At 41.0% G+C, this 131,583-nt stretch overlaps 7 protein-coding genes across 10 annotated transcripts; 4 read left to right on the forward strand and 3 right to left on the reverse strand.

Annotated features, from left to right (window-relative positions):
- Positions 1-6,550: 6,550 nt before the first annotated feature.
- Positions 6,551-23,047, reverse strand: LOC139657003 (stromelysin-3-like). The gene is given in 10 exon segments (XM_071534690.1): positions 6,551-6,678; positions 6,863-7,123; positions 7,669-7,873; positions 8,544-8,758; positions 9,645-9,778; positions 11,413-11,456; positions 11,458-11,557; positions 15,230-15,510; positions 18,513-18,515; positions 22,940-23,047. Coding segments are annotated over 10 exon segments (1,479 nt in total).
- A 6,494-nt stretch (positions 23,048-29,541) lies between these two features.
- On the forward strand, positions 29,542-36,064 carry LOC139656995 (serine/threonine-protein phosphatase 6 catalytic subunit-like). 3 transcript variants are annotated; one of them, XM_071534677.1, is made up of 7 exons: positions 29,542-29,730; positions 31,610-31,705; positions 31,945-32,010; positions 32,600-32,741; positions 32,858-32,937; positions 34,455-34,664; positions 34,796-36,064. In XM_071534677.1, exons 1-7 carry the CDS (start codon positions 29,656-29,658, stop codon positions 35,042-35,044), a joined length of 918 nt encoding a protein of 305 aa, XP_071390778.1. In that variant the 5' UTR covers positions 29,542-29,655; the 3' UTR covers positions 35,045-36,064. The 3 variants fall into 3 exon arrangements, with proteins under 3 accessions (XP_071390778.1, XP_071390780.1, XP_071390779.1); XM_071534679.1 differs by having other exon boundaries at positions 31,945-31,983; positions 32,669-32,741; XM_071534678.1 differs by lacking the exon at positions 31,945-32,010.
- A 2,201-nt stretch (positions 36,065-38,265) lies between these two features.
- Positions 38,266-62,607, forward strand: scai (suppressor of cancer cell invasion). Its single transcript, XM_071534682.1, has 17 exons — positions 38,266-38,441; positions 39,885-40,009; positions 46,165-46,260; positions 46,792-46,878; positions 47,320-47,418; positions 48,686-48,782; positions 49,300-49,398; positions 49,796-49,948; positions 50,615-50,716; positions 51,727-51,828; positions 52,782-52,860; positions 53,644-53,743; positions 55,703-55,784; positions 55,894-55,966; positions 56,090-56,263; positions 56,480-56,580; positions 57,286-62,607. Exons 2-17 carry the CDS (start codon positions 39,903-39,905, stop codon positions 57,430-57,432), a joined length of 1,698 nt encoding a protein of 565 aa, XP_071390783.1. The 5' UTR covers positions 38,266-38,441; positions 39,885-39,902; the 3' UTR covers positions 57,433-62,607.
- Positions 62,608-65,653: 3,046 nt separating this feature from the next.
- Positions 65,654-78,244, forward strand: LOC139656999 (outer dense fiber protein 2-like). Its single transcript, XM_071534683.1, has 18 exons — positions 65,654-65,762; positions 66,814-66,912; positions 66,994-67,173; positions 67,414-67,601; positions 67,883-68,016; positions 69,242-69,357; positions 70,198-70,272; positions 70,397-70,468; positions 70,629-70,745; positions 71,541-71,726; positions 72,507-72,616; positions 72,803-72,938; positions 73,230-73,340; positions 74,064-74,327; positions 75,337-75,437; positions 75,536-75,698; positions 76,863-76,988; positions 77,069-78,244. The coding sequence occupies exons 1-18, from the start codon at positions 65,655-65,657 to the stop codon at positions 77,237-77,239; spliced, it is 2,457 nt and encodes an 818-aa protein (XP_071390784.1). The 5' UTR covers position 65,654; the 3' UTR covers positions 77,240-78,244.
- Positions 78,245-87,151: 8,907 nt separating this feature from the next.
- LOC139657001 (spectrin alpha chain, non-erythrocytic 1-like) lies at positions 87,152-118,333 on the forward strand. Of its 2 annotated transcripts, XM_071534687.1 has the most exons (56): positions 87,152-87,289; positions 93,527-93,766; positions 94,018-94,143; positions 94,824-94,964; positions 95,468-95,748; positions 95,842-95,986; positions 96,121-96,275; positions 96,911-97,046; positions 97,245-97,346; positions 97,457-97,594; positions 97,798-97,908; positions 98,013-98,090; positions 98,266-98,421; positions 98,577-98,781; positions 99,289-99,470; positions 99,572-99,815; positions 100,005-100,127; positions 100,330-100,547; positions 100,676-100,768; positions 100,900-101,034; positions 101,143-101,291; positions 101,540-101,596; positions 103,232-103,430; positions 103,717-103,815; positions 104,454-104,486; positions 104,600-104,635; positions 105,220-105,267; positions 106,085-106,176; positions 106,629-106,773; positions 106,901-107,082; positions 107,312-107,411; positions 107,536-107,733; positions 107,825-107,971; positions 108,052-108,155; positions 108,253-108,415; positions 108,795-108,809; positions 109,906-110,037; positions 110,744-110,881; positions 110,974-111,078; positions 111,809-112,017; positions 112,242-112,362; positions 112,559-112,680; positions 112,821-112,953; positions 113,074-113,172; positions 113,298-113,457; positions 113,722-114,008; positions 114,207-114,503; positions 114,630-114,742; positions 115,369-115,386; positions 115,675-115,737; positions 116,692-116,746; positions 116,890-117,086; positions 117,191-117,244; positions 117,342-117,488; positions 117,626-117,773; positions 117,878-118,333. In XM_071534687.1, exons 2-56 carry the CDS (start codon positions 93,530-93,532, stop codon positions 118,001-118,003), a joined length of 7,497 nt encoding a protein of 2,498 aa, XP_071390788.1. In that variant the 5' UTR covers positions 87,152-87,289; positions 93,527-93,529; the 3' UTR covers positions 118,004-118,333. The 2 variants fall into 2 exon arrangements, with proteins under 2 accessions (XP_071390788.1, XP_071390789.1); XM_071534688.1 differs by lacking the exons at positions 101,540-101,596; positions 115,675-115,737 and having other exon boundaries at positions 103,717-103,821.
- A 1-nt stretch (position 118,334) lies between these two features.
- LOC139657002 (cytoplasmic dynein 2 intermediate chain 2-like) lies at positions 118,335-124,274 on the reverse strand. The gene is made up of 9 exons (XM_071534689.1): positions 124,152-124,274; positions 123,034-123,294; positions 122,822-122,931; positions 122,532-122,689; positions 121,839-121,948; positions 121,562-121,732; positions 120,338-120,591; positions 119,572-119,729; positions 118,335-118,729 (listed from the first exon to the last, which is right to left on the reverse strand). The coding sequence occupies exons 1-9, from the start codon at positions 124,227-124,229 to the stop codon at positions 118,491-118,493; spliced, it is 1,539 nt and encodes a 512-aa protein (XP_071390790.1). The 5' UTR covers positions 124,230-124,274; the 3' UTR covers positions 118,335-118,490.
- A 2,607-nt stretch (positions 124,275-126,881) lies between these two features.
- On the reverse strand, positions 126,882-129,643 carry LOC139656994 (protein SET-like; the record flags this gene model as incomplete). Its single annotated transcript, XM_071534676.1, has 3 exons — positions 126,882-127,907; positions 128,055-128,189; positions 129,473-129,643. Coding segments are annotated over 3 exons (327 nt in total), but the record flags the coding sequence as incomplete, so codon positions are not given.
- Positions 129,644-131,583: the final 1,940 nt, after the last annotated feature.

Raw genomic sequence — 131,583 nt, forward strand, 5'->3', positions numbered from 1 at the left:
TATACCTTGTTCAATGCTGTTGGTTATGTGAATCTCACAGTCAAATTTTGGACATGACATTCATAGATCTAAAAAAAAAAAAAAAAAAATTTGTAAAGAACAGATGAAGGCAGGCAAGGGAATGGGTGATGTCTGCAGACAGATATAGTTTAGTTGGCTTGGTATAATCTGGATCTATAATTGCTATTAATATATTTTTTGTCTACTCAAATTATTAGTGTTTGCATCCCACTATTTATCTTTATTTTGAGCTGTCTTATTATTCCTATGTTTTTTCATGAGTTTTCCGGTCATGCTATGTCATTCCCCCTTTTTTCCCCTCTATTTCTAGCGACACGTCAGCATTACTTGCATTTCACCTATTTCACTATAGCTAAGAGGAAGGGCCCCAAGCCAGGACCACCAACTGGGCTGTTTTTGAGAACTGCAACTATTATCCTAGAAATATTGAAATCTTAGATGTGGTCTGTTAACTGTTGCTCCCCCAACTTGAATCCAAGTCACCGCATGCTACACAGACAGGATAGTCATCAGCATCTGGTGCCTCAGTATCCTGTGGTGGGTTAACCACAAGAGTAGGACAGAAACATGACTAATGCTTGCATTGGGGAGACAAAGCATTTGGGATTAGGCTCTCTCTAAAAATAAGTCATGTAATTCACTTGAGATGACCCACATTATCGTGGCTCTCGTGCTTGTGTGTGCTATGTTCTTGGTAGTAAATCCAAGCATGCATTAGATTTCATATGATTGAATGTGTGCCATTCACTCTACTTCTTAGATTGGAAAGTAACAACCACCAATGTATTATGATTAGACAGTGGTGGTCACTTCATTCTTCGCCAGTCTACAAGACAGACAGACAGTTTAACAGGATAAACATTAATAGATGTTGTTTCTAACCTGTGAGTGTGGAAACTGGGCAGGGTATGCTGTGTGCCTTGCCTTTTTGTTACAGTATGAACACTGGTGATCAAGGCAGGAGCTGCAGCTAGATTGCAAAGTAGCGACTGTTCAGTAGCAGGTAAACACTGCAACAATTCAAACACAGGAGAGGATGTTGGAGATTTTGATTCTAGATAAGCAGCAGCACCCGAGCACAGGCTGTAAATCACTTCACCTCATTGTCATTTTTATTTTTGATGAGATATTTAGACCTCTTTCACCCTTTGGGGATAGAGTATAGGACAGAATAATAAGTGAATTATGACCAGCGTGCCACCAACAGAAATGATACTTTTATAACTTGAATGGGGCTCTTTGTTTAATGCTGGAGCCAGTGTGCCAAATATCAAGAATTTACAGCGTGGCTGTGTCTGAACTTGTCTCTGAACTTTCCCCTCGGGGGAAGTTCCTGCTGCTCATGATGCAGATGGGATATTTACCCTTCAGTGTCACCACAGACAGACGTGGAGGGTAGAACTGAGTCTAAAACCCAAATTAGGAAAATAATGATGATTTCAGCTCAGTGATTTTACTCTATAATAATTTCACATACAGTGGATTAGATGTCAATACAGCCAACCAATTATTTTTGCTAGAATTCCTATATTATTATTATTTTTTCCGGTACTCTGCCAAATAGTGCGGCCCTACACTGGTAACTTGTTTTCTATTTCGGCACATAGACATATTAGGCCCCTCACTACCCAGCAACAAAGAGTGGAACAGGTGCTATAGTTAGCCTCAAACCATCATAACTGCCACACTGTTTGACTGAGTAACATGGCAAAATTGATGCCCAAAGTGGCATTTGTGGTCGTTGGACATGCAGATTTAACTTCACCAAAGGAGAAACAGTGCTGTGTTGAACCCAGTTCAACGTTTTTTTACAGCTGAAGAAATGGGAGGAATGCAACCCATAGTGAAGCAAGCAGAGAAAAAAGCAAATGGATTTTATTTCTTAACAGTCGGACTACGATGAGGTCTAGAAACTGGTCCCTGCTCAGTATGAATTTGCTCTGTCTGAAAACAACTACAGACACAGTCAGCCAATCTGCAGCCATCCAGGGCCTTGGATAGATACAATCCAAATGTGAATTCCCAATGTGAATGTCTACACATCATCATTATTTTCAGAAATGGGAACAAATGGCTTGAAAAATAATCAGTTTATAGGTTTTATTGCAAACAAAGAACAAAACAGAATTTTACACAAAATTATTTACATGGGAAATACATATTTCAATTAAAAACATTGAAGGCAAACGGTTAAGTATATATTGAAGATACATAAAAATAGATTTTAAAAAACTGTCGTGATGACAAGTTGACATTGTTTAAAATAATAACTAACAGTGCTAGCGAGTCTTTATCTCAGCTATGCTGGACTGCTATTTTGCAGTCACATCACAGTGTATTTTACATGTCAATGGTATCAGTGTCCTGCACTGATTACATAGCACCTTGAATCAAAATGAACAGATGTAATATGCATGAATTCATAAAAATAAGACAAACCATAGTATTGCTCTGTCTCATGTCTCTGAATAGGACCTTGCATTGAACTGGAATTAATTATCTACCATTAATATCAGAACATGTTAATTTGTCACCCTCTTGCCTCTCGTTAATAAGCTCACTGTATCGTCTTAAAAAATTATAAAAAAAATATTAGAGGAGAGCTGACTGCCAAATCTCTTTTCAAAAGTATGGTTGAAGTGTAGGGTGGTTTCTTATTTTTCAGATAATTATACAGTCTCAGTGCATTTCTAATGGAGGTCCACAATGAAATTCAGAGAACTGAAACAAAGCTCTTTAACATATAAATGCAGCCTGTTGCATGGCTCTTTATAAAAAAATGCACAGCACCAATTTGAGAGGGAGGGTTAATTGCAGAGTCAACGCAATATACTGTATATTTCATTTGATATTTCTGTAACAGCACCTGTGAAAGAAATGATTGTAGCTTGCATAATATTTGAGGTTTGAGTTTTAGCACCTTAACTCTTCAAACTGTATCTGGCAAAGTCATTCTTGAAAGGTTGCAGTGAATTCAGAAAATAAACGTGTTCAGATTTACTAAGAAGAAGAAGAAGTTGTCCCGGAGAAATTCAAACACATTTTTTGGAACAATACTGTGTCACTCAAACCAGAATGAATAAGATAAAAGGCCAAGCAGGCATACTGTAGCAGTATGACACTTCCCCAGAGCAAAATTAATGTTATTAGATGTACATTTTTATTACCACCCATTTGAGATTTATAGTGTTATCCTATAAATATTATATGAGAAAAAAAATATGAAATCCAGATGTGGTCTGTTAACTGCCACCTACTTGAATCCAAGTCAGTTTATGGTGCACAGGATAGTTCCTATCATCAATTTCTGGTGCCTCAGTATCCTGTGGCAAGCTAATCTGTAGATGTTTCATTCTTCCTCTAATCAACAGAGAAGGTTGTCAGGTGGTTTGTTGTGGTGCATTCCCCTATTCATCTACATAAAACAACTTTGCTCTCTGTCTAATTCACATAAAATGTTGTCTTTTTTGGGAGTTTGGCCCATTGGTCAGCGTACCAATATGTGACGAGAGGATTGGTACCAAAATTACTTTAGCATACAGTATGTTGAGTAATCAATCTCGTGTAGACACACCTCCGTGTCAAACTAACGGAGGTTTGGAGAACTTCTCGTCAGAAAATGTTGGATAACAAGACCTTGCGGAGCCAGAGGCAGCCACTCGATTGGCTCAAAGTTTGAAAACCCCGCCGTTGTAAAGGCCAAAGGAATTCAAGCTGCATTATGCTGGTCAAAGTTCAGAGTAAGACACAAATATTGTGGGAACGAGTGGGAATGTTCTGTTGTCTTCAGGACTATTTGCTAGTAGGTCAATACACAGGTGAGCACCAGTGCCAAGCTCCACCATAGCGCAATTTTGTTGGTTTAACATAACAACTAGGGCTGGGTACCGTCAGGATTTTACAGATTCCGGTGCTATTTTTGATTCTTCTTATCGATCTAATTCGTTATTGATTCCCTTATCAATTCCTACTGTATACATTTTCAGGCTTAAGAGACAACATACAGCTTTAGTGGAGTTAACTGTGTTTTATTACTCAAGACAGACATTGCTGTGTAGAGTTACTTTTGTTTGACGTAATTGGAAGTCATCATCAGAGAAAAAAAAAAAAAACATTTGCCACTGCCTTCATTTACCACTTTATTGGGTCATTCAAGTGTGCTCTACCCATAATAATATTTCCGAAGGCAATATTTTTGAAGGCAGCATCTGCTTGCTACTGTAGTGACGGTTGTCGCGGTGCAGAAAAAGTGCAGTAAATCTAGAAGATAATGAGGTAAACATTGGACTTTTGGACCCACAGTGCAATTGTTTGGCTTCAGGACACTTGGATTATGCTGCAGACCTGTATGCAGAAATGTTATGGCCTTTTTATTTACTGTTTTTGGAACTCTAAAGAAACCGTATCCAGCAAATTCTGTTGTTTTGAAGAAGGAGTTTCGATCCTGGTTTTGAAAGACATGAGGGTGAGTACGTATGTGACCCACCAGCGTCAAATTATGTCATTGTTTGCGTTTGACAGCACACTGAAAGGGTAAAAAAGGTTGTTGCGCAGCTACTGGAGAAGCACCAAGCTGTTTAAACTGTTTAAGAGGAATTGTTATTGTGGCTGCTTAGCGATTCCGGTGAATTAGCCAATTTGGAAACGGTACTAAATTGGAACCAGTTCTCGATACCCAACCCTAATGACGACAGCCCACAGCATCTCCGCCCATTTCTAACCAACTGTTCTGCTTGAATTTCTCCAGACCTCCATTAGTTTGACATAGAACTGTCTTTACACAAGATTAAGTAATTGTAGGCGGCTAGCATTATGCTATCCTAAGGGTGAGAAAGTGAGAACTTATAGCAGTTCTAAGGCTGGATATTTAGTTCATTTTAATGACACACGTCTATACTGCCAGGCTTGTGTAGGAGATTGGTAAAATAGTCAAGTGTGGTCGTCATTTTGGGGCTTTCGGATTATATCCAGATCCATTTTTTTTAGGATAATGCTAGTTGCCTACGATTACTCAATATGCTGTATGCTAAAGTGTTAGCATGCACCACAGACAGAACTATCTACCAGAGACACAGAGATGATTTTACCAATCCTCTCACCAAATATTGGGTAAGGTGACCAATGGACCAAACTCATAAAAAGTCAGTGTAGTTTAAGTTTGAGTTACTCACAAAACTAATACCAAAATATCAAAAGTGAACCATTCCCACAATACAAAAAAATATCTTAGAGACATTTTTTCCCTGAGAATCCAAGGGGATACTGAGATCTCAAAGAGATAAACTGTAAGTATACCGAGGAAGCAATTAAAGGACAGATAAAGCTCCATATAAAGATGAATGTTGTACAGTACAGAAGCGAATTAAGAAAATAAATCTAAATCCGAGAACGGTGATGTTTTTCTAATTTTGTTTACGGCAAAAACTAGCAGTAAGAGGATGGTTTTGTTGTCTTATGTCGTCAGTTGTGAAATTTTGTTTGTCAGTTCATTTGTGAACTCTGTTTGAAACCCCAAATTTGTATGCTGTTGTTCTAACCATAATCTCAGTTAACTCCAGTAGGCCCTGACATTTAGGGAATGTATAATTTCAATGCCCCACATGCCTTACTATATTAAACAAAAACAAATGGTTCATACTTTGAAGCAGTGATGCCCCAATTCTTATCCAACTGTGGTAAAAGGAGGCGTAATCCTATGTAATGTAGTGGGGTGTAGAGTGTATTTTAAAAAAATAAAAAATAAGAATGGCTATAAAATGGGTGGTTTTGGTGACTTTTTAAGTAATAAAAATTCAAAATTGATGCAATTAAATTTGAAAATGACACCTGCTGGAATAAAATCCAACAAAAGTTAAAATGCCATGAAACCAAATGTATTTCTTTGGTAAATAAAAAACTGAAACTTAAAGCCTGATTATTTTGGGGTGGGTATTATTCCATGAAGAAGCAACTGAGAAAGGAACTAAATATTTGTATTTGTGAATAATGACACTGCTTCAACAAAAAAGCTAGCGTTGACATGAATGAACTGGTTCATTAGTAGGACGTTTGATAGACAAGTGAAAGTGAATCATTTTTAAAAATCAGTTACAGCAAGTAATTGCTTGGCATATTTTTCCACAGAATATGGAAAATATTCAAAGGTGATGAAACAGTGTAAGTATTTGACAGGTCACATACGTGCAGGCTTAGGCTTAAACCTGTTTACAGGCAAGTGCTAATGGCTTACTTCCATGTAATATGGGATCCATTGCAATTTTTGCAGAAGTTATGATTGACTGTTATCCTGCAAATTTGCAGCCAGTGCTCAACACACACAATCTAGAAATAATAACCTATTACATGTAAAGTATGTTTGAATGCAAATCAGTTATTATGAAATTCTTTGGTTGCAGCAGGCAACGAGTATCCCGGCACTATTGAATGCATATGTGGATTTGAAGTAAATCAACCTTAAGTATATTTCCAATCAATGTGACTTCAGACAAATCCACTCCTGTTTAGTCTTTGGAGATGTATGTGTATGACCTTATTGATACAGAGAGGCAGCACAGCCAAAAAAATCTGCGCCAATATTGCGGGGGTAGCCTCCTAGCACTTTCATCTCCACAGGGTCAAACTTCCAGTAGTGCATCCCACTCAGGAAATGGGCATAGCCTGTCAGAAGGGAAGAGAGCAACAATCAACTTTGGGGTTTACGTTTAAAACAATCTAATTCAACAATCACCAAGATAGAGGCAGCAGATCTGGATGTTTTTTAAGCATCTGCATATTACGCTGGATGAGCAGGTAGTGAAGATGTGGAAGTTAAAATGTAGCTTTTCCTGATCCTGATCCTCACCATATCTGTCTCGAAAGGCTGCGTCGATATTGCTGGGCACACCCCCCCAGTCCTGCATGCTGTGAGGATGGGCGGCTTCGACACGATTCTCCTGTGGACTGAAGCGCCAGTAAGCGCCTGACTTTAAGAGGTAGATTTTCTGGACTTGGTCGTCTTCCCACTTTAGAGCTGCTTGGATATCCGTCACAGGCAGACCCAGCCGCTGCACTGAATCTGGTCCTGTGATTTTCCTTTCAGCATCAAACACCCAGTAACTGCCACCTGTCAGGAAGTCACACAATAAAAACATGATAAAAAACAAGCAGGACCTCATTCATTTGGACCTTGGACACTTAAACTCTACATTTACAGGAATGCATACAATTTATGGTAATTCAGCTCTCTGATCATGTTAATGTTGTGTGATGAGAGGACAACCTTCTTGAGATATTTCCAGACTTATCGAAAGCTCTTTGACAAAATCAATCATGACATTCCACAATATATATTATCTCACCCTTGGCTTCATGGACAAACATAAAGACGACATATTCTTGTGGATGGACATGGTCTACATCAGTTACCTAGATTCTGCATACTCATCAATGCTTCCTGTTGCTGATGTTACCAACTTTATCTTGCCACAAAAAATTCTCCTAAATTTGTAAAGCAGGGGAAACATTTTAGCATTAGCATTTTATTATACCATGTCTGCACTGTAGCAAATGAGATTCACTGTATAATATTATTGTCAGTGTTCTTAGGGAATTGCAACCCAAAAAACGAAAATATGAAGATTGTTTAATTGCTTTTCCAGTAAGACCAACCTTGGAAGAACCAGATGTTGCCAGACTTGTCTTCATAAGCAGCATCGATGTTGTCAGGAATGCCTCTCCAGTGGCGCGAAGCCATGGCTGGGTACCCGGCTTGTAGCTGCCCGTCACGGATACGCCAAACGTATCGAGACTTAAAGAAGAACAGCTCCCCCCTGATCATGGACACAGCGTCAAAGTTTGTTCTGCAGGCATCTGGCTGTGGCATAAGGTAGAGAAAGACCGATGTCAGTGTTGATGGGGCAAATGCAGCCCGGCTTTCCCAAAACGAGGCACAATAACAATAAACAAGGCAACAGTAAAAATGTCGTCCCCCACAAATGACGCAGACACCCCTTGAGTATGGAACACTGAAGTGCCACAATGATAAATAAATGAATAAAAGAATAAATAAATAAATGTGGAAATATAAATAGGAATAAAAAAAAACAATTGGGAAATATATATAAATTGATTTGCATATATATTTCCCTATTTATATCTGCTTTTCCTTACAAGCAGAAACTGTCAATCAACCTGTTTTGGCCATTTATTTATCATTGTGGCACTTTCAGTATTCCATACATGAAGCCCCCATTATGCCAGTCAGTGCATTTAATCATAGCGGCCCTCCCATTTCATTGCGTGGGGGACAAGAAGACAGATATCCTAAACCACAGCTTAAAATATGCCTTTTGATACCAATTCCCATCAGTCCGAACATGTACCTTACACATTAGCCCCTGATTATGAACTAAATAATTACATTTATATGGTCGTTATCATGACACACACACCAGAGAAATGTACGTCTCTGTGGACTAACTGGACTGGTGAAGTCTCTGAAAGCATTTTAGCTTGAAGGCCCCATCCCAGGATTCTCCTCTCACCACTCCAATGTCAATCTCATTGGTCTCTGTGATCTCGGGCGGTGCTTCCTGGCGGGGGCCGTATAGGTACTGGATGCCCCTCTTGTCATCGTCGCTCAACTCCAGCGGGTAGGAGAAAGTGTAGAAAGGCGACATCACAGCACCAGGCACCAGGGAGTGCTGGAGGCCCAGGACATGGCCAAACTCATGAGCTGCCACTTGTAAGAGATCTGTGCCTGAATGGGACAGCAATGGATAAAGGGACGATGACACTGACACTATGTGTTGAATGTACTACTCTCCGATGAAAGTTTATTCATTTCAAATAAGGCAATCTGTTGCCGCTGTATCACTTTGTAGCAGATGCATTGCTAACTAAGGCACTAAGGCATAACTGTAAGGCAGGTGCTACCTGCGTTGGACTTATTCAACATATGCATTAATAATGCATGAGTGAGCTAAAATGAATGTTGTTTTGTCTGGTTTTTTTTATTGCAAAACAGACATATACACACTGCACATTTTTACAAACAGCATGTAACATGACATGTTGCATTAACAACTCACAAATATGTATGATGACAAAGAAAAGAGAAAGCATGTGTTTTACATTGGAACATGAGCATGAACCAGACAGAGAAACAATTAGTATTTAGATTTCTGATCATAGGATAAATAAAAGATTACATTTGGTATTGATAATGCTATAGAGCATTTTAAAGAATAACACTGGTGTAGGTTTACTTTTTTCCTATCACCATTATTGCCCATGAAAAGTCTAAACCCACCAATGTATTTGCCTCAGTCAGAAGCTCCTACTGTCTGTTTACTTAAGGTTTGTCCGACCTCTCAGAAGTCACAGACTCCCATTGTTTTCAAAAATACATTAAAAACAACTCAGAGACAAACTGCTGCCTTGAATAATATAATACATCATGTTGAACAACAGATGTATCGTATGACTTCCCAACGCCACAGTGCGCAGTAATGGAAAAAAAGAAGATAGGCCCCATTAAACGTGATAATTAGCTACAAAGTCATGTCAGGAAAAACTGTAATACACATGCTGTTCAACATGATGGAGGCCCTATCCTTATCTTAAAACATATCAAATGTACTCACCCACATTGTTGCCCACTGTCCAGTGCTCATCATAGTCAAAGTGGATTTCCCCTTCTCTGTGTGTTCGGGGGAAAAAGGCATGGGCAAGGATCCCTCCAGGTCCGTCAAATGGTAAGTTGTCCCCATGCCAGTACCTACACAAACAGTACTTTGATATTAGACAAACAAATATGAGCCCTAAAAAATTACCATTATGCCATTGAAAGAGGCTATGCCGATGACATTACTATAAGGGATGTGTCACTATTGGTCCTAAATTAAAGCTACAGTAGGATTTTCATATCTATATCTCATATCAAATCAATTTTTATAGCCTGGTATAATTACTGTAAACAAATGAGATAAGATCAGCTGCCTGATAGTTTGATTCAGCACGAACACCCACCGACACATCATTTTTCCCTCTCAGCAAACCAAAGTATTGCAAAAACCGAAGAACAACAGGGATAGGTAGCTGGCTACAAGACCCGGCAACATAAGAAACAGCCCATGATCCTAAGGGACAGAGGTATTGAGCAGGTTAATACAAAAAGGACCACTCAGTCCTGCTAATCTCATATTCAGACCAACCACCATGCATTATAATTATTTTACTGGTTAAAAGTATGTCTTACAGTAATTTTCTAGTACTAATGATAACTGTCAAGCTTGTTAATTCTATAAAACTTCAGCTTGTCATCACTCAAAAATGATTGTGGTAAACCTTTTGTAACAGTTGCAGACAACTATATGCAACAAACAAAATAAACACCACTATAGTGTCTTTATTGGGTGTTGGGCCACCAAGAGCTTTCAGAGCAACTTCCATGTGCTTGGCATAGATTTGAAACCTATTTGAAACTCTTCTGGAGTGACATGTAATTTTTCCTATATATATTCCCTTATTTGGTGCATTGACACACAACACTGGTCTTATAGTTGCTGCTTCTGATCTACAAAAATGTTAAACTGGATTTTGGCGACTGGTACAGCAATACCTATGGTTAATATTTTCCTTCAATTCAATGAATACTTGTGCTCTGTGAATGGGTGCATTTCTATCCTGGAAAGGATTACGGCCATCAGGGAAGAAACACTGTCCTTTATTTTGATAGTTGCTGACATTTGTCTTACATTAACAAGAACAGAAAAGTCGATACTCATATGATCTATGTGAGTACTCATACCGGCCACATTACCCTCCCCTTTAAATAATCAAAAAGTTTCAGTAAAACACAAAAGTATGCCAAAGCTTAGGCAGGCACCAGGATCTTATCCTGGTCAGGGCCCAACCTTTTGCAAGCTAAATAAAACAGATTGCAATCATTTACAGTAATTCAACTCAGTATCTGTAAGACCACAATTCCATTGTCTGTATTGTGCACTGAATTGTGGTTCATGGCAAGGCAATTAAAAGCAATTATGAAGGTAAGCAAAGAAATAGGCCTTGGCAGAAGAACTAGACATTTTCATTTGTCTGTTATGTGGGTGCATGCTGTGAAAAAAAGAGTGTTTTTATGGCATGGAAGTACAGTTCACATGCCAAAATGACGAATCTCAGTTGAAAAAAAATGTGGCTGGAGGCACACTTTGAAGCTCCTGCAAAACAAGTCCTGTGCTGCAACATTCAATTCAGGTTGGTAATCTACTCTAGAGCTTGGTATGGATACAGCTTTTTTTACATTTAGGCTACTTGGGTCAGTTTAAAAAGGTATGGGTTTTTGCCGGTCTCCATTCAGATTCAAGACTTGAGTCGTGTAGTGTGTTGTCTGTTAGTGACTTGTCATACCTGCTGAAGTCAATAATGATGTCAGCTTTCCCAGTGGTGACCTCCCCTGAACCTGAGAGGAGTCACTTCACTCCAGACACTTAATGCCTCCTGCAAGACACGACGCACTTTGTCCTTACTCATCTGCCAGGGGAAACGTATGATCCTATTGGAGACACACGCACACACACACGCACACACACACACACACACACGCACGCACACGCACACACAGACACAAAACCATGTATTAGATTAGAGACCACCCATGTGAACCTCCATCTTTGTATCCCATAATCCTCTTTTTAGAGTGCCCATAGTGGTCCTGGTATAAAGTTTCATGATTTTCCCATGACTTTCCATAACTACTGCAAAACTTCCAATAAAGAGCTGGGGAGTGTTGTGTGTATGCCTACATAAAAGCCATTCCACAATAAAAAGCTGGGTAAAAAATATGGCAGTTACCAGAAAGCAGTATAAATTCATCCAACATTTATAGCCTAAAATATCATTAAAATTACCAAAATGTCACAGAGTATATATAAGTAATATCACATGAGACGGAGTGCTGTTATACTGTATATCAGCACAGCTGTGATTCGGTTGTAGGGACAAGGCTGCCGGAGTGCCGAAAATAATCACTGACGATCATTGACATCAGGGTTATGGTTGGGATTGGGGTTAGGGTTACCATAGTCGAGATGCAGCAAATAGTGACACTTTATTGTCACATCTACTTTTTGTCACCTGATAGTTGAGCATCAACATTGGTCACAGAGACTGAATTTGTGTTCATTGACCGTGGTTTTAAAGCCTATGATGTTATCTTGACGAATAGAAGTTGCAAGTGCCTTGATGAAAAGGGCAAATAGCAGTGGAGATAACGGACATCCTTGTCTTGTGCCCCGTTTTAGCTGGAAAGGTTTTGATGTGTGACCATTAGTCATACTGTAATTGACACTGTTGGTGAGTTTTAAGATCTCCATATGGGGACATATGGCCTGACGCCAAATTGTTGCAGAATGGAGAGGAGGAAAGACCAGCTGACCCTCTCAAATGCTTTTTCTGTATCTAGAGTTATGTTGGCTGATGGAATGGAATTATTTAATTCTGAATTTTTTTTTCCATTTGCATCAAATTGGACAGCCTACAGGTGTTTCATGAGGAGTGTTTCCCTTTATGAAACCTGTTTGTCTTCTTCATTGTGTTCTGGTGTGAACAGTTTCGTACAGAATGACCTGAACAATTGGTTTATTTCTAGGGGATCTTGGGTTGTATTTCCAGGAGTGCTCTCAATTGCAGTAACAAGTGAATTTTCTTTGTTTTATTTAAGCATCCTGATTTTTCAAATTCAAAGTACTGTTGTCATATTAGATTGCGTTATACTAAGTGTTTTCTGGTTTATGGTGTTCAGTTTGTGTCTGACATTGAATATGTTTCTGTGGTTGGTTTCTGAGCGGGTTGTGTCAGTTGTCTAATCTCTATCTCATTCTACAAAAATTCTTGCTGGGTTTTTTTTTTTTCTTTTTCCAAGAGGTGAAAGATATTATTTTTCTCCTGCTTTGGTTGTTTCCCATCAATTACTGGCTGATGTTTCTGGTGTGTCATTGAATTCTACTATGAAGGACCATTCTTGTTTGAAGTAGTTTATGAAATCTTTATCCTTCAGCAGTGTATTGTTGAAGCGCCATCTGAGCGGTGATGCTTGTTGGGGCATGATCCAAAGTGGCAATGGGGCGAATGGCTGATTGAATGACTTTATGTACTATGGAATTGTTTATTGAAAAGGAATCTATGTGGAAGTATGATTTGTGGTGTGGGGAGAAGTGAGTGTAATCTCTAATGTGCAGATTTTTTATTCTGCAAACATTTTCTAGTCCATAATCTGACATGTATTGTTTGCGTATAGTGGCTGATTGTGGGGGTTTAAAAGAAACCAGAGAACTATGTCCTGAAGCTGTGATGTCTCTCACAGTCACCTTCACCAGATAACTTTTTTTTGGGCATTTTCGCCTTTTATTAGGCAGGTTGAAGAAGAGAGAGACAGGAAGGGCGAGGGGGAGAGAGAAGGGGAAGGACATTGCATCCACATGGTGCATGCCCCAGACCACCGAGCCACCAGGACCCCCCTTGAGCCTGTAGCGTTACCCAGATTAAGCACAATAACACAGTAAAAAAATTAAATAATACTATGCAAAGGAACACAATAAGTAATCAAACAATGAGACAAACGGATGAGGATAGAACAAAATAGTACAAATTTAAAAGGCTATGAAAATGTGTTAAAAAGGTGCATTTTTTATAGCCTTTATAGCCATCTACAGATACTGCTGCCCTCAGATCCTCTGGTAGGGTGTTCCATAAATGGGGAGATCTTAAAATATTTTCTGAAAGTAACAGGCAACCAGGGAAGTGATTTTAAAACTGGGTTTATATCTGCTTTCTTTCTAGTCTTTGTCTAGCAGCTGAATTTTGGACCAGCTGTAGTTGATTTGTTTTTTGTTTTTCAACAGATTACAACTACTGCATTAGTACATATGTACAATACGTTATTACTTGGCCTGGTACTGAGATTTCTGTCTTTCAAAACTCAATTTCCGGCCCGCACTGTTTTGGAACAAAAACTCCCCACCCATTGGAGTCTCCAAACACCCCCAATCTTACTCTGTTTCTCATCTTATCAATTAGTTTTGTCTAGTTTCTAAACACGGCACAGGAATCTTTGTAATGTAGCAACAGTCAATGCCAGATGCACACTCGTGAACACAACACACATACACATACACACACACACACACACACACACATATACGCAGTGTACACAGAGTGAGGTGAGACAGTGAGCCTGACAGTTTCCCATCTCTTTCTCTTTTACTCAGTTTGATTTCATTTATGTTGTTTCTGCTGAAGAAACTTTAAATAACTGTGTTCTATATTGATTTATTAAGGAACACAACATTTTTACAGCAATTACAAGATTATAAGGAGCCCTTATGGCAACTCTACATGCACTGCTTTGACAAATGAAATCTACAAGCAATGTTTTATGTTGTTTTGTCCCTAGTTGGAGTGCCAATGTGTGAGAAGCTAAAAGTAAACACATTTCCCTGTAAGAGGCCATTAGCTCGGCCTCTCCACTCCATTCCTATCCCAGCCTCGTCCTGCTGAGGTCTATATCAGACGAAAGCCAGTGAATTGTTTACTTTTGCTCTAACATGCTGAAGTGGTCTCAGATATAATGGATTTGTTTTTCCAGAGGTCATGACACCCTGATGCCAAATTACAGAGGGGAACTATAGCCTTGTATTAACCGGTAAGGGGCTGTCTTTCAACTGTAATTGGAAGAGAAGGCGTGACAGTCAAAATACTGGAGGGGGTGCAGATGACCTCAAGAGGCTGAGGCCAACACTTCAGTCAAAGGCAATTCATCTTCTAATCTAAAATAATCTTAATCTAAACTGAATAATGATCTTTTGTATTGGCATCTTGAATTTCAGACTGCTCTACTGACTAAATAAACCAAATTTAGCTGCTTCATTATTTAGCCATATCAAGTTCTCTCAGTTTAACTTGATCACTAAGAGAAGGAAAGGAACAAATCCATTTTACCTGGGTCGCATATCCTAATTAAGTTCTCGGTGGGATTCAAAGCATTTGTGTTGGGGATCATCAGGAGCGAGATCGACACATTACCCTTCTGTTCACTGTGAAGAAGAAAGAGTTCCTGTCTGCTCTGCATTTATACTTAAAATGACAAAAACAGTGGTTAACAACTGAATAACTGAATAAACCAGTGTTCTTATTAACTGCACCAAGGCCGATGAAAGAGGCTTCTTACTTGTAAGTGAGGTCAGTATTTTCCCAACGCCCTCCAAAGAGCGCAAACCGTTTCCTGCGCTGTTGCCCGCTGAGGCGTCCCTCCTTCTTCATGTTGTAGTACGAGAGGCCCATCTGCTTGGAGGCGGGATAGTCCGGGACACCGCAGCGGGGACGCTTCCAGAACTCGGTGTCATTTCCGGGGGGCGCTAGAGACGTCACATGGTACTCTTCGTTAAGTGTGTCCTGTTCAAGTTTTCCCCTCTTCTTCAGACCGAGGTGATGGTTCCTCTGAGGCCATCCCTGCAAACACAGGCACATCCATTTAAGTCTTAATACGAAAAACAAGTGCCCGCCTGAAACAACGCCACCATAGGAAGTCAAGGAACTGAGCTTCTGCAACTACATAATCTCCTCGGTATTACAATAGTTTGTTTCCTTATCAGCAGAATCTGGAGGAAATGACTGTGCTAATTAGGATTGATATTTTAATAAGGGGCTCTGAATCCACCCCACCCCATACTAACCCAACCCACCATTTTAGATATTATGTTATTCTCTATAATAACACTTAAATTAAAGGTAACCTAGTTTCCAGACTTGCTGAAAAAGTGAAAGCTGGCACTGGATTGAGAGGGTGAATTATTACTGTCTTTTTATGTACTTTTTAAAAATGCTTCCACTGTGAGCCTGAGGGAACTTTTAATGCTGTAGCTTGTAGAGAAGTTTTTTTTTTTTTTTTCGTTTTTTTTAAAAGCCATTAAAGCCATTAATGGTAAAAAAAAGAAAGCAAAAGTAGTTTAAGACAAAATAGTCTTTGTAAACAAATCCGTCTTGATACTTACAGGTATCAAGAACATGGAAACTTATTGAATTGCACTGATAAAAAAAAAGGAAATAATAATAAGGCCTTTGGCTCAGTAGGTAAAGCATCAGCCTTTCCTGTGGAAGGTTGTGGGTTCAAATCCAGGTTTGTCCTTTCTGGAGTCGTTAGTAGTCAAGAACAAGTCATAGAAAGTTTGGCCATTGTGAACAACTTGAGCAATGTGGTTGCAATGAAAAAAAAAAATGTGATTGATAGAAGTCAACACAAAAGCCAGTAACTAATATACTGCATGTCAGTATTTGTGTATGTCTCCAGAACTTAGCTTGTTGCACTGTCTCGTAGCACCTTTGTCCTGTTGGACCAGAACTTAGTTCTATAGCACTTACTCTCGTTGTTCTCTCCTATCTAGAAACTTGCTTGTGTTGTATGCAAATCTCATGTGTAAGTCGCTTTGGATAAAAGCGTCTGCCAAATGTGAAATTGTAAATTGTAAATTGTAATAAAAACTATGAATGGGGATTTAACAGCTGTTGTCTCGTATAGAGATTAATTGTTTCCATAAAAGATTCATCTTGAAAGAAAAAGATGGCATTTTTGATTGTCATCTCCGACATTAATTTCCCATTAGATTACATTGTGTTATACCGCCTGCCTTCATGTCTGTAGTTGCAAGTTGCCAAAACTAAGTACTTCAAAGTCAAAGCTTTATAGTCAGACAACACATTCAGATTTGATGTATGCAGCTAGTTATAGTGTACTTTTCATAGATTAATTTCTATTTGTAACCACAACTGCAGTTAGATAGGCTTTCTGTAACTGCAATCGAAAGTCTCCTCCTCTCAATTACTACATATTTTACACCCAGTTTACACCATTTTACCATAAATGTCTCAAAGAGCATGAACACATTCAGAGCAGGAAACACTGGTGCTTGTACTATGCAGCTTGTACACAGAAGTTTGGCTCCCCTTAGATGAATGGATTGAGAGCATTATGGGGTGTCAAATCCCTTACTGCCCTTGTGTATTTTCGCTAGGTAACCCCCCACTCTGCAGACAAAATCCCTTCCAGTTATACAGACTGGGTCCAAACAGTTTTCATGTTCAGCATAAGACTACTTGTTCTGCATTGGAAATCCACAAACGCTTTTATTTTTTAGTATGGATTTATTTTGCTTTTCCCCCTGTCTGTCTTCAAGTTGGGTTTTGTCATTTTTGGTCTTGCAATGTACTTTTTAAAGACCACAAACTCATAGCTGGAAGATAAAATATTATTTTTTTTTACCTTGTTTCATGTGTCTTTACCAAATTAAACTAAATTATTTGAGGAAATTCAGAACGGTTCTTGATTTTGACTGCCATAGACACATACAGTCAGGATTATAAAGAATCAATCAGTAGGCATGTGTCAGGACAACTACAGGAAGATAGGAATTGGGGAAAGTGATTCAACATAAGCCAGCAACTCCCAGGCCCTCCAGAGAGAGTCTGATACCAGCTGCAGTTCAAAGTATGGAAACCCATTCGATGACTAAGTTAGCAGTTTATGTATCACATATGGAGATACGGTGGTTAGTCACGCTCCATCCTCATAAAGTTAAGTCAGCTGCTTGCTGATACAGTTTGGTTTCTGAACTGCTGAGTGGACTGTTTCAAGCCAGAAGGGTCAGCTGTCCCATTAGCCTATGATTGTTGGTACAATTCAGGTTCAGAATTGCTGAGTGGGCCATTTCAAGCCAGCAGGATCAGCCGGACCACTGTCCTATTGTTGCTGAGATTGAGGATGAGGGTGGAAATTATTGGGTGAGAAAGTGTAAATAAGTGTAGGTGCAATGTCAGGGCAGTTCAGGTGCAGTGTAGATGAGTATAGATCAATGTTGAGAGTGTGTGTGGAAGAGGGTTGTGGGATGATAAAATGTGCTGTTATGCCTTGTGAGGTCGTCATGGGGCTGGTGCTCACTTGTTTTTAAGTGATTCGCTAGTTGATACTGCAGATTGTTTTATTGGGATAATGGGATTAGTTATTAACATGGTATTCTTCCTGAGGTTAACAAGAAACAGTCAATATTACAGTAATATCATAGTATATATTATAGTGAATAATAGGTTTAAACTAAAAATGTTATGCCAACACCAGAGCCAACAAATTTATGGCAATAGCCTGTAAAAAAACAATCCATAGTTTTGCAGATTTGACTGATATGTTTTATAATAAAACCTTAATGATCTCTGCCTCTGTAACTGACATATAATGAACCATGGCATCTGGCTGAGTTTCAAATACTGTAATCAAAATCAACAAAAGAGGGTCGAAAGTAAATTAAGAAAATTATTTCATTATCAGTTTAATCCATTTTGGAGATTTGAATGATATTCATTTTATCTGTCAAAACATTGAAATTGTTAACCTTGTGTCATTCTGATTCCTATTTACACAGATGCAAAAACATATCTAATGTTTTTGTCTGAGATTAGACCACCTGCTGTGTCTGCCTCGGGTCACATGCTTGTCAAATTTGACTACATATATTTGAAATATGGCCCTACTCTAGAAAAGTCCCTACACCCACTCCTCCCATCAGCTAAGCCAAACCATCTGCTCTGTGAGGCTTAAAACAAAAAGCACTGCAGTCCCTATCACACAGAGAGAGATCAGTGCCTCTTAACATTGAATCAACACACAGCAGATTTGAAAGATGAACACTGCAAACGGCACTTCACTGAAGATTCATGCCTTGTTAGCACTGCTTTGGTGAGAGATTGCCTTCTGATGTATGAGTGTAATGAAAAGAAGTAATAATAGCTCAGACTTTAATTGTTCTTCCTGGGTGAAAAGCAAACATAGAATAGAAGAATAAAATAATAAAAGCTCTCTAACTAACTGGGGTTTGACTCAGAGTTTTGAGACTCAAAAACCAAGCAGGGCCTGAGACAAAAACGATGTGGTAGGCTCTGTGGAATGAACTCAGGTGTGCCATCTGGGCCAAATCCAGCAGTTCATTATCCTGTCTAGGGCATGGCAGAGTGGCTTAGTGCTTAAAGATGGGTACTCGATGGGTCGCAAGTCTCAGGTTCAATCCCCACAACAGCCAATTTGTCCCATCAGAGTGTCCTTGAGCAACACACTGAAGCCCTCGGTTTGTTCTTTCCCTTGCAAAATGCAAATATGCATCGCTGGTCTGGTACCTTTCTCTCAGCAAATGCAAAATTATTAATTGCGTTACAATCAGACCCTCGTAGGTTTTAGGGAGGAGGAACCATTTCATGCAGATCTTTTTTTTTACTTCAAACTTTGTTTTTGCCAACTAGAGAAAACCAACCACAGACAACAATCACATTTCAGTGCTGTTAAGTAAGCTATTAACCACCTGAGTACATCTGTTGTACTATTGCAAATCCGGATTGGTTATTTTTTTATATTTATTTATCCCAAAGCAAGGGACAAGTAAAAAAATCTGGCAATTTTTTTTTTTTATCAAGGTGGCCAAATGCATTCAAATACAGCCATCTGGTTTGGGTGATGTGGTTTGGGTGATCAGACCAGCACACCTGGATTTTAATGCAGTTAAGATCTGCTGGATAAAATCTTACACATGGTAATACCAGGTGTAAAGGGGGTTAAAAGGGATTCAAAGCTTTTTTATAATGTGTGCATAGTCAAAGACAACAACCAGTCACCAAGTTCAAAATAGTCATGCAGCTGTAAGCATGCTAAAGGGCCTACATTTGTAATATAAGAGATGTTTTCATAAATTCAGACTTTCCATAAACCATAGTATCATTGTAGTAGAAGTCAGGAGACCATTTCTCTGAAGACAATCATGATGTCTACAGTTTGTTTTGGAAGCTGTACGGCTTTCAAAACTGTTCACGTTTCAAATCTTTTCAATTCATTATGCAAAGAGGATAGGCTATTCAATAGGTTCAATTCATCGGAACCCTAGAGCGTTTACTCCTTCGGTTCGGTTCGTTTGGGCAGGTGAGAACGATGCCGCGCGATCTCGGGTGGCACCAAACGACCGCACCGCGACCGAACGCAACGCGGGCCAACCACAGGGTATCACGTCTCGACTGATGCTCATATCCAACTATTTCTTTCTGAGCTCTATAGCTGGTAAGCCCACCAGAGAAGATGAATAAAGCCTACGAGTACAGTTAAGTGCAGCGTAATTTGCTAATGTCAGTCACCGGAATACACTTTGCTTTGAATTTTCCCCCGCGCCAAAAAGTATGACAGGTCACTAAACCTGTCCAATGAATGAATCTGTCCATGTGACCTTTGTTGACAACTAATAAATGAACTAAATGCAAATTGCAACAATGCATCTTTTCTGACAGACCCAAGAAAATGAACTATAGGTGTGATGGCACCCTTAGGTGAACTCAGCAGCTAAGTGAAGGTGAGTGACAGAACTAAGGCAAGCGTGTGGCAAAGGAGTAGGGTTTCATTTAAACAGCGTACACTTACAGATTCAACAAGGTCAAATGACAATGAAACAAAGTCTTTGATATGGTGGGGGAAAACTGGGAAAAAGCTAACATGTCACCACAGGACATAGTGGTTGCTGCGTCTCACCCACACTGACATGTCCCAGCTTCGCCCCTAATAAGCTGATAAAGACGAGCCGGCCTACAGAGCCCAGCATTGTTGCTTTATCTTACAGGTGGCATCTGTTACACTGGGGAGTCTTTGTTGGGGTCGTTCAAACGCGGAAACACAAAGCGTACATGTATGAATGTGTACACATGAACTTGCACATGCCTGCAGAAATATGCACGCACGAACGAGCACGCGCACACGCACGCGCACACACACACACACACACACACAAACGTATCCTTAAAACTTACCACAAAGTTGTATTACACACAGTGAGCAGATGTCTGGAAATTCCCTCCTCACCCATGACATCAGGGTGTCTGCACCATAACAGTGTGTGTGTGTGTGTGTCATGAAAGGGTTCGAGGATGCTGATGCTACATTATTGAGAACGACTTACTTTGTGACTCGCGATACGAAAGACTAAACGATAAAAAGGCAAAAGGGGGTACAGAATCTTAAATGACTAATTTATGTTTTCATTGCATATCCTTGTGTCTTGCATCCAGTGCCATTTATTAAATAGGAGAGAGCTGTCATTTTTTCTCATTTGACTCCCCAAAACAGCGCGCTATAAATGTGATAAGCTCTATTCCCACACCAACAGACATCCTCTGGCAGAAAAAAAAGTAGTCCACACTTGAGATAAATATTGTGCACAGTGGAAGAAATCCCTCAAGGGTAAATATTTAACCACAAAGAGTCTGAGATGTCAGCAAGCATTCAGTGTTATGCACACAAACCGGCTGATTACGGCAAGTGGAGAGAATGTTTGGAGGGTGAAGAGGATTAGCATGTGGGGAGATGAGAGACTGATCCGTCACTGTAAATACCTCTTACTAAACTCTAAGCTCTCTAATCACAGATTTCAAATTTAACTTCGTTTTCAGAGATTTCTAACCGTCTTTGACATAAAATGCACTTGGGAGACCAACCAAAGTCACCACACAAAAGTATCTAGAACAAACTGTGGAAGAGGGAAACATTAATCCTTCACTGTTAGACAAGAAATGCCTATCAGAGACACAGGCATTAGCTTGTGCTGAATTAATGAGCTTATTATGGTGTGGTTTTATGCCCACTCAAAACATATTGTCAGGGCTTGACTGCATGTTGCGAGGATCAGTCTCTCTGAAACAACTCTAAATTTCATTTCTGCATAAACTCAGCTGTTAGAAAATAAGCACTTCAATTAGCCTAAATATCAATAACTTGAATAAACTTTTCAAGGCTGATACTTTTGCAGCGTCTTCCTTTTTTGGCAGAAGTCATGGTTATGTACACACACAGTATGATGTACAAACAAAAGTCTCAGGGGTTGCTGTCTTGCCTGGATGTCTCTCTCTCTCTCTAAGTACCTATCTGGTGCTTTCCCTTTTTCCCCTGAGTCAGCAAGCAAGCGGGTTTGTTATCCTCCACCAGATGCCAGATGACTTGCCTCTGCCTGCATAATCTTACTCTCTCTCTCACTTTGTCAACAGCATGGAACAAATTGACAGCACTACACTTGGCTCCCATTACGCTCCCGAAGGTTTGAGAGGAATGGTCTCCCCTTTGGAAATACAATGACATAAATCACATAATGTTTTTTCTCTATTATCGTAAGAAAATGTATGTTTCATTTGTCTAAATCTGTAATAAAAGACCCCTAAAAACACTTAAAAAAAAAAAAAAAACTATACCTGTGTACAGTTCAAGCATGTCCACCCACTGTCATTGCTGCCTCTTACTTAAAGGGAATTACAATTTTAATTTAATTTTAATGAAAAACTAAATGAGCCATTTTCCCAAGGGAAGTAAAGACTTAATCTGTCAGTTATGTTAGCAGGTTGAAATGACAACAATGGACAAAGCAAGGTAATGATACTTAAGGCCCTATTTCTACGTCAAACTACAAGCCTTTCGGTGAGAAACTTAATATCTTTCAGCAAATCTTCGAAAACATCAAACATCAGCCAGATACATTTGTAAAATGTCCTGCAAAAACTGTAAATATTGAGCACGCGAGTTTACTGCAGGGTTTCAGAAACGTTATTTTGAAATAACTGTTAGCAAGCCTCACTGAAAACACTGTGAAGTAGGTTAGTTATCATTCACGTTCAAGTTGTATCTAATTCTCTCTCTATTTCTCTCTCTCTCTCTCTCATACTCACACACTCACACACACAACATCCCTCGTAGCCTCATAAACGAGCATGTGGGCTCTGCCACTTGTGCCCACTTCTTCCCCGAGTAACGTTTCCCACGTTTCCTCCGGTAAAAACAGCCCTCGCGCGACATTGCTGAAGTTCGCTGTGTGTTACTCACCTGCTTGTACCTGCTGACGGTCCTCCTGTCGTGTACCGGCAGAGAATGAACGCAGAGCAAAAGGTGCAAAGGGAAGATGCTGCTGCAAAACACTACAATCCGCATCATCTTTCCACACACAGGTAGATAATACTGTACATGCAAAGCAGATACACCGAGGAAGAGGCTCGCTGCCGGTCGGGAAGGCGGTGAATGGTGGAAATTAGTCGCGGGAGGAGATTTTTATACCGCCGCTTTTCTTTGTTCTCCTCAAATGTCACTTTTTAGATGAGCTCCCTAACAGAAGTGCTCAGCTACACACGTGATTTAACCCCTTTTAGTCTTCGGCAGAGCAACGCAACTTATGGGAATTATCAGGTTGCTATATTTACCTGAGAATAGAATAGAATGGAATAGAATAGCCTATTGATCTTCCTTTATATATTCCTTATAACACTTTTAAAAAACAATTACAAAGTGCTTTCAACTTTCAACTGAGTAAACACAATGCAAAGAAAACATAAGGACAAGGAAAGAAACAAAAGTAGGCTAAATCATAAAAAAAACAATTGCTCAAATATCATTACATAAAAGCAAATGAGTTTTAACATATCATTTTAAAGATGATACCCATTCAGCATCACTACAGGTTTCCTAATCGGTTTCTACTTCAAAAGGTTGCTGTGTTTTCCTAAGTAAATGATAAACTTACAAATACAGTATGGAAGTGAATGGTGGGATCTATCTATCTATCTATCTATCTATCTATCTATCTATCTATCTATTACATTATTCAAAGAAATAATATAAGTCTTTTTGATCGACTATGTCCTGATGAAGTAATGCACATTAACTTAAGAAGAACATGAGAACTTAAAAAAAAATCCTTCAGCAGGTCATTATGAAATCAGTTCCTTCCTGTTGAAAGAGAGTCCAAGTCCATGGAAACTGGTGTTGTTCCTAAAGATGGCAAAATAGTGAAAATCATACTTTTTTCATACCCGGAGACCCTTGTAACATACTTCACCAATTACCAGCCAGGATCCAATTACCCTGCTTTTCAAAATTGAAAAGCAGGGTAACATTTTAGTTTTGCATTTTAGTTTGCACTGCATTTTTTAGACTTATCGAAAGCTTCTGATACAGGCAATCATGATATCTTATAATCTAAACTAAAACACTATGGTTTCCATGGACATGCCAGTTACAGTAAATGGCGAGGGAGTAAAATGTCAGAGCAAATACCTGGGTCTCCAACAAAGCCAGCATGACATGTGGTGTGCCACAAGGTTCTATCATAGGACCCCTTATTCCTCATTCATATCAATGACCATGCTTCAGTGTCTAAATCTTTTCTTTCCATACTGTTCGTTGCTAATACGATGGTTAGTATCTCAAGATTGTTTCAACTCAATAAATTATCATTGGATATTAAAAAGTCAAACTTTGTTATTTACAAATAAAAATAAAAAATACTGTATTTCATTGAATCTGTTTCCTTGGAATCTTGGTAGATAAGAGTCAGGCTTGGAAAAACTTGCAAAAAAGTAGTAAAGTCATTAGGTATCATCAAAAAGCTATTGATTTGGTTCTTGCTATGTCTACTGACATTACATTACAGCACTGAGGAAAAACTGTAACTATATTATGTCTCCTGTAACTAGCCCATAATACTTCTGAACAGGATCATAGAGAGAGCCAAGCACATAGAGCTATAAAATGTTAAATCCATGGGAACAGTATGTGTGTATAAAAAGCAGCATTCCTTTTTCTTGAGAAAGGACCGGAGGTGGCTGTCTCAGCTTGGACCAAGACAACACTGAGACGGGTTATGTCTGACACTGTGAATAACAACTGTCACAATGTACCAGTCTTTGAGATAATGCAATTCCTGTCCTAAGCTTGCAGGCATCATCTTATACACACCACACACCTTCTGTCTGTTGAGACTACCTCCCTCTTCGGCGGATGCTCTTGTCTGACGAAGACTTCTCTCCTCTGCAGATCACTGAATAAATCATTCTTAGACTCTTCAAGTGTGTCTCTTTTATCAAACCACAACATGTTGTTGTGATAAATACTTTAATTGTCCCAAACAGTTCTTGGTCCCGTGATCCGGATGCCTACGGCCCTGGACGTATTCTTCAACTGAGGGAGGTAATGAGGCAAATGTCTAGCCACGGCACAAAAAAAACAAGGTAAGAGACTTGTTTTCTTCTCTTGGAGATGTTGCCCATTGCCTGATTCAGGTGTTGGAGTATGGCCCTTTAATGGTTAACAGCATCCAGACCTAGTGATAAAGGACACTTGAAGGACTGTAGGGTTGTAGAAATGTGTTAAGTTATGAGTTACAATAGAGTAACAGGTTGATGTTGTTAGATTACTGGAAAATCTAACTGGATAGGTGGGCTTAGGGTTGGTTTTGGAAGGGCACATGTTCAGTAGTTATAGTACTCAGTGGTGAAAAGTAACTAAGTACATTTACTCAAGTACAGTACCTAAGTACAATTTTGAGGTACTTGTACTTTACTTGAGTATTTCCATTTTATGCTACTTTGTACTTATACTCCACTACATTTTAGAGGGAAATATTGTACTTTTTACTCCATTACATTTATTTCACAGCTATAGTTACTAGTTACTTTTCAGATCAATATTTTATATTTAAAACATTTGATCATCTTTATAAAATAACTATAAAATAGCATTGTTATAGATTAGACTACCCAAAAGTATAGCTAAATTGTTAAGATTAGCTTCATGTTGACAACTTTAAAATGCCGCTTACATGTACATGTATGTCAATAAATCAGTATTAATATTCCAATAATATATGAAAAATATAACTCTCTAAATGGGGAGAGTTTGCATAATGAGTATGTTTACTTTGATACTCTAAGTACATTTTGCTGCCAATACTTATGTACTTTTACTTAAGTAAGATTTTGAATGCAGGACTTTTACTTGTAATGGAGTATCTTTACATTATTGTATTGTTACTTTTACTTAAATAAAAGATCTCAGTACTTCTTCCACCACTGAGGCAAATTATGAATAAGCTCAAGTGCAGTAGGTGGGGTTTTATTTTTGAAGATAAAGTTGGTTTGCCAGTGCTCCTCAGATTACCCACAAATGTCTCCACAGTTCTTAAGGCCTCCAGTTCCATAGATAGATAGATGGTAAACAAAAGAGACCTGGCATCCTCTGCATCAGGACATCTGGTGGAACTGGTCTTCTTTACCTCAGACTGTCCTGGTTTGGATAACATCTCTTGTCAAGGAGAGAGGTGTGCTGATGAGTTCATGCAGCTCCATTAGGATTCCTCTTTCAAACACATCAGCTGCCGGTTTTCCTGAGAGGATGGTTTATAAACAGAGGTGAAGGACTCTGTTTTGTCCAGCTCAGATTTACAGTAAAAACTCAAGTTTGGTTGTCTCCATGTCTCGGTCTGTTTGTTGGGGGTAGTGAAATCAGAATATCTGCCACACAGAGCTTCAACACAGCCTGGAAGACAATACTTCAGATTGACAGGATTGTGAATGTCTAGATGGTAGATGCAAATTGACTTTGGATAACAGAAACAATTCATCATACATTGCTTCACTGGCTGACAGTTGGATGTCTGAGCTTGAAAACTCCTCAGACTGAGTGAGAACATTGTCTAATAACTGGGTGGCGTTGTATCTTGATGACAGGTTCAATTGGCACCAGAGGTATTTTGGAGTTTCAGAAATTTAGGCTCCAGCCAAGGGGATTTATGGTGAGGCTTTCTTTGTCAAATAGGGCCGGTATACATAGGCACACGTCCAGGTACATTTTAGAATACATTGTTAAAATTATTACCCTTGTGCTATAATCCTATATGAATATGTGTATTCAGACAGCACATTCATTTTTACTTCAGATGTGAAATTTCCAATTCATATCAACAGGTAAAAATGTCACATGCAAAGCGACAATCCACATGTGAAAATGTCCTCTTCACATGGGAAATGTCACATGTTCACATATGAAAACCAACAACATATGTCAAAAAAAGTCTAGATCATGAATAATCCAAAATAAAAATTGCAGGTTTTGAGGTGATGGCAGCACATCATTTATTGCTCCATAAAAAAATCTAATTGTAAATGCCACCATATTCTACAAGTGTCTCCAAAAACCCTTCTTCCCCTCTACACTGTTCATTCATTGTCCCTGATTAGCTTGAAAATAGCTTTGGCACACGTTGCTGCTTCCTCTTGGCAGTGCATTTGCTTTGCTACCCATTTCCTCCTCTCTAAGGCTGTTGCTGCGTGCCATACAGGAGTGTTTATGCCAAAATCATGTCTCCATCATGCTGTGGTAAATTCCAATGTGATTAAGTCTATGCCTTGGAAAGAGCTGTAAATCAGATTTCATATTACAATAAGGGAAATCTTCTGTCTACATTCAAGAGGCAAATCTGACTAACCAAAACTGACTTATTTCTGAAGAAACTTTCTCTATAGAACACAATCTACTCAGTATGGTCATTTCAGTTGTGCTTTAGAGGCTTGTGAAGTTACCACTTTCACTCTTAAAGCTAAAAGATACATGGTGGTTTATCCGCTTTGTAGGCTTCTGTTGTATTTATAACCTCTACGAACTAGTAATCCCTTAAAGTACCCTTACATTTACATTAATTCACCCCTTAATTCATGCAAAATCCCCTTAAAATAAATCAAGGGAGTTATTAATTAACATTCAGGGAGACAGGAACTTTCCATTAATAACCTGTAAACCTGCACAAAAGGCATGAAAATCCCTTTATTACTAATATATCCACGAATCAACCCATGAATAAATCCCTTAAAAACCCACGATACTAACCTTACTTTTTTAAAGCTATGTTATTTTTAATGGATAATTCATGTTAATATAATGGAGAAATTAAGGACATTTCAGTTGTACACTGTTAGTCTGCACCTTTTCACCAGAAAATGTACTAATGTGTACTTAGCTGCATTTTCTTGATGTATGGCATTTTTTACTTGAATAGAGCGGTGTATTTAAGTCAAAGTGGTTGCAGGGGCGGTCTTACCATTAGGCAAAGGTAGGCGACTGCCTTGGGCCCCGGCAGCCAGAGGCCCCCCCCAAATAAAGAATAGAACTAATGTAAACTTATTTTTAATCAATATAAAATAAATGTAGTTTTTGTTACAATAAATTATTTCAATCTTCAGTCATGGTCACCCACCCTAATCAGTCAGGCTATAGTTGGTTATTCCACTTCTAGTGCAATTTTGCTACTTTTCTACTATTTTTTTTCTTGCCACTGCATCAGTAGCTGAGAGAGAAGTAACACCCAAAACAAAAAAAGCAAGCTACACAAATGGGGCACAAAAACAACAAAAAGTGCCCTTGCATGCATAGTTTTCTCAGCCCCAACTTGATAGTAATATGTAGAAAGGATGGACTAAAAAGGGAGAGGGTTGGGATTCAGGGGGCCCCATGCTTGCCTTTGCCTAGGGCCCCCAAATCACTAAGTCCGCCCCTGAGTGGTTGTATCATCGCACCCCAGAATAGGTGGAATTTTTCTTGGGTATACGTCACTTCAAAAATACACACAACAACACAGATAACATGTACGGGCAAGACAAAAAATAATAAATAAATAGGTCAGTGTGAACATATAAGTAGAACGATGTAATTACAAGCTCGTGGAAGTAGTTTGTGGCAATGACAGTGCCAAAGAGATCATAATTCTTACTGCTATGGGGAAGAATCTGTCATTATACTGTGAAGACATAGTGGCTATTGCCCCAAAATGATTGCCTATGGGTGCAGCTGTTGAAAGAGCAGAAATCAAGTTGAAGACAGCTTGAAGTCACCCCGAGTCTAGACAGGTTCACTACCCACTCCAGTCAGCCAAGAGTCACAAACCATTTGACCCTAGGTACTGTACGTCAGAACTTTGTTCCGGTGGCTACTGTTCTTATAGCAGAGGAGTTGGTATAAGATGCTTGAAATTTCTAATGAATTCTCCTAAAGGTCCATTTGTACCATTAGGTGGCGACTTTGTACTGTGTCTTTTGTGTCCTGTCCATTTCTGTGTCTTGTCCTGTGTGTTAGGTTTGCCCAAGGAGGTTCTATATTGGGTTTGTCTTGTACAGTTAGGTGGCTATCATCTTGCCATGCGCGCTTGTCATAATAAATAAATAATTAAAAAGAATAACAATTCAGCAATTTCAATTGAAGATTGAATGTGGTTATAGGGTGGAAACAGCAATCACTGCGGCAGTAGGTGGCGGTGTTGCACCTTTACTTTGGACGCCAACAGCCCTTGAAGACAGCTGCGTCAAGGCTGTTAGACTTAGGTAGTACACCACCGGAAAAGGTAACCTTACCTTCAAAATAAAAGCCGCACAATTGCCACGTACATTTTCAGAGCATTTTCCAATAACATGCGTTGTGGTTTAATCCACTACAGATTCCTCCCTAAATGGCTGCTTATTTTCACTTCAGTACTATTAATCAAGAACGTATTAGCCAATGAAGATCGTTATTTTAATGTTGTTACCGGAAGTGCTACATTTTCTTTCTAGTTAGCTTGACACTGGTGTTGAAAGGTTGAAAGTTGAAAATGAAGAAACAGAAGAAGAAGAAGAGGAAGGGGAGGAGGAAGAAGAAGAAAAAAACGGGGAAAAAATGCTAGCTGGCTAAACTTGGGCTATCTACGTTTGGAAACTTATATCGGTTGATTTGGTGTTTTGATAATGGCGCCTTTAGACCTGGATAAGTATGTTGAAATAGCCAGACACTGCAAATATCTACCAGAGAACGATCTCAAGGTGAGATTAAATCAGTTTTAAATGTTTTAATCGCGTTTGGTAGAGTCATGTTGTGCTAGCTTGGGTTAACGGTGTGACTGTGTAAGTAACTTTATCTAGCTAACGTGGCTAATCAGCGATAGGTACTCTTAGATAAGGTTATTATTACCGTGATTTTCATGGTAATTTCATGATTTTGAAAACCCGTCTTATAACGTCGCGGGTCGTAACGATCACCGGCTAGCTAAAAACCTCCAGTGTGGACTGGGTAGAATCCATTAAAATGTAGGAGGCAAGCTACGGCTAGCTAGCTCAGTATTACTAACTGTATGGGGCATGAGGACCAGGCCAGGGCAAAACCAAGCAGGAACCTATCAGCAAGTGTTATTACGAGTCCAAATCAATATACCAACCACATTTAAAATGTTAGGATTTATAACAGTTTGATACATTTCAAAACCAACCTAAGTAAAATGGCTGTTTCAAGGAAGTTATGAAGTCATGGGCTGTCGCTCATTATGTAATGCTATCAGAGTAACGTTATTTTATTTTAATGAAATCTGCCTTTACCGGGGGAAACGACTAGGTCGGCCGTTACATATGTGTGCAGTTTGCACTGAAAACCTGCTAAAAAAAAAAAAGAGAGAAGACACTGAATCTCTAGCTCTCAAACTAGTCTATGGTTCCTCATCCTTTTCTCCAGTCTGTTTGTTGGAGCACAGCTTATTGTCTGTTAATAATTACTCATATTTTCTATAGTACGTTCCTGAGGAGAGTCGTGCAGTGTGAAATGCTCAAAACAAATATGTTAATGTGCTTTAATGAAGGCAAACCTCGCAGTAGTGCTGGCTGCACTGCGGCCCCTTCCGCAAAACAAAAATGGCTTTGAAACCTGAAAAGCCATCTCTTTGAGAAATATCTGACACACCCCTCTCCCACATCTTACGCTATTTGCTTTCCTTTCTACCTTCTTTTACCAACCGTTACTTCCTTACGTTGCATTTCTATTGTGTATTGTGTTACATCTTTTACAGCACTATGGGCCTGACCCTCATGCACCTTGCACTCATTTTAACGAGCAAGGACTGACTTTTTTCCTCATTTTACTCGGGAGAACCAGTGTATAGTGGCCATGCATTGTACCCTGTCATAGTCTGATTATATTTCTTTATATTTAGATTATATATAATGCTTCCCCCTCCCCCCCCAAACTCCAATCAAAGTGTGACTGACACTCTGGGCATAATGGTAGCCATAATCTCAAAGTACAAAATAAGAATAAGCTTGTAGACTCTACTATTTATTTAAAGACATGACTTGTCTGATAGTCAGTGGCCAGAAAATGTCAGTGTTACCATTCCTTTTGGGTAACAAAGGCCGATGAATCAAATGTCAGGATTTGGAGCCCACAGCTAACATCTTATTTAATGAGGGATTCTACAATTTGGGACATGTGCAATGGGACCAAGAAATAGTGTGAGTGAGACATCCCCGTTCTGGCAAAAGGTTCCATATATTATCTTGGAAAAACTAGACTGGTGTACATCTCTAAGGATTGTAGCTCAATGAGATGTAGAGACACCCGTTTCCCAGGTTCTTATCTCCATTGTATTGGTATAGGGAAGGCAATGCAACTTAGAAGGAGGACTGATTTGATACGCTCTTGTTAAGTAGAATCATACTGGATACATAAACTGAAGTAGTAGCCCCCTGCCCTTTAAGGATAAAATGCAATTTTTTATTTGAAACCTTTTGTTTTCTTCCCCCAAAAGGCTTTTCTCCTTCCTCACAAAGTAGTAAAATTGTTAACCCAGTAAGTTTGCTGCTTTGTGGATTCATAACGCTGCACTGTAACAGGATAATTATGCTCACTCACTAATTTCATGTTTTGCTTTTTCAGAGATTATGTGATTACGTTTGTGATTTACTCCTTGAAGAATCAAATGTTCAACCAGTCTCTACACCAGTTACTGTTTGCGGAGATATTCATGGACAGGTAACTGTTTCATTGTGCTAGATATTATTTTACGGCCAGTGGCCTTCTAATCCTTCTCAAAGCGCCAAGCTGGTTGCAGTTTATTACAAATTATGTGCTTGTTTTGTCAATGTCAAGTGATTGCAGAGTCTCGGATTATATCGCTGAAATTGTGACATTATTGAAGACACACTGCCTGTTATGTTGAAATGAATCAAATAATTGAAAAATAAATGGATTCTCTTAAACTTCCTGTCTAGTTTTATGACCTTTGTGAGCTCTTCAGAACTGGAGGACAAGTTCCAGACACAAATTACATTTTCATGGTGAGTAAGACAAAGAATCTTTTTTGTTTTACCTATGCGATATCTAATGGGGGTGGGGGGAGCGAGTGGTGTCAGACTAGCAAGCTCATGGTACCAGACCAGTCATAGATCAGTGGTTCTCAACGTGGGGTCCGGGGACCACCAGGGGTCCTTGAGGGCATCCCAGGGGGTCCCCAGCAAATTGATGAATCGTTAAACTTCATTATTTCATTTACAAGAACAATTATAGAATGTAGGAGACTGACTATTTTGATCATAGTTTCACTGTTATCTCTCTACCTACAATACAGATAGTCATGGAGTTCTGGACAAAATCATATCTGACAATAAAAATATTCTCAGATTTGGGTCCGAGGGACAAAATCGCATCAAATGGGGGTCCGTGGCCCTAATGTGGACTAAATTAGGGGTCCTTGATATGAAACAGGTTGAGAACCACTGATATAGATGGCTGGTCAGTGAATGTACACTGGGCGTAACATTTTTTGTTTTATTTATTTTATTTCCATAACTCTCAGGAACAACTGAATAAAAGGAAACTTCTGAATGTCTTTGGGTCTGAAATGATCTCTTCTTTTCTTCCCTCCAGGGAGATTTTGTGGACAGGGGATATTATAGCTTGGAGACATTTACGCATCTGCTAGCTTTAAAAGCAAAGTGGCCCGATCGCATCACGCTCCTACGAGGAAACCATGAAAGCAGACAAATAACGCAAGTGTACGGCTTTTATGGTGGGTATCACGTTATTCGCTGTTACTGCTTGTATATGTAGGCAAACGTTTTTTTGGTTTCTTTACCTTTCACAAGCTCATCAAACCACATTTTCATTTATATTCTGCTTTTTCAGATGAGTGCCAAACAAAATATGGAAACGCAAATGCCTGGCGATATTGCACAAAAGTGTTTGACATGCTAACTGTAGCAGCTGTAAGTCCATACATGATTCATTCATATCGATTACATGATAACATTTGCCTGTTGTGCTTGCCTTTTCCAAGTGTATAAAATATTCATCTTTGATCTTAGCTATAGGATTTATGAATTTAAAGGCCACCTGGGCCTTACTTTCCTAGTTTTTGCCATCATGACAGTTGATTGTGTTGAAAATTTCATCACTTCCTTCACAGAGTGTATCTTTTATAGATCACATTTTGGTGGTTCTGCTTTTTTAAAGCTTGTCACGAGCCTAATTTATCACAGATTAACCGCTATTAACCTGGCAATATTTACAACATTTTTTGTTAGCCCTTATTGATGGCCCTTATTAATATCATGAAAGGAAATCCCACAAAGGAATCTTCTAAGACAATTTTAAGACAATTGAAAGTGTATCAGAAGCAATTTTGGACTTACACTACCAGTCAAAAGTTTTGACACACCACATTTTTCTATATTTTTACTATTTTCCACCTTTTAGAATAACAGTATAGATATCAAAACTATGAAATAACACAAATGGAATTATGCAGTGACCAAAAAAGTGTTTAAAGAAATCAAAACTATCTTCTATTTTAGATTCTTTAAAGTAGCCGCCCTTTGCCTTGATGGAAAGGCAAAGGCTTTGGAAAGAAATTCATGCATAGGATCAACTTCACTATTTATATTTGTCTAAGAAACTAATTTAAAGCATTTAAGCAGAAGACTTTAGATCAAAATGACTTTAAGATCATGAAAATCATAGAACATTCAATCAGGTGGGTCCAAACCTTTCACTGGTAGTGTATATATAATTCGAAAATGTGAAATAGATTATAAAATAACCAAATTTAAATTTGCCCGACATACCTAGCTGTTATATTTTTAGATTGATTCTTCACCATTCTTACATAAATTCCATAAAATTATAAAGCTGACTGCTACAGTACCTGACTCATCCAGAATACACAATGGCTATTGTTGCAATTTGATCTCACTTTTCCAAGATGCTGCTTGTTTATGCGTCATTACATAACTATGACTGACAAAAGCTGCCCATCAACAGCATTTAACACGGGTCAACTAGATCCAAAAAACACATATTTTAACGTCATCTGTAACAACACTCATGTGCATGCCTGTGATGCGATGGTTGTGAAGTCACTTCCTGGTGCATGCATATGGCTGACTGCTTGGAGGGCCAGTCTGTGTCGCTCTGCCTACAAATCAGCTTCCAGGGCAAACTCTTGTCTGCAGAGTTCACATGCTGCAGTTCATCAGGTGGATTGTTTTGTAAGAGCGCAGCACAGCAGTAGCAACAAAGTGGCGGTGAAGCAAGACTGTAGTGACTCATATTACAGGCTACAGTGTGCTACATTTTCAAACGATATGTCACTGAGGCAATCCAGCTAGAACTGTTTTCTAAAGTGCGGCATAAATGATGTTTATTACCGTTATTAATATTGCGATTCTACCTTCTATATTTTCAGATCTAATGCCTGCTTTCCTAATTGCACCTTTAATCCCAGTTGATAGATGAGCAGGTCCTGTGTGTTCACGGGGGTCTGTCGCCTGACATCAAGACCCTGGACCAGATCCGCACTATCGAGCGCAACCAAGAGATCCCTCACAAGGGGGCCTTCTGTGACCTGGTGTGGTCGGATCCGGAGGACGTGGACACCTGGGCCATCAGTCCACGAGGTGCAGGCTGGCTGTTCGGTTCCAAGGTTACTAATGAGGTAAAGTTGATTTTTTGGGGGGTTTTTCCCTAGAAACTTGAGAGATGAGAACCACTGGTTTTGGAGAATAGATACATACATCTATGAACCAATTTTCCTCTCATTCCGACGATCTCTTCCCCTCGCGATAGTTCGTCCACATCAACAACCTGAAGCTCATCTGCCGGGCGCACCAGCTGGTCCACGAAGGCTACAAGTTCATGTTCGACGAGAAGCTGGTGACGGTGTGGTCGGCGCCCAACTACTGCTACCGCTGCGGCAACATCGCCTCCATCATGGTCTTCAAGGACGTGAACAGGCGGGAGCCCAAGCTGTTCCGCGCGGTCCCGGACTCCGAGCGGGTCATACCCCCCCGAACGACGACCCCGTACTTCCTCTAATGACGAGAGCCGATTTTTGTTTTTCGTTTTGTGTTTTTTTTTTTTTTTTCTTTTTCTTTTTCTCCAGCTTTCGGAGATCCCCGCGGCCGCAACCCGGGGGAACGCGGAAACACGGCCCGAGCTTCACAAACATTGAGTTTTAAATCCAGCTAAACCCAAATGTATTCGTGTGCAGCATATTTTAAGGAATTCACGGGAGTCGCATCCCTTTCAGGTCTACAGCTTCTGAGCTTCTTCTAGGTCAGGATCTGGTTGCACCACATCTGTTTTGTATTGTCCCCCTCTCCAGCCCCCCATGAGAAACTGTTTCAGCCTCTGTTAAATGACAAAAAGCTGTTGTACGGTTTAGTTTCGATCTCAGACATTCTATGTACCTATTTTAGACTATATTAAACATTCAATTAAAATCAATGCATGTTGATTTTGAATTTATTTTAGAAGTACATTTTCAAAGGAAAAACACTTGAGTATCATTGTACCAGTTTGACTTTATGGTTGCCCTTTTAAAAGAATAGGACATTTTCCCTTTGGCATGATATGAAAATATCTTGAAAAGGAGGATAAAATTTAACAAAAAAAATGTTGAACCCATCCTACAGCATTATGCCTTAAACACTTTGCTTCCTAGTCCAAAAAAACTATTTTCTATTTATTGTTTGGTTTGAAAACTTATGTACTCTCATGTTAGTGCAAAGAATTATTTATGCTTAAATGTATCCACAGCTGTCCATCCTAAACATTTACTTCCAATTCATTTCACACTATCGCTACATACAGTATCTGTCCGAATAGTTTGATAGTTTGTGATGAATTGCTGCAATGTTTGCAACAGTTCTGTGTCTTCCTAGATTTCATAGGCTTTTGAAATCAATTTCATATTTGACTATTGAACAAAAAAAAAGTACAGTGCAAGTACATGTTACTTGAATAGGTCAGCTCAATATTTGTAGTTATTGCAGATTTTTTTGCAGATGTTATTACTCCCCTGTTTTGTAATTTGAATAAAATGTTATCACTATATTAGACTGTCAACTATAGTGTTCAGTTGACAGCTCAGAATAGTATTAGTGATACTGTTATTTCTCTTAGTGTATATTTTATAATTCAATTTTCACACCTCTGGTTGAACCATGAATGGATCTTTGTAATCTAGTCATACCTTAAGTAAAGTATATTTCTGCAAGCCACAACAATTCATTTTAACAACAGACAACTTGAGAGGTGACCAAGGTCAAAGGTGCACTCCCTTTTCAGCTCGGACGGGATTATCCACACCTGATGAAGACCTGAGGGTCGAAACATTGTACTGTACTGAATAAAGAAGAAAAAAGAAAGGAGCTTTAATCCAGTGTGCAGATAATTCCCTTTTTTAAAATCACTTTTCATGACTTTTTATCTAGAACCTGGCCTAAATATACTGTAGGTTGGATGTGCACCTCTACTACCCTTCTTGATCTTTTAATATGGTCATATTAGATCTGATTACAGTTTGTAAACTACGTTGGATTTAACTGCACAGGTATACCGGTCCTGTATCTGCTGGTCTTCCCCCAAGAAAGAACAATAATCTTTACAATATAAATAATGACATTTTACAATTTGCCTAGCTGGACGCTGTGAGGATTTTTGGTTTGCTGTCTTTGCAGTGACTTCCTGAAGTCTGTGACCCTTCAACCTCACTAGACTCTTAGAATCTCAATTGGAGAAACAAGGCATGAATTCAGCAACACAGTGCATCTTAATATGATTTCTGCTGTGGGGGAATTCAGTACTTTACTGCAGTGTGGCAGACTCCAGGTCTAAGATTCACTCAAGACCAAACCCTAAACCCTGTGCCCTCCCACCGCCATCCACCTACCAGAATCTGTTTAAATTTGGGGTATTAACAGATTCTTGAAAGGTTCGACTCAAATATGGAAAATAATCATAACTCAAAATTTTACAGACATTACCAGCACAAACCAGCCTCAAAATAAATGTTTAAGTTTGGTTGTCACATTTAGCCAGTCTTTGGTTCCAAAGTGAAGTCAATCAACATATCAATGAAATAAACAAGACAATGCGGTTTTAGCTTCATGAAACTAAGAGAATGATGAAAAGCTATTCTTATCAATTTACCAATAGTAAATTAAAACAATTTCGTACACCTTGAGTCATTTTTATCCTTTTCCGTGTGTGACTTTAATATAATATTGCGATATACAGTGAGATCCATAAAAAATTGGAAAGTGACACATTATCGGATGCTTTGGCTCCACAATCTTATTACTCTGGATCTAATTTAGCAGATTACCCATTTCAGCCAAATCAGATAAGAGAACCACTGCTATTTTCATAGACTCTGCCCATTTCAGGGTGCCAAAAGCATTTGCACAGATTTAGATTATACGGTTATCTTGTAATTTAGTTCACCAAATTCTTGAGATCTTAATTTGTGCATTTCAGTGTATCGCTATGAGGATTCAGCCAGGATTCAGTGTGCACTTCAACCTTCATTGTGTCACCTCACATCCTGATAAGTATGCAGCCAACACATCAATGTTCACTGTTTATTTATGTATAGAGTCATTGCTGCAACATATGCCATTTCTGGCATAGTTTAGTTACATCTGATGCCATTAGGTATTTATATATCTCACTTTGCTAGACCATTCCTTGTTTTTGTGTGTAATACTTATAAATACTGAATAAATAATAAATAATAGCTTATATATGCAATGCAAAATGTGCATTATAACAAATAACAAGTCTACAGAACACCATAGATATGAATAGTGCGATTTCTGCAGAACACAATATGCAAGCCATATTTGGTTTCACCTATCTCTGATGATTCATATTTCACTGTATATTCTTCAAAGTTATCTGAATAATTATGAACACATATGAATTGCTGTTGTAAATAATCCCCTTTTATTCAGATTTGTTTTTTAATACTCCTGTGCTTGATTATTCTCCTACCAATAAAACTTAATTTGAATTTGATGGAGGTCATATTTTGCCCACCTTTTACCACACAGCATCACTGGCCTTGTCTAAAAGTCACAGGGCTAAAAGGTAACAAGCCCGCTCAAACAGAATTGACCCCTAGTTTCAGGTTCTTTTATTTTGAAAAACGTGACCCGGAAGTAGCTAGCCAGTTGTAGTAGAGCAGAGCCAGCAGCTGTCTTCGCCCTGCCGCCCTGTCAGAGGACAACAACCTCGTACCAGGCTTGAATAGACGAGTCACAGCCACACCGCTGCCCGTTACCGTTAATTAGACAGCGGTCCAGTGTAACTTACACAGTGAGATGCCAAGAAAGTCGCGCTTCATCGACAGAGCTCGTCGTGGCTTTTGCACTATTTTCTGAGAAGGACCTACAGTATTTCTGTTCGTTAACGTTAGCCGGCTATCGAGGTAAGAAATGAATTACACAAGCAGAGGCGGTTAAGCTAGCTGGTTTGTTACCTGTCTATCTAACTGACTCATATTAGCGTTGATTGGGTTTGCTAACGGTTATCATCCAGTCATCGGTTTTTTTCCCATTGGAATGGGTAACCCAGTGTTTTATTGAATGTAATGATTTTGGGGATGGCTGTATGCCACTAGAAACGGAGAGAGCGAGGTTCCAGCTTTGTCTCATTAGTAGGTAACTTAACTGAGTTAATTAACGTTAACGTCAATTTACATTATAACGTTAGATACGGCAGCGACCTAGTGTGATGTGCAGCGCGAGGCATTTAATAAAGCTATTGGTAAGATAATGCACCACCAGCTACCTCTGGTCGAGCCCACATGATTTTTGCATATTCTGTAGTTACGTTACTTCGGTTCGAAGCCCCCTCAGTCAGGATTCAGATAGTTTTCATGTATTCGTGGTGTGTTTCATACAATGCCAGTGGAGCGCTCAATCAAGGCAAGCCTGCATAGACTGAAAATCGTTCATTTGTGCCCGCTAACATCCCGTCATTTTCACCTCAAGACTGATGTCGTCTGGGAGTCTTTCCATCATTTCAAGACCGAGGTGTCAGGCGGGACTAGAGGTCTAGCTGAAGTATCCATTTCTGCATGGAATGTCTTTTTCCATCGTTTTGTCTACAATAGTCTAAGTGTGGAGCATTACTGTACGTTCATATCTCCGTCAATGAAAACCGTGATTGCGCCTCAAGGTGTTTAGTACACTGACAGATAATAACACAATATGCTTGCCTTATTTGGTTTTAAATAGAGCAGTGCAATAGCTAGCATCCTATTGCAGATGTTGTACAGAAATAACGATTATCCTGCAGGCGATAATGATAGCTTCCCTCCATCATATATCCATATGCAGAAGCAGACACCCCCTCTTCAGTCATTTCCCTGGCAAAAAAAACAACTTGTCAGGGGCTACAAATATTTTTGGGGTGCAGCTTTCTATGGACATTTTTAATTCTGTGACCCGACTGTGGGCTGCCTTGACCTGATTGCACATCCATCTTGGCAAACTGGAGGTTACAGCCAGTGTGAAAATGAAATCTGGGACAGCCCAGGTCAACCTAAAAAAGGTGACCATGTGACGCAGTTCCTCCATAGTTTCTTATCTCTATTCATATTTAACTAGGACACCTGTAAGACAGCAGATATCTGCAACCAACACCGCCTATTTAGTGGTAACAATTTTGATATCAACATCACAGATATTGGTAGCTTCTCACCTACAGCTTATATAATTAGGTGAAAGAGTTCTGTGTTTTCTGGATCAGAAAATGAACTGTATTAACGGAGATTACTGAATGTGACAATGGTGCCAATAGGTATTGGTGTATTTTTCTGTTTGAATGCAATACCCATTTACAGTCAAATATTTCTGTTTGTTATTAGGTGTGAAAAATAAGTGTCATGACTGGAGCTGAGACTGAGGATGATATTCCATTAGGTGAAAGGAAGACTGTCACAGATTTCTGCTATCTCCTGGACAAGTCCAAACAACTCTTCAATGGGCTTAGGTCAGTTTTCACTTACTCTTTTCTTCTGTCTGCTGTGCTGCAATTGTAATCAAACATCCACTGTGATTGGTGGTAGGAAATACATGCAATTTCAGGAATTGTATGAAAAGGACTCCTGCATGATGAACCTCAAACTCTCCTCATCTTTCAATCCCTCTGTCTAGTTTGAGAACAAAAACCAAGAATAGCATGGGCAAGCAGCATCAAAATATTATTTTCAAATGTGAGGAACTCAATTGGAAAAACGCTGTTCTGTGTGTACTGTGTTTATTCTGTGTATTTTGTTTATGCTCCATTCTATTATGAACATTACTCTTTGGTTACCCGCTCTCTGCACCCATCGTAGCTTGAGTGTACTGGTCGAGGGATCCCTCTCTAAGCAGACCATCCCAAGGTTTCTTTCTTTTTCTTCCTAATGAGGTTTTTGTTTTTCCTCGTCCTCAGTTCTTAAGATAATTTGTTTGGCATTTGCCTTTATTCAACAGTATATAGTAGAGAGAAACAGGAAAGACTAAGAGAGAGAGGGAGGGGGTGCGTGCCTTAGACCACTGAGCCTCCAGGACTCCCTCTGATACCTTAATTGTAATGAATTAGCTACTCTGTTGGCTAGTAAACTAGCTAGCTGATATTTTATTATGACTGTTGAGATTTTACACATTTCCTTAAGTCTTTGCATGATAAAAACCAGTGTTTGACCACAGAAATGACATCCCCTTAAACATGACATTCTCTATAAAATATTGCGCTGATATGACCACCTGTTGCCATTTTAAAATTCTGGGTATGGCTAGATGAAAATGTCAAAACACACCAGCTCAGCACTCATACAAAATTCTTGAGGAAATTGTTAAAAATGTGCTTACACTCCACAATTTATATAAATTTCGAAACATATTTGCGCTATCTAAACAAAAATAATTACTGGTAGAAACAGACCAGGTTCAAGCCTGTACACACTGCGAGTAACTCAGTTTATGGATCGTTCTATTCTGACCGATAGTCGACAGTGCAAGAGGCTCTGATTGCATCTATGTAGTGGTCGTCTCTACATCTACAAAGTTTTGAACAGGTAAATCATGTATGTTTTGCTGCTTTGATATTGCCTGTTATAACATTATGTCATTTTAACGAGTTAACATAGCTAGCTGGCAATCGTTAAAAAGAAGAATTCATCGAAAATAAACAACATTTTTTAAGATTAGCATCGACCCAAACAATGGATGGAACTGTTCTCCAAGCATCATCTGATCTGGTTTAAGGGGCATTGTGGCCCCAAGTTGGCCAAGTATCAATGAAAATGTTCCTCCAAGACACATATGTAATCTCTATACTCCTCCCAAAACATTACGCCCCGAACCAGAAAGAGAAACAGTGCACAGCTTTGTTTTTATCTGAGCGGAGCTGAGGAAGCAAACAGCATCAGGCTACAGGTGAAAACCTCCCATTGATTGGATATGGATGAGACTCGTGGCTGGAGAACAAATGAAACCCATTGTTTATTGTCATTGTAGACGGAATTTGCATATTGTGAGGGAAAGTGTGGGGGGGAGCGCAATCAGAGTTCTATCTGGCTACCAAAGATACATTTTTGATTACAATTATAACTGTAATGTGGATAAATTGCATCCAGGTACAATCTGGATGCAAGTTGCATGAAAGCCAGGTGTAAATGGGGTACACCACAGTCAAGTCAGACATGTGCAGTTCAACATTGATTTCAACTAAATTTTACAGTTGCTTACCGACAAACCTGTAAATTAGTGTGATTAGTGAGTGTAACAATGTTGGCTGAAAGTTAAAGCTGGAGTGATCAATTTAAACAGATGAAACTTACCTGCCACCATCAGCTTCTTAAATAAACCAAGTACTTGTTTCTCAGTATGATCTGTCAGAATTGAATTCATCAGTGCTATGAAGAGCCATGCTACTCACTGAGAGACCAGCAGGTTTTTGGCGAGGGTGTGATCAAAGAAGGGAGGGGAGCGCTCAGCCACTTGACTTTCCTAAATCGGAGCCGTTTTGTGCTCTTTTGTGGCTTTTAGTAAACCTAAAATTTTACTGTAATATTGTTTTTCTTCAGTGAAATGATGACTCAAATATTTGGAGCTGAATTTTGCTACTGGCGCTGGTTCAAGAAGCGAAAAAAAAAAATGTTGCACCACTGAGAAGTGCAACTGAAAAATGCCTCAATCTGGAGCACAGTAGGGAGTGGTTTAGCTACTGTGCTGCCTGCAGACTACAGAAAAACTAACACATGGGCTTCAGTGATGCTCAATTAAATGCTGTATTAATGTTTTGATCCCCCATGATTTTTGAAGGGGAGCAGTTGGACGCACTGACCAAAATCCATCAGGACATTTTATATTTTAGTGTACCATTGCTCAATGACGAGGCCTGGATCAAATCTTTATATTGATGCATCATTTTTTTATACTGACACAAATGGGGCTTTAAATGAATCTGAAGTGTGAATGTTTTTATTATGATATTCCTAGATGTTACAATAAGCCCAGAAAGACTGTGGATTAGATACAAACATCGACAGACTGGCCATCTGGGCTACCAGGAGTTTTCCTGCTGGGTCGGTCAACCTGTCAGCTGGTGGTGAGCCAAGCAAGACCAATACAAAAAGATAAAAAAGAAACGTGCCATGCTGTTGGGCTAGTGCTGTAGACTATCTGGCCAGTTAGAGAGAGAGAGAGAGAGAGAGAGAGAGAGAGAGAGAGAGAGAGAGAGAGAGAGAGAGAGAGATCTTTCTCCCCCATCAACTTTAGTTTGGTTCGTTCTACCATTCATGTGCTGACCTGACAGTGACAGACTGATTGTGTTGTGTATTAATCACAACTGATACTGCCACACATGCATATGGTGAGTGATGCATTTGAATTCATGTTTTATTTATAACAAACCAAACATTGTATTGTCAACCTCAATCTAAAAATCCAGCGGGTAGTTTTGTGTTGTGTCCGGAAATGGCATTTTATTAGTTGTGATCACAAAGTGTGAGAATCATTCATTTTCTTTGAAATTACTGTATTATTCCTTACACTTGACAGATATTTCCTTGTTGGTGACATTGCCAAACGCCAAGTTGGCTATTTACCACCTAAGTAGGAATTTCATATTTACCATCTTTCCCACATGACGTGGATACACAAATCTGCTAACATCTACATGCAGCAGAAAACTGTTAAGCATAGTGCAAGCCAGCCATCTCCCTCCCTCTCTCTCTGAATAGCCACTGTCCTACTTGTCACTTAGTATTCAAGGCATTACACCATCTCTGTTTTATCACCGGCTCTTAAGATGATAGGATACAAAATACTTCATCCTAATGTTGAATTTTAAATGAAAACTTATCACCCATATGTAAAATGACAAATTTATTATAAGATTGTATAAAAAATGGGGTATATTGCTAGTAATATCAATTCTTTTGTTCTCCCAATATTATGATGGCTGGGGGTGTAGAGTGTCTGTGGGTTGGTTGTGATGTGGTTGTGGTTGTGGGCCAGTCTCAGTACAAGATTTAGTACAAGAAAATTTGCCTCTCCACCATAAGGAACATACTAAAATGATTGCGCCTTTTTTCTGGCAGGTGACACTGTACACTACCCAAAGACCATAATTATTGCTAGGTAATTAATATCCATGGTGCAATGTTAGCTGGTAGGTTTACTAGTAAGTGATGTCTTGTTTTGTTTTGTCTTGTTTTGTTCCATCTCTAAAGAAGGAGTTCAAATAAACGATTGTCACCGACATGTTAGCTTTGCATGGAAACTTTCCCGCTATGTACTGTATTTGGAACATTCCAAACTAGGAAGTCGTGCCTTGTTTGTATTGAACAGATGCTGGATACTGTGGTGTGGTAATTGGTAAACGTAAATACGTTTAATGAAATAAATGGAAAACTCTGTGCATACGTTTCTATCGATTGAATTCCACCGAAATCAGGCCGAGGAATAAATATCACTTCAGTCTAATATGGGGACCGTACATTTTGTAGTTTGCTTATATCAAGTAATCTGCACCTGACTTGTGATGATTTTGTCATCTTAAAGGCACGGTTACAGTAGCACAAATCAATGCAGAAATTTGCTTCGGTTCCCATTGCCCTCAATTGAAAACCATGCAAATCGATTTCGCATTTCGCCTTCACACAGAGTTAAAATTTGTTGTACTTTGACCTGCGGATTTGTGCAGCCGGCCAATAGAAACACTTGTTTGGCCGTGCTGACCTCTGAGGAAAAAAAATCCAACATGGTGGAATCCATAACATTATGTACAATCATGGTTTTCCTGTTGTAATGTAGCCTACAGTTAACATTTGCTTGCTAACCACAAAGTATAGCGTCAGAATCAATTGATTGCTACTTGATGGCTACGTTAACTTCAAAGTAGCATAGAATCGAAGTCGACTGATAGCTAGTTAGCTACTTAACCAGCTACTAAACAATGAATAAAGATTGATGCATGGTTGTTCACAAAGTGTAATTTATTGTAGAAATCAAGGTAGCTATATTCTAGCGATCTCCTGTGCTACAAGTTTGAAATGCCTGTCTGACACAAAGCATAAAGTCACATCCTTTTTTGTTACGATGAGCCAAGAGAAAACGTTGGCTGAATTTAGGTGTGACCGCCATTTAACACTTTGGCCAGCTAATTAGTGGGCAGGGCTTATTATGTATTATAAGTCATGCTTAGCAGACCAAATTATTTTTACAAAATGGGTAAAAAAATTGACCAAAGTTGACCTTTTACCCTACGATGGAAAATTAGAAAATTAAAATTATCCTGGTCCTACATGTATCACAAATGATACCAGTTTACCAGAAACATTCATTTTTTCTATATTCCATAAGTGAATGGACCATTAGAGTGTAGGGCGTAGAGTTGACTCAGAAGGAAGGTGAGTGCTAATGAAAGGTGTAAATTACAGGATTTAATGAATGAAATCATTAATGATGCAATCAGGGTTGCCCTAGGCTTAATGGTTGTCCTAAGCAGAATCAGCTTTTCGTTTCATTGTTGTGAACCCACCATTCACTAACCACATTTACCATTGTAATGCACCATAAAATATAGAAGTAGCACCATGGTTGTCAAAGTCAAATCACTTTAACTAAAAAAGTCTGATTCCCAGATAGTACAAAACCAAAAACAGTACAATACTAATGTGATGTTATATGAATGTGATTTATACTAATAATAAATTAATCATATATGTAAGTTAATCAAGTGTATCTGTTAAATTACCATCTAATGAAAGCATAAACAATTTGACTCACCTTGTCTCTAAAACCCATCTTTGCTGTTTCTTCATTATACCAAAAGGTGGCAACAAAGCCCCATCAAATTTACTCTTAGTCTCTTTCTTTCTCTGTACTCTTTCCTGTCCAGTTTAGTCGGCCCTCTTACCTGTCTGTCTCACATTTTGGATGTCTGAAAACAGCTGAGTGATACTTTTTTTCCCCTTCTTTGGTTCCCATCCTGCAGGCATCCAAACTGAAAATATCCTTGGTCTGTCTGCCACCTTACATACATGTAACAGCCTTAAGAAAAAGTTGGTCCTGTCCTACACTCTTCGACTGAAAAAACGAGTCTGTTTTTTCAGCGTCTGATGTGGAGAAAGTTATCTATGCTTTTATTTTGTCTTTTTCTTGTTTTTAATGTAAAATAAGCTCAAACTCCTTTTCTTTTGTCTTACGATCCTGGAAGTCAACGAGGAAACTGGACAGGAGATTGTAAAGTTGCACTCACTGTATTTTCACTTTACGTTTTGTGTTTGAAACGTCAGGAAATATATTTCAGTGCCATTCATCAGTGAGCAGTGTATTTTACAATTTGCAAAGTTCACCCTCCATTGATATTTATAGAAGAAATGTTGGCTAATATTGCAAGAAATACACAATTAGAAGAATTATGAAAGGAGGTTAGTCAAGCAACATAGTAAAAACAAATGAGGATGTCTAAGTCAGGTTTGATAACTCTAACAACTTGTAGGCAGGCAGTAACCAGGCAGTTTATAATTTCATGCAATTTGATTGTCAGCAGGGCTACCGCAGGCCACATAAACACTATGTGTTTGACTTTTCAGGTTTCTCCTTTCTTTCCTCCTCTCTCCTTCAATTTTTTCCTTCATTTTTTTCCTGCAGAGACCTCCCTCAGTATGGACACAAGCAGTGGCAGTCCTACTTTGGACGGACATTCGATGTCTACACCAAGTTGTGGAAATTTCAGCAGCAGCACAGGTCATTCCCGTCGCTTATTATTCAATCACATTGTTTTTAGTTGGGTTGGATGGGGAAGGAGTGCTACGTTTTTATATGTAGTTCAGGGTAATATCACCGGTGAGATTTGGGTCGAGATACGATTCAGCAATCACATTTTTAACTGACTTCTTTTAGCACCAAGTATGAGTAAAAATATTGAGTCAGGGTGTGATTGTTGCATGTAGGTGTGGCCTATGATATCATGACGTACATTACAACTCAAAGTGGGTTAATTAATCTGAGAATAAAGTGAATTCTCAGATTAATTTCAGAACTCAAATACATTTTTCACACATGGCCCAAATCTCTTCCGTAACGCCGGGACTTGAAGTGTTTCTCAGTTCACACACAGTAATGTTAATACAAAGAAAGACTGACATACTGTAGGCAGGTAGACGACTGTCACAGTGCCATTGGCCGGATGTTCTGTCACTCTTTAGTTACAGTTGTTGAATGGTGTTTACGTGTAGTGCTCAATATATTTTCTTTTATTTTTTGATTTATGGACAGGCAGGTTCTGGACAGCCGGTATGGCTTGAAGAGATGGCAGATTGGGGAAGTTGCATCCAAGATTGGACAGCTTTACTACCACTACTAGTAAGGGACCTGTCATTGTCAAAGTGTGCCTCAACCTCGTCCATCACAAAGTGCTTTCATTGTGCCACTGTTGTGTCTTTGCTGTCTGTTACTCTCAGTCAAGTTCTAATTGTTGGTCAAAACATAATTTATGTGATGATGTAAATCGCATGCAGATGGGACAATTTGGGGGTGGATGAACTGAAATACATCCCCATAATTAACCACAGAATTTAGGTTTAACAGGGTATATATCATGTGATTTCCCCTCCACCCCTTTATAAATACAAATTGTCTTACATATCGAACATTCACAGTGGTTTGATGCCTTTACACCTTTTTTTTTATTCAGCAGTGGTATGAATGTTTTTTGCATGCTTCATACTCTTCAGGGTAACACACATTGTTTCTGCCCCACTCCAGAGAAAGTAATGCGCCTTCTTCCCTTATCTTGATTGGCAGCCTTCGTACCTCAGAAACAAGTTACCTGAACGAGGCCTTTTCATTCTACTCAGCCATCCGTCAGCGATCCTATTACTTTCAGGTCAATAAAGAGGATAGGTAAGTTCCCAAAATATGCTGAAGTAGATGTTTTTTTTCCTTATCCTGTTGTGAGTTACAAATTCAGAAAGTCGATGGAGGCAGCACAGTCGTCAAGCAGTCACATTCCTTGATGTAGATGAAATCTTATGTTCTCTTTGATAATCTTTTTCTGTTTTTTTAATTCCTCTGCTACTGTAATAGTCATGTGCAGATACCAATGTTCACATGAGACTCAGGCTGAAGTTTGCAACATGCATCTTTATGCCTTTACTTGGTATTTGGGCACAAACTAGTTATTCAATAGTAACTCCCAGGGGATATTTCATTATTTCACCACTGCTTTTCATATGTAACTTATCACTCGACAGTTGTATTACTGGGAGCTTTTAGGTTTGAACCATGGCCAGGTCTTAAGATGTAACGGTCTCATATTGTAAACTTTTCAAGAATTTGTTTTACATTACCATTATCATTTAACAGATGCTTTTGTCTAAAGCGACTTACAATAAGTGCATTTTGTCAACAATAGTCAAACCAACTGTATATCACAGTCTTCATCAGCTAAGCCTTTTAATAGGAATAAATAGCATTTGTGGAATCAGAGGTTTGTTTTTGTTGTTTTCAAATAGACTGTGTCCCAAGATAGGAATAATGTGTTTCAAGATGTTTTATACTGTTAATGAATTTGAAAAAACCAAACTATCACAAAGCATCACAATCAGCTCAAGCCCAGTTGTAACATATTAACTGGAGCTAACTGGAGCAGAGAGCTGCTGCAAATGGCAGTAAAAATGAATACAGTGCAATAACTTTAAATCTTTCTGCTTAAGCAAAATCAAATTATTAACATCCTTTATCACAGTTGTTCTCAACCATGTTCCATGTAGGGCAGAGAGTCTGTAGGGTTTCATGCACTAAACACCACAGCAGCAGATTTCACTGATCAGTTCCTCCTTTCTGGTTGAAGGTGTTAATCAGCGAAATGAGCTGCTGTAGTGTTTAGTTGTTATGAAAACCTGTGTATACATGGGCCTCGATGGCATCATTTTGGATGGACTTCTCCATACTCCAGAGGCCAGAGTAGTCCTTCTTGCTAAACCAAAGACACAGAAGCAATAAAATTGACATACCCAGTTGCATGCAAAAAATACAAACATGCTGATTGTTGTCCATAGATATGTGAACCATAAAATGTCATTAATAGGCTTAATGAAGATATTTGCAGTTTAGTGTGGATTTGCTGGATTTTACAAGTTCACATTATCCTCTCTTTCTTTTCTGTTAGGCCAGAGTTAGTAGTGAAGAAGCTTCGATATTATGCTCGCTACATAGTCGTCTGTTTACTGCTGAACAAGATGGACCTAGTCAAAGTTTTGGTTAAGGTATGCAAGCAAAACATTCAAACTAAAGCATGCTGAGAGGTAGATGGCCAACACAAAGCATTCCTTCCTTTACTTTGAATGGACAACAGGAAAATGTAATCAAAGATTTTGTTTGAACTCTCTAGCCATTACCATCCACTGTACCCCCCAGTTCATTATCTTTCTTTTCTTTTTACCAACAGTCTATTACAGTTCCTGCAAAAGTAGCACGATCTAGTGCAATGTAATAACATAGAAACACAAACAACTAAGTTAGGCAGATCGGGGCCAGAAATAATTGGTGGCATTGGCTTTACAAACAAAACCAAAACTTTGATTGCAGCTTCCATTTGCCTCTTTCAGGACAATGGGGCAAGTAGGCATGACTTAGAAATTTGTATGAGGCCTTATTTTTTTTTTTAAATATAGCCAAAGTCTAACTTCTGGAGTAGTCTGAAAAGTGTGTTTGTGTATTTGTGAATTGCATGAGACAACATGAGTGCTTGTTGAAACTAACGTCTGTCTCTGCTACCTGCAGGAGTTATCTGAGGAAATCGAGGATTACACACAGCGATTCAATACAGAGGACCAATTGGAATGGAACTTGGTTTTACAGGAAGTGGCAGCCTTTGTAGAGGTAACCCCCCGCCCCTCCATGCCAAAATAAATACATAAATATAAAGGTCAACACTAATACTGTTGATTTTATATATTTCAGAGTACACTAGACATTTTGCATATTTGTCTGATTAGATTGTCCTCAATGAGTTCTTGAAGGATTTAGTTTAAAAAAAGTGAAATCCACAGTAGGGTGTAACTTCAATATAATAGAGGTAAGACAACTTGGACCACAACACTGGAGGGTGATGTAAGTGTTTTATGGCTCCAGCTGTGCAAAGCTGGGACATATACTTAAAACATACCTGCAACATTTCTGTTTTCCTGGACAGACAGCCGGGAAAACATGGAAGCCCACAGTGCAGACACAGTGAACGAACTCACCAGTGATTTCCTCCATTTGTTTGTGTGAGCAGGCAGACCCAGTGATGGTTCTGAATGACAACAATGCTGTTGTCGTCACCAGCAATCGGCTGCAGGAGGGATGCGTGCCGCCACTGGAACAAGGCATGGTGGTCGGACAGCTCATTCTCGCAGATGCACTAATCATCGGCAACTGTAACAACCAGGTTTTAACTCACTAATTCTAATTCATAATCCCTAACGCTCGACGACGCTTCATACACCTCAAACACAAATGTCGATCAGAACCGAGATCAAACAGTGAACACCTTCTCCAATATAGAACTCATCATTACTCATTCACTCTTACTAATCTGGGAACAATAATATCAAATGTTGCTCTTGAATGATTCACAGTTGCACTATGATGATGCAAAATAACAGCAATACGTATTTTCTAACATGTAATCCACGACCATTATAGTTTTAGACAAATTGATGAAGACCTGGTAATCCCATGTGTTTGTGTTGATGGTTTTCTAATGCATGGCTGGATGATAAGAAATTATCATTTGTGTGAGGAAAGAAATTCTGGTTTTAGTAAATCGTAATTGAAGGAATAGACTGACTTTTGTTAGTTAAGCATCTTACTATTCTATAACGATTTCATTTAGCACACTGTACATTTTCACAATTAGTCTAGCAAACTGAAATCTGGCGAAATATTCCAGGTGGCAGAAAAAAAATCCTACTGTGAACAGTCTTGATGATGCTTTCTCATTAATACAGCACCGTTTGCGTCTCCATCCAAGCATACATGTTTCTTATTGCAGTAGTCTTTTTTATTTATTTATTTTTCTATTTATATGTTTTGTATTTGCTTGTCTGTTTAGGTGAAATTCAGTGAGTTAACCATCGACATGTTCCGCATGCTCCAAGCTCTGGAGAGGGAACCTGTGAACCTGGCCACGCAGACCTCAAAACAAGGAACGTTGGTGAGTGGAATTCTCAGACCGTCTTTCCTGTCTGATGAAGACTGAGTTCCCCTGGATTTGTTTTTGTGTTTTAGCCCTGGTGTCGCTAAGAGTGTTTTAGCTTAACCACAGTTATGATTCATTCTTCACACGCCATGCTGGTCTCAGTCTGCTGAGACAAAGTGTTAAAGCCCAGTTTCACAAGTGACATTTGGAGTTTTGAGTTTGTGTGCCATGGCCATGTGGAGTGGATAGAGAGACTTTGACTTGGCAAAGTGCCTCTTAAAGCTGGAGTTTTCAGCACTGTGGTGGATTTAAAAATAGTGAGGTTATCTGGGGAAGTATTATATATAGTAGGAATTGTATCTATCACCCTAACTGATAAATCAGTCAATCCAGACTATACTGTGTTGAATATCAGGTGGTACTGTACACTTGGCCATCATGTATGTGCAAGTCATATTTTTGTTCTAAAAATAGCCTACATATTCCAACATTTCACTGGGTTTGTGTATTTGATCATTAATGAATGTGGGTTCACCCAGTTGCCTCTTAATTTTTGGATAGACTGAGTTGGAGGAATCTGGGGCAGAGAAAAAAAGTAGTTTTCACCCACCACAGAGTGCATAGTAATATAAGTATAGGCATGTTGAATATAGAATACATGTAGAAAGTAGAGAACTTTAATCAATGCAGTTGAGTCTTGGTTATTTTATTACATATTGCAATGTATTTAGTAAACTTGTTTGATGTCACTTTCCAATAACCTAATTCCGCCACCTAATAAACTCACATAAAAGGTGGTGGCTAAATACAGGTCAGTTTGATGTCTCAAAGCCTGCAATTAATAGTCACATGATGCAACTTGTCACACATAGTTTAAAAATTGTGTGTGAATCCTGCTTCACTTTGCTGAAGTGGAATGAGAAAGTGGTATTTGTCTCTCAAAATCCCAGAAGACTGGTTTCCCTTGCCGGAAGTAAACCTAAAATATGAAATAATCATTAATTTTAAACTGTGTTTCTTCCCAGGAACCTAATGAGAAGCCAGCCAAAAGAGAAAACCCTCACAAGTATTTGCTATATAAGCCGACGTTCAGCCAGCTTTTCACTTTCTTGTCTGCCTCTTTTAAGGTCAGTATTCACTTGCGTCACTGTCATTCTGGGTCATACATCACAGAAAGTAGACAACTTAATGGTGCATTGCCATGTGTGTAAAGTTGCCAAAATATGTGCAATGCAAAGAAAATCATAAAGAAATTCCAGTGTTTCACCACTAGGACATTTCCAGTTTCATTACCCCCTATGCTGTGAAAACAACCAGTGATGTCTCCAATCTTTTTCAGTCTTCCATTTTTACATTTAACTGTTAGGCACACATGTTGGTTTGTAATATTGTTACTCGTCGGTTTATCAGCTGCCATTTTTTATCTAGGTACCCAAGCAGCGGTTTCAGATTAAGAGACAGTTTCCAAAGGGGCAACCAGTCTTAGGAAGGGAAAGTTAAGGGACACAACGGCCAAGAATAAGATCAAGCACTTTTAAGCACATTTAAGCACATTTTGATCACAGGCCACTTCTTTTTTTAATCAGGGGAATGCTATTAAATTGGGTCATGGCACGAGCTTCATAGTCAGAAATTGAACCTCCAGCTGTTTCCAGTACTGCAAGAAAAGCTGCAATGCCCTTTTTTAAGCATAATCCTCAAACCTCTTTTAGGGGCATTTTGGCAAGTGACCTTCAGTTTTTTAGTTGAGTCCATGCCAACCACTGAATATCACTATCAGTAATGAACATATCAACAACCTATAGGCAAGAAATGGCTATACAAATTTAAAATTTTAGGTAGATAAAAGTACTGAATCCCAAAATAGAACCTTCCAAGGAATCGTGTAATTCTAATTCTCTAGGTGAGCTTTTTCACTATATTCCATTCAAACTGTCATCAAAGTATCTTATTGAAGGAGAAGTATAAGGCCCATTTCAATGCTGACATTGAGGTATTTTATTGCACACCCTCTTGCACTAATATCTAACAGTCATATTATTTTGCTACATCAACTTATTTTCATTGCACTGATTTCCAGGAATTGCCTGCAAACAGCGTTCTGCTTGTCTACCTGTCCGCTACTGGAGTCTTCCCTACTGGGCGTTCAGATTATGAAGGTAAAAAATGTATATCCCATATATTTGCAAAACAAAACGCTCTTATTTGAATCCTGTCTCCATCTGAGCACAGCACAGCCTCTTAAAATGACCAACAGTTTGTGCTTTGAAATCAAAATCTATTCTTCAAACTAGGAAAAATATTTATTCAGATATCACAGCAGTGACTTTGGTCGTTTTCTATGATAGGCTTCTGTACTAAACTTAGTCATCTGCTTACTGTGCTGCACTGCTTGTTAGGGCTGTGCCCGGCCAAGCTATACCCTGTCACCAGGCCTGGTGATGGCCAGGTGACCCCAGGAGTGGGCCCCAGTGTCCCTATTCCAGGCGAGTTCCCTTAGTTGTTGCGGTACCAGTTATAGGGGTCTTCTTGAATTGCTATTTGTCTGGCCCCTCATCTGGGACCAGTTTGCCTTTGGTGTCCCCAGTAGGAGCTTAGGCTCCTGACAACATTACTCCCAGGGTCACTGAGGCGCACAAACCCCTCCACCAACATAAGGTTGCATTTCCAGGAGGGGCTTTGGATAGTAAAAGGTTTATCTTCATATATGCTAAATGCCTACAGTCATTTAACATACTGTATGCTAAAGTGTTAGTATGTGTACCAGACAGAACTAGTTACCGGAGACACAGAGATGATTTTAGTGCCAAACCTCTCATATTGGGTAAGGTGACCAATGGGCCAAACTCCCAGAAAGTTGGTGTAGTCCTTTTAAAGTAGTCTAAACCTTGTCTTTTACAAGCTGAATTCTTTTTTCTTTTTTCTCTGGATATTTCTTTTAGGACCATATGATTTTGGAGGAGTTCTGACAAATACAAATCGAGATGTGGTGAATGGGGAGACGGTGCAGAAAAGGAATCAGGCCCAGAAAGAGATGCACTGGTGAGGATCTATAATTCTACAGTATCTATTCTTTATCTGTCTGTCTGTCTGATATTCATATACATATTAGTTTAGCTTTTTTAAAAGAGCAAAAATTGAGATTTTATTATATATTTAAAAGTGAGTGATCAAAAAAGGATGCTAGGTGGTTAATACCTTTTTAAACCTGGAAGTGTAACCAACAAATCCACATGCTTTTCCTACAAAAATATTACCTTCTTCAACGCAAGATCCCTCAGCTGATGAAATTAATGAAACCACCCGCCCACTTTTGCTTGTGACTCATGTCAAACAACATCCATCCAACTCAGTTTGGACTCTTGACTGCTGCCTACTCCCCAGCACATTAGCAATAAAAAACCCACCAACTCATACTATGACTCTAACCATGTGTATACACCTACAACCTGAGAAACAAGTTGCTGAACGTCCACCCATTTACAATCATAGAAATGTTGGCCGATGTTAACCATGGTCACCTTTGCTGCCATGGAAAGGTTGGCCACACTCTAACTCTCCGGTGACCTAACCCATCAGCAGCCAATCACGGACTAGCCCTGCTATACGTCCCACCTGTAGCTGCAACTCTAGCGGTGTTACAACTCACAGTCTGTTATCAGTCTGAGGGACAGTAGCATGGTGATGCGGTTGCAAGTGTTTTATTGTTTGGGGAAAAAAAAGTATTGAAGACATCCATTAACTGCTCATCCTCACAACAACACTGGAAGTACAGCAGGACTATGATGTCATTTTTGCAAAATTTGGATCTCTACTAACCATGACTGCCAAAGAAGGTTCAGGGTCATTCATTTCCTGATAAACAAGCATTTTTAATACTTGTCCCCAGAAATGAAATGGCATTTTTGTTGATATTGTTAATATCTGCCAATAATGGTCCACCTTATCTCGCAAAAGCAAAAGCAATTTCGATTAAATGAAAATGAAACGCAAGATGATAGGGAAGCGCCGATTTCCAGTTGTGGAAATGGTTATATTTTACTGGGGGTACCCACATGCAGTCACATGTCACATGGTCATACATAAAGTAATATGCAAACATGTGGCCTGATATTGATCAGAATGGACTTAAACTCTATTCAAAGCACAATATGTGTGCAATGTATGTAACTCCGCTCACTGTCTTGTCTCTCTTGGCCATTTTTCTTACACTGTCTCTACTGATTCTTTTCCTTGACTTCCCCTGTTTTCCTTTTTTTATGCTTCCTAACAGTCAACAGATAAGAAAGGTGATATATCTCATCAGATACCTGAGTTAAATTTGCATGTCCTGTTAATGCTTTATTGAATAGTACGTAGTATCTCAAAAAATAACTATAAAAATAACAATCAGATGATTAAATGTAGCCAAATCAATAGTTCCTCAACGCTTCAGAGAGATGCAGAAAATGTAGACAAATACAACTTGACAGTCCTCCTCCTACTTCCCTCTGTCTGTGTATTTCCCTCTCCTGCTCTTTCTCTCTTCTCAACCATATACATGTCTGTGAAGTGATCAATAAACATGATGATGTCACTAAACTGCAGATGTTTCCCCTTGGATCATATTCAAAGTGCTCTGAAATCGGGTCGCACGTCACAAGCAATCACATCCTTCAGCAACTTAGTCTTGTTTTTGCTACTGGATTTAAGTGCTTGAGGAATTGGAAAATACTGATGCCGGGTATCAGCCCAATATCTCATGTCTAACCTAATATTAACTACTATTTATCAATATTTCGAGGTTGACGTGAGAACCGCCCTGCCCGACATTCCACTCTTTAACTGAGCTTCTCTCCTGATCAGTCCGGATTGACCCTCCATCATGCACCGACACTGATGAAAATAATGCAAAATTCCTTTTTTCTTTTTTCTTTTTTTCTTTTTTCCTTTTTAGGACTAGCACAGAATATAAATGATTGTTGTTAACCGTCACTAATGCTTGTTTACTGTATGCCCCAGCCTTCATCCGGGGGACTTATTCCCTTTCACCCGGAAACCGCTTTTTGTCATCGTGGATTCTTCAAACAGCACAGCCTACAAGGTATATCAAGATGTTTTATTTATTTGACATTCTATTTGTTGTGATCACCGTATGAATCTATGTACTCCGAATTAACATTCCTTTTTGTTGCTGTTGTGTTTCCTAATAGAATTTCACAAATCTGTTTGGCCAGCCCCTTGTGTGCCTACTGTCTCCCACAGCATATCCCAAGAGTGTACAAGGTGTGTGTCACCCTACAATAGAGATTCAGATATTTAGCTAAAATTTTTTGAGCTAGAAGTTTTTATGGAAATGTTGGAATTAATGAGGGTAATTAGTGCCATCACTCTCCTTACCTTTTTCAGATCAGTCTCAGCGTGGCAGCCTCTTCACGTTGTTCCTCTACTGCCCGCTCTTGGCTTTCTTCTCTGTGTGCGGCTTGAACAGCGTGCGGCGAGAACTGTGGGAGCGGGCGCAAGAGTTTCTTCGGAAAGTGTACCGTGACATCGGGCAGATGATAACGCGGTCACGAACCATAGGTAGCTCACAGCTGATAGATTTTTTTTTATCTGTGCAATAATTTGGATTCTGCAAGTCGGAACAGAATGTAATCCTTGTAAAAGTAACGCATGTCTACCGATAGCCAGGTTTAAACCCTGCAACAGCTCCTAGTGTTGTGTAGTATTTCATAATAGGTATACCGGACAGTAACCAGAATACTAGAAATGGTAATAGTTTCTTCAATGTCTTTACAGATCAAGCCTTTTTACAATTCTTTGGTGACGAGTTCCTTCGACTGCTGCTGATCCGCTTTGTGTTCTGCTCTGCCGCACTGAGACTGCATAAGCTCTTCCGGGTAAGTCAGTTCGTTGCTCCTTGCACCTTTCTGCACCCTCTGAACGGTGATTCAGAAAATGTTATGTTTATTTCATGCATGGGAATGAAGGCATCCCCAATCCCTTTCCATGTGACTGAAAAATGCCTTTTATGTGGGTCCTGAATGAAAGCAAAAATATAAAGATACAACAATTACATATAAAACAATTAGAAATAAAACGGCATGCAGTTGTTGCAAAGTGACATTGTGAAACAGTTAAATAACACAGTATGCAGATATTGCAAAATGCGTCAACATAATATAAAACTGCATGTAAATGTTCCAGTAAATGATTTTTGTTTTGTTGTGTTACTTAATACTTAAGGTACAATGAATAATATGGGGATAACCGGGCAAAGCAATTTGTTTATATGAGCAGTTGTATTCCTTCAGCCAAATCCTTGTATTTAGCACTGAGGGTGATGGAAGCAATACACATGTGAATCAGGTGGCACTCTGACTTTTGTCTCCACAGCTCTGCCAAGCTCCAGTTTTTGCAGCTTTTGAAATCTCAGGGACTAGACATGAATGCCTTGTATGAGTAAACCATATATCCTATGCTGTGCTATATATATATATAAGTATTCTGACAGAGATTACAGCCTATTGAATCAGGCCTCAGGGTTGCTCAGGGTTGTTGTGATATTTTCCGGGAATAAACAGTGGTTTGCGTTGTCCTTGCAGGAGTCCAGGAGCTTCCCAGAGTCGTACCCCGAGCTCCCCAAACAGGACACAGTGGAGAGCAGCGTTCTACAGAAGCATATTTTGGAGCTGGCGACCATGCTGGACGTGCAGAGCCTATTTTGGGATGATTCATTGGAGACCTACTAAACATCTTCCCCACAGGGCAAAATGGCACAAGTGTATATAGACACAGATAGACTCTCTTGCCAGAGCCCTCGCAGTTCTTTTTTTACAGGTAATCAAATTACTGATTCACACAGTTTCACGTCCTGCATCTAACTGTTACATGTAGAAGCAAATGTAGTGCAACATTAAAAATGTTCACATAGATAAGCCAGAGAGTTCAATATAGTGTAAAATCCTCCATTTGGACAGTCTCATAAGAGTAAGAACTATGTAAGACATAAACAAACGAATGGGAGGCTCTAATAAACGCTGAGTCAATAAATATCCTTCCAACTTATCCTTCCCCATCCAAATGCAAAGTTTAATACTGCAGCTTGTAACTTTATTCCACTTCAGTAATTGTAAAATTGGCAGTCTCAGTTATGTTTCATAACGATGTGAGTTTGTGAGTTTGAGGGAGAGCCATAAAGATGTTTTGTGATGTATAAATTTCATTGGGAATTGAGCTCAGATTTGTGTACAGATTACTTGAGCTCCGTTCACAAGGAAAACAGGACTGATTTGCTCAGATGCAGAGACCAAAACACATACAAATACAGCCTTCCATCAAGGCAGTACGTATAGTATTTGTCATTGTTTTCTCGAGGGGGGTAAAGGACAGAGAAGTGGGCTTGTGACTGGAAAGTAGACGGTTCAAATCACCGGACCAGATGGGGAAAATCTTGGCAAGGAAAACAAGAAACGCTCTCCTCACCCTCACCGACTGCCATCGAAGTGCCCCCCGAGCGAGGCACCTAACCCCCAGTTGCTCCAGTGGAGCTGATCATTGGCCAATATAGGAGACTGTGGTTGTACTGGGCAGCTCCCAGGTGTGAGTTTATGTACTTGTATGAAAGTGAAGCAGGGTGTTGTTGAGAAAGAGCATAGTGCTCAACAAAACCCTTGGCTGGATAAATCAACATTTCAAACAGTCAAACAGATAACAATTAGTACAGTATCTTGGAATTTGAAAGATATGATCAACAATATTAGCATTAACCTGCTATTTGACCAACTCTGCTTACTGCATAGCTCTTGTTTATTTGCTTAGCTTAACTTGCAGTGTGCAGAGCTGCATGAGATTTTGTTCTGTGAGTTCTGTTGCTTGTTTTTTCTCTTGTCATCGACCATATCATAACATTCACTCTAATACCTCTACTCGTTATTTTCATACACAGCTTAAAAAAAAAAAAATAGTTTAGGTCCTGTGCATTTTTGACAGTGATAGTTATTCCTTGTTTTCCAGATCACCAAGCTCTTACTTGCATGCAAAAAAGCAAAGGAATGTATGCATTTTGCCCTTTTTATCCACAAATGACAACCGGCACCTTTAAAGGCACAGGAGAAAATATTCTGATATAAAAAAATAAAAAAAAGGGCTGTACATTTTGGAATGGGGGTGCACAGTAAATGGACCTAGATAACAGAGGAGATGGAACTACTTGGAGGTAATAAGTGGCATGCAAACAAGCATTTCTTTTTTGTTTTTCCGTTATAACATTTACATGCACACAAACTAATTATTACCTGTACTTTGAGAAGACTTCAGTTGTTTAATGTTTCTATCTTCATGCAAACTTGTATCATGTAACTATTGTTTGAATGGATTATCATGGGCCTGCTTCTTTATAGACTGCATGCATCACTCATCTTCCTCCTGCCATAAACTGCAGTCGTATCGCTCCATTAAGATTTTCTGTTCTGCTCCAATGTAACTTTTCCAATATTTTCACTTTTCACTACTTTCACTATATCCACTGCTGAGGCTTAAGGCGTAAAGGCTGGATCTAAACAAAAAAGATTAGCTGTAAAAGTGAATAAACAATGGCATGATCTTGTGGGAAAAAAACCCAGCAAAAACATTAAAAATAAATAGCAAAAACATTAAAAACTCATAATATCATAATAAGGATTTTGTAGGTTGTGAGTAGTAGTTTGAATTCCTAGCTGAATGACAACAACAGTGGGATGAAATCTAAATCTTCAATCTATTAAATCACACTACAAGCCATTCATATATTCATTCAAAATACCACATTAATAAGAAAATCCAAAGGGAGATGCTCTGGAGTTTTTGAAAATGTGTTTTTGAACACTGAAAATAATTAGTATCTCTTTTCTTTTAAAGTCGGACTGAAATGGCGTTTAGCTGTAAAGGCTTTTGTGCTTGTAAAGGCTGAAATGAAACGCTCAAACACAGCAAGCACATTGAAATCAGTATCAGATCAGAGTATCGGACCGCAGAAAGAAAATTTGTGCAGTTTTTGAGCGGAAACATCCAAAGATTTGACCGTGAAACGTGAAATTTGATTCACATTTTACAGTCATTCAGTCATTTCAGTCCGACTTCAAAACCACTTGAGAGAGAGATATCTAGTCCCCCGAGTAGGATTTCATTTACTACATCATCATCCTTCCCTTTAAATTCCTTGACCTTTGGCATGTAGCTGTCTCCTCCCCTTTCTTTGCACGTCAGTAGCGTCCATCTCACTCAGTCTGTTTTGAGTTTTGTTCCACAATAGAAAAGTAGCATTATTTGGTCTCAGTGATGCAGATAATGAAACCAGCTGACAGCTAACTGCCCTCGACCAACCCGTTTAAATTATGCAGCGATGAAGACAAGTAGCTAGTTTGAAATTTGCGATTTTTGAAGTCATCGACAAAAAATTCAAAGTAGAGCGCTATTTTTTAGTGTTTCTACCTCACGTGATATTTATTGACACTGTAAGAGTATGTGTACAGATTCTGTAAACCGATGTTTTGGCACGGATGTGTTTGTCCAGTATGTGATAAGTCTATAAAAACGTGTGATGAAATACGAAGCCGACGTTAAGGAGCAAACCGATAAATGTAAACGACGCCAGTCTGTTCTCTGGCCGTGTTTTTTTTTTTCTAACGATCTTACATTCCAACTTTCCAAGGACAGAGGAAAGTGAGCCGTTTCTACATATTCTTCTATCTCCATTGTAATATCCACTTCCACTTTTCTTTGTGTTGACAACTGTTCTAAGGATTAAGATATAGTAGCCTTGCACTTTACTCCACGGAGTTACGAGCTTAATATTATTATGATCTTGTTTGGGGGGAAAAAAAAAACCCTGAAAAATCTATCCACGTTATCGCTCTTCACTCCAACACACACTGATAACCTTTTTTTTTTATCAGAAGAGGTGTGAGGAGTATTTCAAACATCTTCCATCTTCTTTCCTTTCTGTTAACATCTTCTGTCTGAAATGTGTCAAAGATGTATAGGCTGCTCTCTGGAAACAGTTTGACAAAAGGCAGCAATAACAAGTTCATGTTCAAGCATCAACCATCTTTGATTTCCACCAGTGGTGCTCTGACTGTATATAATATTATCAGTAGGAATGCTCCAATTGGAACTTTTTGAGCCAATACCAATCACCATCATTTATTAATATACAGTATATTTTATAAATGTTCCAGCTTTCTTGGCCTTTGTGTTTTTTTTAAGCAAGACCTAGTACAGTTATAAGAGAAGACTCTGTATTGTATTTGACAAAAACGTACGGGCATGGTTACATTTTACATCTTTGGACATGGATGAGCACAGAAGTATTAGAGAGTAGTAGAGATGTTGATGTATGGGCAAACTAAAAGTGAAGGGATTCATTCATTTCAGGTTATTGTCAAATATTGCATGGTGACATTATTCTATATTAAGTCTCAAAAACTCATGTTTATATGTAACTTCATTGCCTTTTTTTTTTTTTTTTTTTTTTTTTTTTCTTTTAGCACTTTTTTAGATTATTTCCCCTTGTGGTTTGAATTTGTCCTCATGTGGGACTTTGTGTTTTAAGGTCATTTAAAAGTTTAATGTGAATCACATAGGATTTCTATTTAAAATCATGTTATTGAACGCTCAGCAGGCCTTATTACCAACTTAATTGAAAACAGCAAATATTATGGCCTAATGAAAAAGCATTATTTGACAAAACGGCCCTAAAATAATGGAGTGGCACTGGAAACTAAAAGGAATTGCAACAAACACAGAAGAGGCATTATTTAATACATAATTATGATTAATTTTAATTTTAATTTTTACGACCATGTGCTGTAGTGACGCCTTCTGTGCTTCATATCTGAACCAGGACCACCGACATCACATCACTGCCCAAATCACTGCTGTATGTAACAAGCTGGACATCGACTGTGCAGACAAAATGTAATGAACTATTTAAAAACTGCTTGTATTGCCTCACAGACTTAACATTCCTTGGAATAGGCTTATGCATTAAGTGTGTAAGTGAATTTATTTTTTCATTTTCAAGTTGTAAGTTTAGAGGCATTGCCAGTGGACACTTAACCATTTATTAAAGATAAACCCACGTAAAAAAAAAAAAAACAAAGCTCATGCAAGGTGGACGCTGAGTGACAAATCCAAGATGAAGACTCGAAACACAAGATGAAGCTTTCCTCTTTCCGCTCCTGCCGTTAGCTTTTTACCTGCAATAGTTAACAAAGTGCTGTCGATCGTTGAAGGATATCTTTGGTGTTGCATGTTGCCTGGTTGGGTAAAAAAAATTCACCTTCAGCTAGTTTTTTGAGAATCTGGGGTTTCGAAACATACATGCCACTTAAAGGAGAAATCCACCTGAAAAAATTGTTATAAAGCTATTGGTAATGTACCTTGCATTTCTGAGTCCATTTTGTTGTTTTGTTCCTTCTTTCTGGAGCCGGAGACAGCAGCCTCAACAGACTAGAATGCAATGCAAATTCGCGGCTGTTCTCTGGAGGTTGTCGAAAGGCATTCTGGGAAACGTAGGCTATCTCTAACTGAAGCAGGGGAAAGAGTTATACACTAAAAAAAGCAAATTACAACACGCAAAATAACTCCTGGAACGCATCGAACATCACAGATAGATCATTTACTGTATGTACTAGCGGTTTTAGTATCCGACGGTGGATTTCTCCTTTAAACCGAAATGTCGGAATTAAAGCGGACGCCACTGACTTGGCAGCTATAGAATGTAGCTAACGGGGGGAAAAGACACGCAGGCTTTCACCTCACCCGGTCTTGGCGGTACAATCCACCAGAGCACACGAAGTAGGATTCTTTTTCCACATGGACGCACAAGCACAAACGGCCACTGCTCCATGTAAACGGACCCACATCCATAAGAGAAGCATGTCAACAAAGCCTCTTGGGGGGGGGGGGGAAATGTATCACCAATAACTGCCGATTGATCAATCCTGTTTTCTTCTCCACCCCAGATATCTTGGGGGGGGGGGGGGTCATTTCTACCTTTTTTATACTTGTAAAAAAAAAAAAAAAACAATGTCTAAAAGATGGGTGCCCCACCTTTCTAGCAAAATGTGTGACTTGCTTGTTGGTGTGATTTTTTCATAGTCAGTGTCATACTGTCTAATTGTATTTTCAATATTTCAGTCGAAGAAATGCACTGATGATTATCTCTGTAAAGCAGCATGTTTGTTTAGAATAGAAAGTGCCAAAGACTGGTGTACTCTCACTTTTCCATCTCAACAGTGATTGAGATCAATTATTGTATCAAATGTTTTTTTCGTTGTTTTTTTTTCAGTGTATTGCCAGATAAAGCAAATAAAGAGGATTATTTGGCATCATGGAAGGACAATGAAGTGTGTTTACTGCGGGACTGGGGAGGATATTTAAATGTACTGTATTGTATCAGTTTATCAAGCTGCACTTCAACTATTTAACTGTTTTGTCATTCCTTTTTTAGACTTGCCAAAACAATAACTAGTATATTTAAATAGACATAGATACTCTTGGTGCTCTTTTTTTTGGCAAGTATCTAATAACTCTGTGTTTTCTGTGACTGTCATGGATACAGAAAATACCTAAACACTTTTTATTGAGATGACAAAGGATTCGGAGTAAAAATTATGTTACATGTAGACAAAGCTATTTCGGACTTGTGACTATAGCTATCTATGCAAAGACATCTGTTCTTTCATTGGTTGATGCACTGCTTGGTTTGCCAGTTATGTAGACTTACAGTCTTGGGCTATTCTGAAGGGATTTAAATTGGGGATCAGCAATTTATTTATTTCATTAAATTAAAAATGTCAAAAGCTTGCGGTATTCATAAAACTCTGCACATGACATATAATGGTAAATAACAAGATCCAAAGATATACAAATCATCTTAATGTACAAGTGGGGTACAGAGACTAGAATATAAAACTCCACTCCAGTGCCTCAAAATGCCATTAGATGGCAACATGCAGATGATGTATGTTGTCATCACCTGTTGTCACCTGCTTTCTGTGAACTTGAGAGTCACCCCAGCAGCAGTGCAGGGAAGCTCAGTGTCTTGGAGATTAGAAAGGAATTGCATGAAATGTTTGACTCACATCTTCAAAAACATAGAGGAAAAGAGTCACTGGAGTACAGTAACATGTTCTCAGACTCCAAACTGTACCGGGAAGTGAAAACAATCATTCAGATTCTACACAGACAAACACAAATTCTACATATATATATATATATTCATGTACATGTAATATATACACATGTAATTTGATGTTTTATTATGTGAAATAATAATAATAATTTAAAAGTAATAAATAATAAAATAATAAATAAAATTTAATAAAAGTAATTTGCCTCTGTACCCCTACCATAATAATATTTATTCTGAAAAGAATGATTGGAAAGCTATTTATAACCAAAAAAACAACATGCTCTGAAATGAATGTGACAACCATGGTGACAACATGCCCCAGTGTGCAGTGTTTCAGTGTCTGACAAGCGAGCAAAAGTCAAATTCAATATTATCTTGGTGAGTGTTAATATATTTGACGTCAGACGTGATTTAAAAAAAATTGAAAACTATCTAAAGTGAAATTATTGCTAAAGAATTAGCAGTCGACAGTATGTCGGTGTGGATATCAGCGAGATTTTCCACTCTAGAGGGGTTTAAATCTTCTCATACCCATGTATCTTTGTTACTACCGTGGCTTGTTGAGTGCGTTGCTAGGGAACGTTCGAAGGTCCGCTCTGGTCCAATCACCGGAGAACAGAGTTGTCAAATGACTTAAACTAACCAATCAGGAAGCCGATGAGCGTCACTACCTGTTGAAGTTTATCCAAGCTTCCGGCATCTTAAACTAACTTGCATACTAAAGCGCACACGTTGCTTTGATATATTTTGCAGTCTTGTCGACTATATTTTGGTTTCTCACATGGTAAGGACGAGGAATTTGTCAATTTGTTGCACAGGCTATCTTCCGCTGCTAGCCAGGCTGCCGTTAGCTAGCTAATGCTAACGTATACTGGTAGCTAAGATACGTTGTCTTAGGGTTAACCTGAAGACTGACAAAGTTACTATACACACACAAAAATGTTGCCGAACGTCTAAATGAAACATTAACAGTGCGTGTGTGTTTCATGGAAATCCTTAGTTGCTTTTATTTATTTAGCATGTTGCGTTTTGACAGAATTTAGGTTTGTTGTTGTGCATACCAGACAATTAATGGGTTTTGTCAGCTGTGTTTGCTCGTGAGCTTTAGTTTTTGTCTAAAGCAAGCATGTAGGTGGTAGCTGTATGTAGCTCTTTTGTAGTTATATATGCAGTATATGTCAGTGAGGAGCTGTCTTATGCTGGCAGGGCTGAGGTGCAGTTTGACCACTACTCTAAGCCAAACCCACCATAATAAAGATGCACTTACAGTGACTTATACACAGAATGTCACCTACATACCTTTAACAGTGGAAGCTGACAGGCATGACCACAAGAGTGCCAGGTTAACTTCTTCTAATTCTAATGAAAAACTACGTGAAGTAAAAAAAAAACTTTTTTTTAGCTGTTAATGTACTCAACAAGAAGGCAGTCCAAGGAGATGATATCGGCCAAATCATTCTCAAATAATGTTTTAACAAGCTTCAAGTGCTTGGCTTGATTTGTTTCCAAGGTAATGCTTGTTTCATGTTTTTGTGAGCTTGTCTTTACAACTGCTTGGCATGGTATCAAAAAAAGGAACCATGAGCTCACTAATTTGCATCAAGCATTGTTATAAACCTGTTACACCATAAAATATTTCAGCCTGCTTTTTTAGTTGTGAATTGCTAAAATACTATGCAATGAGTTGCTGCAGTCGGGAATTTGATTAGCATTGTTAAATGATGCATCATATACATACTGTATGTATGTAATTATTTTCAATGTGCTTCCCCACCGTTCTTACCACAGAGAAAAGCAATGAGGACCCGGTCAAGTTCACCACCGCTTCACGTGCATGTGAATGACACCACACCAGTGCATGTCCATGTGAAGAGCCAACGGACCAGTCCTGTCAGAACACCTCAGGTTAGAGATGTACATCAGGATTATTTGGACCGATATACTGTCATGTTGGTGTCTCTGTACTGTATGTGTCTGTGTGAATCCTTTTGTTTTCAAATAACCTAAATGCCATTTACATTTTGAATGTGCACCATTTGAAGGTCTATGTCTTAATCTTAAACTTAAAATCTTAAACTCATTCAAAGATGGCAACCACAGCTCATAACTCGGCATGGCACTGAATTATCATTTCCAATCTGTTGCCCTGATGCCCTTAAAGCAGTTGTTCTCAAAGTGGGGTCCGGGGACCCCCAGGGGTCCTTGAGGGGGTTCCATGGGGTCCCCAGCAAAAAGGGGAATAATTTATTTTCACTATAATTCCATCCGTAAGTAACACAATGACAGAATGTATGACTATTTTGGTCATGGGTTTCATACACATTCTGTAATAAATCATCTAAAAGCAAAAATCTTATCAGATGGGGGACCCTGGGACAAAATCTTATCAAATGGGGGTCTGTGGTCTAATTTGTGTCAGTTTAGGGGTCCTTGACATGAAAAAGTTTGAGAACCACTGCCTTAAAGGATAACACCAGTGTACCCATGAAGTCTAAAGAAGCTGCTGTCTGTTCTACTGCAGTTTTGCCCGACCTCCCAAAAGTCACAGGCTCCCATTGTTTTCAAAAATACATTAAAAACAGCAGAGACAAACTGCTGCCTTGAGTAACCTAATACATCATGTTGAACAACGCATCGTATTGTATTTTTTCCTCACATGACTTTAAAAAAAAAAAAAAAAAAAAAATGCATGTGTTGTTAACAAAAGGCTGCAGTATGTTTTTGAGCTGTTTTTAATGTAGGGCAAACCCAGTAGAACAGATAGTAGCTTCTGACTGGCAAATACATCAGTGGGTTTAGACTTCATGGGCAATAATGATGATAGGAAAAAAGTACATTACACTGGTGTTATCCTTTAATAACCCACAGTTGATTATGTTACCTACATGACACACCCCTGCTCCTGCACATTGTAGTTATTATGCAAATGGGAAAGCATAAAAGTTCTTTTTTAAAGGGGAAGACCGCCTTGCGTCCCACGGCGAAGGTAAAAACACGGGTGCCATGGATCCCACCAGGGAAGGCCTCCATGCGGGATTCTACCTACAAATGGGAGGTAATCGCACCCAAATCCCATCCTCAGTATCGTGTCAAAAGATTATCTGGAGTGGTACTGAAAGTGTGTTTTCGCCCCTAGGGGCCGACTCACCGCCTTGAGATCACGCCGCTCTCCGAACCCGACGCCGAGGCTTCCCAGTCTGCGCTGCGATTGGCCGACCTCTCGTCCGAGGAAGAGGAAGTGCTGCACGGACGAATTAGCCAGTATGAGAAGAAGATCGACAGCTTATTGACAGAAGTCAGCTCCCTGAAGAGCGAGGTCAGTGATCTGAGCGATACTCCACTTAGTTTTAACATGGGGGTTATGTGGCTCTTGACCACCATGAAAACCAGAATGTAAACTAATCACCAAGATCAGATGCAGCTGGACGAGTTTGTAGTGTTAGGATTTTTACTTCCCATTCATTTGAATGAGAAAATAGCCTGAAAACTGACATTTAACACTTTCGTGAACAGTTATGCTTTATGCACCTTATCCACTTGTATGTATGTATTTTAGGTGGAGCTCCGGAGGAAGGAGCAGCTGCTGGAGCGGCGGTCGGAGCAGCTGAGTGTCTCCCAGCGGGTGATCGCCGAGCAGGAGGAGGAGCTGGCTGAGGTGACCAAGGAGCTGGAGGTGACCGAGCGCGAAAACACGCGTTTACGCCAGTCCATGGAGAAGATGCTGGAGGAGACGGATTACAGCAGGCAAGGCAGAGAGACCGAGCCTGAGAGTGGCATGTGTCAGCAAGATTATTCAAATCAGTCTCAACTTTATTTAAACACAACACAACACAATAGCTGGGTTTCCTTCCAAGCATTTGGTGCTGGAAAGGCTCTCTGTTTTTGTATTTTTGAATGAAAACAATGAGAAGATAGTATTTGACTATTGGCTACTATTAGTTTTGCTAAGAGTTTAGACAGCTGTTTGAACTATTTTGAGTGCCTGGACCTTTGTGTGGAGAGTTTTGTGTTCTTGTCCCTCGCAGGTTGGAAAGAGACGGCGTGCAGCAAGACAAAGACGCTCTGCTCAGGAAGCTGATGGAGGCGGAGACGGACGGGACAGCGGCCGCCAAGCAGGTGTCCGCCCTGCGCGAGTCCGTCTCCAAAATGGGGAGCGCTTGTGGCAGTGTGAGTATCGACCGAAGCTTTGGCCCTCATGATGTGCCTCGTCAGGAGTCCCATATACTCTAGAAACATGGGAACTCTGCGTTTTCATCCATGGAAAGCAGCTGGAAAATGAGACAAATGGTTCAAATGTCACTGAAAAATTTAGCTGCATCATCAGAAAGGAGGGCCGATACCTCCTGTTAAAATTCAGCAGGAATTAAAATGGAAAGCTATAGCAGAAGAACATTTGGTCCGTGGCCATAATGTTATTTTTTGACGTATTGGTCCTATGTGATTCTCAGCTAGATTTATTACCTCAAACTGTGTGACATAATCTCTGTTTGTTATTGAGATATTTGAAAGACAGTTTGTGATGCTTTATCACTGCCAGGGGATTCAAGTGAATCTGAAAATGCCATTTTACCATCTGAGGATTTCGGAAGTGTTTTTATTGTGTCTAAATATAGTATCTAAAAAAAGAAGCAAGGGGAAAGTCTTCATTAGAAGCTACATTAGAGCACAGTGGAACAATTTTTCAGAAAAAAGTGACACTTCTGTGACACTGCATTTTCATCAGATGTGGTGTTTTTTTGTCGGTTTTCACTGTTTATTGTACATTTTCAGACTCACTGGAAGTCCAAGGTAGTGATACATCAACGCAAATATTCACTACTAAATTGTCAATACAGAGTAACTACACACAGCAACAGTATGTGCTCAAGATTAGAGAGTTTACATGACATTTTAATTTGCCACTGACTGTGGAATCAGACTGTTGGCTGCAGGTGGAGACAAGAAAATGAAGCAATGAAGTCATATTTTACTTTTGGTCTTACTTAGACATGGAGGAGATTGAAGGACAAGGAAAGGAAGAGAATAGCTATTAGAGAGTATTGAAAAAATGTAAAGAAGCCTCTGTTGTGTAGCACATTCCACTTTGACTTTTATTACACGTATTTAGACATCTGTTGAATAATAGCAATCATTTGTGGGCTGATCAAGGTGTGGTGGGAATGTTAATAAAAAAAAGCGTGAGATTTTGAAATATGCAGGCTTCTCCTAACTAAAGTTTTCAGATTGTGCCTCATTTATCAAGCAAAGGGAGGGTGGATGCAACGCAATGCTAGTATAACAGTGCTTTTTTTTCAGATCTCTGACCAGCCATCCAAATGCCATTGTTAGAAAACATGCTTTTCTTTTTCTGTTTCTTCTACTTTTGGCGGTGAAGCGGCTGTCAGGCTCCGAGTCTTCAGTCTTAGCCCGTCAGAAGGAGCTGTTGCTGCAGAAGCTGGAGACGTTCGAGGCCACGAACCGAACTCTCCGCCACCTTCTCCGAGAGCAGCACGGATGCCAGGTACGGCCTCCATGGCAACAGGACTGTCACAGACACAGTTTCAGAAAACCGCTGTGTAAATGCACTGATAGACCAGAGTGGGATTTGTTGAGTGCTTGAATTGGATACACAGGGAATATTTTCACATAATTGTATTCGAGTCAGACTTGAGTCACAATATTAATTGCTTGAGACTTGACTTGACTTGGGTTCTGGTGACTTGGGACTTGACTCTGACTTGTACTTTGATGACTTGAAAAGGTTTCTAAAGTCTTGACTTGAGATCTTGTGTTTGTGTAAATGACTTAGATTGAAAGTGATGAGATTTGTTCCAGCAGACGACTGAATTTAAATTCTGTTTTTCTGAATTTGTATGGAATGATTGAATTTATTGAAGTTGAGACTGATTCTAGAAATCAAACTCATGATGCTCTTACCAAGTTTTTATCCTATTAAAACCATATTGCATTGAAAAGTCCTAGATATTTAGTTTTCTTTAAGATATTAAATTGATACAGGACTCTTGATTTGTTCTGACTTGACTTGCTGTTCTACATTTAGACTTAAGACTTGACATTAATGACATGGACTTGACTTGCTAATCTACATTTAGACTTGACTTGAGACTTGTGCCTCAAGACTTGAGACTGACTTGGGACTCGAGCAAAGTTGACTTGGTCACACCTCTGTTTCTAGGTATTTAAAGGTATTCAAACATTGACTTAACAATATCTGGGTGTGATCCTCATTGTCAGCATGAATTACTGACCTGTTGTCTTGAAGGGTTTCCAGCAGCAATATGGAGGTTTGTTTAGTACAGTGACTACCTTACATGTGTGCTGATGGACTCTTTTTGGGCAGATGGAGTCAATACGCCTGGCAGAGCAGAAGGACACATTACTCAAGAGACTGACAGACACAGAGGCGGAAAATGCGGTGAGCTTAGTAGGAACCTATGAAACACATTTGAATGTTTCTTCTGTCTGAATAACGGTGCCTGGAGTATACCTGGAGTTACAATCTTTTTTTTTAACATTTGTGGCATTCTTTCCTTTTACAGCATCTTGTGGTGAAACTGCAAGAGAAAGAGAGAGAAGTGGATCAGCTCTCCAAATTTCTAGACACTGAGAAGGTACTGTGTGCACGGGTTCCACTGATTGTGTAACTGTGGATCAGTCTCACAGATGGGGCTTCGAAACAAAACTTTGTGCATTCAATCTCTTCATGACGTAGATTCAAGTGAAATATATTTGTGCCACTAATGCAAATTCTGCTGGATGTTGAGGATGCAGGAAAACGCCAAGACCACAGGTGACTTGTCCAAGGCTCTGGAGTCCACCAGGGCCCATCTGCAAGGCCAGCTTCGTAGCAAAGAAGCCGAGAACAACCGCCTCGCTGTGCAGATCAAGGTCTGTCCTGGGATCTGTTCTGTTTTGGCAGATGTCATTATGTATAACGAGCCTGTTATTGCTTGTGGTAATGCAATTGTAATTATGCATTTGTTTGATGGAGTATTTCAGGCCATTGTCTTCAAAATCAGTCTTGTCCCAGTAGACTCAGCAGCAATTATTTATGCCAATATATTTCTCGTATATTATTATTAACTGCAGTGAAGCAAGTTGGCCTAATGATTTGTTTTTAACTGTAACACAAGCTTGCTTTGTAAGTAGGCTTGGGCCGATATTCAATATTATCGAATATTGCGATATTTTGTGAATATCGCAATATTGCCTGCGATATCAAATGATACACAAAAGAAGCCCCTCACACATACATAATCATACTTGAAGTGAAAAATTTGTCTTTATAATTCAAGTGGATTCCCTTTCCCACAGTCAGCCCGTTTTTCTGGAAATAGCAGGAATGAGCAAATTATACCAAATGGCCATTGTTTCCTCCAATGCTTGAATAGTAAGATCAAATTTCTAGGCTGTTAATAATAATTCTTATTATTATAGCCTAGAAATTTGATGTCATTTGGAAGAAATAAAATACCCCCCCCAAAAAAACCCAAAGAGAAAAAAAAAAAGAAATCCCGCGATAATATTGTATATCGTGATATTTTGGTGTGACAGTATCGTAATATTACATTTTTGGATATTGCCCAAGCCCATTCGTAAGACTCCCTACCCCGACCTCCCCCAAAAACACACAATACAGCCCTACACATGTAATCCCTGATTTTGTCTCTCCCGTGGGTCCAGAACCTGGAGCGAGCGGCGAACCAGCAGAAGGGGGAGATGGAGCACCTCACGGAGCAGCTGGCGAGGCTGAAGCAGCAGGCCGGCTCGGACCGAGAGGCTCTGAAACGAGCCACGAGAGCCCAGAAACACCGAGCGGAGCGCAGCGAGGACACCGCGGGCCAGCTGGGCGCCCAGCTGCTGGACATGGTGGGGACATGGTCTAGCTGTACAGAAGAGTTCCCAAGGCTGTCCTACTTTAGCACCGGATTCATTTTTCAGAGTCCACCAGGAAGATAGACAGGTGCATTGGGTCCATTGTAGGCTTGGCCCGATATTCGATATTGTAGAGTATCGCAATATTCAGTATTATCGAATATCGCGATACTTCCCGCAATATTGAATATCGCCCCCTTATTAATAATAATAATCATTATAATTTGGTAGAAATTAAATAAAATACCCCTCCAAAAAACCTGGGGGAAAAAAACTGAAAAAACAAAAACAAAAACGTGTGCAATAATATTGTGTATCACAGTATTTTGGGACAGTATCGTGATATTACATTTTGGATATAGCCCAAGCCTAGTCCATTCACTTACATTTGTCGTGACTTTGGCTTGTAGATGGAAAATATGTTTTCCCAGCATAACTCAACAAATTAACAAACTCTTACAAGTCTCAAAATCCATGTTACAACCAATGTTTGGCTGTCACATAGCGTCAGTAAAGATTTAATATGTTCAATCCAATAAATCACTATGTAAACAAAGCCAGTGGGCACAAGGTGGTGTCATCAGTGATTGGAATTTAAAAAAACTTTGAGAAACGATGCATCTCACCATTTTGTTTCAGCATTTTCAAAACCGCACTGATTAGCCGAAGGGAGGCGCTACAATTACAGCTCAAAACAAGATGACTGATTGGTCCAGAGGGGGACTGCATCATTCATGGAGCACATGTTTACTGTTGCATTCATATCTTTAACAGGAGAAGCAATTGACAGACGCCCTGTCAGCCGCTGAGAACTGGCGAAGCCGTCACACCCAAGAAGTGAAAGACAAGAGTCAGCTGGAGATTGAACTGTCTGTCTTGAACAGGTGAGGGCCGCTCTGTTGTGGCTGCAGCTACAAACAGGAATGAGTCTCTAATCAGATACTGGAGAACTAGTGACTATGCAGAACAGAAACACATCATCTCAACCAATGATAGGTTCTTATTTCCAAACTCTGCAATGATAAACATGGTTGTAAAGAGAATAAAAAGACTGTCTTTATGTGATGCAGCCGTGTGGCAGAGCTCAGCGAGCAGCTGCACAGCACCGAGGATAAAGGCCGAGCGGAGAGAGAAGCCCTGCTGGAGCACCTGCATGGACTGACCACAGACAGCACCGCCGCCAAACTGGACAACCAGACTCTCAAGGTCCAACACACAACAGCACACACAAAGATTTCATTCATGTGACAATGAAGACACATTTAACGGGCATCTCTGACTCCTTAGTGTTGCCAAATCCTTCCTTTTCATTCTTATAGACTTGTAACTGACATACATTACATCACATGTTAATTAAATAACTAAAAATAAATACAACCGATTTACCTCATTTTGATGACCTACTCTCATTAGTGCCGTCAAATTGTTTTAGCCAGTAGCTTGAGTATGACACAGTCTTATGACCAGTCGCCAACCACAGCTGTGTGTTCCCGTTAGGCCACGCTGTCTGCAGTGGAGGAGAAACTGGCCTTGTCCCAGACGGAGCTGCAGCAGGTCAAAGCCTCTGTCAAGCAATATGAAAGCCTGCTGGATGGCTATAAGATCCAGGTATGTGAAGCACACTCTTATACTGTACTGCTCAGTAGGGATGCACTGATATATATTGGCAGACTGTAGGTATTGGCCGATATCAGTCAATATCAATATCAATTGTGAAACTGCCATTTTTGTGATGTTTTTTGACAACTGTCAAATTAGCAACAGAATAAAACTAACATGGTTTTTTGTTTAAAAACCACTTCATTATCTTAAGATAAGCATGTCTGTAAAGCTTAACCTGTTTGCACCTGTATTTGTATGAAGATTCTTACATGAATCCAGTATATAATACAACATATATGGAATATGAAACAAATGACAAAAAAAGTAATTAATTAAATAGGTTGTTGATAATAATAATAATAATAATAATAATAATAATGATAATGATAATGATAATAATAATAATTTTATTTATATAGCACTTTTCTTAACAAAGTTACGAAGTGCTGAACACCAGAAGATTAAAACAATGACATAAAATAAATACAAGAAATAGCATAAAAATACATTCAAATAATAAAAGACAACAGAAAAGGAGAATGAAACAATTAGGAAAAAGCAAGTTTAAAAAAGTATGTTTTCAACTGTGATGTAAAAGCAGTGATAGACTCAGCTCTTCTAACAGTCTCGGGCAAGCCACTCCACAACTTGGGGGTCCTCACTGCAAAAGCTCTCCTTTGGTCTTAACAGTAATATTAACAACTTGTTCCGCTCCACGTCGCCGCGCAGGTTGGGAAGACCCGGGCCGAGGCGGACGAGTACTGCACCCGGCTGGGCCAGGCGGAGCGGGAGGCGCAGGCGGCGCGGGGCGAGCTGGAGCGGGAGATAGAGGAGGTGCGCAGGCAGCTGCTGGGCCGGCTGGCGGAGCTGGAGCCTCTTCCCGAAGCCTTACGCCGCTCCGAGCTCCAGCTGCAGGAGGCTCAGGACAGGGAGCGGGGTCAGGAGAGACGCGGCATGGAGCTCGGCAACACTCTGACCGACCTACGCATGAAGGTCAGCGGCTCCCTATGCATGATGTTAAAGCAGAGGTGTGACCAAGTCAACTCCGCTCGAGTCCCAAGTCAGTTTCAAGTCTTGAAGCTCAAGTCTCAAGTCAAGTCTCAAGTCTGAATGTAGATTACCAAGTCAAGCCCAAGTCAAGTCCATGTCATTAATGTCAAGTCTCAAGTCTAAATGTAGAACAGCAAGTCAAGTCAGAACAAATCAAGAGTCCAGTATCAATTTAATATCTTAAAGAAAACTAAATATCTAGGACTTTTCAATGCAATATGGTTTTAATAGGATAAAAACTTGGTAAGAGCATCATGAGTTTGATTTCTGGAATCAGTTTCAACTTCAATAAATTCAATCATTCCATACAAATTCAGAAAACAGAATTTCAATTCAGTCATCTGCTGGAACAAATCTCATCACTTTCAATCTAAGTCATTTACACAAACACAAGATCTCAAGTCAAGACATTAGAAACCTTTTCAAGTCGTCAAAGTACAAATTAAAGTCAAGTCCCAAGTCACCAGAACCCAAGTCAGGTCTCAAGTCTTCTGTTCATGCATCAAGTCAAGTCTCAAGCGATCAAAACTGTGACTCAAGTCACAAAAATCCCTTCCAACATGTTGATCCTCTTCAGTAAAGACAAAGCCACCAGGGAGGGGGAGGGGGGACAGGAAGCAACAGGGTTTATGGGAAATGTAGTCTGAAATATTATTTAAACTGGCATTAAAAAGCTCCTAATAAGTCCTAAATTTAACTTGCAGAAACTTGTAGTCACCCCACATGACCAAATATTTTTAGTTCACAGTTAAGAGAACTATTTTCAAAACTGGGTCTTCCAAGTAGGAAACCAAACACTGGATACACAGTCCCAGTCATGCCAAGGAGGACCAGCACCAGATCCCAACCACCACCTGGGGAAGGATGATATTTCGGCTCACAGGGTTTTAGGGAAAGCTAATCCGCATACAAACAAATGCAATAGTTCAGTATTTGTCCCATGTGGTTTTAGGTGGAGACTCAAGGCAGCCAGGTGGAGCTGCTGAGGCAGAAGAACATGGTGCTGCTGGAGGAGAACAAGCAGCTTCAACACCGGGTGGAGAGTCTGGAGAGGTCAGTAACTCATTGACAACCTCCTCTGCTTCACAACATTGGCTTTTACACTTTTATGCGTCCAGAGTGTCGATTCCTTCTCCGGTCTCGTCCTGCAGGAAGCTGGAGGAGGCCGGCAGTCAGAACGGCGACCTGCTGGCGGTCGTCACCAAACGGGAAGAGACCATCCTCAGCAATCAGCTTCGTCTGGAGGAAAAAACAAGGGAGTGCACCCTGCTGAGCCGCAAGCTAGAGGAGGCTCTGGACGACGCTCGCCAACAGGTCCGACCCACTGGTTGAATGTTTGCAAGTATATTGAACTAACTTACTAAATAAAAAAAATGTGTAACTAACAGGACCTTTCAGAAGACATCCTCTTCATCCTCTGTAACAGTGATTCTCAACCTTTTTCCATATCAAGGAGCCCTAATTTAGTCCACATTAGAGCCACAGACCCCCATTTGATGAGATTTTGTCTCTCGGACCCAAACCTGAGAATATTTTTATTGTCAGATATGATTTTGTCCAGAATTCCATGACTATCTGTATCATAGGTAGAGAGATAACAGTGAAACTATGATCAAAACAGTCATTCTCCTACATTCTCTAACTGTGTTAACTTGAAATAATTCAGAAGTTTAACAATTCATCAGTTTGCTGGAGACCCCCTGGAACCCCCTCAAGGACCCCTGGTGGTCCCCGGACCCCACGCTGAGAACCACTGCTCAATAAAACAGAGCTCAAAATAAACCTGCATGCATAATTTATCTCAAATATTGAACCCTGCCACTGTCGTCTCTTTGAAAATGTAATCATGAATCAAACAAATTATACAGAAATAAATTGGATGGCCTAATATTTTATTATTAAAAAAAAAATGCTATGATTCCCTTTGAATCACTTCATTTTTGGGGATAGAACATGATAAACATACGCAAGTACTGGATTTTGCATTTGGTTTGATGTGTTGGAAAGATTCATAAATTAGACAAAAGAAGTTGCGTATGATCATCTCAGCACTCAGACTGGCAGTAGTTTCAATTGACAAGATCCCCGAGATAAAGGAAAAAGTCATTAAATTTAAATATTGAGCTTTTTATGAGAAAAACCCATGCAAAGGAATGCGTACCCAAAATGTGAAACGTCTTGGAAATTTGTTCTTCAATCATGTTCTTCTTTTCAGTTGATGAGTGTTAAATGTCAAGCTAGGCTATGCTGTGCAGTCAGTATATGAATCACTTATGATGCAAAACAAATGCAAAAACAGAAACAGGATAAAGTGATATCGTATTGGAAAATAAATGTTGAAGGTAACGTGGTACAAAGTATATCAGAGTGGTTGGCACACAAATTTGGGATAGAAATGGAGTTTAAGAATTTTTTTTTAATAAATAACGAGGATATCAGTTGAGCCGATTAATGATGTTCCAACATATTTATCTCCAGGTTTCTGAGACCAGAGAACGCGCCGCGACCAAACAGCGCTCCACCCAATCCAAGATACTGGACCTGGAGACCCATCTCAGCAGGACTACCTCAGAAATCAACCAGCTGCGGCGCAGCAAAGAGGAGGTAAAGGCCTCCGTATGTCATCTTCTTCTAACAAACCTGTGTATAAACAGTGGCATAACGTGTGTGTTTGCGATGACCAGGTGGAGCGGCGGTACCAGAGCCGGCTGCAGGACGTGAAGGATCGGCTGGAGCAGTCGGACAGCACCAACCGCAGCCTGCAGAACTACGTGCAGTTCCTCAAAGCGTCCTACGCCAATGTGTTCGGAGACTTGGCCCTCAGCAGCTCCCTGCGCGCCCCCTCGCCCATCTGACAGCCCGTCCACCACAGCTTCACATATATTCCCCTCACAACTTGCACAAATCAGAACACACAAACTATATACCGTATATACATTCATATTCCCAGAGTATCGTATCGCTCCTCAATATCAACATAAATGAGGTCATTTTTATTCTCACATTTCTATGTCTGAAGTTCTCTGAAATAAGTCTTATTTAGTTCTCCTCTAAGTATCCCCAACTGAGAGTGGCTGAGTTTAGAGGAAGACTAGATTCTGCTGGTCCACCTCAAACATTTGTCACTCTTCACATACTTAGTCAGCAAATGCTTGAATCCACAAAAGCAAATAGTCTTTATTGGTGACTACTAATAATGAATTAGGTGAGGAGCATGGTACAGCGATGGCACAAGAGCTTCACAATTAATCAAAACTGAAATGACAACCAGAAGAGTCTAAATATCCCCTCATATATTTCAGATTTTTTTTTCTAAAGAGGTTTTAAGAGAAATGGTTCAGGAGGAAGTGAACGTCATGTGAGTATAGCGATATATATTAGGGTTGCATGCAGGAGTTATCACATTTTTCTCCTACGTTTGCATTTCACATGCCAAAAACAATGGAAATTGCTAATTTCCTATGCAAGCCTATGCAATACGCATTATGTTTTAACCTCCACTAGTCAAGACAAAAGGTAGTATGTTGTTCTTTGTCAGAATTATCACATAATATTATTATTACATAGTAAAAATATTGCTGTGTGTTTTGTACTATGTGCCCAAGCCATCCATGAAACATTATGTACTTAAATGTATCTGTTTTTTTATCTTATGGAGTTGAAAACACTGGTGCTATGGTTGTTGCAGTCCTTAGTACAAGATGCTGTGTGTGTCAAAACGATGACTTTTGGTTTACTGTTTGTTATATCAGTGTTAAATTACAATCTGACATACTCTACATTAGAAGAATCAACAGTTTGTTTCCTCCTTGATGATTTCACAGAGCATATTTATGAATAACTGAGTAATTTATATCCACTGTGGATGACTTTTGAAGTTGCAATAAAACGAGAAAAATATTTCCCTGCAGCTGTGTCTTTGATGGAACACCAGAGTGAACTGTGAGTCATTGTCCTGTTGGAGCAGAAACTGTCTCCCCTATCTAAGGTCTTTGGTTCTCTGAAACAGGTTGTCAGTTTTTTGTTTTCTCTGCCACACACTCCAGATTTGTGAACTATTACTTCAACTGATTGCTGTAGTGAAATCTCAAGGACACTCAGATGAATTTTGATGCAATATATTTCAGCATTTCATACTTAAGCAATACTTAGTTTTAACATGGGGATTATTTGGCTCTTGACAGTCATGAAAACCAGAATATAAACTAATCACCAAGATCAGATGCAGCTGGACGAGTTCGTAGTGTTCAGAATTTCACTTCCCATTAATTTGAATGAGGCCAGAAAATAGACTGAAAACTGACATTGAACGCATTGGTGAACAGACTCAACAACAGATCCCACTACTACTCTTGAAACAGACAGTTCAGGCTCATGAAGAACATGCAAAACACAGCCGCCAAGGTAGGGAGTTGGTTCAGTCAAATCTTCCAGATAAAGCCTGTGAAGCCTGTCTCATGCTGTAAACCCATACTGTTAAATGGTTTTAGGGCACAGATCAGGACAAGATTAGATGAAACTTTAACGATCCCAATGGCGAAATCGGGTCATAGCAGCAGAAAAGAATGGCATAGAGATGAAAAATACAACAAATCAAAGATATTGCAGGTAGTACGATAAAAACTACATATTGAAGATAATACAAGGATGCAGCTTCCTTGTCATGTTAATACAGAATTAGAACTCGACTTGCTATACTGACTATTGGCAGATTTACAGGTTAACTGATGCTTGCAGTTTACAGATCTATTCGAATACAAATTATGCATTGTGTGCAAATGTGCACTATTGGCCATCCAGAGTATCAGATTTACAGAGCAGATGTGCAAATGTGCATTGTTAACTATTCGCATTATCATTTTTTGGAGGCATATATGTACAGAAGTGTCTAGATTTGCAAATGTGCATTATTAACTTTTCACATTATCGTTTTTTTGGAGGCATATATGAACAGAAGTGTCTAGATTTGCAAATGTGCATTATTAACTTTTCACATTATTGTTTTTTTGGAGGCATATATGAACAGAAGTGTCTAGATTTGCAAATGAGCATTATTAACTTTTCACATTATCGATTTTTTGGAGGCATATATGAACAGAAGTATCTAGATTTGCAAATGTGCATTGTTAACTTTTCACATTATCATTTTTTGGAGGCATATATGTACAGACGTGTCTAGATTTGCAACCGTGCATTGTTAACTATTCACATTATAATTTTTTGGAGGCGTATATGTACAGAAGTGTCTAGATTTGCAAATGTGCATTGTTAACTATTCATATTATCATTTTTTGGAGGCACATATGTACAGAAGTGTCTAGATTTGCAAATGTGCATTGTTAAGTATTCATATTATCATTTTTTGGAGGCACATATGTACAGAAGTGTCTAGATTTGCAAATGTGCATTGTTAACTATTCATATTATCATTTTTTGGAGGCACATATGTACAGAAGTGTCTAGATTCGCAAATGTGCATTGTTAACTTTTCACATTATCATTTTTTTGGAGGCATATATGAACAGAAGTGTCCAGATTTGCAGATGTGCATCGTTAGCTGTTCACATTTTAAGAGATGAGACTTACAGATGGGAATAAGATACGTACAGAAATATATTGAGAAATGTGTATTAGCTCACGCTCATGCACAGAGACACATGATCCCTTAGCGGTAATAATCAGTCGGGCATAGGCCTACTTGTTGTCGTCAGCTGACATGAAGCTGCCGGAGGGAACAGACAACACACTGCTCATTATAGAGGCAGATCAGACACAGAGACTGTCTCTTCACCATGTTAACAGTCACTAATAGGAACCGGCTCACCCGCATCATCTCACACAACGCATCCAAGATCATTGGCATTTGTACAAAGGGTGGAACCAAATTTCCTCTTATAGGACAATAAATTATCTATCTATCTATCTATCTATCTATCTATCTATCTGACATTTTATATGGCAGTGATTTAATGTCTGGTTTATGGTACAGCTACAGTTCATCCAACATCAGCAATATAGACTGAGTTTGCACGGAGGAGACATTAAGACATCCCAGTGAGTGTTCCACTGCCCTACAGTAATTTAATTAGACTTGACCAATTCTCTGCCACAGATAATGCAGCAGTATCGAAACACTGTTCCAGCTGTTCTTGCCCTCCATTGGTCTCCCTCGCCCTCCCATACAGCCAGGGAAAATGAGAGAGGACGCCAAATTTAACATTTGAATCTTGTGAAAATGCAGTCTCTTAATGTACAGCCTCACTGTATGCCAAGGCTGAGGTGGCACGATTTGGTCAACTGCTGACTTCAATTCCTTTTACTCACAGGGAATGACTTCATCTGAAGCCTGGTCCAGGAGGTCCATGGTAATAAACTACCTAAGTGTCTATTTTGCCCATAAATTAAACTAAAAAACCTACTAGAATGCAGAGACTTGCTCCATTCACTCTGAACTCTTGTTGCTGCAGTGTAAGCTAAACATAGTATGAAGATAAGATTAAACTTTATTGATCCCAGTGAGGAAATTGAGCACCGGCAAATAGAAATAAAGAATAAATCAGGAGAAGAAGAAAAAAAGAATAAAAATGAACTTTTTAGACTGAAATATAAACAAGTCCTGAGGTGCAAATATTTCTTGAAATTTCTTGTAAGACATTTCACAATATGAAATATGTTCCGCTTTTGATATATGGTTTTAGAACATCTGAAGATTAAAAAGAGAATGTCCTGTAATTTTATATTGTCATATATGTTCCCTGTCTGGAAAGTAGTGTAATGTATTATAGTTGTAATTTTTTTTTTTTCTTTGTATATTTCTAATACAGTTTCACCTGAATAGACATTTTGTGTTTTGTGTGTATTGTTGTTTTGTGTTGTTGGTATTTGAATGAATGTTTTATGTTGTGATAATTTATGTTATTTATGCTTTTATTTGATCTCATATTAACTATTCTGTATTCTTGCCTCACTTATCCAGAACTTTCTTCTCTCCAGTTGATTTTAGAATCAAATTTAAGATTTTATTGATTACTTTTAAAGTAACAAATGGTTTATTATTTGCTGTACAGAAGTGAAGTCCTACATCTACAGATAAAGCTTTTTTGACAGGCTCAGTCAGTGGAGGCTGGCCTGTAGGGGGCGCCAGGGCGCTGCCCCGCCTAGACTTTAACTGGAAAAAACAAGTTTTTTTCAAGGGCTTTTCAAGGGTTTTTAATTTAGGATGTGAGGATATGGTCGCCCATTGTTGTTATTTTATAGTGTTGTACATTTGTATTATAATATTGCCATTACATAGTCTGCTGTTTCTTCTTTGCTGCGTGGGGCATCATGGAGTCAGATTCACATCGTCCCTTTATAATAGCTGATTGTTAATATATGTGTTGGTTCCTCTTATCTTACCGGTCTTTGTTTAAAAGGTGCCATGACAGTATAGTTTCTTCTTCTTCCTCCTCTATTTCTACTTCTACTACTATCATAATATACTAATCAGGGCTGTGTAAACTGCGATGACAAAAGATTAATTAAGGTGTTTCATTATAATCACCTTTGGGCCAATGTTGAGCTCAGAGACTGTCGGTTCTTGTCGGTAATTGTCGGTTCTTTCCGGAGAGCTGCAGTGAATGACGTCACATTCCGTAAAAAAAAAACAAAAAAACAGCCATCCCAGCTAGCTAGCAGAGGTCTCACCCTTCGTCTTCGATCCGCCTCGACACCACTTCGCAAGCTTTATACAAGATAGACTGAGGTACGAAAATTGCTTTTATTTTTTTTAACGATATGTCAATTTTAAAATAAATTCATTAAAATAATGCATAACTTGCTATCTCAGAAGCCCTGTCCTGTTAATTAAATGTGTGTCGCCTCTCTGCTAACCTATGGGTCCGCTAACGGTTAGCTCGTTGGCTAACGTTAACGTTAGCTGCAAGCACTCCTTTTGTTGAATGATATTCACGTGAAACTACTGCAAGGGAAATGCAAACATATTATTAAGCACAGTAGAGAAAAAAATCTCACATTGTCGCCACTTTGCCTCTTTGCTTTAGGTCAGCTAGCATCTTACTGTACCTGCTGACATTAACGTTAGCTTGCTTTGACACTGTTCGAGCTCCGTTGCATTCGAATGATTGATTCAGCGTTGTGAGGTCGAGATATTTGATTCAACGTTTGCAGACTGTTTCATATTGATTGTTTCTTTTGTGAAAATCTCCATGATAGATTGGCGAGCATAAACCTAGTGTTAGCCGTCAGCTCCTGCCTGCTAGTTCGTTAACTTAGTTATATAGCTAGCTAACGTTAGCTTTGCACAATTGTTATCTGATACACCAATATACGTGTAACTAACGTTCGATCTTCCCCGATCGTTTGTAGATGATGTGCAAATGAATAAAAAGGGCTATATAGCTGATTACAGTATCTTGTCGGCCATAGCTGAATGGGACCCGCCCAGCGCAGTTGGAATACCTCTGAACAAATGGCCCCAGCTGTCAGTCCTATTAACTTACATTCATTCACATATTGACAGCGTCAAGGTTAATTATTTATACTTATGTCTTCAGGCAGTTGGATATTTTGTTCTGGTATGCATAGGAAGTTTGTAAGAAGGCTCTGTCGAATAGAATGGCATTGCATTGCATCTTTTTTCTTTACGAGAGTTACTGAGGCCTTGTAAAGACCTGGTGATTGTAACAGCACATCTGAATGTATGTGGTTCTAGGGAAACGACTGTGGACAATAATTGCCTTAAGATAATATATCCAAAGAGCTAGAGAGGGCTGCTACATAGTTGGACTTGTGAAAATGTGGATACGCTGTGTTGCATCACAGCAACTGACTGACTGTCCCGACCACAGCTTTTCAGGGTGGTGCCAAATTACTGACATTCCAGATGCCCCTCCAGTTCAGATAGAAAGCTGTATAGCATTCAACTCTCAGGATTAGCATTGAAGATCTGTGTGAAATTTGGCCAATAGGGCTGTAATGCTAAAGAATTTTCCACACCATGGTAATAAAATGACAGGACATAGGACACGGACACTATACTCTGGTTACTGTGAATAATCACATTAAGGCAATGGTCCAATTGTTTATGAAATTTTCCCCAATAACCTGCGTTTACATGGATTTTATTGATAGAAGGGTTAATTTAATGAGAGAAGGATGTGAGGCAATGAGATCCAGCCTGCAGTCATCCAAATATCAGGCAAAAAATTTCAGAACATTTTGTCAGATTGCATTGATGTGCTTACAGAGCACATCAGTGTGAGTGGTGATTTTCTCAGTGTTGGCTGAAAGCAGAATACGTCATGATGTAATCATGTAGCACATGACGTGAGTGTTGCCATGTTGTCATTAAACACATCGCCTCTGCCTCTGACCTTTTTACCACAAGCTCATATAAAAAAAAAACTGAATGAAATCCGACTAGGATCCCTTTACAGTCACAAATATTGAAAGGTTGAGCTGAAGTCTAGGTGTGTTAATCGAGTTTGGATTACATCGATGATGACCTTACTCTGACATGACATTTGCCATAGTGCAAGTATTGACTTTAATCAGAGAAGATCAGAGTGTTAGTGTGCATGTAAAAGTATGCGATATGCAGTGCTACCCCAGTCGTATTATGCAAACAAGTGCTGAAGATGATCAGGTTGGTAGCCTTGCCTAAGCATACCCCATCTTTTCTAAAACACTAGCTCCGAGTGTGTCCTGAAGGCCTAGGCTATATATCGCCTTTCATGTTTTTAATTGTCCTAATCCATTGTCCTGATCTCTGGTTGATCAGCTGCCCTCATCTATTCTATGGAGAAAATAGCTTATATATAACATATTACATACATGCATAGAAGCACTGCTTATACAACAATGTGATTTATTATAGGATGCCACATACCATCATAGAAAGATTTCGTCATACATCAATGTATGGTAGCAGTCCATGGTAACTAGAGGTCTGCTGTGAAGCCCGAGCCCTAAACCCAAAATTAAAACATTCCTATTTAAAAGGCATAGTTGTCTATGTTCTGTCTCCCCTCTCAGAACGGACACTGAACAGAACACAACAGACACAACGTGTTACGTAGCTGCTATGCAAATAAATTGATGGAAAGGAAATTACTGAGCTAAGACAATAACAACTGAAAACTTATCTAAGGCTATCTTCCTTCCAACTTCCCACAGAGGGCCTGTCACACATCTCACACAACCAGATATTCCTGGACCAGCTTTTGCATCTGAGAAGAGGGGTTTTATGAAAAGTTGCACCTAAGATGTTAGGATTTATGGTTTAAGTAATTTTTTCACAATTATACTTTATATTCCTTATTATTGCTCAGTAAAGAACAGACCTGATTTGTAGAAAATGATTATTGTCGACTATGGCACTGTGGCTGTGATTTAAAAGAAAGCTGACGTTAACTTTACCAGCCCTGCAGTAAGCCTCTTAGTCCTGCAGTATGTTGGTGATGCAGGTGTTGTTGCCGCCCTGGTGGCCAATTCTGGGTCTCGTGGGTTAACAAAAGTAAAAGCATCGGTGGAACTGTAGAAAATGCTTTATATTGTTGTTTTATTATACACAAGTTGCATAGCTGGGAATTTGATACGGCACTTTGTGTCTTCGTGTGGCTTGTCTGGCCTTAATGTTTATGTCAGAACGCCAATTTCTATTCTGAATATCTTTTACATTCTCACGGTGGGTTCCTGGGTTTATTTCCTGGGTTTTATAGTTTGTATTAGGGGTGTAAAAAAGCATTGGATCGTTTTGAAGTTGGAAAGGCAACTGCATCGATTTGAAAAGTTGGGATCGATTAATATTTCATGAAGGTGTTTTGTGAGCTCTTTATTCTGCAGAGCTCAATAGAAGGTATCGAAATTAATCAAATTGTGGGCAGAATGTGAGATTTTATGATGCATTGAATCTTTGCTGAAAGAATCTAAATTGAATCGTTCTTTGATTGACTCGTTAGATTCGTTACACCCCTCGTTTGTAATGTTCATAGTTTGCATCTAATAAAACGCTCCCCTTAATAAAATGGTCAGAAATGCAAACTGAAATGTAAAATGTAACATAAATTATCATGGAGATAGAACATTATTTATCCACAAATATTTTCTGCTTATTTTGTTATCCCATATCTCAAAACTTGCAATGTGATCCTACGGCACACGGAATGGAAAACTCACCAGTTTAAATGATCGGTGCAAAGACTCCAACTATGAATGAGAATTAGGCTAAGAGAGGAGGAATGACATCATGGGATGACAGAAAGAGTTCAAATAAGAGAAAATTGTTAAAAAAAATATGGTAATGTTAAGTATGGCAGCCGGGGAGGAAACCTCATTGTCACAGACAGGGTAGCTACATTAGTATATTTCTCATTATAGTCACACCAGCCATTCCCCCCTTGTCCTGGCATGTTCCATTATTCATGTGCTTTGTGTCCCAGGACGAGATGCGGGATGCTTTCTCAACACATATTTCAACTGATTCTGTTTTGTCTGTTTGGAGTTTTTTAAACTGTTGGCCGGGCGAACAACCACAGCTCTTGTAGGGACACTGCAAAAGGACAGTGAATTTGCATTTGTTGTTTTTCCAATAAATGCTGCTAGTGTCCAGTATTTAGCAGACATGATCTACAGGATGTGAGACAGTATTACCCGAACCTGCGTATTGAAATGACTGGAGGAAATTCACATCTATTATCCCTTGTCTAATGCAAAATAGACCTATTACAACCTTTAGTCCAATGCATTAGCTTCACAGCACTGTAGCTAAAAGGCCATTCAAGGGCTTGGTCCAATGATTTGTGCTTGGTCAGCTCTGTCTGCAGTCATTTGTAATTGACCTCTGTGGTAAAATAACATCAAATTAGAATGTGGAATGCATTGCTTTATAACTTTAGACATTTAAATTGACCTTGCTATTTTGTCAAGACCTACACTACAGTGAATTTATACCTACTTACACTTGCAAGGTCCCCTCTTCTGTCAAGTTGTACCTACTCCTTTTGTAACCCAATCTGGTGATTGTGTCTGCCTGTTCCCAACACCCTAAGGAGTGTCTTTTTTATCTTGATGTAAGGGCAGTGTGACCATGACCCAAATAGGAAGTAGGCCTCCCTGTCCCTAGGGTTGTCAGCCTCTCAGGTCTGGTGTTGGGCCTGCAGTCTGCCTCTGCTAACTCATTGTCATTCTGTTGTTGGCATGTACTGCTTTTCCAGACAAACATAAATGTCTTGGAAAAGAGTAGCGTTGTTTCTCTCTAAAATGGCCCTCTCAGCTGAAAATTTACCCTAATGAATTCCAAACATAATGGTTCCTCTTTACATTCTGACTGCTTTTTATTAATTTCTCTTTACTGCTCAATGTTATGCCCTGTAGCCAGCCAACACAGACACTCAACATGTCCACGTTTACTAAACCCCAACTCAAGGTAACAACCGTGTTTGTCTCACCACTGTGTGCTTTGTGTGTGTGTGTGTGTGTGTGTGTGTGCCTCTGTGTGTTTCCAAATACACCTGTACTTTTGCACTGCGCAGGAGAGAACGTTCGAGAGCAGGACAGCGGCGATGTTGTTTTGCTGAATAACGGGACGGGGGAATGGCGAGAGGGGAGGGGTGGGAGGCAGCAAGTAGAGAGAGAGAGGGAGAGAGGGAGAGAGAGACGCATGGGCTGGGCTAAGTCTTGGCTTGCTCTCTGTACAGCCTAGCCACTGCAGGGGCAATGCGTCTGTCTGCCGGCGCTGCAGAGAGCTTGAGACTTTGGTTCCTCAATCACTATCAGCCTCTAATGGAGTGTACCACAGACACACAGGCTGCTGCAGACATGTGACGTTGCCACAGACGTAGCCTTTTGATCAGCCGAGATACGTACAAGGAGACCAGAGGATCCCCCGACTAGAGCAAGCTGATGTGTGTATGGTTTGGTTTTGGGATATTTGTCGTCTTGTTTTCATCCTGTCAAACTCTCAATTCAGATCCGTCAAGTCGAAACTGTAATTTGTTTGGGTTAAATTGAATTCCATGAGGATTTGGTAAGTGGCTGGCGGTCTGAATTGTGCATGCGTTTATCTGTTTCTTTTTGCAAAACGGGCTGTAGCTGAGGTCTTAGTTTATACTGAGCCGGGACTATCCTGGCTTACCAGTGAATAGCGTTATGCTTGTACACTCATTATGGAAGAATAGACATGAGCTCATTTTTACTGCATGCATTTTTGTTAGCGTGACATTCTTTGCATGAAAAGGAAACCTGGACTTTGCCTGGAATAAACTGGATGATGGTACTGATGAGCCTAACCCAGGCATTTCAAAGTGTGAGCCGGTGGGCGTTCCGTGGGAGTTAACAGCATCTCCCCCCCCCCATTTGTTAGTTTGCATGCATCTAGAGGCCTGCTCGTTATCGGCCTGATTGAGACAGTCAGTGACTGACTAGTTGGCCGGCCTGAGAGGAGCCTCTCTCGGCCCTGTGATGCCAGGCCAAGACCCGGCGAATATTCAGACATCGCAGAGTTTGCCAGGTCCCACGCTCTCATTAGTGCTTCTTTGTAAACCTGATATTGAGGTCGTTGAGCATTGACAGACCCCATTCATGTAAAAATCCAGTTTCAATATGTATCTCATACTGTTTTTAACACCTTTAGTCAGTTATTCACTGTGAACACGCGCTCTGCCACTTGTTAAAGGCTACTGACGTCAAAAACCTTGAAATCTTGGGCAAACAACTGGAGATTAAGACATAGCCTAGATTATATGCTTCCTCATACTTTATCTAGGCTAACCAGAGTGTGACAGGCTATATATCATTTCTGATCTCTATCTGTTTTTGTTTCTTTGAACAATGGAATGAAATTGAAGTATGAAATATATGTGCAGAGAGAAAGAAAAGCATTTTTTCACTGACTCATTGCAGTACCAGTAGCAGTGTTTCGTCTCCTTATGTTTCCATGCCTGCCACGAAACTTACTCACATGTCTCACACTTTGAAAATTTCTGGCTTAACCTATAATTCAGGCATGTTCTGAAAAATAGGCTCAATCAGTGGGCTCATGTTTGCAGTTTGGTGTGTTTTGAAGCTTTTTACATCACTGGTCATGTGACACAGGGTGTTGACTAGGGCTTATTATCACAACTTGTACGCAAGATGGCAGAGTAATTCGAATTACTACAAATTTAAACTTGTGCTTTTAATGGGCAAGTATCGTAGTAGTTTCTCATTAATTTAGATATATTGTATGAAAATTCCTCAGTGGGTGTGACTGCTTAAATGAAGTCTTCCCTCATGAAATATGCTTCTGGCTGGCCATGTTGTAAAGCCAAAGGTAATGACAGTCAAGCTGCGGGGCGTGCAAAGTTCAATACAAGGAAGGGGGAAAGAGGCATTGTTGCTCTTGAATAGACTCGCCTTGTCCCGTGGGACTCTCCCATTTCCTGTAAATTCCTTTAGCTTCTATCCTCCCAGTATGGCGTCACCGTGACCCCTCTCCATAACAGATGGTTCACCATAGTAACTGGGAGTCGGTATGTGAATTACTTCATCCAATTCTCTATGGACCTCTGACAAGGCGTCCAGAATAGGCCGATGCAATATATTCATCTACTGGAAAGATGCAGAGCTCCCCGGGAAAGAGCCTGATGTCTGGGTGTAGCCTCGCTTCATCGTTACAACTACACCCAAGATTGGTTTACTTACTTAGCTAACTAGCTTCCATTTATTGGATGGTTGCATTCATCATTTATAAGACTGATGTGAGGTTTAGCCCTCTGCAATCAGCAGGAGTGACTTTCAGACTACAGTTCAGTCTTAACTTGGAATTTAACCTCCCGATTCCCACCTTGGGTAATGCACTTCATTTTGAAGTTATAGTCTAACTTCTGTCCTGTTAGCCTGGTTGTAGACACTGACATCCTCAACAGATAGGTCTATCAAGGAGTCAGATGATCTATCCTTTCGTCCAGATGTATCTACTCCAACCTCCTCAAAATGTCCCTAGTCAAAGTAGCCAAACTCATAAACCTTAGAGAGTGTTCTGGACCAGGATAGCATTTAGTTGTCTAGCTATAGCTGTAGCACGAACATCGATTTGTTGATACCAGTAAGCCATCGCAGACCTAGGTAGAAGCTCTCAAATGAATTATCCAGGTCATTTGCGTAGTGTGTGGGCAATGACTTTAATGGACTGCATCAATACCCATTGTCCTCCATACGTCCGCCCACACACTCGTGTGTTTTATCTCTTGGCAGAGCAGGTTTTCTCTGAACACTTAGAGGCAGCATGAGAGGCACACAGAGCCTCTATAAATACCCTATCTGTGGCATGGCTCTCTGAGAAAAGCCTGATTCTGAGCAGAGAGTGGGAAAAGATGGATGGCCAATTCACAGCGCAGCCTTGGTTGTCAAATCAGCTCAAGGAATACTCTTATCCCTCTGCAAAACCCATAAAGAACTTACCTCATCGTGAAAAATCGTTGCACTGTGCGAGTCGCGCTCTTCTGCATTCTTAAGCTAGGGCAGTTCAGAAAGCTGGTCAGACAACGGGGACAAAGAAGGGCATCGCACATGAAGAAGAGGGATCACACACTACCTGATTCTATCAAAAACACGTTCCCAATTATTCAGAACAGTGTAAATACATTTACAAAATATCTGTTCTGTCGGTTCTTACTTCATGGGACAGAAGCTGCAGTTTACATTTACCTTACAAATGTATTTTGAAGTGACGCCATTACAAGAATAACACTGAGGAATTTTGTATGAAACTTCTTTCATTTAGAAAAGAATATAACAAAAACACATCGTTTGTTATGTTCTTTTCTATCATTATATTGATGTGCTGCTTTCTTTCAACTCGAACTCTGATCATTGAAGTCCAGCTACAAAGTAGCCTTTTGAAAGAAGTGCACCTGTTTCTGTTTTGTACTTCTTTCATTTAGTTTGCAATTGCATACTTATGTGGACTGATCCAGGCATGTTGCCATTTTGTAACATTTTATGACATTTATTCTTCCAAAAGAAATTGTAAAGCAATCAGGAGTCGTTGAACTTTTTCACTTTGGTGTCATAAGTGAATGAGGGCCAGAGTAAAAATTTTAGAAGACCTAGTAACATACCAGACAGTTTCTGCTGTTGGCCAATCACAAAATTCTAAATAACCAATAGTTTACAGATCATTTAGTTTTCACTCATTCACATACAGAGAAAGGCATCCGCAGTGTCCTGTCGAGAATTTGTAATTTGCCGTTTCTCTGGCTGTAAAAGCCGTTGGTTGGACTTTGAAAGACCGGTGACTTTCAGAATCATTGGCAGCTGGCATCTATTCAAAATTCCCTCCCAACATTAGAACTGAATGAGCCTGGAAGAAAGGGAGCAAGGGTTACACGAACACAGCAATCCTTGGATCGGAAGCTTCCGGTACTGCTGGCTAATATCAGTATGTGTGGGTGCTTGTTGGAGAGAGTAGAAAAAAAACCTCCGACGGAGGCAGCAGTAAGATGAAGAGAGAGTTGTTATCTTCTGATGCAAATTGGGAAGAAGTGCTATCAGCAGTTGCAGATGTACTGTATTTAGGCGCGTCAAATGGGCCTACGCACTCTATCTACTATGAGGCAAATTAGGACTTTTCTTTTTTAGATATATTCAAGTCAATGAATACAGTCCATTCTAATTGCTTCCCTTTTTACATTTGAGCTTATAGGGTAAAACTATTCCACCTTAAAGACACTGCTGTTTTAACAGTGAGTTGATAGAATCTCACGTGGTTGTAAAATGTGCTGTGTCACTGCAGTAACTCAACAGCACACATCTACTGTTTAATTGCAGCCCAACTGGTACTTTTTGTCTTTTCAAAGGACAAGATGTGAGATCCCCTACATTTAGCATTTAGGACTTGGGATTTGATATTTGATTGCTTCTAATTAAATGCAATTTTACAGCTAATGTCACTCATTACAACAAAATGAGAAAATATATACAGCTGCTGAAGACTATCATCGTTCTTGGTGTCCTCTGAAAGTTTGTAATCAGGGTTGCCGATAGAAAAATAGCTGTTGTGTCGTTACAGTTGGTTTCAATGTCAGGCCTTGTATTGGTCAGAGGAAGTGTCAGTCAGTCTGTCCCACTTAGGCTGACATTACTGTCCAGAACGGGGCTGAGGTCGCTTAAATCCCTGAGATGATGTAAGCCCTCTGTGATCTGGGGCAAGAGTTGGGGAATAGGTTGGGGGAGGGGGATGCTAGCTTTCGTTGTGGCCTATCACTTTTGTCAGGCGGTGTGCTGATGCCAGTAATCAGCTTATACACAGCAATACTACTATAATGTTTTTTTTCTGGATCTGCTTTGAGATTTCAACTGATACACGTTGGACTCCGTTTTTGGGGTCGCACTAAACCTCCTATCCCATTGGATAGCATACCGGTGTAAAAGGGTGTGGCCTGCTTGTCTGGAAAAAGCTAATGGTGCCTCTGGGGACCAAAGCATCTCCCTCCTCTGGCTGTGCTGAATGGGACGCCGCCGCTGCACTGCTGACTCCACTAATCCTCCCATTAAGCCTAGAGATGGACCATTCTACTGTCTCACATCCATCCATCCCTCTTTGTCTCACTGTCTGTCACGGCAACAAAAAGCCACGTTCATCTGACAGCCCCCCCCCACCACCACCACACCCCATCCCGCACTCCTTTTGGGCATTAACTGTTAGGCTGACAGGCTGACTGTGCTGTTTAGTCTGGGGTTTGGCTGACCTTGGCTGGGTCAGGCAGATCAATCTCTCTCTTTCTGTCTGTCTCTGCTGATGTGCACAGTCTGGCAAACGTAGGGGAAACAAATTCTTGTTTACAGTGTGTAATATGGTGATCATGTGCTCTAAATTCCTCATTGGTGCAAGCCACCTAACAACCATATGGTAAAAGTCACTATATCTTTTAATTATTTGCATTGATTTGAATTTCAGTTTCAGTCTAGTTTATGATATTTATTCACACATCATGACAACTGCTTGGCCAAGATTAGTGGTTCTCCCCCCCTAACATGAATGACAGTTTGTGGCGATATTGATCAGTAAATCATATGCCTTCCAGTGACTTGACTTGCTGTTTGGGGCTCTTCTCCTCTGCCATGCTGTTGTGTCATTTCTTCTGTCTTTACTAGCTGCTATTCAGACTGTGCTGCCCATGCTTTGTTCATTGCCCGGTTCCCAGAAGCTAAGCCAATCTGGATGCCAGTACGAAGTCATGTTTAGTACCGCTTCAACGGGGTTGCTAGCTGGCCATTCCCACAGTTTGGGGCTACGGTGGTCATGGGATAAGAGGCATGGCGGACAGAGAAGCTGACTGCAGCGATCCCATTGTTGTGTGAATCCTGGTGACTGTTCAGATGCATGTGGAATTTCCGCCCCCACCCCGTTTGGCATTTTAGTGTTTCAGCTGCTAGCCCCATGGCCACTCGGCTTGAGGCAGGATGGGGGATTGTTGTTTGGACAACCAGCCTTGTCCCTTTTATATCCTGCCTCATAGTTCCATGCCCAGTTTCTGTGCTAGGAGCTGGTGTAGTAGTTAAGGGGCCTGGCTCTGGAGCCACATGTGCTCTAGTCTGTACATAATCCCCCTAAAACTTTCTCTCCTTTCTTCCTTCCTTTCTTTTGACTCCAACATTGCTGTGCTTTGAGGTGTGAAGAAGGCCTGGTAAAATTGGAAGTGGTCTTATCAGGGAAAATAGAAATGTCAAGAGTTTGAAGAGTAGGATATGTGAGCTCATCTGCTGTTGGATAGTATCTGTGAATAGTCTGGTATCTGAGAACAATTGCGCTTCATAGTTGTAAATAATAAGATGGGAAGATTGCTGAATATAACCTCTGTGAGCGATGCCTACGTTGCCATAGCAATCTCTATTGGGACTTAGTGAAAGAAATGCATTCATTAGACAAGCCTATTCAAACACATACAGCAGGAGCCATCTGATATAGTCTCTAGACAAGATGGCTTGTCTGAATTATTTTCCGTTTATTCTCATAAAATTGTCAATATTTGGGCAGCTTGACCAGGTAAATTAAGTCGTCCAAGTAAACGTGTGTTTTTTAGATTCATTTCAGGTGCTGTTATGCACAAAGCTGCCATTCCAAAGGTTTTGATGAAGCTTTTCTCTCGTTTGCTCCCCAGAAAATGGACACCACTGGGGTTAAAGTGCTGGAGACAGCCGACGACATCCAGGAGCGCCGGCAGCAGGTGCTGGACCGCTATCGGCGCTTCAAGGACCTGTCGCTGGTGCGGCGGCAGAAGCTGGAGGACTCGTACAGGTTTCAGTTCTTCCGCCGCGATGCCGAAGAGCTGGAGAAGTGGATCCAGGAGAAGCTGCAGATCGCCTCCGACGAGAACTACAAGGACCCCTCAAATCTGCAGGTTTGACCGCCTCGGCTCCATGTTTTCATAGTTCACGGTGTAGATCTGCCTTCGTGAATATGGCACCAAACTCTACCGGTTGCTTCGGGTTGCAGCTAATATATGTCTTCACAAAAGGAATGAATTATTTTGATTTAGCCACATTGTAGTTCAAAGTTTAACCCTGTGTGACACTTGACTAGTCATATATACCGGCTACAGCAGACATTTTATGATTTGTAAGGCCTCCCTTCTGCCTTTCCTTCCCACAGGGCAAGCTACAGAAACATCAGGCCTTTGAAGCTGAAGTTCAGGCCAATGCTGGGGCCATCATCAAACTGGACGATACCGGAAACCTCATGATCAGCGAGGGCCACTTTGCCTCCGAGACCATCCGAGTAAGACTCCCACACTGATGCAGACACGGTCACTGTATTTTGTACAATCGGTGTACAATAACATCCTGAACACCCATCGTGGGATGGTTTGCAAAGCATTCAAACAATCCCTTTACTGTATGACTACTCCTGATGGGTTAAATGGCCACCCAGCGTCATGGCTGAAAGGGACCAAGGGCAAGACACAACACAGAATTCATAATTAGATTTCATCATTTAGAAGCCTACAATATCTCACAGGCAAATAGGAACTCACACACACACAGAGCTTACCTGGGTTTATCTGAATATGCTGCCCCCGGTTAACCCCCTTCCGTCTGATTCAGTCCTACACGCCTTACCGGACACAACAGAGACCCATAGTTAAAAGTGTCAATTCGGCTGAGTATCTTCAAGTAGGTGCTTGGCTGCTGTGGACAAATCTTGACTCTTGAGTGCTGTGGAAATCCTTTCAGATATAGCTCTTCTCAATTAGCTGTTCCTTTCTTACAGTTTCGTTGTAAGGAAGTTGACTGAAAAGAGATTTTTTTTTTATCGCATGCAGTGTGTTTCTGAAGAGAGAAAATATTGCTTTATTCCTTTGCCCTTCCTCTCCTCTTTCCTCTTACTTTTTTTAACTCATGTTTGCTCAACTCCCCCCCCCCCCCCCAACCTTATCTTTCCCTCCTTTTGTGGAGCAGACTCGTCTGGAGGAGCTGCATCGCCTGTGGGACCTCCTCCTGCAGAGGACCAAGGAGAAGGGCATGCGTCTGCTGCAGGCCCAGAAACTGGTGCAGTACCTGCGCGAGTGTGAAGATGCCCTCGACTGGATCAGTGACAAGGTCAGAACCACATTGGCAGGATATACCACAAGCAAACAAAAATCAGTAAATTGTGTGTAAAGTTTAGATAAAATAAGTCGCTACTATTAGAATGAACAAATTAAGATTTAACTATATTTCAGAGGGATAAATGGATATTTTTGCTAGCAGTTAGCTTTCCACATTGAAGCTAAATGGCACTGAGAGCTGCAGTAACAAGCTGGCCAGTGGCTAGTGGTTGCCATTAGTTTGAATGAGGCATGCAAATAATGCTAATGATTTCAATTAATACTGATAGAAACTTATGCCCGCCATTGACAAGTGGCTAGTAAAGACTAAAACTTAAAATGTCATGGTACCCCTTTAAATGACCAATTGCAAGTGAAATTTAAGTTCAGCGTATTACTAATCTTAAAAGGTAGCATTGCATAAATATTTGCATGAAAGTACTTGTGACCCAAAGCCTTTGGAATTGGCCTCTGGAATTGGCCTCAACATTGGCGTTCCTCCACCTCCATATTTAGGAGGCCATGGCCACCTCAGAGGAACTGGGTCAGGACCTGGAGCACGTGGAGCTCCTCCAGAAGAAGTTCGAGGAGTTCCAGACCGACCTGGCGGCCCACGAGGAGCGAGTCAACGAGGTCAATCAGCTCGCCGCCAAACTGACCCAGGAAGCCCACCCCGAGCTCGAGCTGATAGTCCGCAAGCAGGACGAGGTCAACACCGCCTGGCAGCGCCTCAAGGGCCTGGCCCAGCAGAGACAGGGCAAGCTGTTTGGAGCTGCTGAGGTGCAGCGCTTCAACAGGTAACTGGCATGTGGACAGCCTGTGTACATGGAAATGGGTTGAGTGATGTACTTGAGGGGCCTATAAGTAATTGCGTTTGATTCCAACAACAGGGACGTGGATGAGACCATCAGCTGGATCAAGGAGAAGGAGCAGCTGATGGCCTCTGACGACTTTGGCCGTGACCTGGCCAGCGTACAGGCCCTGCTGCGCAAACACGAGGGCCTGGAGAGAGACCTGGCTGCTCTGGAAGACAAGGCAGGACACCTGATGCTTTACAGTTACCAAGCGTGTACAGTACAAAACAATCATCAAGTTAAAAGATGCTGACTTCCTTTTGTCTCTCCCCCTCTCTCTTCTTCCTCCTTCTTCCTTCTTCCTCCTCCAATCAGGTGAACACCCTCGGCGGCGACGCGGAGCGCCTGCAGCAGACACATCCCCAGAACGCCTCCCAGATCCACCTGAAGAAGGACGAGCTCATCACCAACTGGGAGCAGATCCGCACTCTGGCCGCTGAGCGCCACACCCGCCTGAACGACTCCTACCGGTACGCCACCAGACAACACTGCCTGATGATGAGCTGTAAATACACCGTCCGCTGGGTGTTTTCAGTGTCGCTTGGACCATAAATCAGATGTGCAATTCAGAAAGTAGTCATCATCATGCTATGAGGCGGGTGGGGGCGAGGCACGCGATCTGTATGGCTGCCAACTTTCAAGCCTTTATTTGAATAAAGGCCAACACAAGATCAGTGCGCAAAAATTCATGCTGCAATACAGTAAATTTATGCCCCATCTTGTGATGGTGTGGCTAAAAATCCTTGAACAAAATATTTATGTGCAGTTGTTTTGCACTCACTATTATGATCCTGTGGTTGCAAATCCAGTTTATCCTGTGGCCTGTTTGTTGTATATACAGAATAATAAGTTCAATCAGTGCTCAGATCGGCATACACACATTACTACAATGTAACTAGTGTAATTTGTGACAGTTTATAAAATTTAAGGTAGCCTTCAGGGTGTCTCCAACTCCTTCAAAAGTAATATAAAATATTGTAAATCCAGTTGTCTAAATTCAAGGCCTTAAAAGGTCTTAAATATGGTTGAACACGTATGTTCACATGTATTACCAGTAGCCGCTTGCTCCTGCCCTCTTCTGACAGTCTTTCCGGTCCACTTCTAGGCTGCAGCGTTTCACCGCCGACTTTAGGGACCTGACCAGCTGGGTGACGGAGATGAAGGCCCTGATCAATGCTGACGAGCTGGCCAACGACGTGGCTGGAGCTGAGGCTCTGCTGGACCGCCACCAGGAGCACAAGGTACAGCTCACTTCCCCCCGTCACTCTTTAGCCTACGTCCTTGAATATTAGCCTTTAAAAGCCAAACACAACATGAAACGCAAGATTTATCTCACATGTTGATTTGTGTTGATGACGAACAGGAGTTGAAATTGGAGAAAACATTTTCAAGTTGATCAGGCGATGTTTTATTAAGTGTGTTTGACCTGTGTTGACCAGGGAGAGATCGATGCCCACGAGGACAGCTTCAGAGCCACTGATGAAGCCGGCCAGGCCTTGCTCAATACAAGCCACTATGCCTCTGAGGAGGTCAAGGAGAAGGTAGGACTGCCAGAACACTTATATATATATATTATCTATAATATTGCTGATTTTCTTTCTCCACCATGAGTGGATTCAATTTGAACCTGCTGTGTTGTTGTGTTGTGTAGCTGGGCATCCTGTCAGAGGAGAAGGAGTCTCTGCTGGAGCTGTGGGAGGTTCGCAGGCAGCAGTATGAGCAGTGCATGGACTTGCAGCTCTTCTACAGGGACACTGAACAAGTGGACAACTGGATGAGCAAACAAGAGGTAACCTCACTCACCAACACACACACTAACACCTCTTCACATGTCCTGCATACACCTGAACAAATAAAGGAAATGGCATATCATTTTACAGACTGTACACAGCTCTGATATGCCACGTGGAATAAATTGCCCTGATGCTTACTGGCTCCTAGGTGTGATTTACCAGTTTTTCATGTTGACTGATTGTATGTTCGTGTGTATAGGCTTTCCTTCTGAACGAGGACCTCGGTGACTCCCTGGACAGTGTAGAGGCCTTGCTGAAGAAACATGAAGACTTTGAGAAGTCGCTCAGCGCTCAGGAAGAGAAGATCACTGTAAGTTATTCCAGTCATTTCTCCTCCTCCTCCTGATTACTGCACTGTCTTGAAATAGAATGTATTGTAATGTTTAATGTTTCGACGACCTTTGATCTCTCTAGGCCCTGGATGAGTTCGCTACCAAACTAATCCAGAACAACCACTATGCCAAAGAAGACGTGGCTACCCGCAGAGATGCTGTAAGTACCACTGTCAACTCCCTACACTTCCATAAACTTTACTACCTCAAACATTTGACTACCTCAAATATTGAGTATGTGAGCATTGATGCTTAAGGCAGCCAGCATCATTTGTCATTTCTTTGAATGTAAACTTAAAATGTAATATGTTCTGTTTTCTTTTGAATCCCTATAGCTGCTCAACCGTCGCAACGCCCTGCATGACCGCGCTCAGTCTCGCCGTGCCGCCCTGGAGGACTCCTTCCACCTGCAGCAGTTCTTCAGGGACTCTGATGAGCTCAAGAGCTGGATCAACGAGAAGATGAAGACTGCCACTGATGAGGCCTACAAGGTAGGTCCCTGCCTTAACAAGAATTCAAACGAGAAGAAAGCTAGAAAGGCAGAATTTACAAACACTGATAGTCTTTCAACATCTTCACATTGTGCTTGTTGTTTATATCTGTCCCATTGCCCACCCTCTGTGCCTCCTCTCTCTCTCTACCACAGGACCCCTCCAACCTGCAGGGCAAGGTGCAGAAGCACCAAGCCTTCGAAGCGGAACTGTCTGCTAACCAGAGCCGCATCGACGCCCTGCAGAAGTCCGGCCAGGAGCTGCTGGATGGAAAGCATTACGCCTCAGATGAGGTGGCTGGCCGCATGGAGGAAGTCAGCTCCCAGTGGAAGAAGCTGCTAGAGGCCACTGAGCTCAAAGGTACTGTCAGGAAATCGTTTTCATAAGATTAATGAATATATCGGCATAACACAAGCGGTGCCCACTTTTTGAAACTGAAGTGGTATGAGGCGCAGTCCCATACAATGTAGAGAGGATTATTTACAGAAAAAGCTGTTAAAATTTGTCATGAATCAAAATTACTTAAAACGCAAAGTGTGCGATGACTAAACAAATTTGCGAGATAGTTTGTCAAATCAAATCAAGTATGGAAGCAAAAGTGTGTCAGATTAGAATAAAGGTTGGGGTTGAAAATAAAGAGAATGAAAACATGGAATTTACGTGATAGTATTGGCTAGTTGGAAAGAGAAGAAGTACACTTCAAGCAAATGGATAGTATTGGATTAAAAAAAGAAAAAAAAATTGTTGATGTAAATAACAATAGGCCCCTCTACATTATATTCACAGTTTTGGCTGTGATGGTGTAGGCTTAGACTGAAAGACAGAAACCCTTTGATTGTGAACATGTTTTCCAAATCTGTCCCCCAGGCATCAAGCTCCGTGAGGCCAACCAGCAGCAGCAGTTCAACAGGAACGTGGAGGACATCGAGCTGTGGCTGTACGAGGTGGAGGGCCACTTGGCTTCGGACGACTATGGCAAAGACCTGACCAGTGTCCAGAACCTGCAGAAGAAACACGCCCTGCTGGAGGCCGACGTGGCCGCTCACCAGGTACCTAGCTTACCCAAAGACACCCACCTAATTGTTTTCCTCCACACAACAGTGGAATAGCAAATTCATAATCTTCTTCTTCTGTGAAACCTTCCCCTCAGGACCGAATTGACGGCATAACAATCCAGGCACGCCAGTTCCAGGAGGCCGGACATTTCGATGCCGACAACATCCGCAAGAAACAGGAGGCTCTGGTGGTGCGTTACGAGGCTCTGCGCGATCCCATGGCCGCCCGCAAGCAGAAGCTGTCCGACTCCCTTCGGCTCCAGCAGCTCTTCAGAGACGTGGAGGACGAGGAGACCTGGATCCGCGAGAAAGAGCCCATCGCTGCCTCTACTAACAGAGGTAGAACTTGGCTTAATCAGTGTCCGGGCCGCTATATTATACAATGCTTAAAAATGGAAGAGCGTGTCCTGCAGCGTATAGTGACTATGCTGAGTATGCTTGGCTTAAATTTCAACTGACCTGTCAGTTAGAAAGCAAAGATGACGTTTGATGAAGCTCTGAAAATGTTAATCTTGGTCTCTTCCTCAGGCAAAGACCTGATTGGTGTCCAGAACCTCCTGAAGAAGCACCAGGCCCTGCAGGCTGAGATCTCCGGTCATGAGCCTCGCATTAAGGCTGTCACCCAGAAAGGAGAGGCCATGGTTGATGAAGGTAATCCCTTAAATACTAAGCACTGTCTGGCCTGAAATCCCAAATCATTCCATTCATGATTATCTCATATGATTTATCTGAAACCTTACATGTGATGCTGTCAGTAAATGAAATAAGAGGTGGGAATTATCTGTTGACCTTAAAAGCAAGTAAAATAGTGTCTCCACACACTAAGCGGCACACATTCATTTGCGGTTCCCAGGCCACTTTGCCGGGGAGGACGTGAAGGCCAAGCTGGGCGAGCTCAACGGACGCTGGGACACCCTGAAGGCCAAGGCCTCCCAGAGGAGACAGGACCTGGAGGACTCTCTGCAGGCCCAGCAGTACTTCGCTGACGCTAACGAAGCCGAGTCCTGGATGAGGGAGAAGGAGCCCATCGTGGGGAGCCCGGACTACGGCAAAGACGAGGACTCTGCCGAGGTACATGAGGGGAATGGAAGTGGGACTCTTTGGCCATGCTTCACTTTCAAATATCTCCCTTTAATCCTTTGTTTAAATCCCTTATTGCGTGACAAATACAGAGGTATTCAACTCCTTCTCTTCCACAGGCTCTGCTGAAGAAGCACGAGGCCCTCATGTCTGACCTGAGCGCCTATGGCAGCAGCATCCAGTCCCTGAAGGAACAGGCCCAGTCCTGCAGGGTAAAGCCAAAACCCTACATCACCCTTTAGCTCTGGACACGCGCTAGGGGAGGGATTGTTGGAAGTTTTCATTCCTGTACGCTTTGAGTGAAGTTCAGTCCGTGACACAAATTGTTTGTCTAACCCAACAGCAACAAGTGGCTCCCACCGACGACGAGACCGGGAAGGAGCTGGTCTTGGCCTTGTACGACTACCAGGAGAAGAGCCCCCGCGAAGTCACCATGAAGAAGGGCGACATCCTCACCCTGCTCAACAGCACCAACAAGGTACAGAGCCAAAACTACTCATCTTATTCTAGGATCGGCCTGGAGGGTTGACTACCCCAACACACCCGGAACTTGATTTCATACAATTCCCCCTCCCCCCCGCTGCAGGACTGGTGGAAGGTGGAGGTCAACGATCGCCAGGGCTTCGTCCCCGCCGCCTACGTGAAGAAGCTGGACCCCACCCAGTCCTCCTCCAGGGAGAACCTCCTGGACGAGCAAGGCAGCATCGGTCTGCGCCAAGACCAAATCGACAACCAGTAAGAAAACCCGCCAGTCGCTTCCACTAACTTCTCGTCTTCTAGTACACTTCCCTCCCCGGGGGCGTATCAGTCGACCGATAACCCCTTCAGTCTTTTTCCGCTTTTTTTTTTAACCCTTCTTCTTTACTTCCATCTAATCTGATCTTCTGCTCTGTTTCGAACGCTAATGACCTTACCCCCTCCCCTCTTTCTTTCTGTCTTTTCTCTCTATTTAACAACTTAACCTTGCGTAACCCACTGCGCAGGCTCGTCACCAAGGAGGCCTGCAGCGTCTCTGTGCGCATGAAGCAGGTGGAAGAGCTGTGAGTAGGAACCAGCGCCCCCCCCTCTGCGTGTTGTGCTCGTGATACCGCTCCACATCATCAGCCAAGATGTTTTTTTTCCCCCCGCCCTTTTCCCACCCCAAAAGCCCCTCTGTTACGTTCTGTGACTTTTGTCTCCACATCACCCTCATCTTCTATTCGGCAGAGGGATAGAAGTTATCTGCCTTTCCACGCCCCTTTTCATCCCAGGCTTGACCGTGGATGTTATGCTCCGATGAATGTTTCTGTGTCTGTGAAATTTTGTGTATATCATCAGGCTTAAAATGCGCTGTCGTACACAACCATGACATCCCATGTCACAAACAAATCCTCCAATGTTGGGCTTTGATTCATTTTTTCATTTAAAAGGTTATACTAGTGGTTTTCAATCATGGTCCATAGAGGCCCAAGAGTCTGCAGGTTTGATTCAGCATGATTGAAAACCACTGAGTTATACCATGGCCTGGGAAAATACTTGATTCGTCCAATAAGTCCAGTATAAGCACAGGCAACTCTGACTCAATGTTTCATCACTGTTAAAACAAGTGAAAACTAGCTTAAAGCTGGACTCACCTGGTCCATCCTGCTTATCTGTTAGAATCAATTTAATGAAACAGTGAATTAATTGTAATTGAATGTTTATGATATTATTGCTGATAACACTGACATTTAGGTTTTTGTTAAATAATTATCACTATTCATCTGTTAATGACAATATTTGATCTTTGCCTGCCTCTACTGTAAAACTCCACATGATGGCGACAAAGCAGTGGAATCAGTAACAACGATAAAAATGAAAAAAAATGTCTCTGAACTTGATACACAGTTACTCCTCTCCACATTGCATGAGCAATCATGCATCTTGTCTTTCAAGTTGAACATGCAATAATGGCAGTAGGCATAACCTAGGATCTGTCTTGGAAAACATTTCTTGTTTCGGGGGCATTGAAAGGTTTGGCTAGCTACATTAAACACACCTTTAGACCAGATTCACTGATTGCCAAAAACTGCTAATGTACGTGACAATAAGGCTCGCTAAAATAATGTTTGCTAGCTGGCTCACAGCGGTTTTGGACCTAGAAAACTTGTTGCTACTCAGGTTTTTCCTGTTAGCTGAGGTAGTGAAGTAGTGTTTCTGTTGCAAAAGAATCTCAATGGGACAGGAGTGATTATGTGCCTTTCAGAATCACCGGTATTAGCAGGGAAATTGAGCTACTGTTGGCAAAAAATTCATTTATTCATTCATTCATTCATTCACTCATTAATTATTCCAGATTCTCTGAAAAATAAATGAACCCTCATTTTTAATCTGTGGAAATAGGCCATGGTATAAGAAGGATAATACCCTATGAAATACACATTAAATGATTTAAGTAGATTCTGTGATGGCAACTTCTTGGCATTGGCTGGTTCTTGGCCCCTGGCATCCATTCAAATCATTTAACATAATTCTCATTGGATATTATTATTAATTTCTTCACATTTCCAATTCATAAAGCTCAAACTGATGACACTAGAGGGGTGTCCATTTCATGACATATGTGCTGTGCATAAGCTCTCCCAACACACAGCGCTGCTGGTCAGTGTAATCATCTCACATGTAATATTAAAGAGGCCCTCTGTCTCCTTTACAAGGTACGGCACTCTGCTGGAGCTCGGTGAGAAACGCAAGGACATGCTGGAGAAGAGCTGCAAGAAGTTCATGTTGTTCCGCGAGGCCAACGAACTTCAGCAGTGGATCAACGAGAAGGAGGGCGCCCTCACCAACGAAGAGATGGGCTCCGACCTGGAGCAGGTCGAGGTCCTGCAGAAGAAGTTCGACGACTTCCAGAAGGTAAAATGCCACTTCTGTTTTAGATTTACATTATCAACATCTAGATGGGTCTGAGATGTCCGCAAGTTATTCCAGGAAAATCTGAACTAGTTGGAGAAAATGTAGCTCAGTTTGGTCTGTGCTCCTGTCCAACAAAAAACACAAAAAACACACCAAAAACACTTTATTTTAGGTCTGACACTGTACTCTGTCTACTCTTTTGCATGTTGAGTTTGATCGGATGTGTCATTTTTTCAAAGTAGTATCTCATAGAAACTGTATGATGTTCTTCCTCTGCACCCACCAGGACCTGAAGGCCAACGAGTCTCGTCTGAGGGACATCAACAAGGTGGCGTCCGAGCTGGAGTCAGAAGGCCTCATGGCTGAAGAGGCCCCCATGGTTCAGGCCCAGGTAAAGTCCACCTCAAGTGAATCAGCTGCTGTATCTGATACTCCTAATAATTTCTATAAAAATTGTATGAATCGGAGATGGAACAAGTTGAGTCTTAAGCAGATTCAGTAGTCAGTGGGTGTTTATTTTACGGCAGTGAGTCCATGTGCAGCAATTTTGCAGTTCCAGAAAAATAAAATGGCCAAAATTGTAGGGAAAAAAGGGGGAAAACACCTCTTCAAAACATCTCCAGTTTTTAAAGGTTGGAGCTCCTCCTACAGAGATGAACCAAATTAAATTAATCAATTACCTCACTGTGTGGTTTCCACCTGGTTTACAATATACAAAACATTCTAACATCATTTATCAAATATAACAAGTTGTTCAAGAATATTTGACTGTATATATCCAGTGAGACGGAGGAGACTTTAACAAGTTAGAAATAGAAATATACAAATCTCTGCTTTTTTAAAAGGAATATACAAAACACATAATCCACTAAATGACAAACTTAAGAACTTAATTGTTGTGGTTACAATAAATTGTTAATTGTTTAGTGAATGAGATAGTAGGTTTGTTCACTTTTTCCCTTGTAAGCCAGCCAATAGACTCACTGTATATAATTAAAAATTCTTTTTTTTTTGCACTTGCAGCAACAAGAACTGCTTGGCGCAGCTCCTGGCAAGGTTATCAGCATGCTTCTAATTGCCACACATTTTGTTTGCCATTTAAGAAATATTTTGAATGTGATGAAAACGAGATGTCTAATGCACTGTCACCACGCTTGTTTCATGAACAGGATGAAGCCGATTCTAAGAATGCATCTCCATGGAAGGTAAGCCTCATCTAACGCTGACCTGTTTAACCTGTCTGCAGAAAATATATGTGAAGCATTCTGTTGTTGTAGTCTGTTAGACAATATCGACTGCAAAGACTTGACAACCTGTCAATCTTGATTTGATACTACCTGTGCATGATTGTGCAGCATTGGGTTGACGTTTGATACTGCAATCATGCCCATTTAATACATTTTACTGGCATGATGGGGCTTTAATGTTACATCTCTTCATGTAAGATGATTAGACATTGACGAGACAACGAATCAAAGGGAACTCATAGCGCTTCATTGTCCTAGTGTTCAACTCCCTTACATTTTGGAATATGTCTCAAGATGTCCTAATCGTTCATAACTCTGTGTGTGGAGGCTGGTTGGCCGGCTCCTCTGTAGCCATGGTTGCGGTGCTTACTGTGTCTTGACCGGTGTAACGACTCGGGCGGTCTTGGGGAGAAAACCCAAGACAAAGCCCCAGGAGTTTTCCATGACTCTCTTGACTGGTGTGGTGTTTTTTTCTGTTTTTGTCCTCCTCCTCCTCCTTTCCCTCTTTCTGCCATGTGGGTTTTTTTCACCCTTGACTATAGAATGTACGCTTGGCTGTTCAAACAACGGCTAACTTTAATACTATCAAGGTAAGATGAATGAGACCGCTCGAACCTCATTTTGAATCCCCCCCCCCCCCCCTCCCCTCCCGTCTCGCATCTGTGTCCTGCATCGTGATCAGAACTAACCCGCTTGTTATGGTTTGATTTTGGTCTCACGTGGTCTGTCCTACCCGACTCACGTTTGTGTTCACGGTCTGCAATTATATCCGTTCCATCCATTTTGTTCTGTCCTGTTATCGTCTCTTTTTTTCTCTATTTTAGTAGGAGGATTGCTGGCATAGTACATGAATTATGCCTCAAGCATCCTTCTTTTTTTTTTTTTTTAAGACCCTACATTTTTTCTGTCATTTTTCTCTCATCATGCTGTCGAATGTTCTCACCATACATCCAGTCCTGTGTGACTCACCCTTGTCATCCATCTTTGTTTCGATTAGCCGCCATTGTCCGTCACTGTCTGTGTCCTTCAAACAGACAGAGCACACGCTACGCAATTAAACACACTTCAAGCACATATTTAATTGTATTTACATGTTAAAATTTGAGTAGTATTTCTAATTTTGCATTTATCACCTGAATTTTTGCATTTATTACCCTGAATTCCACATAAAGATTTTTTTTTTCTTACGCTGATTTGGTAGAATGGTAATTATTTTGCACACCATGTGATCTTGAGCACATGACTTCATCATGCTGTTAGACCCTTTGAATGAGGGTTTGATTATTTCACACACTGCAAAATCATTGAAACTTTTAACACCAACACCAGATGACAAGGCACAAGCTGCAGAAGGGCTGAACTAGCTCTGCGTAGAAAGATCTGATGGGTTGATTATTGTATTTTTAGGAGCTGAACAATCGCTGGCGGTCCCTGCAGCAGCTGGCTGAGGAGAGGAGCAACATGCTGGGCAGCGCCCATGAGGTGCAGCGATTCCACAGGTAGGAACATAGTGATACACTTAATATTTATTAAGCTTTATTTAGCCAGGGATGTCATTGAGAGTCTTAACAAGAGACACATGTGTATGTCACAAAGTGTGACATTAACTTGAATATTGATGGTTGAATTACAGATATTTCTGTACTTATACAGCCTGTAATTAAATGAGAAAAGGACATTCTTTACCCTTTATTTTTGATTTAAAAATAGCAGCCTCATACTGACCGCTAGTTGAAAATGTAAAAACTTGCACAGAAGGTTGCATAAGTGAAACACATTCATTTTGCATAATGTGGTATTTTCCAGTGATTCAGGGGAAAAACTAAGAATGGGGCAAAAGCCTCAGTCCTACTTATCTGATACTAGTGCACAAGAACGCCAACACACGTTGGATTACTGACACGTTTGACTCCCTGCACAACATATGACCAAAGTTGTCCTGCCTCCTCAGGGATGCTGATGAGACTAAAGAGTGGATCGAGGAGAAGAACCAGGCCCTCAACACTGACAACTACGGCCACGACTTGGCCAGCGTTCAGGCTCTGCAGCGCAAACACGAGGGCTTTGAGAGAGACCTGGCCGCCCTGGGTGATAAGGTCAGATTGACTTCCTAGACCCTCTCTGCTTTAGATCAATTTGTAGCTGATGTGACCAGTCTTCATTCTAGCTGATCCTTCTTCTCTGTCGATCTTGATGCTAAATTTTCCCGGTCCCCTCGCCCAGGTGAACTCCCTCGGGGAGACGGCAGAGCGTCTGATCCAGTCCCACCCGGAGGCGGTGGATGACATCCAGGAGAAATGCACTGAGCTGAACACCGCCTGGAGCAGCCTGGTGGGCCGCGCTGACCAGCGCAAAGACAAGCTCGGCAACTCCCACGACCTGCAGCGCTTCCTCTCAGACTTCAGGTGAGGAGAGAACAGCAGATGTATTTGGTCAGATGTGTTGTTTAGGTGAAGGACTAGATTGGGAATGACGTACTTGCTGTTGGGAAAAGCACATCATGGGAGTCTAGGAGATGCAATTAAGCCAGTGTAAGTGAAAAATGTAGGAATGAAAATGACAAAGGGATATTGCAAGATGGCTAGTAAGAAATAAAAGTGCTTGGAATTATCTTAATTCTCCATCTCTCCACAGAGATCTGATGTCCTGGATCAATGGCATCCGAGGACTGGTGTCTTCAGAGGAGCTGGCCAAGGATGTGACTGGAGCCGAGGCCCTTCTGGAAAGACACCAGGTGCTGAATTCCCCCCCTTCTGTCCTCCAATTATCAAACAGCAGAGTTTCTGAACAAAATTGCACATGTGCCCGTACATCTAACTCCCTCCGTTCTTCCTTCTTTTGCTTTTCTGTCCCTTCAGGAGCACCGTACAGAGATCGACGCCCGCGCCGGTACCTTCCAGGCTTTCGAGCAGTTCGGTCAGCAGCTGCTGGCGCGAGGCCACTACGCCAGCCCAGAGATCCAGCAGAAACTGGAGGCTTTAGATCGCGAGCGCGCCGACCTGGAGAAGGCCTGGGTGCAGCGCCGCATGATGTTGGACCAGTGCCTGGAGCTCCAGGTGATTGCGTGATGGCATTCGGCAGCCATGAGATGACAGGTCAGCAGCAGGTGTTTTGCAGGTACTGACTGCTGTCTTTGTCCCTCTGCAGCTCTTCAACAGGGACTGTGAGCAGGCTGAGAACTGGATGGCCGCTCGCGAAGCCTTCCTCGCCAGTGACGACAAGGGCGACTCCCTGGACAGCGTGGAGGCTCTCATCAAGAAACATGAGGACTTTGACAAGGCCATCAATGTGCAGGTCAGCAAGACATTGAAAGGCTTTGTAATACGTTGGTAGTGGCCCTCTACATGTGTAGTAAATGTTGTACTGCTGTACAGGAGGAGAAGATCGCCGCTCTGCAGTCCTTTGCTGACCAGCTGATTGGAGCGGACCATTATGCCAAGCCTGAGATCTTCAACCGCCGCAACGAAGTCCTGGACAGGTAAGAAACTTTGGATCGTTCACTTTCGCGTATATGAAGTGTGAACACTTACACTTGTGTTTGAGCTCGCCTCTAAACACTAAATCCTGGTCCGTAGGTGGCGCCGGCTGAAGGCCCAGATGATTGAAAAGCGTTCGAAGCTGGGTGAGTCCCAGACCCTGCAGCAGTTCAGCCGGGACGTGGATGAGATCGAGGCTTGGATCAGCGAGAAGCTGCAGACCGCTACTGACGAATCCTACAAGGACCCTACCAACATCCAGGTACGCATTTGGCTTCTCCCAGCATCGACTCACCCACAGAAGTCAGGTTTGAGTACACAGAATTCTTATTTCCAAAATGGCAGAAAGTGTGACTCAGTCAGTGGGAAGCGAAAACCGCTCCTGTCTCTTTGCTAAATCCCCTCTAATTCATCCAGTTCAGAAAATTAAACATTCATGTTGTTTTCAAAGATTTTTTAGGCAAGCGGTTGAGCCGAGAAAAATAACTGTCAGTCATGTCTCATTAGCAAAATTAAAATTGGTAATGTGTTTTGTCTTGTTCTAATGCCACTTACCCTTTCGTTAACTCAAAGCCCTCCCTGTGTTGTGTCTCAAGTGAGACTGAATTTCTCTGTTTCTCTTATTGTCTTATCTTCTATAGCTGTCCAAGCTGCTGGTAAGTTTTGAGTAGTGTGTCAGCTCACTAACATCCGAGCAGGTTATCCTCCATGTGTCCACGTCTTTGCTTTGTGTGTAGACACGATGTGAAACAAGCATTCTGTCCATCTTAAGTTTGTCCCTCATCGGCACTGTCCAGTGCCAGCTTCTTTTTCACATGGGTTTTAATTTTGTTAATTTGTTTAGAATTTTGGTTAAATTCCATGCAAACATTTTTTTTTGTAGGTCTGTTTTGCCATCATAGGCTACTAGTTGTTGGGTGTGGCTTCCATGTTTGTTTGTGTTTTTATTTTCTCGAGGCTGGGTCATCTTTAAACTTGCTTCAGATGTTTGATTTCCTCTTTGTAACAATGTCACAACTTTCGGCTTTCATATTTAACAAAACAAAATCAAATTGGACCTTGAAGTGAAATTTAGAGACCACTGAATATTTTTCTACCAGAGAGGAGAGCAGGTTGTAAAGCCTCTGCTACTTCGCTGGTGTCTGTTCAGAAATACTAAAACAAACCATAGCACCTTAAGTGGCTCTGTGCCTGATGTGTAGAGACAACATCTACTGCCAAAAACTTGCTGTGTGAGAACCATGAAGCAGCTTTGAAGTGGCCCTCTCCTCCTGTAGGTTCTCTTGAAAAGCCAGTTCTGTTGCGGATGCCGTCCGCTACACCGCCATTTTGTGTTCGTCACTTTGTCCCGTGTGTCTGTAGCTGTCCGACACGTCCGTCATGATTGGTGTCTTAATTTCACTGTTTTTTGACTTTTGTATTCCACTTTTACATTAATAGTTCCAAACACAATTTATCTACTAATTCACATTTCACATATTCATTTCACCGACATATGCTATGGATAAGGGTTAATTTTTCTCAGTCAAGGCGGGAAAAACAAGACACTTTGATTTCAGCTTTTACACTGAATGTCATTCACTGTAAGAACACTGCTACATGTTTACTTTTAGCGACATATCTACATTTGAGGAGAGCTCAAAACACTCACACATGCATTTTCACAAAGTGGAAAGGGATTCATTCACACCGTAAGATCAGAGGTTCTCATACCGTCTCCGTCTGCCCTCCTCTCCCTCTCTGTGCTGTCAGAGTAAGCATCAGAAGCACCAGGCGTTCGAGGCCGAGCTGCACGCCAACGCAGACCGAATCCGCGGAGTCATCGATACCGGTAACGCCCTGATCCAGAGGGGAGCCTGCGCCGGTAGTGAGGACGCAGTCAAGGTATATTCATATATATATATTTAAGAGATTAAGATTTCATTTTATTGATCTCCTAGGGAAAATTTGGGTGTCACAGCAGCAATGTATAGTACAATGGCAGAACAAAAGATATAAGGCAATATACATAAATAAAAAACGTATTTTTATTTTTTTTTATTTTTATTTTATTATAAAAGGTAAACAATATAAAACTATTAAAAAGTGTCTCAATGTCTAAATGGCGTTGAGCATTAAATCCAGTGTAATAAAAACTACTGTGTAGTTTGAGTCCAGGGATATGGTCAATAGGTGCTTATTATCCATGTACTGTACTGTAGTAGCTGTGTACAGTAATGTAATTATATCATATAATAATTATATAATACAACTTTTTATTACAATTTAGTTGCATTTAGGCATTTTGCTGACTTAAAATGAGTTCAACAGTAGAATAAGCTTCAATTCCTAGATCAACAAAAATGACAAGCAACCAAATATAATAAGCTTGATAGGATAATATTCCTGTCACCATAAGATGATCATATAAGAGATAAGAAAAGAGATGGAGTAAAAGCTTAGCAGAGTGGCAAGAGGGATTTTTCTATTATTAATTGATAATAATAGAGAAAGTAGAGATAATCTAGAAATGTACGATGAATGAATGTTATGAACTTTGTTGAAAATGAACTTAAGTTTTTGTTCAAACATGACTTGTTGGCTTCCTCAGGCGCGTCTCAGTGCTCTGGATGAGCAGTGGCAGTTCCTTGTCAACAAGTCAGCAGAGAAGAGCCAGAAACTCAAGGAGGCCAACAAGCAGCAGAACTTCAACACCGGCATCAAGGACTTTGACTTCTGGCTCTCTGAGGTGGGAACCGCTCGGCCAAACACACTTGTAAACACACACAGATACGCAGAGGATAATCTCCAAGATCCTTGCATCTCCTTGTTGTTCCTCAGGTGGAAGCCCTTCTCGCCTCAGAGGATTATGGCAAAGATCTGGCTTCAGTCAACAACCTGCTGAAGAAGCACCAGCTGCTGGAGGCTGATATCTCTGCCCACGAGGTAATGGTGACCACACCAGTGCACCTCTGCTTTTCAGTCAGCTCATTGTTACAGAAATGGCACCGAATGTGGGTCAGCTGTGCCTCAGGGAAACGGGCAAGGTCTTAATTCAGAACATTTGTCAGTTTTAGCCTCATGGCTCACTGTCACAAATTAGAGAATACCCAGCTAGGGAATTGGTAGTCATAAAAAAGTTACAAAGGCCTAGTTGGTGACCTCAAAAAGAAAAGTTAATTGTGATACCTAATACTAACTTTCACCAAGAGTTTAAGTAAAACAAAGGAAATTCTTACACCTACCCTGCCTGTCAAGTTTGGACACACCACATTTTTCTTTATTTTTTTACTATTTTCCACATTTTAGAATAATAGTAAAGACACCAAAACTATGAAACAACACAAATGGAATTATGCAGTGACCAAAAAAGTGTTAAATCAAAACTATCTTCTATTTTAGATTCTTTAAAGTAGCCGCCCTTTGCCTTGATGGAAAGGCAAAGGCTTTGGAAAGAAATTCATACATAGGATCAACTTCACTATTTATATTTGTCTAAGAAACACATTTCAAGCATTTAAGCAGAAGCCTTTAGATCAAAATGGGCTTTAAGATCATGAAAAAAAAGTCCATTCAATCAGGTGCCCCAAACTTTTCGACGGGTAGTGTCCATGTAGAGATCTAGACGAGACCCTCTCACCCGCCTCTCCGCCCCCCCCTCTCCCCTCCCCCGCAGGACCGTCTGAAGGATCTGAACGGCCAGGCCGACAGCCTGATGGCCAGCAACGCCTTCGACACCACGCAGGTGAAGGACAAGCGCGACGCCGTCAACGGCCGCTTCACCAAGATCAAGAGCATGGCGGCCGGCCGCCGCGCCAAGCTCAACGAGTCCCACCGCCTGCACCAGTTCTTCAGGGACCTGGATGATGAGGAGTCTTGGATCAAGTAAGATAGTTTGTGTACTTTCTAGAAGAGAATCATCAGCGGCAGGCTTGGGCGATATCCAAAATGTAATATCGCGATACTGTCCCGCCAAAATATCGCGATGCACGATATTATCGCAATATTTTTCAGGAGGGTTTTTTTGGGGCATGACATACACAAGTAAAAGATATTAACAGCAGCTCTCATTTTTGCCCCCCCCCCCCCCCCCCCTTACCCCCCTCCAGAGAAAAGAAGTTGCTTGTGAGCTCGGAGGACTACGGACGTGATTTGACAGGAGTACAGAATCTGAGGAAGAAGCACAAGAGGCTGGAAGCCGAGCTGGGGGCCCACGAGCCGGCCATTCAGGTGAGGCCGCTGTTAATTACACAGGGTTCGATCACACACTAGTATGAGAGTTGCCCATACTCGTTTTTTAAGACCTCTTAGATAGGACAGGACAACTCTCCTTTTGGTTTTTGTGGATAGCCACGAGTTAAAAAGAGAAACTTCTGTTCCCCGAGATCGTCCTAACCTGTCTTTGTCCCGCGCGTGTGTTTCCCAGTCGGTGCTGGACACGGGGAAGAAGCTGTCCGACGACAACACCATCGGCCAGGAGGAGATCCAGCAGCGGCTCGCCCAGTTCGTCGACCATTGGAAGGAGCTCAAGGATTTATCTGGAGCAAGGCAAGCCTACTAACCTACACAAATACACACCCACTCTGTCACTCTGACACACAGACAAATGCGCGCACAAATATACACTTTGATATTAATAGCGGTTAGGTGTGTACATTTGCGTAATGCGTGTGTCTGTGTGTTCCCAGGGGACAGAGGCTGGAGGAGTCGCTGGAGTACCAGCAGTTTGTGGCTAATGTGGAAGAGGAAGAAGCTTGGATTAATGAGAAGTTGAATCTGGTGGGGAGCGAGGACTACGGTGATACACTGGCTGCTGTGCAGGTGCGTTTGTGTGTCATAGTCCACGATGTCCTTAGAAATACAGTATTTTTGAACCATATTACAAATCTCGGTGAGTGTTATCTGTTGTAGAGTGTTGAGAAACCTTTTTTTCTATGTCAGGGCTTGCTGAAAAAGCATGAAGCGTTCGAGACCGACTTCACCGTGCACAGAGACAGGGTCAACGATGTGTGTGCTAACGGAGACGAGCTGATCAAGAAGGTACGGCCTACCGAATTCCACAGAATTGTTCCTGTTGCAACCAAGATCCCCGTTTTCCATAACATGATTATTGAAATATGACCGTAGAGACGCAAAGGCATGTTAAGTATGTGTCTCTGCTCCAGAACAACCATCACGTGGACAACATCAGCGCCAAGATGGCGGCCCTGCGGGGCAAGGTGTCGGAGCTGGAGAGGGCGGCGGCCCAGAGGAAGGCCAAGCTGGACGAGAACTCCGCCTTCCTGCAGTTCAACTGGAAGGCCGACGTGGTGGAGTCCTGGATCGGTACGAACGCACGGCCGACTTCTGTCTTCCCTTCCCATAGGAATAGTCTCATTCCAAAACAAGATATTTGTCACATGACTCGGCCCTTCTAAATACTCACTAATAAAATACTAAAATACTCCCTGAGGAATGCCTAATTCGATTTATATGATAAGATATGACTCAGTAGTTTGGAAGGTTTTAATGGAATTGAGCAGATGTAGAGCAGATTTACATCCATCACCCATCAGCTTTTCTAAAACCTCTTGGTGTGTGTGTGTTCAGGCGAGAAGGAGAACAGCCTGAAGACGGACGACTACGGCAGGGACCTGTCCTCCGTGCAGACTCTGCTCACCAAGCAGGAGACGTTCGACGCGGGCCTGCAAGCCTTCCAGCAGGAGGGCATCACCAACATCACGGCGCTCAAGGACCAGCTGCTGGCCGCCAAGCACGTCCAGTCCAAGGCCATCGAGGCGCGCCACGCCGCCTTGATGAAGCGCTGGAACCAGCTGCTGTCCAACTCGGCCGCGCGCAAGAAGAAGCTGCTGGAGGCTCAGGAGCACTTCAGAAAGGTGGGTAGAGAGAAAGAGTGGCAGAGGAAGGAAGGCTGGCAGGAGAGAGGTAGAAGAGAACTCGGATACACATTGAAATTGTTCAAAAACCGCATGCATAAATCCACCCAAGAACATCTTCTAGCTATACTATTAGAATAAATTGGATTCCTTATCATTAACGATTGCCGTCCTACCTCTCATCTTCTCACCCACCAGGTGGAGGACCTGTTCCTGACCTTCGCCAAGAAGGCCTCGGCCTTCAACAGCTGGTTCGAGAACGCCGAGGAGGATCTGACGGACCCGGTGCGGTGCAACTCTCTGGAGGAGATCCGGGCGCTCCGCGAAGCCCACGAGGCGTTCCGCTCCTCGCTCAGCTCGGCCCAGGCCGACTTCAACCAGCTGGCCGAGCTGGACCGACAGATCAAGAGCTACCAGGTGGTGTCCAACCCCTACACCTGGTTCACCATGGAGGCCCTGGAGGAGACCTGGAGGAACCTGCAGAAGATCATCAAGGTCTCCGTCGAGTTCTTCCACTCTAAAAGTCATATTAGTAGCCACAATTAAAACTTTCAGAGGTAGAAAATGGGTTTGAAGGCAGTTTATCTTATCGGTGTGTTATTTCTGTCTATGTAAATGTAGGAGCGAGAGCTGGAGCTGCAGAAGGAGCAGAGGAGGCAGGAGGAAAACGACAAGTTGCGTCAGGAGTTTGCGCAACACGCCAACGCATTCCACCAGTGGCTGCAGGAGACCAGGTACAGCAGGGCGGGCATCCGGTTCACTTCATAAACCTGGGTTGAAATTAGGGATCCACCATTAAGGTGTTTTTCGGTGTACAGCGCTGATGTCAACTGTTCTTTCATACAGTTCTCATCATGTTGAGCATCTGAAAATCATTTCAACCCAGGTGATTTTGCATGACGGGGTGTTATGGGATAGAATGCACCTGCTGGTATTTGATAACTGCACTCCACATGATGTACAAGCTAGTCCTGCATATTGTGTATGATTATTGAAAACTAGGCTTGGGCGATTATCCCAAATTTTATATCACGATACTGTCTCGGCAAAATATCGCGATATCCGATATTTCGTTAATATCGCGATATTTCCCACCATATCGAATATATATTATATCCGATGCTATCAAATGTCAGATCTGAAAAACTAGAGCTTCAAGCACATTCGCCACTTTCCACACTGTTTTTGTTCATGTGTTTCGGGGGGGGGTTTGTTGCAGGGTGTTGTCGCCTTGATGTTGTTAACTTGTATTTGTTTCTCTTTTTGTCTCTCTCTCTCTCTCTCCATCCCTCCCCTCTCTTTCCCCCTCCTTTCTGTCGGCCGCTTCCGCGCTGATGCTTGGAATCATTTTGCTTATCAGGACATATCTTCTGGATGGGTTAATATCAAATTTTGTCCTTTTTTTTTGGTGTGATGTTTTTGATCAAATGTGTGTGGATGTGAGAAATATATCTCAGAAAGTTAGTCACCTAGTTGCAGAACCTGTTAGAAAATATGCAGAATTCATGTGTTTATGTTTTTGATTTCTGCCCCCTCCCCATTTTCCTCCTTTACATATTTGAATTTATGTTTGCAATAATCCCTGTGTCTTTCCCTCTTCTTCTCGGCTGATTTTGACTCTCTGGTCATTCCTTCCTCCCTTCCCCCCCACCCCCTCTCTGAATAGCATAGCCTATCGACGGGTTATCTGTGTCTATCAATACCAAGTTGCCGATGATCTTTCCGGAAGGTCAACCTTTCTCCAGCCTTTCTCTGGTTTCATTTGCTTCTCCCCCTCTGACCCACCCGATGTGACTCCATGCACTTTCAGTCTAAAAAAAAAAAACACCATTTTGGGCTCTGGTGTGCTCAGTATCTGCTGCACTAACAAACCCACCCACAGAGCCTGTTTACCTGGCTACAGTCAGCACTGCTTTGAAGGAGTGGATAGGCTAGTTCTCACCTTTTTATGTGACTTTTAGTGTGCCCAGTTCAGGGATGGAAACTGCAAATAATTGGCTTCCACTGGATCTTAAAGACACAGCCTTTTCTTTGCCCTTTTGTTCCTCTCAATTCATTTTCCTGCATGTGTGCACTGATTTCGCTGTACACCATTCATCTCCTATAACAGCAAGACTGACTTTCACATTCATCCATTGTCAGAGTTGAAATACTAGGGAATCCGGTGCAGTTTCCAGTCCTGTTTGCAGTAGCCCTAACGTTGCATGGTATGGGTATTACCGATGGTTTGAGGTAGCTAGCTAGCTTTTTGGCATGAATGAGGATGGCACTCTGCAAAAGGCCAAGTGCTTTTTGGATGGCCAACATTTTGCAGTTTTTGCCACAATACTTTAATGCAAAATTATCAACTTTGAAGGAGATTTTACTAAGGCAAAAATCCATCTAAATACATTTATTAAATTAAGTCATTTTGACCTTTTTTATTTAGAGCTGCAAAGGCTATTGGCACAAACCTAAATATAACAGTACATAAAGGTCTTAATACGTTTCTATTATTTAAGATCTTCCACTGCAAAGACGTTTTATGTAATCTGTTAAATGAACAATTTGAATCAGGAATATTTGATGTTAAAATGAGAATACAAGTGTTCCCAATACCAAGCGGTGTGTGAGTGAGTGAGTGTCAGTCCAGTGGTTCAGCAGATGGTCCTGCCTCCTGTCTGATGTTGGTGTTTGTGTTCAGGTCTTGTATGGTGGAAGAATCCGGTACCTTGGAGTCCCAGCTGGAGGCCACCAAGGTAAACATCCATTACATGCCGACACCTGCTGCTGCTAGAGACCAGCTTCAGGATCCCAGGACACTTTACTTTTACATATCTTTTGTTGCATGAGATCTGTACCTGAATTGTGGGTGATTTTGTTGACCTGTGTGTGTGTGTAGCGTAAGCACCAGGAGATCCGGGCCATGCGTAGCCAGCTGAAGAAGATCGAGGACTTGGGCGCGGCCATGGAGGAGGCGCTGATCTTGGACAACAAGTACACAGAGCACAGCACAGTGGGCCTGGCCCAGCAGTGGGACCAGCTGGACCAACTGGGCATGAGGATGCAGCACAACCTGGAGCAGCAGATACAGGCCAGGTACAACAACAAATAAATACACGGTGGTTAACAGAAAAACGTCCCACACATCCACTCCCATGCGTCAGAGACTCACCTTCCTCCCCCCCCCCTCTCTTCTTCAGGAACACCACCGGAGTGACAGAAGAGGCTCTGAAGGAGTTCAGCATGATGTTCAAGTAATGCGGCTTTGACTTCACACTTCACCCGTGTCCCGTGACCCCAAGTTTAAAAACCCTCATTACTCACCTGTGCACCTTTTCCTTTTGCTCCCAGGCACTTCGACAAGGAGAAGTCGGGCCGTCTGAACCACCAGGAGTTCAAGTCGTGTCTGCGCTCGCTGGGCTACGACCTGCCGATGGTGGAGGAGGGCGAGCCGGACCCGGAGTTCGAGTCCATCCTCGACACGGTGGATCCCAACAGGTCTGTCCACGGCGGTTCAGGAAGTCTGGCTTTTCACAGGGCTCAGAATTCTGAAATAGAAGTCAGTCGTTTTGCTTGAATATCCATTCGCGGTCTTGCGTGTTCCTCAACCTCTGCGATGAATCTGTTTTCCGCAGGGACGGCAACGTGTCCTTACAGGAGTACATGGCCTTCATGATCAGCCGCGAGACGGAGAACGTCAAGTCCAGCGAGGAGATCGAGAGCGCCTTCCGCGCCCTGAGCACCGAGAACAAGCCTTACGTCACCAAAGAAGAGCTCTACCAGGTCAGAGGGGGAAACGCCACGCTCCGCCAACGCCGTTTGAGTCTGAAGTCTAGACGCAGGTTTTTAACGCTCCTCTTCTTCTTCTTCTTCTTCTTCCCTTCCAGAACCTGACCAAGGAACAGGCGGACTACTGCCTCTCGCACATGAAGCCCTACCTAGACAGCAAGGGGCGCGAGCTGCCGTCGGCCTTCGACTTCGTGGAATTCACCCGCTCGCTCTTCGTCAACTGATCCCCCCCCCCCTTGCCTACCAGTGACCAATCAGGACGCGTTTTCCCCCCACACACTTAAACACGAACACACGGCTGAAACTGCATGATTGTGGCACTAGGAATACTCACTAGTTTCAACTCTCTGTAGCTCTCTATTTATCTAGCTATACCCTTCACTCTTTGTGCTTCTGATGATAGCGTAGTGGATCTGTCTGCATTTGAATGTGATTGTTTTAGCTGTTTTAGCTTGTGCTTTCGCTGGATTTAAGAACCTAATAGTAACAATGATGTTGTGACAACACCTTAACGACTGCAGTGTGCTTTAATAAACGCTACTGGTTAGAACTGGAAACCCACACAGCGTTGTCTTTATTTCACTTCCACGCTTATGTACAAAAATAAGTATTGTATAAATAACTTGGTAAATAAATATGAACCAGTATACAATAGACATGATGATACAACATTTGTAGATATTACAAATATCCAATTAAACGGTCCTTGGCTTATTCTGCCACTTCGTTGGCGATGTGCTCCAGCTGGGCCGTCTCTCTGGGGCTTTGCTCCGTCAAATCGGCGCTCAGGTGCCAAATGTTGGCCGTCCCGTCCGTGTTCCCCACCGCCAGCAGGTGAGGGTTCTGGGAGTTGAAGGCCAGACAGGTGGCAGCTCGGCCGGCTCCGCCCTGGTCGATGGTGGCAGCCGGACGGAGAGACCTCCGGCCCAGGTCGAATATCTGCACCACACCTATGAGTGGGAGACGGTTCAAGAATAACATGTTTAAGTCGACAACAGTAAATCTGTCCTATACTTTCAAGTACTGCTGCTAACACATTCATATGACAGGAGGCCAAGTTGATATTTCAAGTCTGTTTGTAAATGATGTCGTCACAGTAGTTGCATCAACAAATTGGGGGAAAGTGGTATATGTTAATTCTCTGCACACCAAGACAACAAGAGCTTTTGGTACTACTGGCAGAACTTGACTCTATCCTGTAGTCTCAACACTAAAGTATGACAAAAACATTCATTTGTAGCATGCTGTTTCACACAACTAAATTGTGCAAATTTATGATAAGTTGGATTTTGTTTTGCATTTTTGTCAAACAAGATGCCTTACAATATCACTTTTTTTTTAACTACAAATTTAGGTTTGCTACAAAAAGGGACACCTTAACTTTTGACTCTACTGTGCCCTGTTGAGTCTAAAAATATTGAATTTGACAGATTAGATTTCAACCACTGATGGCATCAAAAAATCAAATTGTGTCATCTAGGGCAAGTATAAATCCAACTATGGAACCATAAATTTTCCATAAAAAAAAAAAGTCAGTTTAGGCATACCAATTTGACAATTATTTACACCACACACACCACTCCTCTTACAGTCATCCTTTTGCACATCGATATAATGAGTCAGTAGCATGGTCTATGAAGGGTGAAGACTAAAATAGTTCTGCAGAATGAGTCCTTATACACACAACTGATGCTACTGTGAGGATAAAGCATCACTGAAGTTAACCTGGAGAGTACAAACAAAATGAAACTAGTTCAGTGTGAGTGACAAACATTGAGTTTTGATGTGGCACCTTGTCCGGTGGCGGCAGCAAAAACCAGCGGCCTGGTGGGAGACCACTGCACCTCAAACACATAGGAGTCTGAAACCCTGAGGGAGCGCAGCGGGTCGGCCTGCAGCAGGGAGTGCAGGTGGGCCAGACCGTCTGTCCCCACGCTGAGGAACAGGTTCCTTCAGGAAAAACACACAGGAAAGTCACTACAGCATCACAAGGAAGCAGGAGAAACAAATAGTGGGTTTTTTTGTGTTTTTTACATCATTGGAACTAATGCCTTCTTTTGGAGAACATGCAGCTGAATACATATCAAGCAGATATTTAACATATTCTGTCTATGGCCTTGCATTATTGACACTGTGGTTATGACTAGGGTTTTGATATGGGTTTTAGAGGCCAAGACCAATACAGATCCTTTTGGACTTAAGCTGCCAATAGCCAATTTTTAGGATTTGGTGCTGATATTCAATATCTTGAAATTTGGAAATTTTCATGCCAAACGTTTTCATACATTTGTGGAAAAGCCTCTGAAACAGCATTTAGACCATGATGGGATACTGAAATTCTTTATTGATAAAAATGCTACTACTACTACTAATCATAAAACATTCAAAATTCATGCCTAGTGTGGAAGTTTGATCAAAATGTCACATTATGATCAATCCAGGTTATGCTCTTCCCATAGCCAACCAGTGTAGTACTGATCAATTCTACGGTACATTATGTAATCAATCAAACTGACTGGACCAGACCTCATGGGCCCCGGGTGGCAGCGCTGTGTCACCTGTGGAAGGGGGAGCAGTGGATGGAGTGGACGGGGCTGCCGCGGGGCCTGAAGGAGAAGACGGCCGGGGCCCTCAGCGGCACGCTCCGGCCCTCGGAGGACCCCGCCGCCGCCGCCGCCGCCGCCGCCGGGGTCCGGGAGGAGAAGGAGCACTTGAGCAGCAGGCCGCCCTCGGAGCCCACCAGGAAGGTGTCCGAGTCCCAGGGCGACAGGGCCAGGGAGGTGACGCCCACGATGCTGCTGCCGCCGCGGGCCTGTGAGGAGACAAACACACCACTGCATTTACCACCATGTGTTTATGAGAGGAGTCCATCACTTCCAGGGTCTTAGGATTTTCTCAGCCCACAGAAGAACATGTAATCCTTCAGTTGAAGTTAAAACATGACTAATCCCCAAAATTGGTGTTACAAAGTTTTCACACAAAAATAAAAAGCGTTCCCTGATATTTGTGTAAAGCGTCTCATTCATTCCTTGTCAGCTCTGCATTGAGTCCTTCATTCTAGTCTTTATGCTCTGGTGTGATGGCATTTCTGCATCTATTAAGAAATCAATATTCTATCATGATTCTGGTGCATCGTATTTTTTAATGGACTTATCACACATTTTGGAATTGCTGTCTTCTCACTCAGTTGCAGCCTATAGCACAAAGATTGTTCAATAGATCAATTGACTAAGTTCCTTTTAGTCAACACAGGATGGACATTCTGGGGCCGTGACAACATTTAAAAAAAAAAAAATCTGTAAACATGTTATTTCTATATGCTGATAACCATTGATAATCAATTAAAATAAGGTCTACCACTCCTCACAAAATGTATCAAACATACACATCATAATATAAAACCCAATATGTGTGTCTTGGCCAATCATCACTAGCAAATGTGTGTAATTCAGTTAGAGAATAAACCCCCCATACAGCTGAATGGACAGGCTCCCATTGATGTGAATGGGAGGTGTGAAGTGGCCACAATAAGCACACAGTTATTTACCCAAAAAATGGAAGGCAATAATTCTGATGTTTGAGTGTGAACAACTTAATGAAAGCAGCAGACAATCTGACAGGATGAAGATGGGAACATTATGGCTGCAGCTGAGAAATCCCATGTGAAGGTGGCTGGTAATGCTCTTGAATCACTAAAACCAATGGTTGTGAAATGGTTGTGAAATAGTTGTGAAATGGTTGTGAAATGGTTGTTGAACAGCGGGACTTCCTGGGGTTCTCACCTTGAAGCTGGCGCTGCTGCTGTGGGGGACCTGCTGGCGGACTAAGGCGTAGCCGGCGCTCAGGACGAAGCCGCCCTGGTCCGAATCCACCGTCCACAGCAGCACCCGTCCCCCCGAGCTGGCGCTCAGCACCCACAGCTCCCCTCTCTTCTGGACGGGCAGCCAGTCCACCTGCGCACAACTCACAATCAGATCGTCGTTTCCATCCAGAAATCAGATCAATGAAATCATAGACGAACCAGAGGACCAGAGGAGTATGACGTTTGACAGAACTAGCCTGATAGACCGGCTCTCGGTGACTGTCTGCGGACATCCCGGTTTGGGCCAGCACGGGGTCCTGTGTCCGGCCGGTGTCCCAGACCACCACCTCGCCGCTGTACAGGCCCCCTGTCGCCACGGAGACACAGAAAACACAGTCAACAAGCATTTTTCAAAAGTGTGATTCAGTGATGAACAGGAAAACATGAGGATATCTGCAAGTTTCACAAAGACGAATGTAAGACTTTAAAACCTTTTTTAATGCTGCCTGGAATTTAATGTAAGACCAATTTCAAATCCAAAATTACAGAAGAGGATTTGGGCCACGTGAAAAAATTTATTTGAGCTCTCAGAAACAAAGTCAGAACCCTGAGAATAATGTCAGAATTCTGGGAAAAGGTCAAAGGTCAAACTCAGAATTTTGACTTTTTCCCCAGAATTCTGACTTTAATCTCAGGATTCTGACTTTGTTTCTCAGAATTCTGACTTTAAACTCAGAACTCAAATCCATTTTTCACACGTGGCCCTAATCCTCTTCCGTACAAAATAAAGGCACAAAACCAGCAAAACCAAACTATTTCTGATTAAACACAGCTATGGAAATTTGTGAAACTATAAATGAGCAGAATAAGAAAAGTGGTGTGATATGCAGACAGGATGCATATCACACCACTGATCCTGTTCTGGACTAAATCCTATCCCTAACCCTTACCTGCGATGAGGGAGGGCTGATGGGGGTGAAAGGAGAGGGCTGTGACCGCGGTGGGGACGTCTATGACCAGGTCGGGCTGTTTGGGGTTCAGGCCTCGGCGGTCCAGGTTCCAGGTGCAAACGTAGGACTTCTCCGTGCTCCAGTCTCCGTCGTCAATACTGCCGAGCGGAAACACACACACTCTCTGACCGGATCTTGAGGTTTGTACGGCTTCTTAACATAAACAATGTAACCCTTTTTATGGAATATTTTGGATTTCTTTATATATATGATGTGAAAGTCAAACATACCGACCGTAGGCACAGGCAATAACTGAACCTGTGCAGCTCCAGGACACGCTGGTGACATGAAGACCTCTCTCCTGAGCGCTGGGATGTTGAAGGCGATGTAGGCATGAAACCTGCAAGCATGGAGGAACAGCCTCATACACATAAGTCCACATATCATAAATAATATGCTCACGAAACCGGTTTGTGGTGGACTCGTCAGGCCCCCCGCTTACCAGCTGACTGTGGTCCTCCCAGTTCACCTGGAACCCGTCGAAGGCGTGACTCTTGGCGTTCCTGACCAGCTCTTTGACGACCGGGCCCTCGACCCGCCGCAGGAAGTCCCGCAGGCCCGGCGGATCCGGCTCGCCAGGGTCCTGCTGAAGGAGCCGCTCTGGGATCCGGTCCGGCGGCTCCGTCTGGGTGCCGCTGGCGGACGTGGACGCGGTCTGGACCTCCGCTTCAGCGCTGTGCAGCGCTCTGGTCTGGCAGGCTCTCTGGAACACCAGTGGATGTACACTAACCTTCTTTTCAAATGCCTTTTTTCAAATTTATTCATCCCAAATCGTGCACATGTAAGGGATTCATATCTGGGCAATATGAAGGTCAACCACGGCGGGAAAAAATAAAGTTGCATCTATCTATATTTTCAAATGCTAAATTATTTTTAGCATATCCTTCACAGAAATGTACATTTCCACTATAATCTGGGCTCCAAAATAAAGCTTTCTAAAGTCCCTTCTGAAGGACTTGGCATTTCGCAGCTGCTGTACATTCTAAAGCAATGAATTAGTTTATCAGCCAGTTGTTGATGTTGTATAGACTATGGCTAATATTTACTTCCCTAGACTTGTTGGCATAGTATGTCTGTAAATCCAATCACTAGGCAACAGTCATGACACGCCCCCATAGACATCAAATTATTCATAAATAATTTCTCACCAACAATTATAACATGCACTTTACCAGAACAGGCATAAGTGAGTAGATCAAGTTATAAATTATGACCAACAACGAGCTTCATACACTCTGTAATAAAAACTCTATTCGGTCTTTAGCTGATATGCTAATTCCAGTGTAAAGTCACTGTCTATTTGTTTCTCACTGACCTGTGAACGCAACCACCACAGAGGTTTGTAACTTACAAACGTGTTCTCCCTGTTTGCACTACACTGGTAATTATAGTATTTCCAAACAGCACCCGAATGTAGCATTAGTCAGCTAGCGTTAGCTCACAGCAAGGCTGCTTGTCGAAGTCAATAAATGTGTTAGTTACCGGTGAGGGTTTGTTTTTGTGATGCATGACACATTTGACACGTCTGGAGTGAAAACTGATAATGTTGCCCAAACATACCGACTCCTGTGTCAACTGTTGAGATTTCCTCCACAGTGACTCGATGCCCACGGAGTCCAGCGCCTCGTCGGTAAACATGCTGAGAAATGTGTTTAGCTCAAGCTAAGGGAGAGAGTCAATGTTATCATTAGCTGCGTTAGCTGTACCGTCAACAGCTTAGCCAAAGTCCTGCAGCCACATTCACACAACGACGGTTTCGTAATGAGTCTGCTAACAAGCTAGCCACATAGCACTTATCATAGCTAGCTGCTTCGCAGCTTGTTATCATGAAGTCTAGCGCCAGAGCCGTACAAAGCTAGCGTTACCTTGGTTACGGTAGATACAACGGAGAAGAAGAAAAGAAGCAAGAGAGAAATCCTGTCCTCACTTCCGCCTTTTCTTAAATTACAATCGTCTGACGTGATCCTGCAGGTTTGACAAAAACATTTTAAATCTCTTTTAACTGTATTTCCAATTCTGCTGATGTTCTTCAATAATATAAATAAATAAATAAATAAAAAATAATAAAATTAATATTTTCTCTGTCGTAACTTCGCCTTTCGTATTAAATTACCAATTAATTAAAGGGTACTCTCATCTCTGACCTTTATCGACCTCTGTCCGCACCCAGTAGAAATTGCAATTGACTGTAATTGTAATTAAAAACACGAGCCTTTGTTGAATTAGCATTCATAATTTACTGTTGGTCAAATTAAATCTGATTAACCTTTTTGAAAACCTTGTAACATCTATAGTAATAGTATCTATAGTAGTCACTTCTGCATAGCCAATATTGGAAGCAATTCATGATAGAAAATTAACATAAATTCCTGGTTTTGACCACATCTATCATTTAAAACAACTGAATAATTTCTATACCCTATCACTTTTTAGCCTACTTTTGGATGTTAGGCTATACCCATGGTAACAATGATTAATTTTTCTTTTTCCATTTTTTAAACAAGTAATTTACTAGCACCTACATGTTACGCACAAGATAATGAAATGTTAGATTTAGTATTATGTGTCTACAGAGTCTGGTTGCAGCCTGAGATCCTTTTCCTAGAGTCCCTTTATATAAGAGCGCTTACTGCCACCTATTGGTGGGAGGACTGCATGAGTTAAATGTTATATTCCAAGAACAATTAGGTACGTTTACGACATGTAATGAACCATGAAATGATCAATTAAAGGTTCTTGGTAGATATATATTTAATTTTGTATATATTTAATCTTAATTATTGGGTTTTGATAGCAGATCACTTACACTGTAACAGTCGTGGCAGAAGGAAGCTTGCTGAAAAATAACATCTAACTGCAAGAAAGGTAGTAAAGGTAGAAAGGTAGGTAGTTAGGTACAATGTAACACACATATAGGCCTACTCCATTCCACAACCTGTTACTGTGCTAAAACATACATGTACACTGAGTCATCATGTGTTTTTAAGCCATGTGTCTGCAGCTCCTCTTGATGTGACTCCTCTCATGTCTGGAGTCCAGCAACTCCATTCTGTCTCAGCTCATTGATCCAGTTTGCACTTCAGTGTTTTCATCTTTCTTCACTCTTACTTATCAATTGTATTGCTTTTTATACCATTCTTATTTTTTATGTTACTGGTGACTTTGTCATTTGATGACGGGAGGATTGTTTTCTTTTTGGGGAGGTGCAATGTTTCTTATTAAGTCCCTATAAGGGTTTGTCTCATTTTCAGTCTTTTTCCCCACTTTTGTCAATGTTTGTATTATTTGTGTACATCAACTAAACCCCCCAAAAAACCCTAGACAACAAGACAAATCAATAGCTAAGTAGCGTGTGGTGAATTTTCTCAATAAAATTAATACATTTTTGAATTTTGACACAATATGAAAGAGTTGTTCGCAGAATTGTGACTTAACCTTACCTCTTTCTTAATTTATAACAGGATAGTTAAAGCACTGATTTGTCCTGTTGTCTAGGGCTTTATGTTAAGCATTGTGAATAGGCTATATTTAATGTGCATGAAAGTCATGCACATTAAATAACCAAAAATAACCAAAAATACATACAATAACCAAGTAACCAAAAATACATACAATGTATGAACGCTGTGGGGTTTTGGTTCCAAAAAAATATAATGGTTTACGCCCCCTCCCCCCCAACAAATTTTATTCTCCTTCTCATTAGATAATGAGTCCAATCTAGTGCTGCCCCTTAATTACAGCAGGAGCACAATTGACCAAAACCTGAGTCAGGACAAACTGTTAATTTTAAAACCCACTTGCAACAAGTTGGGAGGTTTGGGGATGAGAAACTATACTCTAAATCATTAATTACCGCCAATACACATTGAAGGTCCAGCAGATCACTTTTCTATTATTTTCAGCAGCTTAGAGTAAAAAGTATGTCAGTAAGATATCTAAAACGTCCACCAATAGGCTTTTCAATTTCACATTTATCTATAAATACATGCTTTAACGTTAGACAATTCTTACCTCACTGTATAGCATTTAAAAAGTGCAAGTGCATGTAAGACAGACAATGAACTAATTTGAGGACTGACCAAGTGTTGGTAGGGTGGTAAAATCATAATAAAGCATAGTGTAGGCTTATCCACACTAACAATAATTATGAATCTTCTAATTTCATAAAAATGGTTAACTTGTAGATTACATTTGAACATAACAGAATCCAGATCTGTAAAGCTCCCCTGCTGGATCCTTCAACAATCTTCTCACATTTATATTGGTTTTGTTTAGAAAACACTCCAAACATAGTGTATACATTTATTTATTGTAACAAAGCAACTGGTACACTTAATTTAATGTGAACAGGTTTCCAGTGGAACAGGAGAAACCCTGCAGCCTCCTTGGGGGAGACTCTACAGAAGTCTTTTTCTCTCCCGTCTCAAAATGTTAGGCCAAGCTCAAAATTAGAACAATTTTTATGTTTTGTTTTTATAAAAAATGTAAATTTCAAACTTTTTTGGGTGTCTGAAAAAACAAGATCATGAAAATTCAATTAACGCAAATCCAGAGTCGGTGTCGAAAAAACCCCACATGCCCCGCCCCACCACACCACCCCATTAAACGGTGTACAATAACAACTGTCATACCAAGATATAGAACCCAAAACATTTACAATGGTTGAAAGGAACAAGCTGGTGCTTTCAATCAGTTCCATTAGTACAATGAGTCACAAAGGGAAACTCAACCTCTAGTAAGCCTTAGTAACCCCCCACCACTGGATATATTATAATATACATTTATATATAAAAGTGGCTAAGGATGCTATGATTAAGTTATCACTGCACCATGGCTTATTTTTATTGAACTCACAACTTCAACATATCTTACATAGAAATTGCTATTGTACTTAATTTAAATCTACGCAGGATGACGTGCAGAATGCTACAAATTTTTTTTTTTATTCTTTTGCATGTCTTTGGGAGATGTGGAATAAGGATGATAGGTGAGACTTCCAGATAGCGACAGATCCCCCCCACCCCCCCACCCCACTGTAGACCCGTTGTGGACTATTGGAACTATGGACTGGTCTTGAGGCATGGCGTCATGGACAGGCCGTGGCTGCGGAGGGACAGAGGACGGACAGGCGGACGGCACGAAATAAAAATAAAAAAATAAAATACATTAAAAAAAAAAAAACGAAACCCCAAACATAAACAAAATAAAGTATCTTGCTCCCATGGGTTTTGGAGGACGATTATGGGGGGGGGAGGGGGCCGGGAAAAGGGGTCGGGCCAAACGTCGTTTTGAAGTTTAGTCGTCCTCGCCGTCGTCCTAAAACACAAAATAATAAACATTAATATGAAAGGAAACGTCTTCATCCATCATTATCATAATTACTGGCTCAACACTTAAATACCACAAGACAGCGACTGAGACGGTCTTTTGGTCTCAAGTCCTAGTGAACTTCAGCCTCCTTACCTCTCCGTCTTCTCCATCGCCATCCTCGTCCTCGTCCTCCCCTTCCTCTTCGTCGCCCTCGTCGATATCTTCCAGGCCCTCCTCTTCGTCGTCGTCGTCGTCACCGTCGCCCTCCTCGTCTTCCATGTCGGGGACCTTGTGGACATTTACACGGGACACGCATGTTCAGCCTTTAACACGCCAAAGCATTCCAGTGTTTAAAACATAAAGCTTGAGTATTTCAACATCTTAGAGGAGGTGCTGATGTAAACGGCGTAACTCAACTGAACTTGGGCCGATATTTGATAATACCGAATATCGCGATATTTCCTGTGATAGAGGGAAAAAAAATGGTTTTGGCGGGACAGTATCGCAAAATTAAATTTTGGATATAGCCCAAGCTCAACTGAACTCAACTCGGGCCGATATTTGATGTTATCGAATATCGCGATATTTCGTGAATATTGTGATATTTTGTGAATATCGCAATATTTCCTGTGATAGAGAAAAAAAATGGTTTTGGCGGGACAGTATCGCGAAATTAAATTTTCGCGAAATTAAATTTTCGATATCGCCCAAGCTCAACTGAACTTGGGCCGATATTTGATGTTATCGAATATCGCGATATTTCGTGAATATTGTGATATTTCGTGAATATCGCGATATTTCCTGTGATAGAAGGAAAAAAATGGTTTTGGCGGGACAGTATTGCGAAATTAAATTTTGGATATCGCCCAAGCTCAACCGAACTTGGGCCGATATTTGATATTATCGAATATCGCAATATTTCGTGAATATCGCGATATTTCCTGTGATAGAGAAAAAAAAATGGTTTTGGCGGGACAGTATCGCGAAATTAAATTTGATATCGCCCTAGCTCAACTGAACTTGGGCCGATATTTGATGTTATCGAATATCGCGATATTTCGTGAATATTGTGATATTTCGTGAATATCGCAATATTTCCTGTGATAGAGGAAAAAAAATGGTTTTGGCGGGACAGTATCGCAAAATTTAATTCTGGATATTGCCCAAGCCTACTACAGTCTTTCACATTTTACAGTGGAACTTTCTGCCTAAATTAATGGCATCATCCTTTCTGGTTTTGTAACTGATGTAATCAGAAAACATTTTAGCATCATCCAAAACCAGTAAACTGACCTTCACTGAAAGAAGTATGAATCGTTCACTCTAGTATTGGCCCAATAGCAGTAAACCACTGAACAGTTAGTAGTGTAGAACAGCATTTACGACCATGCTACTACAGAACTGTCCATCCAAAACCAGAATGATGATCAAAATGTCTCAGCAGAATCAATTTAGGTTAAGCACTTCCCATAGACAGTGTAGTACCAATCAATTCTACAATAAATATGTAATAAATCAAACTGCATCATACCCATCATGGACGACAACAAAGTAAAAGGTTCTCGTCCTACCAGGTAGTACTGCAGGGGGTTTGGCCAGATGTCGTCCTTGATGACCTCCCCCAGCTCGTCGGCCCCTGCGTCCGAGTGGTCGGTGAACCAGGTGAAGAAGCTCTCCGGCTCCTCGTGCTGCCTCTTCTTCCCGGCTTTGTTTGGCGTTTGCCCCGCGCGCTTCGTCAGGTCCTGAGCGGTGCGGAGGAAAACGTGGCGTTGTGTTAGGCCGAGATAATACGGAGTTATTTCTCTGGATCGTAGGAAAACCCACGTTCGGCCTCCTCTCGTGAAATTTGGTGAAATGAGCACGATGTCGTAAAAATTCGGATAGTTAAGATAAGGGTGTGGAGATCTCCTGACAACACGTTTTCTAGAGTTTCTAGAGTAACTAAACCCCAAACCCAAATCATTGAAGAAGCCTGTCACCTAATAAAAGAAAACTAGGGTATTGAACTGCCCATCTGCTATTGGCTGGCCTTTGTGCCAGGTGATGTCACCCTCTATAGAGTACAACTGGTGGTGACATCCGCTTCACCAAAGATTTGGGTTTGGGGTTTAGTTACTCTTTAACTATGATCAAAACTAGAGTTGGGCCGATCACGTTAAGTTGGAGCTTGAAGAGCTCGATGCCGTCATGATCACCTCTATGATCAACCAATCAGAGTGTGACTTTTCAACCCCAAATACGCATCAAAGAGTGTCAGTTTATGTGCAGAGACACCATTTTCATTAAAGTATAGCACGCCCTTTAGTCGGAACTGGATCTCAATTCGTACAATACAAGCCTCAATACTTATCGTATGACTGGATTTGGGAAAACAGAAGTTGCCTAAATTGTCAGTACTGCTGCTGACTGAAGCTACTTGTGTGTTGTCGGCTTTTGTGTTGCTAGGAGACGAGTGAAAACATCCAGTCAGCTGTTTACACTAGGAAGTGACAAGTGGTTTTCAAGTTTCAAACAACTTTTGATTACTGGAGATCATGGATTAAAAAAAAACCCTGTGGCTGGTGTTGTTGTGTGGTCAGATGTTCTCAAAGGACTGGGACAAACATATTCTCAAAAATAATAGTATTTACATTCCCTAACACCTATACAAAACAGCATGCGTAATATTTGCATATCCAAACTTGTTATGGCCCAGTTGCAGCATAAGATGTTAAGATGCTACACCAGGTCTGTTACTGTTCGACCCCCGGTCTGCACTCATCTAGATTTTACCTATGGGTAAATTCACAAAATGATCTAGTTTAGCTTATTTTAACAACTCAAGTTATATTTAGCAACTGTAGCACATCGAGTTTGAGCTTTGATAGCGCTGTTTTTTTTTTTTTTTTAATGGTTGTGTATCTGATCCAACGCTTCCAACACCAACGGCTGGAACAGAAACACATCTGGTGTAGCGAAGAGAGACGGGAGATCAGAAAGCCTCGCATTATCAGAACTCACTTTATCATGGGTCAAGTTACAAACCCGGATCACAATACAAAGGATTTAGATTTAAGTTCATGACATATGGCTGCATAAATATTAATATTGTACCTAGCTAGATGTATAAGCTATTTCAACCAATGTAAAAATCGCGGCAAGTATAGCCAACACTATACTCATTGAGTCATGCTATTCTAATAACACAGGTTATAGCCGTTACTGTTATTGACAGCTTGAAAATGTGACGGAAAAGACTTGGGGAAGGAACAATGTCTGTAAACAATTTCACTTTCTATCCCGGTTAATAGTGAGAGTTTTTTTCCCCACCAATTTTGTATGACCAAGTATCAACCAGCAGAAGCATCCAATGAGACCAAATGAAAACATAATTTCTCAGATCACAGATGCAACAAAAAAAAAGCAATATCCAAACCCAATACACGTTACACCATCGGTCAACTCTAACCAAAACCTTACCCTAACAATAACCAAAGTTGTTGTATTTGCCTGAACCTAACAGTCAGGTAAACTTTCCACAGGAGAATAGGCTTGCCCAATTTGTGCTACTGTTACATAATCCAATTTGTGATTGTAATGTTTGTGCTCATTTCATTAAATTTTATGGAGACAGGGTTGTAATACTACAGAGTAACTAGACACCAAACCCAAATCTGTGTAAAGCCTAACATCTAATGGTAAA

This window comes from Centroberyx affinis, unplaced genomic scaffold (assembly GCF_046629955.1).
Source record: "Centroberyx affinis isolate AG114_WGS23_722 - 3 ecotype Tasmania unplaced genomic scaffold, CSIRO-AGI_Caff_v1 ptg002606l_1, whole genome shotgun sequence".
In the NCBI taxonomy this organism is placed as follows: Eukaryota; Metazoa; Chordata; class Actinopteri; order Beryciformes; family Berycidae; genus Centroberyx; species Centroberyx affinis.

Excerpts from the sequence above, each read along its gene's own strand:
- scai (XM_071534682.1), top strand. The coding sequence starts at position 39,903 with ATGACTGGAGCTGAGACTGAGGATGATATTCCATTAGGTGAAAGGAAG. Across the intron at positions 55,785-55,893 it reads CAAACAGCACAGCCTACAAG|AATTTCACAAATCTGTTTGG; the intron begins GTATATCAAGAT and ends GTTTCCTAATAG. Across the intron at positions 56,581-57,285 it reads GACTGCATAAGCTCTTCCGG|GAGTCCAGGAGCTTCCCAGA; the intron begins GTAAGTCAGTTC and ends TTGTCCTTGCAG.
- LOC139656999 (XM_071534683.1), top strand. The coding sequence starts at position 65,655 with ATGAGGACCCGGTCAAGTTCACCACCGCTTCACGTGCATGTGAATGAC. Across the intron at positions 65,763-66,813 it reads GTCCTGTCAGAACACCTCAG|GGGAAGACCGCCTTGCGTCC; the intron begins GTTAGAGATGTA and ends TCTTTTTTAAAG. Across the intron at positions 70,469-70,628 it reads AATTTCTAGACACTGAGAAG|GAAAACGCCAAGACCACAGG; the intron begins GTACTGTGTGCA and ends TTGAGGATGCAG.
- LOC139656995 (XM_071534677.1), top strand. The coding sequence starts at position 29,656 with ATGGCGCCTTTAGACCTGGATAAGTATGTTGAAATAGCCAGACACTGC. Across the intron at positions 32,742-32,857 it reads GCAAGTGTACGGCTTTTATG|ATGAGTGCCAAACAAAATAT; the intron begins GTGGGTATCACG and ends CTGCTTTTTCAG. Across the intron at positions 32,938-34,454 it reads ACATGCTAACTGTAGCAGCT|TTGATAGATGAGCAGGTCCT; the intron begins GTAAGTCCATAC and ends CTTTAATCCCAG.
- LOC139657001 (XM_071534687.1), top strand. The coding sequence starts at position 93,530 with ATGGACACCACTGGGGTTAAAGTGCTGGAGACAGCCGACGACATCCAG. Across the intron at positions 100,769-100,899 it reads AACAGGCCCAGTCCTGCAGG|CAACAAGTGGCTCCCACCGA; the intron begins GTAAAGCCAAAA and ends CTAACCCAACAG. Across the intron at positions 104,636-105,219 it reads AGAATGCATCTCCATGGAAG|AATGTACGCTTGGCTGTTCA; the intron begins GTAAGCCTCATC and ends CCTTGACTATAG.
- LOC139657002 (XM_071534689.1), bottom strand. The coding sequence starts at position 124,229 with ATGTTTACCGACGAGGCGCTGGACTCCGTGGGCATCGAGTCACTGTGG. Across the intron at positions 121,733-121,838 it reads ACCGAGAGCCGGTCTATCAG|GTGGACTGGCTGCCCGTCCA; the intron begins GCTAGTTCTGTC and ends AGTTGTGCGCAG. Across the intron at positions 120,592-121,561 it reads GCAGCAGCGCCAGCTTCAAG|GCCCGCGGCGGCAGCAGCAT; the intron begins GTGAGAACCCCA and ends GTCTCCTCACAG.